The following is a 144,179-nucleotide window of genomic DNA, read 5'->3' on the forward strand; positions in this document are numbered from 1 at the left end:
ATGACACCGCCAGGCCTCTTATCTCGCCTTGTTTCTATTTCCTATATTTCCTCCACATCGTTCTCCTTTGATGTTTATAAATTTCTCCCTCGCAGGTTACAATAATAGAAGACGTATTATATTCTTATAGGCTACGACCAGAGCACTTCAAAGGCGACGCTAATGCACTTTCCCGCTAGTTAATTCGAACCATCTATCACAGGGAAAAATTGTTAACATGCATGTTTCCACCGCCTCCACTTAATTTGATATTTTATATATATTATGTGTTTAGGTTTTTTTTTAGTATTTTTTTTTTTTTTTGGCGGGGGCGGGGAAGGGGCCTGTCTGAGCATCAGTGCTCATTTGGACATCGGTGCTTATCTGGGCATCGGTGGAGCCTGAGGGGGAGGGTGATCCCTGTCCCGGGCCGTACACGCTACCTCGGCCTTCCGCCTCTTTTCTTTAGAAAAAAATTTCAATTTTAATTTTTTTTTTCATTTTTCCGCTGTTTTTTCCCTTTTTTTTTTTTTTTTTTTCCCCACGGCGCTCCCCCTTCCCCCGCTTTTCCCCTTTTACTCCCTCTCTCCCCCCTCGCCCCCCCCCCCCCCCCCTCACCTGAGGTGAAGAGGACGATGGCTTTCAGGCAGCTGTACTCGGCCGAATCGACGTGCAGCGCCTTCAGCTTCTCCACCTGCTCCTGGAAGATGCGGATGTGGTCCATGAAGGCGACGACGCGGTCGGCCGACATGGGGGAGGCGTGGAGGCCGGCGGCGGCCAGCAGCGGGGCCACATGGAGGGGCATGGAGCACTGGGCGGCGTTGAGGACGAAGAGCTCGCTCCAGGTGAGCCGCAGCAAGGCCACCTGGTCGGTGATCTGCAGGTCGGGGAAGAAGGGGATGTTGCGGGCCCACTCGACGGCGCTGAAGAGCAGGCGGGCGGCCAGCTCGCAGATGTTCTCGATGCCCATGATGTTGTTGGGTTGCATGCACTGGCTGCCGTAGCGGGAGGTGGGGTAGGGCTCGGCCCGCAGCAGCAGGGAGATGTATCCCGAGAGATAGCAGTGGCCGTTCAGGGGGTCGCCGTTGGTCAGGGCGTACTGGCCGGGGTTGGGCTGGGTGGGCGGCATCCTTCCTCGCTGAACCGCTGACAAAAAGAAGGAGAGAAGGAGAGGAAATGTGCATCCAGGAGGATCGCAGGCATCGCCCCGGCGGCGCTGCCAGCCAGCCGGAGACAATGCCGGGCTTCTTTCTCTTCTCCCCCCCCCCCACCCCCCCCCCAACCTTCCTCCCCCCCATCCTCACCCCCCCATCCTCCCCGCTTCGCCCCCGGCAGACGCACAGACACGGACAGACAGAGGCATGCGGAGCCGGGCAGCTGCAGCCGACCTGCATCGCCCCCACCCCCCCCCTCCCCTGCCCCGGCAGCATCGGCCCCGACCCCTGCTCAGGCAGCCCCAGCCCAGCGGCAGCCAAGCCCCAACATCCCTCCACCCCCCCCACAAATGCAGACAGGCTTCACAAAATAAACACAGATTAAAAAGAAAGCAAAAAAAAAAAAAAAAGCCAAGGCAAACAAGACAAATCCGCACCCCCCCATCCCACCCCCCCACTCCCCCCCCCCACGCCGGCCCCCCGCCCCTCTCGCAACAAAAGGCAGCCCCGCACGTAAAAAAAAAAAAAAAGAAAAAAAAAGAAAAAAAGAAAAATCAAAGAAATCCTCCGGGTGGTGAGAAAGTGGGGTTAAAAATCACAGCCAGCTGTTAAAAATATAGCCAAGCTCTGTTGTGGATCCCAGCCGATTGCCCTGGTAGCACTGAGATTTACAAGTGAACTGCTGTGTCGCTTTTAAAAAAAAATAAAATAAAATAATTCATAAAAATAAATGCGTCCGTCTTCTTCAAAAATACCGCGTCGTTGCCCTTCAAGCTGGAACAGGTCGCAGCCCCCCAGCTCCCCATTGCTAACTTTATTACACAGAACCAGCTTTCCATAGAGGACCCCCCCCCATCCCCCGCCCAGCAAAGTTCTCCCTGCTAAAAGGAAGAGAAAGATTAAATATTATCAAGGGAAGGGGTGAAATAAAACAAAAAGGTCCGAACTTACAATAGCCAAACATTCGTGGAAAAAAAAGGGGACGGTGTAATTAATATCTTTGGTGCGCTGTTGCCACTGCAAAAGCCTGCAGTCAGCGTTGCACAGTGAATGCACAAGCTTGCAACTGCAAAAACACTGGATTCATTAACCATCTCCACACAGAGCGTAAGCATGCCTCGAGTCCCGAAAGCTGACCAAAGTTGTTTTTTTTTTTTTTTTTTTTTTTTTTTTTTTAAAGAGTGTGTGTAATGCGTGTGTTTGGCTCCATCAGTGCCAGCCTGAGCGGCCGCACGCCATGTAAACAAAGGTAACTTCAGGGGAAGATGCGGCCACTCGGGCTGGCTCCCCGCACACCCTCACACACACACACACACACACACACGCACACCCACATCACTCCTCTCGCCGGCGTGACACACATTTTCTCAACTTTCTCTTTCCTCCCCCCCCCTCAACCAGCCCTCCTCGCCTCCCGGCCCGGACCTCTCTCCTCCTGCCCTCCAGCCCACCTCTCCCCTCTTCAATCTGCTTGTAAACTTGGCAGTTATTTTTCAATTAACTGCGAGCACAATTCTAACTTGGGCTTGTTTTTTTTTTCCTCTCTCCTTCTTTTTCTTTTTTTTTTTTTTTTGGCTCTCCCCCCCACTTCCCCTCTCCCAGACGCCTACCAACAGCCCCTGAAGCTACCAATGAAGTCGTCATATTTGCGAGCTCTTTCAGATCTGGAGCAGCTTCATTCCTTTTCTTGTGGCATATAAAATATAATTTTAAAACCAATTAAGGCAGTAGTAATCCCCGCTCCGCAAAATTGACTGTTTCGCTGATGTGACTCTAAGACATCTTTAACGACAGTCACAGGGTAAACTTTAACTGTAAACCGAGAAAATACATTTCGAGGAGAAAGGAGGGCAGGAAATCTTCCTACGCGAGAATGAGCCTGAACGCAAGGAAAAACCACAGCGACTCTTGGAAAGGAGGAGGAAAAAAATAATAAATAAATAGCAGAGCAGTTGGAAATGGTGAGGAGCCCGCTGCCAGATGCAGGCTGCGGATTCTGCTAAAATGAGAAGGACCGGTAAATAGGTTATAAATCGCGATTTGTATGCAGGCTTTAAGGAGAGGGTGGAGTTTGATGAAGAAATAAAATGAGCAGCGTGCTAAAAAAAAAAAAAAAGAAATGACAGAAGTACAGAAACCCGGTTCAGTCACAAACTTTCCTTTGAACGCATGGAGTGAAAACAAGGCCAAATCTCGCACAGAAGCACACTCCGGGGCACCGGGAAGCACAGGGAAGCGGAGATAGAGTAGTACATTTCCCCCTCTTTTTTTTTCTTTTTCTGCCCTTTCCTCTTTTTCACCCCCTTTCCTCTTTTCTTCCCTACTTACACGTCTTTCATCTTTCTTTCGGGGTGGGGGGAAATAAAATGAATGAGGCTGGGAAATGGATCTACCGAGAAGTGTTGCGGGTTTAAAAAGAAATGATGGGGCGGAAGGGGGGGGTGGTGGTGGTGGGGGGAAAAGGAAGCTGAATGGAAGCACATCTCGTACGGGAGAGAGATGTATCTCCCCCCACCCCCCGGTCTCATGCCAACAATAGACAAAACCACATCCAAATACACGCACACGCACACACACACACTCACACGCGCGCGGGAGCGGAGACAGCGGCTAAATGATAAATATTTAGCGAGCGATCGTACTAGTAGTAGTAGTAATAATAATAATAATAATAACGGTAATAATGGTAAAATTCCGGGCACAATGAGCGGGGAAGGGGCGAGCGCGGCGGTGCCGGGGAAGGGGGTGGGGAGGAGCGGGAGGGAGGGCAGGAGGCACAAACCGAAAAGCAAAAGAAAACACCACCAACCACCATCCACAATAACAACAAAACCTGGCGCAAAGCTGCCAGATGGAGTGCAGGCAGAGGGAGAGATTGACGTGTGCATGGAAATAGAGAGGGAGAGAGACCTAGATCGCCACGGAGAGCCGTAAATATATATATATATACACATATATCTGCGCGTGTGCGCGCGTGTATATATATGTATATGCATATAGGTGTGTGCGCGTATGCACAAGGCAGGGAGACAGAGACAGAGGGGAGAGCCCTGGCACACGCACGCCCGCACCGCCGCGGGGGGAAGAGGCAGCGCTGGTTAAAATAGCAATAAGTAGGGATAGAAATATTCACCTTCCCGCCTCATGCCCACTTTGAGGCACTTCTTGAGGCGGCAGTACTGGCACTGGTTGCGGTGGTGCTGGTCGATGGGACAGTTCCTGTTGGCGCGGCATGTGTAAGTTAAGTTCCTGCGGACGCTCCTCTTGAAGAAACTTTTGCAGCCCTCGCAGGTGAACTGGCCGTAGTGCTTGCCGCTGGACTTGTCCCCGCACACCACGCACTCGATGTGCTGCTGGCTCTGCCCCGAGCCCTGCTGGCCCGCTCCCTTGTCCCCGGCCGTGCCCGGCGTGGAGGGGGGTCCCGGTTGGCTGGGGGTCTGCGGGGTGTGCGGGGCGGCCGAGCCCCCTTGCTGCTGCTGGGGCGGTTGCTCCCGGGCCGGCTGGGCGGCGGTGGGGTTGGGGCCGCTCGGGGTGCCCCCGGCCACGTCTTCCTGCGGATCTCGCCAGCTGCTAACTACCATTGCCATATCTCGGGCCCAAAAAAGTGCTGGGGAGCGGCGCGTCTCGCTGCGGGCTGCCGGGGAGAGAGGCGGGGGGCGGGCGGGGGGCGGCCGGCCGGGCGCCGGGGGCGAGCGGGGAGCGGGGGGAGCCTGCCTGCCGCCTGCCTCCGCCTCGGCTGCCGCCGCCGCCGCTGCCCTGCTGCCGCCGCTGCTGCCGGCTGGAGCCGCTCCTGCCGTTTTCTTTATTTTATTTATTTTTCGCCGCGAGCCCCCCTCCTCTCGCTAATTTTTTTTTTTTTTTTTTAGGGAGGGGGAGGGGGCGACGGAGGATTTTCTCCCTCTCTCTCTCTCTCTCTTTTTTTTTTTCTCCTTTCCTTCCCCCCCTTTCCTCTTCCTCCCTTCCCTTTCCCTTTCCTTCCCTTCCCTTTCCTGCGCTCCCCCCCCCCCCCCTTCTTTAAAATACCCCCGCCTGGTCGCTTCCCCCCTCCGCTCCCGCTCTCTCCGGCTCTCGCCGCCTCTCCTCTCCGCGCCTTCCCCCCCCCCCCCCCCCGCCGACCACTTCAAGTTGCAAAATCAGAAACGGCGAACAAGGCTGTCGGGAGAGGCATTCAGGAGAGTACCGCGCCGGACCCGCACAGGCAGGCAGACACGCGTGCACGCCGCCCGGCACACCGCTTCCCCACTCGCGCACACGCAGACGCGCAGGCGGGCGCAGGCACACGCGGTGCGGGCGCTACGAGCGCGGAGGATGCGCGGGCATAGAGGAAGCCGCCGCGCCGCCGAGGAGGAGGAGGAGGAGGAGGAGGAGGAGAGGGAGGAGGAGGAGGAGGAGGAGGAGGAGGGGAAGGAAGAGGAGGAGGAGGAGGTCGCCGCTCGCCGCTCGCCGCCGCCGGGGCCCGGCCGCTCCCGCGGAGGCTGCTCCCGCTGCCGCCGCCGCAGCCGGTGCCGCCGGTGCGGGCTCTCGGGGAGGCGGGAGGTGGAGAGAGGAGCCGTCGGCCGGCGATCAGGGCATGGAGGTGTCCGGGGGCCAGGTCCAGGGCAGGGCGCCGTCAGCCATGCAGGGCGGCGGAGCCGGGGAGCGCGGCGGAGGCGGGCGGGGAGCTGAGGCAGTTTGATCTCCTGTCGCGGCGGCGGAGGAGGAGGAGGAGGAGGAGGTTGCCGGTCGCTGCTCTTTCTCTCCCGAGCTGCTCTCTCTCGCTCTCTGTCTCTCTCGCTCGCTCGCGCTCTCTCTCCCCCCCCCCCCTTTTTTTTTTTAAAAAAAAAAAAAAAAAAGAGGAAAAAAAAATTCGCCAAAAAAAAAAAAAATCGGATGTGACTAAATTCGCAGAGGAGACGAATTCACGGCGAAGTGTAAAAATAGAGAACGGGAATAATAATGACACGCGCAGGAAAAAGAGAGATCCAAAGTAGGTCGGGTAAATAAATCCTCTTCTTTTCCTCTTTCTTGCCCCTTCCTTCTTCTTCTTCTTCTGTGAGAGCGCACGATGTCGGTTGCGAGGAAAAAAAAAAAAATAAGAAAAAAAAAATCGGTGGAAATCGCCCCCAAAAAGGTTCTTTTTTTTTTGTTTGTTTGCCTAAAAAAAGTATTTCGGGTAAAAACTCATCAGCCAGAAGTGAAGCCCTCCCCCAAAATAAAAAAATAGGCAAGAATAGTCAAAATAATAACGGTATTAAGATGTGAACGCGTTCTCTCTCTCTCTCTCCGGGCTTTTTTTTTTTTCCCCCGTCTCTCTCTCTCTGCTTTTTCCCCTTTTTTCTTTCTTTCCGAGATTTTTTTTTTTTTTTTAGTTTCACCTCTCTCTTCTTCTCTTCTCCTGCAGGAATGAAGCGAAAGACACAAGGAGGAAGGGTGGAAAAAAGAAGAAAAGGAAGGAGAAGAGGGAGATGAAGGGGGGGGGGGAAGCACACAACTAATAGAATATGCAAGAAAGGGGAGAGAGAGAGAGAGGGGGAGAGAGAGAGGGAGAGAGAGAGAGAGAGAGAGAGACCCAAAAAATGAATGCGTTTAAACGGGAAGCCTAGCAGAGCAATGTTTCCGAAAGGGGGATCTGCGCGAATGTCTGTATATAGTGAACTTTGACACTACTATTGAAACTGACACGTTTCTATGGAGATCGCTGCCTTATATGGAGCTCGTGTCAAGGAGCCAAGAGAAGGGCTGCTGGCAACTGATAATCAAAGGCGACTGACTGGTCAGAGCCCTGAATTGGGGGGAGAGAAAATGGGAGGCTAAGGTTAGCCAAGCCTCCTTCACTCCATTGGTTGCCCCCCCAGCGCTCCCCCCCCCTCCCCCCCCCCTTTTTTTTTTTTTTTTTTTTTTTTTTTTTTATATTCTCCGCTACCTACTGACTGGGATGGGGAAGGGAGGGGAGGAGGGGGGGGAATGAGGGAGGGAGGGAGGGTAGAGAGAAGGAGGGAGGGAGAGGGGATTCTTCTGACAAGCACAATTTACATTGAGATCGCCCTGCGCTGCTATTTACTTTGAGACCTGATTAGTATGGGTCGTCTACGGTCTCTCTCTCTCTCTCCCCCCCCCGCACACACATCGACAGAGGAGGATGCATTGCGATAGGCGGAAAGGGGAAATTAAAAGGGAACGATGTGGGCTCCCCGTGAAAAGTTGTTGGTGGTTTTTTTTTTCTTTTTTTTTTTCTTCCCCCCCTACCCCCCCCCCCCAACTTTCCTCCACGTCTGAACCCGGGATTTCTCTCTCCCTTCACGATTCCAAAAGCCATTCCGGGGGTTTTAATGATGGAGAAGAAAACGCGCTCGCTGCGCGGAGGAGCAGGCGTGCGTGTGCGCGCACCACCCCCCCCCACACACACACCCCCGCACGCACACACTCGTGTCCGCGCACACATTTACACCTCTACCCGCTCCCGTTCCACTTTCGGCTATTTTGGCAGCCGGGCCCTCACCCCTTTTTCCTCACCTAACATGCCCACCCTCCTCCCACCGCCCCGCTGGCCTTCCCGCGTGGGAAACCACCCCCCCACCCCCCTCCTTTAATTTTTTTTTTTTTTTAGGGCCAGAACAACCCCAACCACGTTGCGGGAAGTGCTCCCCCCCGACCCCCCCCCTCCCCAAAGTGAGCTGCGGGTGGGATGCGCGGGAAACACACGGCGCGGTGGCCCCGCTCCGAGCCCCTCCGCCCCGCTCCGCGCCTCTCCGCGCTCCTCCGCGGCCCTGGCCCCGGCGCGGCGCAGGAATCGCTGGCGCCGGCTGCCATCTAGCGGGCAGGAGCCGCCGGCCCGGGGGAGCCGGGGGGGCTCCCCCACCCTGCCTGTCTGCGGCCTTTCACACCCCCGTCTTTTATTATTTTACTCCTTTTTTTCCCCTCACCTTTCCCTTCTTTATTTTTAATAGAAAACCGCACCGGGGAGCAGAACCCCCTTCTTTCCAATTTCTGTCCTTCCTTTCTCACAAGGCTGCCTTCCCGGAAACCTCCCTCTTCAGACAGAGGTCTGAAATTGGCTTTGGGTCGAAAAGACTGTGCGTGACAAAGAGGAAACAAACTGTAAAAAAACCAAACCCCAAAACCCCCAAAAAACCCCAACCAAAAAAAACCCAAGACAACTCGACACCCTACCGTCCTCTCAGCTCCTGTAAAAGTTTATAATCAGATTGGAAGCCGGGGGAAAAACCTGCGGGAGGAAAGGGGATGAAATACATGACAAAAGTTTTATTGTTATTATTTTTTGTAAAGAGATGTTGCTTTCATTAAAACCAAAAAAAAAAAAAAAAAGCCCTCAACTTTGATGTATCGTGATCGCATTTTTTTTTTTTTTCTTTCTCTGTCAGCTCTGAAATCTGAGGCTGGGAGCCGGCTGGAGAGGAGAATCCTTCATCATTTCTGAGATCAGAATAAACGCTTGATTTTGTCCCGAAATAATGAAGAGATTTTCAATGAGTCCCTGGGCCAAGCCGTCTCTATTGTATATTGCATTGATAAAAAGGATGTTATTGACTATGCAACAGTGGGCTCCTTTCCTCTCTCTCCCTCTTTCCAAATAAACTCTCGGTCCTGCCTCTTGGTCAGTGAAAAGGTGAAACGAATAAGATTAAATCGGACAAAAAAAGCAAGCTCGGTATGTATATCATCCAGATTTTACTCCCCAGACTGTGAAGAGACAGAGAGTAAAAGAGGCAGAGCGAGGCACGGAGAGAGAGGGAGAGAGAGAGAGAGAGAGAGACAGAGACACAGACACAGAGAGAGGCGGAAAGCCTGGGAGAAGGTGGACGGACCCAGCAGCCGCCGCCCGGCTCCTCCGCCCGGGCTGCGCCGGCCCCGGCTCCCCGGGACACCCCGGGACACCCCAGGCAAGTCGCCGCTTCTATCCTCGGGCTTTCGGGGCGGAGGGAGGGGAGCGGGGCCGCGGCACTTGGCGGGGGGAGACCTTCCCCAACCTCCCCCCCACCCCACCCCACCCCCCTCCTCCTCCTCCTCCCCAGGGCTGCTCCCCCCCCAACGCCCCTCTCCCCGGCGTCCCGTTATTTGGGCGGAGGGAGCCCTCATTTTGCCCCGAGATTTTCTCCCCCCGCCCCAACCTTTCCCCCCTAGAGAACCGTGTGGGGGTATTTCCACTGCATCCCCCCCTCCCTCGTTAAGGTAACACGCGTGTCTCTCAGAGATGACCCACGCGTGTTCGAGCACAACTTCCAGCGCCGGCAGCGGTTGGGGAAGTGCCAGCATCCTCCGGCTCTCCTCTTTCACCTGCTCTGTTTGTTATTTGATCACCTAATGAAAAGATCGATGTGCAGCCTGTTTATCTGGGTGATAGTGTCAACAGATTTAAGGGGCAGCAATCAGATGCTTCCCAGCCTGGCTGGGCGCAACCGCAGTCAGGAGGAAGCCCAAACCCGCTCAAATTGCGCTGGTTTGAGTAAGGGGTGTGTATGTGTGTGTGTGTGCGGCGGGGAGGTATTTTCTCCCCTCGCCTGGCTGCAAACGCTTGGCGGTTTGCATTTGCTGCGTGCTGAGGGATAAGCGACTATTAAATGTGGTTTGTTGTTTGTTTTGTTTTGTTTTTTTTTTTTTTTTTAAAAAAAACAACAAAAAAAAAACCCAAAAAAGAGACGATGCGGGGAAGGGCCGGTGAAGTTTGCGGGAGTCCCGTGGAAAATCCCGACCGCGGCGTCCTGTTGTTGTGCAGGAGCCCGGGGAACAAGGAGCCGGGACGGAGGGCATCCATCAGTAAAAGTGGCCTCATGCCTCAGCTGGCCAGGTTAAAGCACAGTTCACTCGGCAGGAGGCATTTCCTCTCCCCGACAAATTACAGGGACACTTGGAAATGGTCACAACTCACATTTAATTGGGAAACGAGCTTTGATTGCTTTTTAACCTCTGCGGATCTGGAACGGGCAGGGGAGACGGCGCTGGGGACTTGCTCAGACTTAATTTTCCGTCCGTCGCCCCGGACACCGCTTTCCTCAGGCCGGGGTCCTGGCTAGGAGCTGAAGGGGGCACAGTTTGGGGAGGATTTAGAACCTTTTTTTTTTTTTTTTTTTCCCTTTTCCTTTCCCCCCTCCTTTCTGTATCTCTCTTTCTTCCCCCACCCGGTGTAACCCAACCCGGGACAGCGGTGGCTCCTCTCTCCTCTGCAGCCCTCTTGTCCCCTCCGGAAAGGAAAAGTTCTTCTGGAGCTTAGTGGTGACAACTTCTACACCCTATTTCTGGCGGGGAGGGAGGTGAGGGGGGTGTAGGGTATAATATAAAATCCAACCGGTGGTATTTATTGTTATTATTTATTATTATTTCGGAAGTGGCAGGGCTGCCTGTAAGCCGTGAGCTGAGATCCGTAGCCTGCATTTTCCAAAACAAATGTTAAGCGCCTGCTTCACCTGCCAAGCTCCACAAGGCAATATATATATGTACAAAAATACACTCAGACATGCACGGATGTACTTATATACATGTGTGTGTGTGTGTATATATATATATTCATGCACACGCGCATGTAGTGAGTGGGGTAGATGGAGGACAATAAATGCCAGGCTGCTGTCACAGGGTGCAGCGAGCAGCTCTGACGTGCAAAAATGTCCCTCTGGCTCCCCATTTTTAGCATTTTTAGCCGTCCCCTGCTCTGCCCGGCGGACACCTTCAAGGCTGTAAAACCAGAGGGTCGCATCGGGGTCCCCTCCGTTGCCCCCCTTCTCTTCCCCCCCTGCGTCGGGGCGGCCCTATTCCCGGGCCGGGCCGGCTACAAAGGGGATGTGACCAGTCGCACCGGGACCCCCCCAGCCCTCATCGTGCATCCCGGCCCTGCTGTCCCCCGCCGCCCCCGTTGCCGGGCCAGGCCTCGGCAGCTGCCGGTGCCCAGCCAGGCCTCGTTTCCCATTAGCGGTGCTGGGGCCTGTCCTCCCAGGCCTTTTTCTTCTTTTGCCCTTTTTCCCCTCCCCTCCTTTATTTTTATTTTTCACCTTTTCCCTCCCCATCTCCCTGTCCCGTCCCGTTCCGTCTCCCCCCACCCCCCACCCCAGGGACAGACCTGAAAGACAACCAAGTTCTTTGAGGAGCGGAACACAAGCTGTGCGGGCGGGAGGTGGTGCTTTATGAGGGGAAGCGGTGGCCCCCTCCCCTGGGAAAGGGGGTCTCCGGTGAGTTGCATCACCCTGGGCATCCGAGGCGGGGTAGGGGGAGAGTCGGGCTGGCCCCGCCGGGTAGGTCGGGGCTGCTCGCTCGCTGCTGCCCGCAGCCGCCCTGCGGGACCTGCACTCCGGGGCGGGGGGGGTGGTGGTGGGGGGAGGCTTTGTGCCGACCCCCACCGCTTTCTAAAAAGAAATCCGGTGCCAGGGGGTGGACACAGAGCCTCCCCCCCACCCCAGAGCCTCCCGGGCGGGCATGCCCCCGCTCCCCTCCAGGTATCCCTGTCTCCATCGCCCAGGCCGTTTCCCTGCATCCCACCGAAGGCGGCTGGCCTTGGCAAAGAGGGGCCTCCACCTTTCCCTGCTTAGCCCCCCCCTCCTCTGCCCCCGCACATGCCCCGGGCCCCTCCATCACGCATATCCTGCCTCATTTTTTTTTTTTTTTTTTTTTAAAAAAAAAGAAACACTGGTGGGAGCGAACTCTTTCCCCTTCCCACTCCGAAACAACCTCCTGGGGTCGCGGCCGACATCCCCGCGTTGTCCGGGGGTCTTGCACATCCCAGCGGGTCCCACGACACCCGGGGAGGGTTTCCCCCCTACCACGGGAGGGTGTCGCCTCCCCTCCCCCCTCAAGCTCCTCGCCCTCCGCCTGTGCTTAACCCAGGGGGGCGACCGCCCTTCCCCTCCGCGCACGCCGCCTGCTTCCCTGGAATTATTTTAGACGGGATTGGCAAAAAAGCGGCGTGACAGCGGCCCCCCCTTCCCATTCCCCCCCCCCCCCGCCACCCCCTCGGGAAGGCAATCTGCCGTCCCCGCAGCCTCCCCGGCAGCGGGGCCGCGCCGAGCCGGGGTTTGTCATTTGTTAGCGCTCAAAAGTACCGGGCTCCGGTGCCAACCCGAAAGCAGGGCGCTGAATCACAACTTTGCGCTCGCCATCCATCCAAACAGAAACGCCTGAGCATCCGAAAGCCTGCATTTTTTTCTTAAATTTAAAGCAAAAAAAAAGAAGGGGGGGGGGGGGAAGGGGAAAAAAAAATTAAATATGTGCCTGGGAGTAAAAAAAACCCAAACCAAACTACACCTAAAAAATCCCAAACCAAACAACAAACCCACGTCTGCGTGGGGAGGGGAGAGAAAGCACCCAAACCGAAGGCCACTTGTCTCGGAGCATAAAGGAGCATGGCAATCCCCAAGTACAGCTCCAGGAAAATAAATTGATGACCTCTTGATGCAAATCAAACCTTCCTATATAAGGCAAATCTGGGAATCATTTTCAACACACTGGTGAAGCCAGGACCAAATATTTACTTTCGGCACAAATAAAGCTGCGGTGATCCCAGCGCCGAAGCCAAGAGAAACAAAAGTGTACAAAAGCCATTAACACGAGGCTTTGCGTTGAAACACCTCTGACTGTATTTTAAACCCCCGGCTTCTGTTAGGGATGAATTTGGTGTTATTTATGATTCGCAATTGGGCTGGAGCTTTTGATGGAGAGCTGACGTTTGGAAACGAGTTTGAAAGTTGCGAGATTGTCCTGACAACGCCATCGACGGCGGTATATAATCATTTCCTTAATAGTTACCTGTCAGAGATCCCATTTCTTTTACTGCGGGGATTAGTCCGTCAGGACTGGATTCGAGCTGGACTTTCCGCAGACCAGAGACGTTTAAGTATTTAATGTCACTTTCTCCCCAGCATCCGCGATAAAACGGCGCAAAAGTATTTTGCTGGGGGAAATGCAGCAGTGCGGCTGGTAACAACAGTAGCGACATAATCATATTTACCTCATCAGAAGTTGATCTGAGTAATAAACCTTAGCATTTTCACTTAAACTGTCAGGAGTAAGATATGTTTATTACAGCGTATTCTCTCGGTCTGTGGAGGACGGGGATGCGCTTTAGATAAAGTTTAAACGAAACAGAATAAACACAGCAAATCGCTCCAGCCCAACACAAAAGCTGTAAATGACTGCTATGTATTTTACCACGCGAAGGCTTTTTTTTTCCCTTCTTCTTTTTTTTTTTTAATTTATTTATTTTTTTATTCACAAGTTTCTAGGGGTGAAGCCCGGGCATATCCAACGGTGTCATTAATAAGGTATACAAAATTGCCTGATCCTACCAAACGGGTCTAGAGTTATATGTTTTATTGTTAACCCCTTGCACTGAATCTTCTGAAGCTGAAAGGGAAAAGGAAAGGGCTTTTGTCCGAGTTGATCCTTGGCTATTCTGGGGCTCAGGTTGGTGTGAAAGGGACGAGGAGGTCACTTGAAATCTCCTTTTATCTACTCCTATTTTCTCTCTGGATCAGCAACTTTGAATAGACACCATCTAATCGCTCGTAATGGAAAAAGAAAAAAGAAAAAAAAAGGAAAAAAAAAAAAAGGGTGTGGGTGTGTGTGTGCTCCGGGAGCAACGAAATCGCTTTTGCCTGGCCGGAGGGGTGCGTGTCCGTGGGTGCGCGCACCCACGGACCCGCGTGGGCGCCTGCCCTGCGCGCACCCTGCGCGCCCGCGGAGGCACAGGCGCGGCCCCCGCGCACCCCGAGGGGCAGGGTACCCCCTGCCCGGGGGCGGGGGGGTCTGGGGGGGCAACCAGAGCCCCAGAGACCCCCCTGTCAGCGCCCTGCCAGTAAAAGGAGCCTTCCCGGGGGGCGATGCTCGGACGCGCAGCGCGGAGGGGCGGCCCGACGTGATTTTGCCTCTCACCGTCAGACACCGGGATTTTGGTAATTTGCAGTTATCGGGGGTGCCAGGGCTAAGAGGCAGCCCCGGCCGCCGAGCAGAGGGTGGCTTTTGGAAGGGGGCTACATCCATCCCTTGGGTGGGCAACCGACTCCGCTTTGCCAGTTGCCCGAGCCCGGCCGGTGCGCTGGCGGCGGTGCCCGTGGGTTTTTTTGGGGTCATTTTGCCAAGGTTGGTGGTTTGTGTTTTTTGTTTTTTTTTTTTTTTTGGTTTTTTTTTTTGAGGCTGAAGCAGGAAAAAAAAAAAAGGAAGAAAGGGAAAAGAGAGGCGGACAAAACTGGGGGCCGCTGGCAAATAGAAAAAGCTTTGTTCTAGAGGCTCAAGCCAGGGCACTATCTCTTCCCTCCTCGCCGCTCAGAAATTGGCGTTTCTTTCTCAGTCTGGGATGCTTTCGCTGTAAATTCCTTCAAGTGACTACTTTGTTGCTAAGGCTACAAGTTCCCATCCCAACACACAAATCTTTTCCACTCCAGGACCAGCTCAAGCCCTGGCCAGAAGTCTTGACTTAAGAGACCTACTTCAAACTCCTTGGAGTGCCTCCCTGCTAAATACCTGCTAAAGTCTGCGGTTCAAATGAAGGGCTAAACAGCCCTCTCCTTCGCACCCCCCCTCCCACCTCCCCTCTTCTCTCCAGTGGTACGTTTTGCTGGGACTTCTAGTGAATAGATGACGAGAAGAGACCCAGTCCAATAAAGATTAAATTAAGTAGAAGGAATCCAGCCGGTGTATATTTTGAAGCTCCGGTGGGGCGTCAAACTGATGTTTAACACATTTTTTCCACTCACTGTGCACAAGTCCTCAGCCCCCACCGCCTTGTTTAATTTTTTCACCCTGGAGGAGGAGGAGGCAGTTTCGGGGGGGGGGGGATGACAGAAAAGGGGTCCCCCCGACCCCACAGACCTTTCCCCGTCCTGCGATGCCACGGGAAGAGGCAGGGGGGCACCGTGTCCCCAGGCAGGGCTGGATGGGGGACACACATGGGCTCCTCCAGCGACTTAGGGTGCTGGGGGGGGTTATTATTCAGGCTGTCCCTAAATGCGGAGCTCGGGTGGAAGGGGAATTAGGTTTTTTTTCTTTTTTTTTTTTTTTTCTTTTCTTAGCAGGATCACCCTTCTCCTTCCTCCCCACCGCCCTCGCCCGCCCGCTTGGCTGCACTGGTGGGGAAAATAGGGTTTTATCACCCCGGCTCAGCAGAGGGGACACATGTTTGTGAACCGCTGAGCCCTCCAGCAGCGCCAAGATGGGAGCGTGGCTCTCCTGGATGCGAAAGGAGAAAAAAAAAAACAACAAAAAACAAACAACAAACCCACCCCAAAACCCAGCCCCAGAGACGCCCGTCGCCTGGAAAAGTTAAGCGTGACTTGGTAAACGTTTGTAAATGCAAATAGAAATGAATAAATAAACCTCAAACCAGGTAGTTTGGGTGTAATAGTTTAGCAGGACTAATTGCAGACAATGGAGCTGAAATGACTTTTCCAATTAGCTGCTGGTTGGAGTTTAGTTGGAGGAACTGTCAGCTCCAGCGATGGGTAATTGCTTTATTGCTCACAAAACTATCATCTATTTAGAACATATGTGCTAATTACTCTGGATGGGCGTCGGAAAAGAGACCATAAATCTATTAGCACTTTAAAAAGTCTAGGGTACTTGTAAGCGACTAAACTCCCTTCCTTGGCGCGTTAAGGGAGAGATTCGCGCCCGGATGATAGTCTTTCCAGAAAATAACAATAAAATAAAATAAACAGATTCAGCCACATGTATGCTAGGGTATATTTGCAACCTCGGGCGCGGCGGGGGGAAGAAAGTGGTCATCTCCAAGCAAGGAAAGCCTCTTTCTATAGACCAAACTGGTGCAATAAATCACTGTCATAAAAACGAGTTTCCTCTTTAGCCTTGCACTATTTTTTTTTTTTTTTTGCAAAAAGATTAGTTTAGAAATCTTTTAATTGGATTACTCTGGAAAATTAATCTCCTTTAGGCTCGCCAAGTTTGTGTACCAAATATTTGGAATTAATTCAGTGCCACAAAAAGCATCCGAGGTGCCTTTTGTTCGAACTAGCTAAGAAAAGGGACAGGTAGGGAAGGTGGCATTTTACCGTACGCATTCATGTTCCCTCGCAGCTCTCTATGCATATTCATTGCTGTATATGTCGCATTGTACCGCATAAAATTGTTATTGTAAAGGAGATAAACAGAATTGTTTGCTGGACTGTGCTATGGATCAGGGCTCCACCGCGAGGTTAGGTGTTTAGGGGAAAAAAAAAAAAAAAGAATAAATAAGAAAGTTTTGACCGCGCTCTGAAGGAGCATCCCTGGTCCGAAGATGCTGCTCGGCCGCCCGTCCCCGCTCCCGGGGGGCTGCCCGAAGGGACCTCCCCATCCCGGGCACACGCCGGGACTCGAGGGGATCCCTTAGTTTTCAGCCCAATTTAGCTGTTAGCCGCAGCCCCGTGAGGTGTGGTTAATTGGTGGGGGATAAAGGCGTAATGACTTGTCAGGGAGACGGTGGTGACTCTTTAATGTACTGTCTTCTCCCCCCCCCTCCCCGCCCCCCCGCTTTTTATAAGCGGAGACATGCCATCTCTCTGCTAAAAGAGCAATAAAGCTGGGTTCATTTATTTATTTTTACTTGTTTATTTTTCCCCGAAGGAAACGAACCTGCGGCTTGTTCCCGGTGATTTATACGCAGGTTGTGACACTCCTCGGGGTCCTGGCAGCCGAGCCGGGGGTTGACGAGGATGGAGACGGGGGGCGGCGGGGCAGAGAGAGGCTTCGGGGGGGTGGTGGGGGGGAGGAGATGCGGAGCAGGGAAGCTGCAGGGGACCGGAGCGGGATACAGGGACGGCGTGTGAGTGAGTGAGTGAGTGTGCTCAGGTTGGGCAAAGTGAGTGGGTGGCACGGGTGGGGGGGTGTCATGGGGTGGAGGATGAGGATGTTTTTTGACCTCTTGGGCACCGGCCGAGCTCAGCGCAGCGTGGAAGCACCGTCTCTCCCCAGACCCAGATCCCAGCCGCTCTTCCAGGGGTCCCTACTCCTCGACGAACCTCCTAATTAGCGTGCGCGCCACTTCCCGAGTCAGCATTAAATTTTTTTTTTTAGTGTCAGCCGTTACCGAGCTGTGAACCGCCGGGTGGGATTACCCGCACTCAATAAAACATGCCATACAGATGCGCGCAGAGTTAAGCGGCGGGAAAACTTGCGGGGGAAGGTGGGTGCAGGGAAAGGTGGGTGTGTGCCCACCCTCATCCCACCCCGCAACCTGGCTCTCGGGTGAGCCACCCGAGACCCAACTCCGAAATCCCGCAGGTAGGCGGGACACGGGCGCTGACCCGCTGCCGTGGGAGATCCCGGCGCGAAGGTGCGCACAAGCACGTCGCCCTTTACAGCCGCAGTTTATGTACCTACTAAAGGAACCCTGTGGTCTGCAGTGAATTAATTATTGCGGCGCTGATCCGGCCGTACATCAGCCCCCGTGTCCCCGCTCCCCTCATACCCTGCCTCGGGTTTCTCCCCGCTGCGCACAGGTGAAAGTTTCTCAGTTCCGTGCTGCAGCTAAACAGATTAATACACGTTGACAGAGTCTTTATCCCTCCTTCGCACGATGTTAAATGAATCTTAAAGTCCCTTCTGAGACAAACGGGGAACTCTCTCTCTCTCTCTGTCTGTCTCCCTGTCTATCTGCGTGCGCTTTGGATGTGCCCTGTGGAAATTGTTTACAGTTTGGAAGACTCTAACCTTGATTTTCCAGCTTTGAGCTCCCTCTGGAAGCGGAAAGAGCAATTACTCCACATTACTGTACATATTTCATCGCCGTGATAGATCGCAGGTGTTACAGCCGCCGCTATTGTCTGCCTCCCCCCCGCAGACCCTCGCCCGGAGCCCGCAGGATGCTCCGACTGCGGGTCGGACGGTGGCCCCGAGACCCCGCCACCGACCGCGGGTCCCCTCCCCACGCTAACGACCCACGGAGGGGCAGAAAGGGGCCGGCTGGTGTCCTTGTCCCGTCCCCCCCTCCCCGCCCCCCCCTCCCCCACCGCTCTCTGCTGGCCTCCCCTGCGTGCACCCGGCGCGGAGGTGCTGCCTTTCGCCCAGGCGCGGAATAACGAGCGCATGTGTGGACGGGCATCTCTTTCGGTGTCTTGTCAGGAGAACTGAATGCCTAACGCGGGGTGTAGCGCACGGCAACACGCAGAGACACCCTCCCACTCCCCCCCCGACATGTCCAGGGGCTGCCCTTCAGCCCGAGGTTGGGAGCGCTGAGGGACCCGAGGCGAAAAACGAGGTGGGGAGGACAGGAAAAACAACCCCTAAACGGGGAAACAGCTAGAAACCCCGAGCAGCGCGCTTTTTGGCCGGAGAGCGCCTGGGATGGTGGCTTTTAATTTAAGCCGTGCGGTGGTCCATTGGCGAGGATGCCGGGGATGCGTTTGCGGCGAGTTACAAAGGTGCAGGGTGGAGGAAGGCGGCTGGTGCGATGCCGGAGCATCCCCGAATAGCATTAAACTGTGTCATGGATCAGTGTCATGATGACGTATGACACACCACAAGGGATCATGATGAGTGACTGGCATAATAGACATGGATAGTGGACCAAAGTCTCCTTGACAATTCTTAGTCATATGTCTTGGGGGGATAGTTTTACATTCGTGATCCGTTTATTTGGAGCCAATTGCGGGAGGGAGACACATGAAGCACACGGCTGAATCTGTCTAAGTAGGATGAAGACGGGCTTAAATGGCACAAAGGATTGCGGGGGGGGGTGGTGGGGCGGGAATCTGAAGAGGTCAGCGGTCTAGGTGCAAAGCACTTGGCAAAAAAAACCAAACCAAAACAAAAAAAAGCCCAACAGAAAACACACCAACCCACCTGCTATACCTAATTAAGCAGGACTGCTTCCTTCCCTGCTCCCTCCCGCCAGACTGGGGAAGGGACTGCTCAACCGAGTGTTCCCCAGCGCATCTCCGGGCTCCTCCCGCGACCCGCTGCAGACCCGCGTAAGCAACCGCGCACCTCCGCGCCGGGGACACCTCCTGTCCCGTCGCGACCTGTGGGAAGCCGCCCGCCGCCTTCTCATCACGCCTGGGTTTCGCTGCGGGCTCACCGAGCGCCGAGACCCGCCGGTGATGCTGGCGGGGACGCGAGGAAAAGTCGCATCCCCGAGGGTCCTCCCAGCGGGCAGAAAACATCTCCCTCATAAAAACACTTAAACTGAGCGAAACGCGCCCCGAGATGCCTCTCACTGCGAGGGGGGAGAGCCCGAGGAGCCGGAGCTGCGGGTTTTCTTTTGTTTGCAAACATCCCGAGCTACCGGGGGGAAGTTTGAGCATGCTATCTTTTTTTTTTTTTTTTCTTTTTCTTTTTTCCCCTCTGCCGCACGCTTGTCTGCAAGCCTGTGCCCCTCTCGGCGGGTGTCCCAAGCAGGTCAAGCGGGCTCCGGTGACCCGCTGCGGGCGATCGGCACCCCGAAACCCGCCTGGGCTGTCCGGGAGTGCTTGCCATCTCAATGGGGATCCCCGACAGGCTTTTCCCGGAGAGAAAACAGGAAAACAAGGAAAACAACCAGGCTGCCCCTTCGCACAGCCCCACCAGGGACACTAATGACCTCTAAAAACATCCAGAGGCGGCATTTATCCCGCCAGGAGCAGAATGAATGGTATTTGCCCCGAAAAGGAGAGTCACAAGAGGGAAACCACCTTTCAGCCTGACACGGCAAAAAAAAATAAAAAAAAAAATCTGCTGATCCATATGCTGTAAGAAGTTCACTAAATGTGTGAGCAGGTAACTCAGGGAATAGCGACATTGTTAACAGAAAACATCTAATTAACAATGACTTCATTTGATTGGGAGGATGAAAAAGCCTTTTTAAATCAGTCCAGATTTACTGGCCTAAGCGCGGCCAATTTATGAATATGGAGGCTGTATTGAGTCTGCCTTCTTTCAAGATGTCATCTGAGGGGTAATAGTATAGGTGAAGTCATTTAGTTACACTGTGGAAACTTTTATAGTCCCTTTCTTGGGAATTTAATTCAGTGCTTCTTCATTTTATTAGGAACAGACTGACTCCATCAACGGCGCTCTCCATGTTTAGAGGCATGACTGCTTGAAGCAATTAGGCTCCCCAATTAGCATACTTCTCCTGACCCCAGCAGCACCACCAGGTCCTTACGTTATCCATCTCTTCAAAGTAGGGGAAAGCCAGAAGAAAACATGCCTCCCAAGTGCCAGGGTGGCGAAACCAACACGCAAGCGGGCTACCAAAATTACCCCTTTTGCCCTTAGAGCGGGGGGACGGAGGAGAGACGGGGGGGAGTAAAAAAAATAAAATAAACCAAGCCTCCTGATGGCACCCCGCTGTCCGTGTTGCGGCAGCTTTGCTGTTTTCGGGCGTTTCGCGCTGATTTCCAGCGTGTTCCCTCATTCCTGCCCGATATCCCCCCCTCGCCCCCTCCCCGGCTTTCGGCAGGGCTCTGTGCGGGCGGGCAGAACCCGCAGCCGCGGGGGTGTCCCGGCGGGGGAAGGAGGGGGTCATCCCGGGGGATGCTCCCGAAAAGCCCCTTCGCTCGCCTCCCCCCGCCCAGCCCTCTGGGGACCACCAGGTGACTTTTAAGCACGGCCCGATGGTTTTAAATCCGTTCCCCCCCCCGCTCCCGCTGAGTGGGTTTCCCCAAAAGGTGACCGCAGGGGGTGTGTGAGGATGGGGGGGAGGGGGGGGAACGGATCCACGGAGCCGGTGCCCGAAGGTCCCGATTCTGCAAAGCCCGCAGGGGGCTTCTGGGAGCATCCCCTCCCTCCTCGCCTCCAAAAGCCAGTATCAGCCACTGGCCCACCACGGGTAAAAAGACTCATTTCCCACCCCCTCCCCCTGCCCTCCCCCCCCGAATTTTCCTCCTTCAGCCCTCCTGTAAACCCACGGAGGGGATCCAGGGAGCCAGCGTTCAGCAGATAGAGCCATCCGCCCAGAGCTTCGCAGCACTGTGGAAGAAAAATCTCTATAAAACGAAATAGGCAATCAACTGAAATCTATCCTCTTTAAATAAACTGATTCCTTAGTATTTTCCCAGTGTTGCTGTAAGTTGTTGTCTGTGATGTCCCCCAGGGCTCTTTCCTCTGCTCTCTGATTTGGTGTATAAAAGCAGCTCTGAATGATGGATTACTGTGTCATTGCAGCCTGCGAAGGATTAATTTGTTTCATTGATTTCTCTTTAGGCAGATTGCCAGAATTCTCTGCTTCCCACCTTTCCCCGGGACTTCCAGCAGTAATAGACAGTAATAGCCTAAGACAAATCAGCCCATTCTTGTAAAAATAGAAACACAAAATCCTGAAGTCCCAGGAAAGCCATAAAGAAGTTTTTCCCTTGTTGTGCTGTAAATCCACTGATTCTTAAAGCGAGCCCACCTTCTCTCCTCTCCCCACTCCTCTTTTATAAAAAAAAAAGGTTGCAGAGTCCTGGGGGGGTGTGTGTGTGCTTAACCTGAAGAGCAATTTCAACAAGCAGTTGCATGTGAAGGGTGGGCATTTGACAGTCGGGGAGAAATGTTTTGTTCATGCTCAACAAGAGGGGTAGGAATCACAGAAGGACTGAGTAAACCTCACAGTTCATTCTTTCTTAAAATCGCGGGGCCGCCTATAGCTAATCTATTATCGATCCATCTGCCTGTCTGGGGTAGTGAGAAGAAATGCAGTTTGTGTCAGCTCCCGGAGCCACCCGTCTGACGTGGGGGTGGACTCTCCCAGACCAATCCGTCTGCACCCTTTCAGGATAACCAGGCCTTGAAGCGCTGGGATGTGGTGGGAAAAGGGAGCCGGGCACCCCTTGGAGTGCAGGTTGTGGGAGGGCGAGGGAAGGCGAGGAGATCCCACGCCGTAGGTAGCCTCTTCTGCCCACAAAACCGCTCTTTTCAGACCCACTTTACCGACAGCAGACATGGGTCAACCGTGCTAATCTATTTGTTTCCACAACGCAGTGCTAAAAAAATTGTATTGATTTAGTGTTCTCGAGTTAAACTTTAGGTGCAATTAGTCCTATAGTAAAAAGTGATGTTGTCATGTGCTAATGTCTTTCCAGCTCAGGCTTCTGTAAAGCTGCGCCGTGCCGAAACAGCACTTTTAGATAGCAGCGAGGGTAGAGAAGCATTTATTTCACCTCTGTATCTGCCTTGCGATGAGAGTAGCTCAATAGCTACTTTCAAAGGGAAGGTAAATTTATCGTACTGGATACCACAGATCCACTGCATTGCAAACCCAGGATATTCTGAAGTTACAGCCCTATTATATTTTCTTTTTCCCTGCTCTCCGGGAGGATGTTAGCCTGCTACTTCCTATTTTAATTTACTGTAATTTCAGGTCGAATCCAAGTACCAGTCCTTGGGTCACAGCATGATTTCCTTTATATCATGCCAGAAAATACGCTTTGCCCTGCCTAAGCAATGTTCTTGTATTTACTTGCATGAGATCCCTCTGTGGTGTGCAGAGTCTAACTTTTCCCTTCTCCACCTAACGCAATTTTTGAAGGTGCTGTAATAGTAGTCATAAAGAGGGTTATGTGTTTGCTCCCGGGAATCCCTAGAAATCCCTGCGTTGTCCGGGGAAAGCCTGTGGTGTGGGTTAGCCTGCAGTGAGACAAGGGTGGCTGCCTCCAGGCACGGCAGCCTGGAAAACGCTGGTGTCCTGGGGAATGCTGCGATCTTCCCTTCAAAGGCTTCTCTGCTGTAACAGGGACCCCCCCCCTTTCTGGCATAACACAGGCTCGTTTTGCCCAGCATTCCTGCTCTCCTGATGGTTTTCCCCTGTCCAGCCACTTTGAAAGGAAAGGCACAAAAGGCAACAAGCGTTCACATTTTTCCTGCCCGGGCAGCCGAGCCCCAGGGAGGCTTGGCTCTGAACGTGGGGCTCGTCCTGACTGGCAGCAAACCACGCTCCCAATCCCCTCTGCCCCTTCCTCCTCCCTGCGCCTTTTCAGCTGGCACGGGAGAATCCTTCTGCTCCTCCGCCAGGCACTGAGGAAAGTTTTGCTCTTGGTAAATAAATGATAACAATATTCTTGGCTTGGAAAGTCTGGGTGAGGAGCGGAGACAGATTTCCACCCCCATCCCTCCCGTTCACAATAAAACAGGCAGAATCCATCACAGACCAAACTTAAAAAGCTTAAGTGAAGCTCACATCCTTTCATCCCTGCAGGACTGGAGAGAAACAGAGTCTGTTAGATTAGCAAACATTAACCTCTCGCATAGTTCTGGATGTAGGATTAATGTCTACTGAAGGGACAGCTGTATGACCCTCACACATACACTAACTATACATTAGGGCTGTCACTCTATCGATCGGGAGAAGTTTGTGTGAAGAAGCGCTCCCCACCAGGGAGCAAAACAGACTAGAGCTGGAAAAAGCCATTTGTGCTCTGCTAAGACACTCTTTTAAAAACTCGGTTCCTGTTTCTGGCATCCACAGTGCAGATGAGCTGAAATCCGCATGCTTCACCCCGAGGTTCTGCTGCACACAGACCACACACAATTTCCAGCTGTGACCCTGGGATCGGCTCGTCTTCGGGCAAAACACAGACCCATGCCAACGCTGGATTTGCACACAGCAGAGCATTGCTTCGGCTCTGCCTGCATGAGGATTTGAGTCCCCATGGGATCCTCACTGGCTGTACATTAGCATATCTATTCCCACTTTGCTAATTTGGAAGAGACTCCACTCCAAGATTTTCCTTCCTTACCCCCTTACCTGAGAAAAAAGAAGAAACAGGGGCGAACAGTATGTTTGTCAAACTTTCTTCCCATTAAAATACGAAAACTTCATGCTATGAAAACACAGGTTGATTGTGTCCTAGGGTTTGCTGGATGAGGTACAAACACAGGGCTTGACTCTGATCACACCCTATTTTCGTGTTAGTCTAAGTCTTCTCATAACACAGGAATTCCACAGATGTAACAGCGGGTTCAGTGCATTTCTGAAAACAGACTTATTTTAGTTGTATAAATGAAAATAAATGCTTATTGTTTAAGCCTGTATATTAAACAGTAATGGTTTCTTGGAGGCCGATCCACCCAAATATTTGGATGTCAAATATTGAACTTTCCAGCCCTTGCTGGTAGGAGGAATGGCTGTGCTGTGGGCTCCCAAGCACCCCATAGGAAGAAAGAGGAGAGGTGCGTCCCCCAGAACAAACTCGGTTGGAGCCTGTGTGCCACCCAGGGTGGCCTGAAGGGGACATTGACCAGCAGCGTGGCCCGTGGTCACCCATACGGAGCCTTCAGCCAGCGCTAGGTGCCTGCTGAAGGTGGTTGGATGAAGAGCAAACACGTGATGAGATGGAGCCGGTGCCTTTTTACACCACCCTGCTGTGGCTGGGGCCTGTACCAAGGAGATGAACTATCTGAGAAAATCTTGCAGAGAGATGTGTCCCCTGGAGACTGTCATACCCAGTCCGTGTTAGCACACAGAATAGAACAGAGCCGTGCACTACCGAAAATATTAGACTTTGATTAATTGTCCCTCTGGGACACGTGTGTGGCTGGAGGGCAAGGTCTTGCATGCAACGTTTTGGGTGGTTGTTGGTCTTGGTGGGCTGCAGCAAGTTACGCATTCATGTTCTTCTGGGGAGGCACAGACCGTGTCCAGAGCAGCTGCTGAGGGCAGAGGCAGCCTGCTAGAAATAGAGACAGAGCTTCCTGCTGGGGCACCAGGGAACAGAAAAAGTGGACCCCAGTCCCCTTGGGCAGAGGGACTACCAAAACTGCAACTTGCAACAACCAAGCCAAATGGTCCTTAAATGGCTAAAAACACACTCCTGTGTGGTACCGGCCAGGGGAGGCATCTGGTGACATTCCAGACCAGTGAATCCAGGCTCAGCTTGAAAGGGTGTGGAGGTCAGAGACAAGGGTTGAGTCACCATCCCGGGAGGTATTTAAAAGCTGGGCAGACGTGGTGCTGAGGGACATGGGTTAGTGATGGTTTTTGTCAGTGTTGGGTTGATGGTTGGACTCAACAATCTGAAAGGTCCCTTCCAACCTGGGCAACTCCATGCGTCTATGATTATTAACATGAAACCCCGTCAGCTGAGCTGAGCATTGTCATGGCCAGCACATGTATTGCAGGGCTAAGTGTCCGGGCAGGTGGGTGGTCCCTGTGGTGGGGCTGCAGGCACAAACACTGCTCGGTGGAGTGGTAAGCCCTGTCTTTTAAAGGGTCAAGGTTTTCACCCAAAGCAGATTTCTGATGGTAGTTCCCTGACCCAGCAGCTCATGCTGGATCTGCCTGATTCTCAAAATCCTCTATCCAACATTAAAAGGTCCAGCAGAAGGAGCTACGGCACATGCGGTGGTGCAGAGACAGTGTACTGGTAACTGGCCAAGCTGTGAACTGGCCGAAAATTATCCTACAGGGCAGTTTCCAAAGAAAATGATGATTTGGCAGAAGATTGTTTCTGAGGAATATATCAATTTCACCATCCCTTTAAACTGGGGAGCATCAAAACGCTTTGCTAGAGCAGTCCTGAAATATTAACCATCACTTCAAGTTCATATTAATAAAAGAAGCAAGACAAAGGCGAGAGCAGCTGTTTTAAAATAAAATCTTTCAGTCAGGTTAAAACAAGGTATTTTTGGCTGTGTTTAACCCTGCTTGCTGACAAATCGTGAGGGTCTTGGACTTCGCTCTGAGCTGCTGCAGCACCGAAACCCTGCAGTTCTGGAAGATGCAAATATTGGCTTTGGTCAGCCCGGATCGACGGGTATAGGGAAAAACAGACCCGCGGGGAAGAGAAACAGAGCAGCCTCCTCTGATGGGCACAACGGGGATTTGCCTCTTGCTAAGCTTGGATCCACCTCTTTATATATATTTTGTATAAGACAATTACTAGGCCCTGAGCCCACCTTCTGGATAGTATTAAAGGGAAGATCCTGACTGAAAAGGTAAACACTCCGTCAGACCTCTGACACAGTTTATTTTTGGTGTGTTCAGCAGCGGGGAGCAGCTCTTTTTTCTGGTGTTGCTGAGGGCCATGCACTCACAGCAGTATGCGAGGGTAGGCAGAGAGCTGCTGGGCACGTGAAAGCTGGAGGCGAGGAGCTGGAGGGCATCCATCCCGTTGCTCACAGCTCACCTCTAGGTCATTCAGCTCAAAGGGCCAGATGAGGGCCCCTAGAAAAAAAAATTTCACATCAAGCTACCCAAAAACTGGGCAACATCACTTCTCCAGAATCGTGTTTTCTTGGTAAATAATTTGGTTTTTTCCATCGAGGCAGACAAGGATAAGCAACAGCTGGTATGTTGTGGGTGTGGTGAAAGTCCACTGAGGGCTAATTGCAACTTTGCCAGGAATTAATTTGTTTTTAATTCACCTAGACATTTGAGGTTGCTTAATGTGTGAAATGGCATTCAAGTGGTTAAATGCTCACGCACTTCCGAACAGTATTTGGAAAGGAAGTATGGTCTCTTGCCCACCCATTAACCTCTGCTATTATGGGCCTTTTATACCAGCAGCAGTAAAATTCACCTCCCTGCTGTATGTGTTGCTGTATCGAAGATCAAAGTTCTGTAGTTTGCAAAAACATGGAAAGTATAGCATAATTAAATCTATTTGTTTAGCTAGAAGTCGGTGTTTAATAATAACAACAAATTTCTGCTTGTCCACAAACGGCATGAATGAAAACACCAAATGAATGAGCGGGGATTTCTCGCATCAGATTTTACGGCCATTGCTGTGTTGATACTTCATTTTTTTCCAAGTGAGTAAAAAGTTAAAAGTACATGGCTTACCACACTAGTGCCTCATTACGATGATCACAGGCAATGTATTAAAAATGGGGGGATCCTACATAGTTCCAGTGCTTTACATAGCTATTAAAATTAGCCGCACCAGTCATTTATTTCAATTTACACTATGTTAAACAGTGTTAAAGAAATACAGTTCTGGCTCTGAGGAGCTTTTCAGCTTTGCTGTATTCCAGGATACCAAGAAGACCATCACTAGTAAACCAACCGTATGTGCGTGTTGGTAGCCGTGGAAGGGAATCACAGCAACCTCATCCCCAGATCCACTGATTTTTAACATGACAACTACAAGACATCTGCAAGAGCTCATGACTGGAAAATGATCCCTGTTGGACATCCTTTTCTAGAGAGCTCAACATGAACCTTGTTGACCAACTGCTGTGGTCCCCCTTCAGCTAGAAACATGGACAGTGGCTTTAGTTGGGAAAAACACTGGGTGTATATCCAGTCAATGCAGCATACTGGACTAACGCTACATTTTGACCTTGTGCATTTTATTTTTTGGCCGTTCTAAGCCATTTTCTAAAATGACGATAGCAGGCAGAAAATGGCGTTGAAATTAACTGTGATACTTCTCGATCAAAACTGTGTTTTGTCTTCTGAGCAATATTCTGGGGATTTTCCCTAGCATTTGAATGGTAAAGACAAAAGTGTTTCGGTATTTTATTATGCTTTTTGTCATTTTTCTCATCTTCATTAATACAGACAAAATTATCTGGTCACTTTTTGCCATTTCAGTTTTCAGATTTCCTTTCTCATTCACTGACACAGTGGCACCCTGCCTGGGCTACGAGCATTTCCACAGATTTAAGTTCAGAATGCTGTGTTTTTACTGGAAGTAAAAAAATGTCCCAAGACATGAGTTTTGCAACCGGTTACACTTCCATTGTAGTTTACATCTGATTTGATATTATCCCTTTGAAATGACAACAGCTTTAGAGAAGGTGTAAAATGCAGGTGGCGATCCCTTGCGATCGTTATAAAATAGCATGAGAACGCCTGTAGCAGTAGGAGCAGCATCCTGGCTGTATTCCAGTTTGGCTAACTACATCCTGTTTTTCTAAATTCAGGTTTATTTGCGAGCTTGATCCAAAGCCTCCTGAAATAACTGTTTTCCCCTTGCCGCATTCTGGTCCCGGACTGGTTGTGCTTCACTGCTAGGTGAAGCCTTGTCCATAAGCTGTCTACTTTTTTAATGAAGTCACAACCTTTGGTTTTAATGGGAAAGTCTAAACCTCACATCTGGATGGCATATAAAGGGCCAGTAAAATCCTTAAAATCCTTCTGGCTAAAATATCACCAAAATATATAATAAATTTAATTTCATCACTTAACACTTCTTTCTTTGCCATACATCCCCCTGGCCCCATGCAAAATAAAATTACACCAGTATAAATGTAAATAAGAATCTGTCCAAGGACCTGCTCTGTAGGTAGGGGGAAATGCCAAGAATAAAGTAGCTCACGGCGTGGGTGCGTCGATCATTCAAAAATCACATTTCTGATTCAGTTGTGAGGATATCAAAAACATATACTTAGAAACTCACGAGATAATGATAAATAATATAGCAAACAATGGGTTAAAATTTCAGTGTAATAGAAATCTGCAATTAAGGGACTTTCTGCGCAGTGCTGGCTGTGGGGTTTAAAAGTTTTGTTTTGCAGCAAAAGTCTGAGAAAGAAAAAGGAACCAAACATTAAAAATCTGCACTTTTGAATACAATTAACACATATTAAGCTACAGTGTCTGCACAATTTCATATTTAGGGTGGTTGTTTCTTGTTTCCAGTTCTGTCTACAGCTATCTATCTGATTCTGCCAGATTACCAGTAAAAATGCAGAACTGGAGGTCACATCTTATTAGATAATCATACGGTGCAGAGATGCTTCTCAGCTACAGAAAGAGGGTGAGGCAGTTGCTCTTTAACAGATGCCACGCTGTATGAATTATGTCATTTCCATAGTTATAAAACAACTCGAGAAAATGTACTGTAACAATATGATGTATGCTAGGATTGATTACCCCAAAAATCCTTTCAAGAGGAAAAACAGAGGCGGGGGGGTGGGGTGGTGTAGAGGGAAAGACCGTTTCTATCCAAGCTCCGCGTCCTAAAGGTTTAGCTTCTGTGGAGAAAAACCTCACATTCGGTTGTTACATAGGGTGGTCACTCCATTTGTGTATTCATTATGCGCATTAAACAGTCAAATATATTCCTTCCAGTAAATATGAATAGTTTAATTTGTTCTGCTGAAAGAGAGACAACTATCAGAAATAGCAATAAAAGTCACATAATGAAATAAGAATACTAGAAAATCCGAGGATTTTAGTACGGTCCATTATTCATTCAATTCCTGGCAGCCTTTATGATTACAAATCACTTGATTGACTAACTAGACATTCTCAAAGTGAATTATGAATCAGGTTCATTTTTCCTGGTTGAGAGTTGGTACATGTTGTAACTCTTCCACTTTGTGATATATCAAGTTCTTGTAACAGTAATAAGAGATATAATCAACTCTTTATTTCAGGACAAATAAATTGCCTTTTCAAAAATGAAATGTGGTTGCTAACATTTTAACAGCGTGCAATGTAATTCCTTCCTGCTATTCTCAGAGTGCGATCCACTGCGATGACATAGCTTTTGAGCATTTGACTTCGCAGAAATTATTTTAAGAGCCTCAGACCCTGGGTCCGCGGGCACGGACCTTGGGGACAGCCCGGCACAGGGGCTTAGAGCAGTCAGCGGTCCTTTTCCTTGCCAAAAATGACCCTCAGATGCCACAACCCAGGGCCACAACTCACCCTTTTGTGCCGGGCTCTGATCTCAGCTTGGGAAGGCCGAACAGTTTTAAAGCTGTTTAAGTTTACTTTGGGGGGAAAAAGAAAAAAAGGAAAAAAAAAGGAAAAAACTAAAATTAATCTCCTCTAAAGTGCGCTTGACCCTCAAGTCCTCTTGCACGAAAAACTCCCTCAGGCTTTTGTGGAAATTATGCAGGGGAATGACTGGCAGACTGGGGTGGGACTTATTTGTAGAACAAATGCACAATCAGATCCCAAATCCCCCTAGAGTAGGTTTAGCGCGAGGTGCGTTTCACCTTCGAAGGGCTACAGGGAAGCAAAATTTAAAAAAAACTAAAAAAAAAAAAAAGAAAAGAAAAAAAAGAAGACCAGACTGAGGCTGCTCGAAATCTGTGCAAGTGTCCCGAGGTGGAAACCTCTATAAATGGCATTTATGCCTCGCATCTGCATGTCAGATGTGGCCAGGACGGCCGGGGTGCTGTGGGTACACGATATATCGATGGCTCTGCGGCATGGGGTACGCGATGTCCCCCAATATGGGTGCCGACACAGTGCATCTTCCACTTGCAACGTCCTCAACGCAGCCCCCGGTTTTGCAAAGGGGGAGGGATTTTTCTTCTGCTCAGGGAGGCGATCCTGGTGTTTGGGTGCTTATTTTGGCTCCGGTGAAGGGACAGGCTGATACTCAGTGGGTTCACATTATTTATAGAACAATTTCAAAGACTTTAATCCCCTCCCTTTCCCCTCCCAAACACAGAAGCACGTTTCTAAAGCAGGATCTTGTGGGAGAAAAGATGTATTACCACTTTAGTTTTGGGAAGACCTTAATGTGGTCATTCATTTTAAAAACAATGGTTAAAGACTTCAGATTTATTCCTTATTCATCTTTCTATCTCATTTCTAATGTTCTAATAACCTTAATTAAATGCTGAGTAGTTTAGAATATTATTAAATAGCTTTCATAGGATTTTTTTTTTTTTAATTTCTGATTACATCATGAGTACAGATTATTGAATATTCCATTCATTTTAAAATTATGATTAAGGGGATAATCCCCCAAAAGATGTTTGTAACAATTTTAACTAAGCTGTGTTAATTGAGTTAGGGGATAAGAAATGAGATTTAAAGGGTGAGCAAGGGGTAAAATCAAAGCCCGCGTAGTTTTAAAATCAAGTGGATTAAGAGATTGGTCAGAATGGAGGAGGTGGTGGGTCAGAAGCTGAAGGAGTGGTTCGAATAGAAAATTCACTTACCTTTGTGCCGCGTGCCTATCTTCCACGGAAGGGATGTGCAACGGCACCCCTTGTAATGTGGTCAAACACGAAGGGTAAAAAGTGCTTGTTACGGATCAACAGACTGCACATTGCTCGTTGTCAGGCGAAGGTGAGCAACATGAAAGGCCACGGGAAAGCCTGCCCAAGTGTCACCTCAAGCGTCTGACAGCACTGTGTCCCCTGACGTGCCCGGGAACACCAGGTCAGCCTCCAGCACACCTGTGTCCCATGGGTTGGGATCATTGTCCCAAGCGATGCATCGAGCGGCGCTGAGGCATCAGTCGTTTTGATGCTTTTGGTTTAGGACGTTGAGCGTGGGCCTTCCCAGCATCCTCCCCTTTTCCTTACATTTGTTTGTAGCTCACTAATTGTCAGCGTGGCATGAATTTTGCTAGGTTATTTTTCCTATTGCTCTGAAGTATCGGTTGGGAGTTGATTGTTGCAGCTTTTCTGGTGACCACTTTCTTCTTGGTGGCCATCTCCCTCTTCCTCACCATGCAGAGGGCTTTACATGCGATGTTCCCAGCTCACCACCTCTTTGTAAGAGGAGCATAGCTCTAACATATCTGGAAACCAGGCAAGATATTTTTACTTGTGTTCCTGAAACCCTGCATGAGTAACCGGAGACGCTCGCATGCTGGAGGAATTTCTGGAGTCATCAGTACTTATGGAAATTATGGCACCCTTTGCAGTTCCCTCCTGGGTGTGTGAGAGGAAACCATTGCCTATGAAACTGAGACTGGGGAGAAGACAGGCAGGAAAGCGAGTGAAAAGCAGGGTGCAGAACTTGAGCTACCGGGAAGGGGTGAAGGAGGGTGGGTGCTTTTGTTTAAAAGGCGGACCAAGGCAGCCTGGTAAAGACAGATTGACCCACATGACCGATGTCGGAGAGGTTATCACATGCATGTCACTTGCACGTGAATTCCTTACAGTTATACAAGCATCGTTTGGGAATTAAAGCAATCTGCATGGCAGCCTTAAGAAGAGCAGGATAAATCAGCCCATGAACCATGGGTGCTGGGAGGATGGTGCACACCACCTTTTTCTCTGGAATGTGTGTTGGTTTCACAAGATTTGCACTGGTTCAGGGTACAAAGGGGGATCTAAAACGTCCCAGAGAAGCTGGGGAGAGGCCGACTGGGAAAAAGCAGCTTAAACCCCGGAGAGGAAAACATAAAGTGAATTTGAATTTAACCAAGGAGAATAAAATACTGCAATGACTGATGGCAGCATTAGTTTTGTAGGCTCAGTTATGTAGGCTGGGATTTAATCTGTTTAGATCTTTTTCTTCCAAGCTTAACAGCTTTAATTATTTTTACAAAGAAAAAAAATCAATACATCCTTACACACTATTAATAAAAAAATCAAGTATCATTGATATTTGAAAACAGAAATCATAAAGAACATATTGCATTCACACCAACTACATACCAAGCAGAATGTTAATAACATTAACCTTTACTCTATCAGATATTTTCAAGAAATACCACTATATTTTTTGCAACGGCTCATATCTGTCATTTAACTGACATGTGATCTTTGCTAAGTTTGCCAAATCACTGAGGCCTGAATACCATTCAGCAATGTTAATTTTGTTTTCCTATTCCAGCCTTTACACAATTATTCTCATGGCAATCATTCTAGCCTTGAGTATAAATAATACTTCAAGTGGTTTGTTGATATCCAGAAAATGATGTGTATCTACATTAAGAGATTCTGGAATCTAATGGGAGAACCATGCATATTATTAAGCTGAAATGCCTATTTCTTTCCTCCCAGATGGGAAGTAGTACAGGGTAGTGCCATGGCATATGCATTAATTTTATTCCTTCCGCAAATTTTAGCACATATTATTTTTGCAGATTTTGAGTCTTTTGCCTCCTACCAAATATCCAGGAGATTTAAATAGGATTTTGCTGCAGAAAAGATCTCAATCTTAACACTTAGGACCCTGGGTAATTCTCAGGTGAGCCGAGGAAGAAGAGCATGGGAGAAGTTCCTCTCTGGAGAAGAATAAGAAAAGAAATGAGAGTTTGGTAAGAGGAATCCTTGAGGATTAACAGAGGCAAAAAGAGAGACAGAGTAATTTTCCGGGCTCCCATATTTCAGTCCTACAGATTGGGTATGCTTGCTCTGAAGGTCCTAGCAGTAAATAAAGAGCACGTTTAAAATGAGGGGGATTGCAACCAAAGGGTAACAAAAAACATAAATCCCAATATCTGTCCATCGGCATTGTTACCCCATTAATACACACAAATACTTTTCCATTTAAAAACTACTCTGCAACAGACTTCTTACTAAACTTGTGGATTTCTTGCACATTATCTTCCATAATTTTTACTTCCTATTACTTGCTTTTTCCAATTGCAGGCCTCTTGTTGCTTTTTCTTTCTTTTCTGTCCAGAGGGACTTTTTATCTCCTCAGGACCTGAAAGTGAGGAAGGAGCACCCGGCGCTGCGCGCTGGCTGTTTGGGTGGGAGGGAGCTGTGTGGGAGCATTTCCTCTGGCACTTGATAGATAACTTGATAGGCCAAGTTTAAAACCGGGATTGTTGACGTTTGCCGATGTGCAGGCGTAGCAGGGCCTCAGCTGGAAAGGCTGACGGTCTGAGGAGACACGAGGCAGTACAAAATGAGGGTTTGACTGAAGCGATTGCTGCTTCTCTCTTTACTGCTGCACTTTCTGGGTTCCTGCAACTTGATCTTTGTATATGTTTGGACTTCACAACCTGTACCCGTTATCTATATGGTGTTTGAAGCTGACATCAGTTGACGGCGGTGGCCCTGAAGACCAGGATCTAGAGTTGGTGTTGAGTCTTGAGGAGAGCCCTGTGGGGAACTGGCTCAGGAGAGCGGTGCAGGTTCAAAATCTGATTGTCCTGTTGCACTGGCCCAGCCAAAGGCTGCAATTAAACATCTCCTGTAATGAGCTGAAGGCTAAGTTACTCTTCCAGCCACAAATATCCACAGGTGAGGAGGTGGATGAAGATGATGCTCTCACACAACCCACTTCCCGGTGCGTCTCCCGGCAGAAGCCCTGCCTGTCGTACGCGCTGATGCCTCCTCAGGCTGGACGTGCCTCTCCGCTCTGGAAAGCAGGAGCTCTGCAGGGCTTCAGTGGAGGCTGTGGTCCTCCCCATGGAGAAATGCGTCTGTCTCCAGGGCACAAAAAAAGAGTATTATGGCATATGGGCACACACACTGCTTGGCTTGAGAAGCATGCTCCCCAGCCAGGTCCACCCAGGCTACGTAACATGTTTTAAAAGCAGAGATCTGATGGCCAAACACAGCAGTGCATACCCAGCTGCAAATCTACATATAAATTGATCTCTTCAGTATCTGGTTTTAATCTTGGTTTTATTTCAAGCCATCTACCATTAATAAATATCTCGTGATCCTCTCTCTCCCCACTGAATAGCTACGGTCAAAACATCCCTGGTTTAGACATCTCAAACACCCCGAGTTTAGACATCTCAGTTAAACGCTACCACTAGATGGGATGAAGCCAGCCTTTATTTCAGCAGTTCTTTTTCTGTCTTTTTTTTTTTTTTTTTCCCTCCCTCCTTCCTTCCCATCAGCATAGATGCAATTTTTGTCAGGATAACTTCTGTTGTGTCTGAATTCCTCTTTGTGCTCTTCCCAGCATTTTAGGCAGCACTGCACTGCAGCATCACACCCCTCTCTGGAATGCTATTCCCTCAAGACTCCCATGGCACAGAGAGATGGGTAATGTTTTCTGAGCTTCTTCCACTATTACCACATTTTCTATAGAGGATCAAAATGGATTATTTTCATCTTGACATGCAAATGCCTAGTCTGTGCCCTTGGCTGAGATCTCGGCATTGACTACAGAAGTAAAAGATACGGGGGTAGTAGCTTTTTAATATCACATATGGAAGCGGCAGTCTTATTTCTTAAGGACAAAAAAAAAAAAAAGAAAAACTGACTGTAGTCCATTGTGACTCTCAAAAAAAAGAAAAACCTAATAAAAATATTTCCTCATGCACTTACTGAACGCTGTATTCACATACCGTCGCTGGTCTGCACAGCGGCAGATGAACGTTGTGTGCAACTCAAGATCTTGCTGTTGTACCCTGATCTGCCCATCTGCCGTGCCAAGGTATCGATGGGAAGAAAAGACACATGGATAATTTTATCGAATCAGATTAAAAGCCCGAATACAAACATTTAATAAGCGATGGAATTAGAACAGGAATAGGAAAGATTTCTAAGGCTCCTCGTGAAATGCTTATAGAGCTAAAAAGGTCAAATTCTTCCCCAGTTTTCACTCCACATAACAGCAGTTAAGTAAATGAAATAGCAAGACCTGCAAATCGTTGCAGGATACAACCCGCAGAATATGTTGATACACCATAAAAGTCATTGTGTGGTTTCGCGTTAACATGAAAGAAATGATATCTGACCACCAGAGCGCCCGCACTGACTCACTGTTTCTAATTATTATTATATTCTTTTTCTGAAACAACAGCAGCGACAAAACAACATCAAGCAATTGCCTCCTGGCTAGCGTTCTCGGCAAACCCTCATGACTATTGACTCAAATGAGCAGCCCAGCAAGTAAGTTGTTAGCTTAAATGAAAATTATAGCAGAGACAAAAATGTCAGCCTGGGAACTGAACTAATAAGGGAAAGAATGCGCACGAAGCTGCCGGCACAGTTTTAAACCTCGGGAAGAATAAAGGGAAAGCACAGCTCCCGAAATTAACTTGTGAGGCGGAGGTAAACAGGAAAAACCCACATCCATCGCTACGTGGCACCAAGCCGATGAGTGCGGGACTCAGCCGCTATGGCTTAACGACGCCTTTACACGCTAGAACTTGAAGTAGGGTTTACGGTAGGTGGTGGATTAAGCGCGGGCTGACAGTTTGGCGACCCATTGCCACTGCCAGCCCGTCTGACCTTCCTGCTTTCTGTCTCGCAGGCAGGAAAAGCAACGAGATGGGGTCAGGCAACCTGGATGCGTCGTCGGACGCAGGTCCCTGGGAAGAAAGGGGCTGCTGGTGAGCGATGGGGGAAGCAGCTCTGGCCCGAGGTCCTGAGCGGGGTGAGGAGTCAGAGGGGAAAGGTGATAAGCCGCGTTGGGCTTGTTCTGCAGAGCCCCTGGCTGCCGTTCAGGCTGAGGTCTTGGACACAGTCCACCGACAGGCCTCCTGCCAGGGGATTTGTTACTGCGAGAGCTCGGCTTAGGCAGGATTTTATTACAAAAATTGTCTCGATTCTTCTTCTGTCTTATTAAAATCTATCCCACCCTTCCCTTCCACCCCAGGAGGAGGAATATTTTGTATATATCTGGGTGAAACACACAAACAAATTCATTTCCCACGGATAATATATTCAGAGTGATTTGCTTTTCAGAGTCAGGAGCTCAAAATGATGAATTTATTATGCAAAGTAATAATTGCAAATTATATTGGCAAACTCCATTCCAGAAAAAAATGGGGTATTAATATAACTAAAAGGATTAAAAAATACTGGCTGTTAACTTGGGGCTACTGCAGATATTTTAGGAGGTTATATATCTCTGTTCCACCTAAACCACCAGAGGCAGTAGCTTTCATTTTAAAGGTCTAGTGAGATACCGTAATTAATGGGCCCACCTAACAGCATATGTCACACTGGTATTGAAGTACTAGGACATGGTGCATATTATGAAAGAAAGTGAACGAAATGCTTAGCATCATAAAAATTTGCATCTCTTTCTAGTTCATTTTTTTAGTGCGAAGAGATGAAATATATCAGCGTCGGAACGCGGAAGAATTTGACTCCAGTTTTTGGGTCAAGCTAGCCTGTGCCTTCAGTGGGGTGACTGAACGGCATATTTTGACTTTATGGGTCCTTACAGGATCCGAAATGCCTCATTAACAATCCCTTGGAGATATATAGCACTTCCCAAGGATGACTGGAGCAAGCCAACTGCTCCGGATGAACCTGGGGGCAAGTGGTTATTCCTCCTTCAAGTTGCCCACGGGTTCCCTTGGTCCTTTATGGTCATCAACAGAAAGGGGCCCCAGCAGTTGCCAGGGTTGAGGTCTCTAATGCAGTGCTTGTCAGCTACATGAGATTTATTTGCTCTGCTGGATCTGTACGTTATGTCAGGGGTACTCAAAGGATTAATTTGCAATTGTGGTCTTCTTCACAGTAAAGCACAGCTCTCTGCTGCTGTAGAAGCATTTTCCTTTCTGGCACACAAGTCCCATTAGGAAGTACTCTGCAGTAGATTATGTTCTCCAGGGTAGTGGAGATTTGTGGGTAATTACAAGAAAAATAAAGATAATGTGCTTGTAAACCTTGCAAGTAATAGTTGCAGTACTAATGCTGTAATTCATAGGCATGGCACCATTAGAAAGTGATGGAGCTTGTTAAATTTAAACACTAGTGACATTTTTAACATACTTTTCATGAAAGCATTATGAGCTGAGTGCAGGGATGGGATTCAAGTGCTCCACAAGTCTGACTCCTCCTGACTCTGGCACACATGCCGGCTGTGGTCCTGAGACGGTCCAAAGCGCCTCACTCCCCACGAGGGAGATGCTTGAGGATCACCTGCTGCTACCAACCCTGGAGCAGCTTCTCCAGAGCTTGTGCTGTGAGAGCCTTAGCGTAGCTGGGCTTCCAGACCATGCCATCAGGCATTTTAAACCATGCCTGCTTGTAGCTAAAGCCTTAAGTGATGTGCCTTTGTGAGGTGGGCAATAATCAACTCCTAACCAATATTTCAGAGCAATAGGAAAAATAACCTCAGGGTGACAGTTATTTAGCATTTGCAAGGGACTTTGAAGAAACAGGAGCAGTGGGAGTTTACAGAACTCTGCAAGCCGAGAACAAACTGTCTAACACTCATTTCCTCACATCTTTTCTTCTAACGTGCCTTTATCGACCATCATTGCTATGGAAGGAGTTCCACCTTGTGTAAAAAAGTCACTGGAAACAACGAGGGGCAACCGAAGATGTTTAGCGTATAAACACTGAACTTAGGATCAACAGCTTCTTCACTGAACAACAAACCTCTGTTCTACTTTTCAAGCAGAGCAGCAGAGACCCCGATTCACAGATTTTTTGCACAGATGCCAAGACCAGCATGCCTTAGGAGTGACAAAGAGAAGCTGTTGCCCACCTGCCCAGCTTGCAGCATCAATAGCAGGCACAAAGGTAAATCTGCTCCCCAGGTGCCACAATGCAGTTCCTCCAACTGAACGTCAAACCCTGTTTTTGGGCTTGGTCTTCCCAGCTAGGTGAGGACACAGACCAGTTAACTCCTCTAAACGCACATTAAGTCCAACTAAAAACATAAATAAAATCAGAAAAGGGGACTGGAATTCAGCAGAACTCTACAAATCTGAATAAATACTCAGCTAAAGCCAATTCTCTTGGTGTTTGTAGAGTTATGCTTCTGAGGGAGATGTTTTGGAAACAACTTTGGGTCATCCAAAACACTGGTTGATAGCCACTGCCAGAGACGTGTTACCTCGCTTGATGTGGCGGTGTTTTGATATGGTTTGAGAAGTTCCTGTCACATTTACTGTATCTTCTCAGTGAAATTGCTATCATGGCTGATGACATCAGCAGCGAAGAATGAGGTAATAGGACCTGTTTCCCTGCGAAGCCATCGCTCCAACAAAACATATGCCATAATGTTTAGCAATAAGCGTTGAAGTATTACAAATAGTTACAACCGAACTCTACATGCCAAATAAATGAAACAAGTATGTCTTATTTCCTGCTAAACTGCAATATGGTCAGGCAAAGCTAACTGCAGAGGCTCCACTGTGAGCAGAAAATGCTCAGATTAAAAACTATGTTGGTGGCACCCAAATTGCATCAAACCAACGATATAAAAAAGGAAAGTCAGGTCTGTATGTCCTTGCTAGGGTCTCAAATTTGATTTTGTGGCTTTGATTGTCTCTACTGCCTTGAAACCCGCAGAATTATGGGATTTTTATGTAATTTCATCCTTTTCTGAAGTAGACTGCTTCTATTGCTGGTGAAGCAGACAGGGATGTCCAGGAGACAGTTCAGCCCATCAGGTGTGTGAGACAGGCATGCTCTGGGTCGCAGACTTCTGAAGACACCAAGGTGATCCTGGACCGAAGTGCCTCCAAGGCTGATATTGCTGCAGCTGGCTCCTGGCCAGCAATCCAAAATGCTGAATGAGTAGCCTGTGCTTCCAACCCAGCACCTCGAAATGGGTTCAAAACAGCTGACAGAAGCATCTATTCACTTGGTAGCCAAACAGCCTCATGAGTGTAGGTCTTATATTCTTTTTTCCTTTGTTTCCCAATGAGCTGAGAAGGGAATCACTGTTTTCTGTTAAAATACTTTGGGAAGAGGAGATAGAAAGCGATAGTGCCTGCCTCCTTGATGTAATGCAATAGCCTTATTGTCAGAGCAGTCACAGAGGAAGAGGGACACGTGGGTCCCATTTCCCCTTCTGCCCCGGGCGGCTCAAACCCGTGTTTCCCACCCTTTAGGGAAACGGCTGTGGTCAAGAGGAGGATTCAGGATTCACTGGGCCAGCGAGCGAAGATGAAAGGGAGCACGGCTCCAGGGCTCAGGGCATCCTTTCTGTTCCAGTCTCTGCTCCCAGGATTGTTTCTGTCTTTTATTTAAAGACTGTTTCATGTAAGAGCACACAGTCTGGGGAGTGGGATGACACAGTGGCATCGTTTCACTGCTTTCTGCTGACCCACACAACATGGACTGTGCCTTGCAAAAAGGCAAGTATAAAAGTATAAAGTAATCATTTATTGGAAAACTAGTGAATATGCGTACTTAGTATGTGTTTAAACTGTACATCTAAATCAGTCGGCGCGCACATTAGGTGGAGCAATCCCCTGCGCGTCCAGTGCTGCAATAAAGAATACCTGCTTAATAGTCACCAAGGCTATTGACTCTTAACTTCGGCATTTCATGGCATCAGTTCAAAAGTACAAGTATGAAAATATAAAATGTACAGGTTGTGGTATGAATTGAAATTGAAGAGATTGGGACTTTTCAATTGGCAAGAATGAGTAAGAAGGAATATATTAGCACTATTCAAGATAATGAATCATACCGAGTAGGTAAAACAGGTTATTCTGTTTATCCACTCAAGAAACAAATTTTAATGAAGCAGAAAGCAGGGGGGAATGTAATCAAAGGACGATTTCACCCCCCACCCCTCTTTCTTTTTTAAACAAAAGCTGTAATTAACCTGTTGAACTTATTGCTACTAGGTATAACTTAGGCCAAGAGATTAGTAGGATTCAAAAAGGATTAGACATCCATATGCATAACAAAAATACCCATAAGCTACAGCGGGTAGAATATGATCTCAAACCCTCTTATAATCTTGTGTGTCTCTTAATACCAAGTGAATCCTGTGTACCAACTTCTGTCTAGTCAAGGACCTTGTGAAGCACCTCTCTTGTTATCCAGGTTCTTTATGCACCATCCTTACAGAAAAAAGAAAACAAAAAGAGGATGGCAAAAATACAGTACACTCTTCTGCATTACTGCTGTTCCAGGGAAGCAGCTGTTATATTGCGTACAAGGAATAGTGATTTTGCAAACTTACATGATATTTGCATACTTCTTAAACTGGCGCTTTTGCACTCTAAGTGAAATTCAGCCCTGGTGAATAAGGAGAGGGAGAAGCACAATCTGACCACCCATCTAGGAATGAAGATGTCGGAGCCCTTTCCATAAGAGTCAATGCACAACAGTGAGGGGCTGATTTCCCACTGTAAGTCTACTCTTACTTTCAGTGGGAGCGAGCTGACAGAAAAGGTCCTTACAGAGTAGTTGTGTGCCAATAATGCAGTGAGAGAAACGGACGGCTACCAAATTCTCCCCATGTGCATTTCGTGCGGGCTGAGGTTAAACCTGTCTTTTTCCACCCGGTGGATTATAGGTGCGCACTGGCGCCTGGAAAATCAGAGAGCATTTCTGAAAATCGGGTCTGGGTTCTTCTTCCTTTCTTTGGGCTCAGTTATTAGGAAATAAATAAGGACAGGTAGATCTTAAAATAACCGTCAAGGTTTTATAATTGTTTTTAGTCTCTGGGAGGCTGTAGAAGTTAAGAGAAGACTAACTCTTAGATTATATTAAGTTAGCAGTTATTTACTGTCTGTGGGAGTGGGCCTCAAATGTACAATCATAATTGCATTCAAATTTATATATTTTCTTTTCTCTCTGATCTCTTTTGGCTGGTCCCTCTGGCCACTGAGGAAGGCTGTCCTTCTAGCCCCTGAATGTGACCCTTCCCTGACTAGGAGCGGGAAGACCACCTGGTCCTCCGGTTTGGGCTGAATATGTTGTTTTGCTGCTGTGAAAGCATAGAAAGGTCTCACCTTGCTGCCAGTGCCACCGTCTCACATTCTGAAATTCAGAGAAACAATCCCACCATCTTTATGGGTTAAGCATCGACTGGGCTCCCGAGTCTCCTCAGGTACCGCTAAAGTTTTTGCAGTTCAAAAATGTTCAATGCCTTAAGTGATTTGGACTAGAGAAAGTATTTCCTAGTTAAAGCTTTTTCTACCGATACAGATTTACCAGATACATTTAGTTGTGGGTGATATTTAATAATTCCAGAGTCCCTTTGCTCTTGGTTTACAATTTGTCAGCATTACTTTATTACTGTTTGCAAAAGTAACAAAAGGTGTTGCAACGGGGATTCATTTGGGCAAATTAAACCTGCAGTGGGGTTTCAAATGCAGGCATTTGTCCCCTGGGATTAGACATCAGCAGCCTGTGGAATTATTTCTGACATTTCATCCATCATACACTCAGAATAACTAAACAAACCGGTGCTGTTCTCTCCCTGCTCAAAGAACAACTTTCACAGAGCCTTCCCACGGAAATATCCCAACCTATTAGTGTCAGGAAATTGTGCTCGGAAAGTTAAGAGAAAAAAGAAAAATCTTCCGCAAGTGAAAGGCAGAGATGTTATCGCACGTCAATAATGTGCATTGAGAGGTTTACTTGCAAACAGCTTTTCTGCTGGTGTAAATCGGAATGATGTAACTGGTGTACGTGTATCGATTTTGTTCAGTCCGTGAATTTTCACCATAGGAGTGACTAGATCTGGAGCTGCAAGGAACTGGATTTACTCTTCCTAAAGTAAGCTGCCAAATCAGCATTAGGTGAAATGGGAGGAGGGCTGGACCATGCAAAGATTTCTTCTTTCCCGCCTGTTTGTTTGCAAAAGTAAAGTTTAAAATATTTAAGTTTTCAACACACCCGCTTGCACCCTGCTTTTTTCAGCCTTTTAGTGAAATGCCGAGCACATACTTCGGTGGCCAAAGTGTTTATTTCAACCATCTCATTCCTGGCTAAATACGATCAAACTAGATTAGCTGTAATATTTAAATACCACAGCATCAGTGAACAAAAACTCTGGACTAGCTCATTATTAGAGGATAATACCCCTTTAATTTATATTAAAAAAAAAAAAAAAGTTGTCTAATAGACCTCAAATTGGTTTCCCATTCAGGAGAGACCTCCAAGGATATATTGGAATTACAGGAGGTTTCCCCCCCCCGGCTTTAATAACTAATATAATGCACTTTGAAGTAATGTGGTCTCACACCGAAATCTACAATCAAACACCTAAACTAACAGAAAAGGTAAAACCACCACAAGGGAGAATTTAGAAACGGAAGTGCATAATCAGATAAATGAGAAGAAAGTTTTGAAAAGGATTGCAGAGGAGTAACAGGAGATATTGCTGGCGTGTTTCTTACTTCATTGTTGTTTTCCTTCAGCAAAAGTTCTATCAGCTGGGGAGAGTTGCTCATTTCTTTGAAGCTGGCTCTTGTTTCTCTGAAATCGGATTCCCTATTCCCAGGGCTCCACTCCGCGATGCCAGCACAAACATACATCAGCAGCTGCACAGCACTTTAAAGAGTTAGCAAGGAGCTATCAAGCAATTACTTATTCCATTTCAGATCTCTGTCCATTATTTTCACTGAGCAAGTTTGAAGTTGGGGGAACAAAAATCAGAGAAAGCAAATAAACATTTTGGAAGGCTGAGCATCTCACCTAAGGAGCGGGGCTCACCTGCTGTTAACTAGAGAGAGGAGACCCATAGGTGAGAAGTGCCGACGGGAAGAATAATCCTTATGCCACGAAAAAAGCCTTAAAAAGTACTTGGGTCTTCACTCTGACGAATACAGTGAGTTTTGGTGTGCTGAGCCGGTGTCAGCCTGACGTCTGTTGGGGACAGGCGCAGTTGCGGCTGTGTCTGCGGCTGGGGAGCGCGGTGTGCGGGCTGCTCCCACCTACGGCAGAGTCAGTCCCCTTAGAGTTAGTGGGGCTGTGCTGTGGATGAGTTGGGTAGAATGAAGTGAATGAAGAAACTCGGCTTGAAATGGTTGGATTACCTCCAAAATGAGTATTTTTTCCGTTGTTGTTGTTGTTACTGAGCATAGATACGTGCTGTTTTCTGATGTGTGTGTCTCTGTGTGTGTGAAATACAAGCTATTATAGACAGAGATTGACTTTTCCTATAAACAAGTGTACATTTATCCTTTTGCCCAAAGTGCATGATGAATAAAACCATTAACAAGCTTCTTGTAAAATAAGCAGTAGTGGAACCATGAACTGCCTTTGCTTCAGAGGCGACTGTGTTGTTGTTGCTGTTGTTAATAACGCTTGTAGTGTCCCTCGCTTGAGACCAGCGAAATCAAAAGTCATCCCAACAAAAAGGCAGCAACATTTCAAATGGTCCCGTGCAAGCTTATGAGAAAAGATGGGTTTTGCTGTTTGCCCTCAAGTTGCCTGTTGGCCTGCGTGGCATTTAGTGACTTTGTCAATGGAAGCGCTACCTGAATAATCTGAGGAAAAAGGTATGGAAAACCATACAGATACCATTAACCATGGTGAGGAAATCAGAAAGTTTCAGGCCATAACTTCCTGATGCTTCATGGTTTTCTAAATTTTTAGTTGCCTACAACCCATCGTTCCCTGCAATTTTCTTGGCAAAAAACCCATCCATTTTTTGCCTGAATGGAGTGAGGGAGGGTTTCCTGTACATGCAGTTGGATATGCCTGGTTGCTGTGAATGTAGGACTCGGATATTTTGACAGGACACTTTTAATAGTTTTCCACAATTGTCTGCCAAAGCAAAACTCTGCGAGAAAGGACCTTTCCCCTGTGCTTCCCTCCTTTCCCCCCAGATCAGTGAAATCTACTTCTGGGTGAGCACCCAGGGCGAACCTCCCTGCTTGCATCCCAGCGGCAGAGGTGGCCAATATTCCTGTGAGAGAGATCAATCAAACTCTGCCATTGATTTACAGCCTGGCTCTTCATCTGTCCTCCTTTATTAACCTATGTGTGTAAGTGCATGCAACTGATTAAATGTTCTCCAGTACTAGAGTTTCACAAAACTGCTGCAGATGGAGCGGATCCTCGCCCGCCAGAGCAATTTAGTAGTTTTGCTGCGGGAGTAAGAGGTCGGAGCTGGTCCATGGGCAGTCCTGGGAGCCAAGCCTGCGGTCACCTTTCTGGGTGACTTTTCCATCTTTGTCCCAGACCAGCTTAATTTCTCTGAGACCATATTTTTGTGAACTGGGGCAGAAAGTGAGAGGGAACGAGGCAGGGTGGGACGGCTTGGGAATACAGCCAGGCTTTGCATAAACTGGTAATTCAGTCATTCACCCAAAACATCAGCGGATCAGTCCTAATCCCCGAGTCAGTTATAAAACTGCGTCAACATGGAAGACAGCGCTACGCGTTTTTGGAGACACGGGGTTGGATGTCAGCTTCAGGGAGACACGTACAGATCTGAGTTGCGGCAGAGCAGAGACAGGCATCAACTCAGGGCTAAGGATTTCCCCAGACACTGTAAAATTAGGTTACTTTATATATTTTTTATCCCCCTAGACTTTTTTGAAAATCTGGTTCTGCTTCTAAAACATTCACAAGTAAAGATATTGTGGAGGGTACCTATAACTAAGTAATTTGTAGCAGGTACTTTTTAATGAATGATGGATTACTTTTTTTTTGGTTGAGAAAGAGTGAAAATATTTTTTCAACCTTGATGCCGGGAGTACAGAATATAATTTACGTGTGGTCCCTATGTGGTGGCAACAGCTTTGTTGGTTTGCACAAACAGACATGAATGGTTTGGGATGAACAGGTCTCGAAAAACAGACCAAGAGGAATCTTGGTCACTTTGTTTTCCAGAGAGGTCCTAAAGATGCTGAGAGAATAAAGCAAGGGTTGTCCTTAGCCCACTCTTCCATACTGATCAAATTGTTAGGATGTGAACCTCCATTCCAGATTTCATCTCTCTTTCTCGCACAAGGCTGTAAGGCCAAAGAGGAGCCGTGGTCCATGGCGACCCTTCTTCCCTCCATCCTCTTCATGAAGCGAGACACATTGTAGAAGGTAGATCATCCCTTGTCTTATATCTCCCAAACTGCTCTCTAATTCTAAGCCTTCTACGCCTGAAACCTTTGAAAAAAAATTAACATTTCAAAATGGCAATGAGAAAAGGAGAGACACCTACAATGTATTGTGATAATCCTGCCCAGCTGGGGAAATCTCTTTCAGGCAGAGAGGGGCTGGTTGAGTACCCAACCTGAAATCAAGACACCAACTCTGCTGTATTGCTCTTTGTTTCCTGCCCTTTTATATTCACGTAGGGAAATAAATATTTCTAGATGAGAGAAACTAAATTTTAAACAGTGAAAGGTGAGTGAGTTGAGTCCTGCTTATTTTTTACAGCTAGATATTTCTATAAGCAGGATAAAACAACGTCCCTGTCAAACAAAGGTAAGTTTTATAACATTTTATGGAAGTACCTACGTATCTCCCAAAAGACATGAAAAAGTTTCAAAAGGTTGTGATATCATTTCATGTATGACAGTAGCTGAGAGAGACAGCACAAGGCCTTAGGCTGCAGGGAACAGCTTGATCCTGTATTCCTGAAAATCCTTAGAAATTCTGCCAAAGGACTGGACTAGGTGTACTAAGAATGCTAAGGCAAGAAACTAGGCTGGGCTCGGTATATTATGATGAGGCTGAGGAGAGATACTACACTTGCTGGGATGCTTTCTAGCTTCTTTTAGGTTCCTTACTTGTGGTCAAAGGTTAATAAATGTATGTAGGAAATGACCAAACTGTGTTTTTCCATATGCACATGCGTTCTGAGGAGAAAACATAACTTTAACTGTTTCTGCACATCAACATACAGCACTGGAAAGGTCAATAATGGCAAATCCAGGCGAAATTATGGCCCTGTTGGTGCCAAGTGCAAACTTTGCTTTGATGCAAGTGGGGGAAGCTTTCCAAGCAAAATTTGCTAATTTCTTCATTTGGACATCATGTCCTTTGTTTCAAGCAGCTGAGGTCAAGAATGGCTCAAATCAACACGGCCGCACAAGGCATATAGAGAGGTAAGTGGTCAACCAGTGTTGCTAAAACTGTGGTTTCCTTACAAGAAAGGTTAGCCCTGGCTAGAAAGTCTATTGTGTGACAGGATCACAAAGACCAATTATCACTCCAACAGCCAACACCATACGGGGAATTTAGAGTAAGATGCTTATCTCTGACCTGCCTTGTGCATCACCTGGTGGTCTGCAGGCACTCGTAGCATCTGTTGACATCAACAAGGCTGACAGAAAAGTATGCGTCAAGGTGACCCTAAGTTATGCTTCGATTAATCGACTCTGTAATTTGCCACTTTGGAGGGGGGGGAAAAAGGGAATATATCATTAACCTCTTTTGAAAGAACTGTATCTCAATCAAGTATAATTATTTTTTCCAAATTAAACAATTACAACCTCTTCCTGTACTAATACATGTTATCCTAGCTCAAATCTGGTATCAGTGAAAAGGTAGTTAATGTATTGACCTAAAATTAATTGTGCTAAGGCTTGTTTTTGTGTGGTGCATTCTGGAAAGGGCTGCGCCTTCTCCCAACTTACAACAAAGGCCGTACAATACAAAGGACTGAGTTCCTGAGGACCATGGCTTTGTAAGACTGGATTTACTGTTAATCACTGCTAATAAATCAGTGAATGTTTAGGGAGAGTCCTGAGCAATTCACAAATATCCAGCTATTTTCTTAAAATTTAGCTTTTTTTTTTTTAAACAAACAAAACCAAACCGGTAAATTTTTAATAGGACATAGAACCTTAAGCTATGTGAAATGTCAAAATACATTTAAATGCATGTCAAGAACTGTGTGGTCTTGCTTTATTCTTATCTGGGGATCATTTTACCCAATCAGAACTTTAACGTTCCTTTCTTATTCTGGGTGTAGGACCACGCTATTCGCACTGGTTTCCAAGTATGACAGATTCCAGCCCAATCCGATACTGCAGTGACTGTTCATTTCCCACTGGTGATCACCCCCTCATCTTATGGCTGCAAAGAGAAACACAGAGAAGGATCACAAGACTCCCTATAATAATAACAACGTACACTTCACATGCATCCATATTTTAGCACTGAAGCTAAAACATTGTGCTCTGCTTCATTACTTTGCCATTTTGTTTGGTGCAAATCTTAAAAATTAATTGGAGATCAGTATTACTTTTTGAGCTTGATTCCTTTATTTTTTTTCTTGCCAACATAATTTGTGCAGATCATCCCATGCCAAATAGCAGGTACATAAAATAAATAGAGATATTTGCAGACAACATGTTGGCAAAGGATTGAAAACGTTGTTCTTCAAAAACCCTGAGAGCTTTCTTCATCGTGTACAATTTGGGCTGTACTAATGCAATTGCTCATGCATGTGCTTTGTATATAGGCTTTTAGGACGTTTTAATTTGTTAGGCTATAGCTCTGCTCTACACCTCTGTCTGCTGCTTTTTCACCACTCTTTATAAGATTTTGGCTGTAGCCCTGGTCGCAATGCGCGAGTTTAATTAAAATCTGCAGATGTTTTCCATAGACTCTGTAGAGTGGGATTTATGTTTCGTCAATGAATGTACATTGGCTCTTGCCTGAATATATGATATTCAATATATGAAATATTGAATATATGGACATGCACACTTTAAACACATGGGCAATAAGTAGATCCTTTCTCAAGAAACAAGAACAAAACATGCAAGCATGTCCCTTGTGAGAAACAAAACTTCGACACGAGGGCTATCCCAGATCTGGGAGCTGTCACTTGTGCGGTATATGCAGAGATAAGGAGGAAGCTATAATATAAACACAGAGAAAAGACTCGGTTTTCATTCCAGTTCAATTTGCCAGAGCATGATCTTTCGCCCACATGCTGAAAGCAGGGCAAAAACCTGCAAAAACATTCTGGAAGCAGGGCAAAAACCTCTCTCAACTTGCAAACCAGCTGGCTGAAAGGCTGGCAGCTACCTGCGGAGCGGGCACACCTCAAGAAGGAGGTGTTTTAGTCACGGCCGTGGCAATGGAAGGGCTGGGAGGGCTCACCTCAAACACAAACACGACATAACGTCTCTCTGCTGCAACCCCAGCCAGTTCCTGCTTCGGCATTCCCGGCACACACTCGGCTCACCGCACGCTCCCAAACATAACTCGTCTACAAGCTCCCGTGTTGCTTTACGTCGCTGAGCCTGGCCTTTCAGAAACCGCAGGATAACGCTTCCCTGTCATCGCAGCAAACTGTAATTTCGTGTTTACCCAAAAAAACAGGAAAAGGGACGAAATGAATTTCAAAAACCGTCTTAATTATTGATACGTATAAAAATTGTCCTCTTGTGTTCTGAAAACTGGTGTAAAATGTCACAGCTAGAGAGTTTCTTTCCAGTAAGTTATTCTCAGTAAATTTGATCTGCTTGCTGCACGCATACACATATAGATATCTCAGATCTGTCTTTATATACGCTTCCTCTTCATGAAAAGCATTCTGACTACTTAACAGGCATGTGGGATCCTGCATAAATTATGCTGATTCTACATGATTCAAACTATAAAATATAAAATTACATTGCATTTTTGATAAGCGTATACACAAACCATGTGGAACGTGAAAGGTCAGACTGGAAATTCCTCATTCTTATTTGTGAATAATTTTTTTTTTTCATCCAATGGCCCCATTGGTTTCAACTGGGCTGAGTCAGAAGTCTCACGTAAGACCATCGTCTGGCCTGGTTTTAGGACCACTTCAGGGCTCCAGTCTTGCAATCTGATCTGTGCGTAGACAGTCTGATGTCAGTGGGCTGCTTTTTTGGCTTGGGAAGGCATTTCATGGATCAAGGCCATAATAGTTAACTCAGCTACCCAAACAAGAACATGATGAAGCTCCACTGCAACATTTAATCCGATGTCTTTGAGATTATATTAACTTTTAGCTTCATAGATGTGTGGTGTTTCTCCACCAAAACAGTGTATTCTTACAGTATTCCCACAGCTCTAAGAAGGCAGATAAATATCTCACAAAGGTTGGAAAACGAGCAGTATTTAGTATACGTGAGGTGGACTATGCCAGCAGAATGGCAATGCCTACAGAAAAGGTGATCCTTTCAGCACACCCATTCTTCCCCTTGAATTCTTGTATGTCTTTTTTCCTTTGTCTTTGCTGCCTTATGCTGAAGTTTCCAAACTTGCTTGTGTACGTGCTGCCACAGGAGGTAGGTACCCATTTTCAGAAGTATTCAGTTTCCATGAATGCCGCTCAGTTTGCACAAAGATGGATGTGACCTGATAAAACAGCTATACTTCGGTGCTGGAGATGGGATTTCTAGTTTTAGATTTGGAGATATTGGTACTTGTAGGCTGGGTCTGGCTGCACAGGGACCTGCTCTCGCAGTGCGGTGGGTGCTGAGCCAACACCCTTCGAAGTCTGTGGAAACTCTCCCCTCGACTTCTGAAACAGACTGAGCTGTGCCTGAAATCTACAGCCTATTTTTCCTGTCTCGGTCACCAGCAGCGTCTCCTTTCTGGGTGTCACGGGTGTGGAAGCTAAATCAGCCACCCAAAAAATTTACCAGACCATTAGCCAGAGGTGCAATTGCTGTGACAGTGGAACAAAGGCACCTACACGTTTTAGAGAGCTTTACAGCACCAGTCTGCTTTCACTGCTATCCATTTTAATATTACCTGTGGTCGGAAGTACGAGTACTCTCTACAGGGTACTTTTCATATACTTTTAGTGGACCCTGGCACATTCACTGTTCTCTGCAGCACTTCAGCATGTTCTCTTTTTATAGATGTATCAGACGTCTCACTCTCTTAATATATGGCATACGGATAGATGGAAGCACCTACGTGAGCCCTGTTCCGTCGGTATGCATTGGTATGACAAGTCAGGCATGCATTACAAGCAGGAAGACTGGGGCTTGACATGAATAAAAGCGTCCTGTCATATCGTGCATGAGATGAACTTTAGTGACTTTATCTGATCACTATTTTCCAAAGCGCGAACACCAGTGTAAGCTTGGTCGGTTACCAACTGTTAAGCACACTGTCATGAAGTCCATATGCACCTACAGTTTCAGTTTTTAAATACACCTTCCCCGAGTGTAAGCAAAAATGTTGGAGGATGTGGAGGACCTAGAAGAAAAACTTTGCTTTGGGGATTCAGAGTCTCTCGGCTCATGAAGTAACGCTGGTGTGCTGCCTGTCTACGGCTAGTTGTCTGGATTAGAGCAGGTCTGGAAGGTCTCAGAATGAACCCATGGAGAATTGAATGCTTTCTGCATCTCCTTGACTCATGAAAAGTCACATTGCTGCCCACGAAGGTTGGGCAAAGGTTGAATAAACCATTGTTCTAGGTATTATGAATCCAATCCATCGCCTTACTTTGGATGGTCATTTGGATACCTCCCAGGAGCTGCAGAACACTCTGAAGGGCATCCCAGTGGGATTGCTCCTTGCTGCATTTACAAGGAGCTCGTCTGATCCTTCGAGCACGCTGCAGAGGGTAGTCAAGACAGGTACTGTCTCCCTGACCTGTAACCACTTCTGCCCATTTTCCATTCGGCAGCTGTCTCACCACCCCCCGCACGTGTTCGGCACAGTCTTCCCTGGCTGTGCGCTCAATGTGATCTGAATACAGCCGTCAAAATCTGGATCAAGGCACAGTTCAAGCTAGATTTCTCTGCCATAGAGGAAATAAAGATTCTTGTAAAGTTGCTCCGTGCCATATTTCCACTCTCTCCAGCCAGTTGTTTTGGATGAAACGTTTGTTGCGGTTGATAAAAAGGCGTATCCTTCTAATTAACTTCTTGCTTTCACTTAAAAGAGACACCTTGGAGCAAAGGTGAAGACCACAAAACTTAGCCCCAAATGTGAAGGTTTTAAAGCAAAGGTTAGAAAAATTTGAATACTTAAATGTAGGAGCTTAAAATGGAATCTAGTACGCCTCCTTAGCCATGGTTATTTTCTGTACTATTCTACCTGTCTGTATGAAATAGCGGGTGACACACACGCTACTGATTTTAAGTCCTTTCTCCTGTCAATGAAAGGGATGGCTTTAACAAAATAATTATTTGCATGGTGATATTAACAATAATGCCAGAAAAATTAATGCCACCGAGTACAAAAGAATGTGTGAAACAAATAGGGGTCAAGATCAGGAACGCTGAAATGTGAATATTCAATTAACAATAATAGAAAAGATGTGGGGCATGGTATGTAAATGAAGGCTGCCTGGGGCCAAATGCTCTCAATAGCGAAGCCAACAAGATATTAAAAACACCCCACATGACTTTGTTTTTCAGCTCATGAGCACATCCATGTTGAAAATATGTTTATCTGTTCTAACAGCAAAAACAAACACATTCCATAATGTATGTATTAGGAGGATGTATAACTTGTGCAGCATTCACGGCTAGGAAAATGTGACTGCCTACAGTAAGTGCTGTGAAAGGGGAGGGGGGAAGAAGGAAGAGTGGCAAGAAGGACAGATGCTTGAGGAGGAAAAACTTGCTAACCAGAGGTTTTTACATGGACCACAGCATCCCGTGTCCCACATGCTGATTTCTCGAGCAGACCTGTTGCCAAGATAAATTTTTTCTTGGACTCCAGAATTTATAGGATGTGCTTGGCTTGCATCAAGAACACAGCAGTTCTTTCCCCACACAAACAGCTCTATCTAGCTAGGCTGGATATAAACAGAAAGACTGCTTCACTAATTATTTATACAAAGACAAAGATAGCTGCATTCTGGAAGGTTCCTAGGAACTGTTTGCTTCCCCCCCTCCCCGCCCCTTGTCTTATTGTGTTTTTGACTTTCAGGGCTGTCAGACTCCACCGAAAAGCACCTAGACCTTCATCCACAGGAAGGTAATTCACAAGTTTACTACTCTGATTCATGCAGTGATTTTTTTTTCTTTTTTTTTTTTTTCTTTTTCTTTTCCTTGAGAGTATTGATAGTCCTTATTTAATAGAGAAGTATTTATATAAAGCAGGATCCTTACACGGACAAGAAGTTTCTCTTCCTACCTGCTTCCTGACTTTTGAGACTACCTGTGTGAGCAAGGAGTAATCCAGAGCCACCAGCACCAACCTCACTGCAAAAGCTGTCACTAAGAGAAGATTCTTAGGTGTCCTGGAAAGGTACTACAGTGACATGCCCCAGCAAACTGGCTTTTTCAAATCGATATGACTACCTTTATGAGTCAAGCTAAACTCATCCATAAGTGTTTTCAGATTCAAGCCAACTGTTTTTTTAAATTATGCTCCATCTTCTTTCCCCCTCTCTCCCCACTTTTGAACCAAGGAGTTGAAATACTGAAACAGGCTTAGCAAGGGGAATAAGAGGAAAATAATTTTCTGAGTGCTTCACATACCATTATCCTCGTCCCCTCACTTGTGCGTGAAATGCAGCTGAAGTGTGGAATATATGAAATAATTTCCTAGCAGTTTACAGCAAAGCCACAGTGGAAGGAGGTGAGGGAGGAAAGAATAATGCAGCCAGTGGAAAAACAAGCAGCATTTAGGACAGGCAGAAGACTGTTGGGCTGCAGTCACCTAGGTCCAGAAACCGAACCTTGCAAGTAGCCTTACTCTATTTTAAGTACATTTTAAGGGCCTGTGGGAGTGGGTCTCGGTTTAGACTCTGGGATTAGCATTCCTCTTGTGCAAAGTACCATAGAATTTTAATGAATACAAGTAGTCAGAATTTCTGCCGTCTCCCAGAGATTTGTTTATTTACTAATCTAGGGACATGTTTAACATCTTCAGCGGTGTGTCTGTACCAGCACCACACTGAGGCAATGGTTAAAAATCTGATGCTGAGAAAAGAGTGGGGTCTGTGAGTCATATACAGTCCTAGGCACACACATAAGTGATCTTTGAAAATCCTGTCCTCAGCTTATATAATGGGATATTAAAAGATTACAATGGATACAAAGATATGGCATCAAAAAGTCCAGTCTGCTTTGCTGTGGGAGCTTCTGCATTTAAGATAAAAGAAAAAAATTAAGGTACGATTTGAGTTTCTGTTGAGAAAGTACGACTATTTTTCCTTCGGACGAGGATGTCTCTAGGACCTGATTGGTTTAACACCTGGTTTGGTCAAAGAGAGTTTTTGTATTGAAATAACACATCAGGCCCTTTATCCCAGGTCCACACCGGGAGTTGGGCATTTCACTCCATTTGGCAGAACCAAACAGCCACTTTTCAAGGTCAGTATCTCAGCTGCTCCTTTTCTTAATCTCAGGTTTTCTGAATTCTTTCGCCCTCTAAAATCTTCCTTTAGAATCACAGGGACCCACCAGCAGCACAAGTGAGGGGTAAGAAACTTTCTGAAGCCCTTGGTCTCATAATGTTTAGCCAAAAAGCTTCGTCCAGGCTGAGAATCGAGATGCTCATCCCAAGTATCTTGCTAGGTCCAAACCTTCGTGTAGGTGGTCTGTAGCGTTTTAAGAGGGCTGGTCAAGAGAGTTGTTTTTAGCTTTGAGATGGGGCATTTTAAGCTGCATTGTAGATGCTTTGGGACAAAGTTTTAAACCTTTTGTTGACATTTGCTTTTGCAAAAATTAAGTGGCTGCCTATATGAAATCTGGTCGCACAGTCCTGAAAACCTGGCTGTGTTCTTTCTGTTAAACAGAACCAGATCATAATAAACAACGTGGTCATTTCTATTTCAATAGTATGAAATATTTTGGATATTTGTTGCTTAAACTGAGTATAAATTTCAACAAATACCAGGAAAACCAACAAGCTCAAACAAAAATAAAAAATAACACCTCACCACAACTCCCAAATCCTCCCAGAGCATTTTATATGCATCTTAGCGGCATGCTCAGCAGCCTTCTTGTTCAGTTTCTGGAGCCACAAAAATCTATTCTCTGTCCCTTAATTTGTCTTATAATGTCACAGGTAAATGATTATTTGCTGAATTTTCATCTTCCTGAAAAAAAGATAACATGTTTTTGTTATGATTTAAAAGAGTCACTTGAAAAAAATAGAGACTGCTGGAGCCAAGCCAAGCTTTGGTGAAATCTGGCTAGATAATATATTCTCTTTATGATAAATTCAGCAGAGTGAATATTCATAGCTGAAGTAGTGTTCCTTGAAATACGAAATTTATAATAGAAGTGAGATTGTGTTCTTAACAGCCTATATGAGGCAGTTTTTTTTTAAAGCAGCTATCTAATTACCTTTTAAGTCAATTACTCCGCTTGTTCCCCTGGTGACTCTCCTCTCCCTGAAACTGTTTTTCATTATTATTTTCCAAAGAAGAAAATAAAAACTATGAGAAATCAATGGCAAAGTTCACATAAGCAGATGTTAATCTTCTGCATAGTTCACCATACGTTCAAGATAGTGATGTTATCGGCACGGGGCTGATATTTTTAATGGAGCTTTTTTAGTTAGTAAAGTCAGTAGCAGTAGGAATTGGTAGCAAAAAGTCAACTGCACATTTGAATACTTAATTTTGCGGCTATAAACAGCCACGTCACATTTCCAGCAGCAACAATGGGATGGTTTTCAGCACTGCTCTACCAAGCAGGCATGTTTTCCATTTTCTTCTTGTATATACAATTAAAAGCATTCCCACCAGAGAACTCTGCCCTGCATTTACTTCTGAAACAGAGCATGAGAGATGTCTCCCAAAAGTCAAAACCCTGCCTTTCCCTGGGCCAAATAATGAAAGAACAGTTGAGCAGTGCACCGTTACTTCTAAGGCTTCTATTAGAAGTTTCTATCCACTGACTAATTGCCAATACTTGCCCTGGTGTGCAATTAATAAGGAGATGTTTCTGGTCATGAGAAAAGTCTTTTTTTCTTATGTGTGGAAAGGTGATTTTACCTTCTATGGGGCAAGAGATAAGGAATTGCATGCAGGGAGCACAGGCAAGTTCTCGCCTTGCTCCAGGGGATATCCACCACTGCCTGCGTTCTTGTTGAGTAATAATGAGATACCATAACCAAACAGTAGAAGATGCATGTCAGATGGTTCTCCAATAACATTAGAAGAAAAGCAGCTGATGTATGGGATATTGAAGGCAGATTAAGTTGTTAATGTATATTAGTATATTCTTAATTTCCTTTTAATTGAAAAAGACATATTGACTTTAATTAGAACCATTTCACAGGAACTGTCAATTAGCACATGTCAAACTAGTTAATTCAGAACAGAATTCTTTTAATTAGGGTCTGCTTTCCTTTAACTGTGGGGCCAATGAAATCAGCCTTTCCTTATCAAGATTTTAAATGTCTCTAAGACATACAATACAAATGTAGTCTCTTATCTATTATTAGAAGCCCATATGGATAACATTAAAATGATGATGCTGGCATTGTTCATGCAGCACAAATCAGAGTTTCCTTTATGACTGTTTGAAAAAAAAAAAAAAAAGAAAAAGATGGCTTTGAAGAAAGACTATTTTAAATACACAGATTTATCCTACTTTAAAGAGACTACAAAATTTACGACACGCATGTTCACATTTAAAGTATTATTTAATACGTCTGCTCAAATAAATGGGCCTATTCAAACGTTTTGTGTGTTCTATCAGCCAAAGACACATAAAACATTTTCAAAGCATGCAGTAACGTTCTTCCCTTAAATGAACTGTAATCAAAAGGAGAAAACAGACTCGATGATTTTTTTGGGGACAATATAAAACCAGCATTGTTAACTTTCATTGCATGTGAAGATTTAACACTGATTGCTAATCCAGTGGCTGCGAACACCAGTGAGCTAATGTCATCTCAGCTATCAAACAGCACATAGTCCCAGTCTTGACTTCCGCATGCATTTTCTGAATACGTCTCGAGTTTGCTGGTGGATCTGGACTCTTGGCTGACGTACTGGTGTAAAGACCTTCCCCATGGTTTCTGGGAGCTGCCATGTGCCACATCTGTAGCCCTGGTCACATCCCTTCAGGAGTAAGAACAGCTGAGAAAAATATAATAAAAACCGTAAAATGAATGATTTAAAAATCTAGACTTAGTTTTATCATATGGGGTTTAGCCACTGTTTTACTGACCTATATCAACAGAGGATTACAGAGATTAGTGAAAGGAATACTTAATAACTGAACTGTGGATTCCAAAGAGGATTATCTGGTAAGATATTTCATGTATCCTGATGCTTTGTTGAACATATTAGGGACCTGATTATGGGCCTGAGTAACTCGACAATAAGAGAAGCATCATTTCCCAAAATGGAGTACAACTGGGACGCGTTAAAATTTAATGTGTCCTAGAAGTACACTTTGCCTAGCATCCCTAGCCACACCATTTGTTTTCCCCCAGGGCATCTCTTTGGTATGTGGCGGGTAGTAGAGTTGTATGAGTGCCATGTGCTAAAGAGTGTGTTAAGGTTTCCACAAAACTTTGAAAAGTGGATGAACTTTAATGAGATGATCTGTAAAACTGAAAAATTGTGTCCTGGGAGCTCCTCAGCTCAAGCAAGAGGTTTTGTAGGCACTTCACTTCACTGCCAGTATGAAGTGTACCCCGAGTATAACTCACAGCTGTAGTGCTACTTCTAAATGTCGTTGTAAATAGGTAACATAAGACCCTGATATTTATTCATTAATCCTATTGTGGCCCACATTAAATCTCTGCTTATCAGTTTAAATGCTTACCGTAATTTAGAACTCTTTAAGCAGATCTAAGTCACTTTGGCACCAAATTGCATAATCCAACTTCTTTTATAACACAGCAGAAACAATGCTTTGGATTTTGATCATATTGCTCAACTGGCAATATATTGTTTGTTTCAAAATGGCAATTAACAATAACTCTTCTTTTAAAATCATCCTCACATTGGCTGTGCATAGGAAGTACGGGTACATTTGCCACCAGGGTTGTAAAACCTTAGGTCACTGCCTTTATCCTCACATATTATGCATTACGCTGGACTTCAAACTATAGGAATATTTGAACAGTGTAAACTACAGGAAATTTTCAGATTATGGTGAAATTTTTAAGTCTTTGCAGTATCCCAGTCAGGTGGGTAATAAGTTATCTAACCCATACCTTACAGCTTGGACAACCGAGAAACAGTCGTATGGAGGGCAAGTAACTTACCCAAGCCCCAGACTAAGTCAGTTGGAAACGGAACTAACAATAGATCCTCCCAGTTCCCTGAAGTTGCATGATCCTCCCTGCAAATATACTAACGCGCCTCTCAGGGCAGCCCACTGTGTGCCCTTAAATCGGTGCAAAGTATTTTTTTTCCTAATTAATACTAAGGCGATTCATTGCTTAGCAGCAGCACTAATATTTACACACTTATGGATCTCATGATTAAGTAGCAAGCCTTGACTTCAATTAAACCTGACAGTGTCTGATAGCAAAAAGTCATTACAGAACTTCAAAAGCACTTGAAGTACAGCAAGATCTTTACAATTATCTATATAATATCTTTCAGCCTCTGTTGGCTCCTTGATCTTCTGCGGCAGGCCCAACTTCCCTGTCAACTTTGGTCTATGAGAAGTTGAACCTTAATGCATGCTATTTAAAAAAAATAAAATATATATGAAAATGCTGCAATATACAATGGATTTCACCAGGTCTGACATTCTTTTTGGTATAAGTGCTTAATAAAAATTGCCCATGTGAATCATGTACTGTTCATGTATTGTTCATGAATCAAACCAAGAACCATTTAAAAATGACTAGCATTAGGGAAACGTAATAGCTTTTTAACAGATTATTTAAATGACTGTAGCTCCGATTTCCACTCATTTCATCCAAACAGCTATGGCAGAACTATCCCTGAAAAGGGAGTAACTTTCTGATTAAACCCTTTTGTTGTTGGATTTAAGAAATATTTTAGAAGAGAGAATTTCTCAATTATGTATTCATCTTTCAGAGCCCGGGCATGGAGGGTGTAGCAATTTGATCAAACCCAGCTGAAAGCACTAATGGTTTGGAGGATTCATTCTGTTCTTACAATCACGGCGAAGAAAGCCTTAAAATGCATTCAAAGCAGAGCAGACGCTTTGCTCAGACTGACCAGCGCATAAATCTCTCCCTCACTACTTTCTGCTCTTGGCGGCTTGGCTTGCCTGGTACTTTCATAGCGTGATGCGACAGCGATCGAGCATTTGTGCATTTGTGTGTTTTTGTGGCCAGATTATCAACCCATCTGACTCCTCGATTTCTGCTTTGTTGGCTGTATGCGTCCCGGTGTAATTGAAACCAGCAGATACCCTCATCTGCTCATGTGCTGTTGGCTCCTTGGCCTGGTGTTGCCAGTGGATGAACTCTTCGTCCCTTCCTCCTTTTCCAAGAAGGGTTTTTAGCCGTGATGGTCGTGCTCACGTTAAACCATTACAGCAACCGCTTTGCAGCATCCAAAGACGGAGCCGCCCCCATTAAATTGGGGAAGTTCCTTACACTGAGCCCTCCAGACCACTGCTTTTCACTCACTGTTGTTGTTTTGAAGCATTTTCTCAAAACCTATGGTCTTCTGGGCAACTCTCCCTGCTGCCAGCTATTTTCGATAAAACCTGTGTTAATGATGAAAACTACTAAGTGGAAAAAATAACGCTAAGGCATCTAATACATGCCTAATTATTTGCAGCGTGGTTTAGCAGCTGCAAATGAGGACAGCCAGCCGGCTGCCCCTTCGTCGCGAAGAAGGGACTGGTGGACCATCATCAGTTCAGTAATCACAGACGAGGAGCTGCTGCTCTTGCTCCCGCCGCCGGCGCCGGCGTCTTCCTCCAGGTCACACCGCCTCGCGCTATGGCAGTGTTAACTACTCCTTTATTAAACAATTCTCCAAGCATAACTAAAGCATTTGGGTTGTTAACATACATAATAAGTTATATTTAAGAAGGTTTCAAATCAGCACATTGTATTTTGCAGCAAAGTCATAAAAATATGCTAACATGATAACATCTAATGAGGGAAATGTTGCATGCAGATGTCTGTTTGCCTATTATCCCATAAAATGACTGTATATTTTTATTTATATGAGTAACGTTAGACACAAACATGTTACCAAAAAAGCATTCATTTAGGAAATGTATAAACACAATATGAGTCCAATATAAGAAACTGTTTTAAAACACGTTTTTTAGTGTTTATAAAATGAAGAGAAATTAAAAAAAAATATTGTTCCAAAGTACATTTTTTTTCTCCCTCATGATGAGAAAGAAATATAGGTTCTCAGCTGGCATATTATTTGTGATGTGGCAGCAAAGTGAAATTTGTGCCTTGCGTCCTGTATCCTTTACATGATGCAAAGGAGTATAATTTTATTTTTGTTTTATTTGAAGGCTCTGTCTGGGCACATTGGCCACCAATTTCATTTTTATTGCAGTGCATGGATAGCAAAGTCACATATCCTTACGTTAATGCAAAGGGCATACGAAAGGAAAGGGAAAGTATAATTTTTGTTGTTGCTGTTGTCATTTGAAATTTCCATAGTGTCTGTGCACATTGGGTACCATTTCATTTTTATTGCGCTGCACTGATAGCAATGTCACATATCATTAAGTTAACACCAAGTTAGAAAAAAAGAAAAGAAAACCAGATTTTTTCCCCCCCTCTATTACCATTGTTTGAAATTTTTTGTACTGTGTGAGTAGAATTTCTGTAGGGTGGTGGAAGTACTGAAAAATCTAATACCCAATGTAAAAAAGGTACACCAGTTCATGTTTTTCTATTGCTCCATGTGACAGTGGGTAGAAAAATGTAACACTAATTACATTTCTTATGGGATAAAGGTTTGTTCAATATCTAGAAACAGTTAATGTGGAAACAGCCATCTTTCAGGAAAATTGGAGCGATATCGGAGTTTAATTTCCCCAAATCAGTGTTATTTGGTTAAAGTGCTTATCTCATGCATCCTAAAATACCTTCCGTGTCCACGTCAGTGTTTTTTCACCCCTGAGTAGAGAAGGTGACCCTCACTTTGGGATGCAGAAGGCTAATCCGTAGTTGCGGTGGACCCACTCCTCGTCACTGACATCTGTAAGTAACTGCCACCAGGATGGACATGGTGCTCACCGACACGGAGAGCGGCAGGCAGCTGTGTGGCTGCTCCAATCTACGTGACAGGTCATTGTACAGGTCAGCACGAATAGCAGGCAGGAGCACGGCCCTTGGGCTCCTTTGGGAAATTTGTGCCTTAGTATGGTGAATCTATTGCCAACAATTGTCTCAGTTTTGGAGGGCAAAGGAGGCCAAGTTAGTTTTGGACAGCAAAAGAGGCCAACTTGTTTTATTTTATTTGATCTATTATTAACTGTTACCATATCACATCCAACACTGCATCTTTATCCTTGACCTTTAGAGCAACTTTGTTGTGGCCCTGTAAGTAAGTCAATGTCCGTTTTTAAGGAGCCACCCTTGGACAGATAGATACAGGACAACAAGAGATGGCAAGCTCCAATACGGTCCTCCTTGGTCTGCAGTTGTGATAGGTCTACTGGTTTGAGACAGACCACATGCCTTGCAGCTTGGACCCTGATCTCCACGCGGAATACCCCAAGCTGGGCAACAGAGCTGGTGAAAGAGCTGGAAGGCATGGAGTGACTGAGGACACTGGGTTTGTCTAGTTTGGAGAGAAGGAGGCTGAGAGGTGATCTCATTGCTCTCTACAACTTCCCGAGGAGGTGAAGAGGAGATAGAGGTGCTGCTGTCTTCTTCCTGGGGTCCAGGGACAGGATGCGTGGGAACAGTTCAAAGCTGTGTCAGGGCAGGTTCAGACTGGACATTAGGAAGCATTTCTTCACTGAGACGGTGGTCAAGCACTGGAACAGGCTTCCTATTGAGGTGGTCAATGCCCCAAGCCTGTCAGTGTTTCAGAGGCATTTGGACAATGCCCTTAATAACATGCTTTAACTTTTGGTCAGTCCTGAAGTGGTCAGGCAGTTGGACTAGATGGTTGTTGTAGGTCCCTTCCAAGTGAAATCTATTCTGTTCTATTCCATTCCATTCCATTCCATTCCATTCCATTCCATTCCATTCCATCCCATTCTATTCCACTCCAAACTGGTTACTGTAATTTATACTTGAATTAATGGCTCAAGATAACGAGGTTGCATGTAAGGGGCACTCCAGACCCTTTGCATTGCTCTTGCAGTGTTCCCACCTCGTGCTCACAGTGGAGGTCAGTCCACAGAGGACGGTCTCAGACAGCATATTCAACATCTGTAACGCCCCTTTCTTTTCTGTCACACAATATTTTGAAGGTGAACCTTTCTGGAGCACTTGGTTTTGTCCCCGCATGGACAGACATAAAGCTGTGGCAACTCCAAGCTTGTCCATAGGCCTTTGGAGACCCCGTTAATTGAAGTGGGTTAAAACAGCTTCCAGGTTCTTCCACTCTTGACAAGGAGTAGGACAAAGAAAGATCTAGACTGAGACTTGTGTTCTACATGAACCAAGACGAACCTGGGAGGACAGGAGAACCTTGGCCAACACATGTTTAATGAAAGCTGTATGACATTAAACAACCACAGATGTATGTAATAGATTTTGTGGTGTCACAATAGGCTACATCCCAATAAGCCACCTGAACACACAAATATGTGACAGATAGCATGGTTTACATTTTTAATGTATTTCCTTGTGTGAGGCTTGGAAAAGCTTCCTCATCACTGATTGCCACAGGCTATGTGCGTGCAACAGCAGCAGCACTCCATCTCCAAAACATCACGTATTGTGAAAGAGAAAATCATAAAAGAAGGGCTGGCCAGAGGAATCCCACGGGTCCTTCCATTTACACCGAATTTGAGCTGTCAGCACCTGTACTGATGCCGCTGTTCCTTGGATGGTGTCCGTGACACAAACACCCATCCACAAGCAAAGCAAGAGCAGTGGGGACTGTGGAAGCATCAGTTGCAGCATTGGGCACAACCTTTGATGGTGCCGGTGCCCTTTTTGCCTCCCTCTACCTCGAGCGAGACAGAACAAGTGTGAAATATTTTGTAGCAGGTGTTAGAGATCTAAGCGGGATAACGCGGCAGTTTTGGAAGAAGTGCTGGAATGGGAATACGCCGCTGAGCTCTCCATCTGGAGAGGAAACCCAGAACCACCCTTTCCTCGCGAGTCGCGGGAAGGACAGGGGAGCGTCTGCTTGGGGGTTTGTAGAAGACAAATTCGAGCTTGTTTCTAAAAGTCTCCATATGTTTTTATTTGCGTTGTATACTTTCCTCTTCGCTGTACTGGAGCTCTTTTGTTTTATACTGGCACGTCCCGGAACATCTTTAAGTTATAAAAAACTTACTTATCTTAGGGATCCACAAACGAACTATTAATTTTTTTTTCCCCTCCACGGGTTTTTATTAAGGTCAGTGGGACTAATTCTCTACTGCTCCGCACCTTGCGTAGGCGTTCGTACCAATGCCAAATGGGTGTAAAACGCTGGCTAAAACTACACAACATGCCTCTAACTGATTGAGCTGGAGGTCTGGGATCACACCCCAGAAATTTGTGTCCAAACCTTACATCTCCGGTGGGTGCGTTGAGCCTCTCCAGATGGCGGGTGAGATTCCAGGTGTTAAAAAGCCACTTTCTCTCCCACTGCTGTCTCTGCAGCAAAAGGCTGACAAGCCTTTCATATAGTCCTTTAAATTAGGAGGGATCATACACAGGCATGCACACATATATATGTATATATACGATTTCTTACTTTTTAAGTCATGGAGATTATATATGTATATGATCTCTTCTACATATATACATATATATGAGGTTCTTTAAAACGACAGGCTTTTAGGAAAAGGAAAATACTAATCTGAAGTACTGTTATAGAACGCGGACTTAATTTTCGTGAACGGTGCGCTATCTAAATGCAGTTTAGTCTGCTGCCTGTGCCAGCTGCGAGCCATGGAAAGAAGGGGCAGGGGGCAGTTCAATGCCAGGGGAGGGCTGTTTTTGCACACAGTTTATCTCTTTGTCCAGAAGGAATGGCAATTCGTCATCTCCCAGCAATGGCAGTTGACTTGCTTCAGTTGGACGTTGAGTCCTGGCAATTTTTGACAGCCAGGGGATGCCACGCAGAGCACAAGGGCTCGGATCTTGAGGACCAGCCAAGGCTCCCAGAGGGCCAGAGCTCAAACATCAGTTTCACATTTTAAGGGTCCGAGAGACATCTGGGTGGGGTTGTGAGCAGTTTGGGGTTGGAGCGTGGGATAAGCTGCCCATGTTGACATAGCCATTACTCATTATAACCGTGTTGACATAGAAATTACCAAAGTTCAGCTTTGGTAATTTCAAACCCACATTGCAGCGGCTGTGTAACGGGAGGAACAATAGAGAACTGGACTCAGTATACAATGCACTTTAATAAAATTCTTCGTATGGTTTGATTTCTAAAGGATCTCTCATCAGCCTATTCCCTGCATTTTTGTGACAGTCACCACAAACGTTGGCGTGAGACTGACTTAGAATGGAAAATATTAGCAGGAAAAATGGGTTTTCTCAATATGTTGAATACCCTGCCAAAACCCCTCTGCAATCCACCTGCAGTCTGCAGGCTTACTTGTTAGAGTAAGCGGAGTTAAATAACCAAGTATGGACTTTATCTACTCCTCATATGCTAAAAAAAACCCCTGAAACAAAAAAGACAAGAAAACAGATTTTTAATCATAATCAAACTCATATTCATAATATAAATCACTAATGGCTTTCTGTGAAAAAATTCCTCCACGTAAAGCTCTGGGATAAATGTAGTAGATGGTGATAGACACTAGTCCTCAAATAAATTTAGGTTTTCTGTCAGAAAAATTATCCTTGGGGCCTTCTGATGAGCAACTCTTTTGACCTGGCATCAAACCACATTTCTTGTCTCGGAGACTCTTCAATGGAAGATCTCTGCTCTTGAATAATAATTTGTCGCATAAACTTCAGAGTAAAAAAAATCCTGTTTTTCCTATTTTGTTCATTTATGCATCTGGTACCTGAGGTACGAACAGTCTGGTGTCATAACCTTTGGAAAATTAAAAAAAAAAAAAAAGAAACTGACTTATAATAACCAGGAAGGGTTTTTGCCCCATTCTTTACAAATAGAACAAATTGGGTACTGATAGTTTATAAACATTAGCGTGCTTCAGCAAAGCCGATTTAGAATGAAGCACAATGTTGAATAGTAACTGTCTTGATAGTAACACTGGGAAAAGACATAATTTTTCTGGGAACTATATTTACCACAGTCAAATCCCTATTCATCCCTCACTCAGGCAAGACTACACTGAAGAGGAATTTTCTCTGAATTGGAGAAACAGGGATTTCGCCATATGTAGAAAGTTAATTTCCCCCCTTCATGAACTCAAGCTCTGATTAAAAAAGAAGTAATTATAATTTTTCAGCAAATTAACTCTAAGTTTATTAAAACCATTCAGTCTGATAATCTATATTGTCAAGTTATGTTTAATACTTATTATGAGATTAAACCACTAAAATATCTCTAGTTCAAGGAAATATCTTCAAACTTCAGTCATAAAAGAACTATATTAAAGCAAACATTCAGATTAATTGATGATGGGATCGTTTAGTGTCTAACAGCAAAGAAGAAACCTCAGACTAAATCTATTAGCGCTGGATGAAATCTTGAGGTCATCACCTACTCTTTGCAATCACTCCCCCGAATGTTTATACATGTAAGTTCTGACTAAAAATGAATTAATAACTTCAAGATTTAATCTGGCGTTATTAAAGTTTTTGCTGATTGTTTACTGTGTCTGATCAGCTTATGTAAATACACTGAACTGTTGCATCGTCTGTAATTGCCGTGCAATAGATGAGGTTACGGGCTAGTTAAAAGCATGTGTCTTGATCATAAAAGAATAGGAATCATTCTAACTTAATTTCAAAATTTATGCAAAAATAAATATATCAAAATATAATGAAGCACCTGAATTTTGATAGCAAAATGTTAAAACCCTGTTAAAATCCTAAATAAATGACAATTAACAAGGATTTTTGAAATAGATAATTTTCTTCTGCATTTTAATACATTTAATAAACAAGAATTGCAGTAACAAACCAAGACGCTGCTAGCACGTCCTACAGAAGTCTTGCTAATATTTAGTAAGAAAAATACAGAGGAAACATGCTGATACTTCTTTGCAAGCAACTTTTAATATGAAAATGGATTTAACACGTTTGACCAGTCATGAAGTGTAGAAGAATATGATTTAATGCAAATATATAGAAAAAGTTATTGGAATGGGCTGGAAAAGCAGAAAAGGCTTTGTGCACGCCTTGGCAAAGATTATCTTTCCAGACATCTAGTACAACAAGTACAGTTATTTCTAACATTCATATTTCCTTCCATTGATGAATATCAGTCATTACAATGGCGTTTGGTAGTCTGCTGAGGCGCTGTCGTTTTCCCGGCACACCAAAGGAGTGGAAAGAACATTGTCTGGGAAGAAAATTATTACTTTTCTGCCTTAGATTGATGATTATACTAATTGCAGGAACCAACGTTGTGTTGTGCTGTTAGGTGACTTTGTGTGTTACTCGACAACTCTTCTACCTGGCTCAAGGATGCGCTCCAGGGATTGGCCCAGAAGGAGGAGGACTCTTACTGAACCAAATACTTCTCTCTCTCTCTCTCTCTCAAAATGTCAGCATCGGAGCATTTATTGTAGGACGCCGCATCCAGCCACGAAGAGCTCCTTGCAGCAGAACGAGACGATAAGGACAGACCTGCAGATTTCCAGGTGATTGTCTCCTGTAAGTGGAAACGCTGCTCACGCGCGGTGCTGCAACTTGTGGTAGCTTTCTTCCCCTTAATTACTGATGTTGCAACATCTCCTAATTTCTGTTAGTGCCGGATAACCTCGCTTAGTTTAAAGAACCACTGCCAGAAACATAAGAGCCGTTGGTTTTGGTGACCACCAAACAGGCTATTTTTTCTAGAGACACTTGAAAAACAACTACTGCTCTGATCACAAGGGAATGGTGATCCCTCTCCATAAATTCAATTTGTTCATAACCTTTTGACACAGACCATAAATAACCTTCATACATTTCACACACACACAGACATGAGCCAAATTAGATGAACAATGTGTATAAATATTTACTTTGCAAAAATACAAACTAAATATAAAGTGCCATATGAACAACCCATCTATTAGCAAATGGTTAATTCCTGGTGCCAGTCGATAACTGGATTACATGTCTACCTGCTCCGTTTGCTGGGCCACTCTACTGGTTGCAGGCACAAAATGATAGCAAAGAAAATATTAATCAATTGGCTGTTTCAGCAAAGGTTACACCAGAGACAAAGGAAAGGGGAGGCTGAGTTTTGGCTCTGGGAAAGGCTTGTATGATTTTCTGGGGCCAGCTATGAAGTCTGGAACAGGAAAAAAAAAAAAAATTAAAAAAGAAGACATTTTTATTTCTGAAAATTGTTCTCAGTGAGTTTATTTAATGCGTTTGCACACACAATTAGTACAATAATAATAGCAAAAGACCTAAAAGAATCTGCCAGAATTCCAAAGTACTAACTCAGGAAACGTTTATGAGAGAGAATAATTCCCTCAGCTTTACACCTAAAATCCAAGTATCCCACAGGAATTAAAAATGCACCACCTTGGCTTTCTCTTTTTTTTCCAAATTCCTCTTTGTGCTTTAAAACCTGCAATATTTATCCTCTCTGATGCACTGGATGCTTTAATTTTTAAAATACAGAATTAACACCAGTGATAATGTTTAAGGTAGAAAAATAACTGAAAGTGGTATAGGTAAGAAAGTACTGAAATATGTTATTTGTTTCAGTGTTAGCGTAACTTCTTGCTGAAAATCCAGGGAAAGACAAAAAGATTAAATTCATAGACTATTTAATCTTGATTTCTTTTCAAAATAAAAAAGTAATTAAATTTATACCTTCCAAATGTAATGATGCCAATTTGCATTTTCAAAGACAGAAAAAAAGAATTGTTAAGCGGTGGAAACCAGAGAACCTGCGGGAAATGTCCATAGTATTTTTTTCATCTTTGTTGAGCGTGCATCTTCTATGAGAGACTGACAGTTTGTCCTATTACCGTGAGATAACGCAGGGTCAGACAACAGTCATTGAATGGCCACACAAAAAAAGATGAGGGCCATAGAAACTCTCTACTCCTTGTATACCTTTAGGTGACCACGTTCGCGACCCTACGGAGTTCAAGAGCAAAATGAGCAGAGAGTAGGCAGCTGCTTTCTTCCCAGGCACGAGGTAAGGAAACCCAATGGATAAAAAAATGTTGCAAACTCAAACACATCCTTCTGAAACATCGACCAAACCCATTTTAATGAAATGAGACCAAACTTGCTGGGGACACAGGCAGCACCAGTGCAGACACTGCTGCAGGTTTGGTATTACCCGCAGTAAAGGATCCCTAAGTGGATTCCTCCACTCAGGAGGGATCTGATCTGCAAGTTACGTTAGGTCTCGCTGTGGACCAGCTGAAGTTGAGAAGGAAAACTCTTTAGGACTATTAATCAAAAGCGTGGCCTTTTGCCAATGCTTATTTAAATGAGAAGTATGCTATTCGGTAGTGATCAACACTTTCACAGCACCAGCTGGTTAACATTAGGTCATGACAAGTAGAGGAAATGATGGTAGCACAAGGCATTTCCTTAACTAAATAATAAAATATAGAATCATAGAATGATAAAATCATAGAATGATAAAATCATAGAATAGTTTCGGTGGGAAGGGACATTTAAAGGTTATGTAGTCCAAGCCCCTGCAATAAGCAGGGACATCTTCAACCAGACCAGGTTGTTCAGAGCCCCGTCCAACCTGAGCTGGAATGTTTCCAGGCATGGTGCACCTCCCACCTCTCTCGGCAGCCTGGGACAGTGCTTCACCACCCTCTGCATAAAACACTTCTTATATCTAGTCTGAATCTAGCTTCTTTTAGTTTAGAACCATTACCCCTTGTCCTATCGCAACAGGTTCTGCTAAGAAGTTTGTCCCCGTCTTTCTTATAAGCCCCCTTTAAGCACTGAAAGGCCACAAGAAGGTCTCCCCGGAGCCTTCTCTTCTCCAGGCTGAACCCCCCCAGCTCTCTCAGCCTGTCCCCACAGCAGAGGGGCTCCAGCCCTCCCAGCATCTCCGGGGCCTCCTCTGGCCCCACTCCAACAGCTCCGTGTCCTTCTGCTGTTGGTGCCCCAGCGCTGGAGGCAGCACTGCAGGGGGGTCTTACAGAGCGGGGCAGAGGGGCAGAATCCCCCCCTCGCCCTGCTGCCCACGCTGCTGGGGATGCAGCCCAGGCTGCGGGGGGGTTCTGGGCTGTGATGGCACACTGACAGCTCATGTCCAGCTTTTCACCTCCTAGTACCCCCAAGTGTTTCTTGGCAAGCCTGCTCTCCATCCCTTCATCCCGCAGCCCGTATTGATACCGGGGGGACCTGACCCAGGTGCAGGACCCTGCACTTGACCTTGTTGAACCTCATGAGCTTCACCCAGGCCCACTTCTTGAGCCTGTCCCGGTCCCTCTGGATGGTGTCCCATCCCTCAGGTGTGTCAACTGCATCACTCAGCTTGGTGTCATCAAAATACAAGGTATATGAGTGCAAATAAAGAAATAGGAAATAAATCTGCAATCAATACACTTGAAACTATTACATGGGTCTACCACAGATTTAACAGTGATTACTTAATCTCATTTGGGTCCACCTTTCCGTGGAACTTTCAGTTTTTAAACCAACTGAGGTCCATTCATGTGGAGTAAGTGGTCGTAACTCCTAGGCGTTCACGTTTCCCTTGAAGCAGTTGGAAACGCTCCTGCTTCAGCTTTATTTGTTTTAATTTGAGTTTAGGAAAGTATAAAGTTAAGGCGGGACCTCAAGAACTCAAAGAAATTTCAGACTTGAAACTTTGCCAGGTAACGTAAATAGATTAGCGCATACACTGACAGGCCAGGAGCAGTTAAGAATAAAAGATCAAAGAAGCTACAAGAAATAAAAATAGCCAGAGATCTCTAGAACAGATATCATATTATGAAATTAATTACCAGTGCAAGTGGTACACGTGTAGACAGTACCACGTGCTAAAGCGAGGGGACAGCCAGGTCGGATGTTGAATTTCTCTATTCCTTCGTCTCTTCCTTTCTCCACTTCATTAATCGCCATGTCAAAGGAAGGCTGTTTCTGACCATACGTTTCACTGGAGTTTTATCTAGTTAATGGGGAATCCGCAAATTAATCTGGGATGTGGTAGCATAATTCAGCGGATTATGTTTTCAAATAAAATTTCCAGACATCACCCGCTATTTTCTTTTTCATATTTTCACCCCATTATCTCAGTTGACTCTCTTACAGTGGTTTTGATTAAAGATTTAAAGTTAACACCAATTACCATACTACAGCATCTGAAATACTGAGCCCATTTTCTCCAATAAGACAGATACATCAGGATAAATATTTTAATGTCAAAGTCAGTATTTTTTTTCTCCATGATTACTGTTAAAAGCCCTCAAATATTTATAGACGTTTATTACATCTCCTCATTGTCAACACTTACCAATACTAAGAACTTAACTTTTTTCTAGTGAATCAGCTCCCCCACTCTTTTAATGTATTTTTGTTTCCGAATTCTATTCCAAGGTCACTTTTCACAGGAAATAAAAATGTGGCCTTAACAGGCTGATGTATGGCATGAAAACGATGGAGCAATTTGAGGAATTCAGTACTAGCAAATTACCAGGACTGAATGATCTCCCTCCAGAATTCTGAATCGAGAAAATTATTGAGTACCGTATGTATAGACGGGAATATGCACTGTCTTTTTAAGATAGTAATTAATATATAACACCCCCCCATCCCCCTTCTTAGTGATTAAAGGCACTAATACTGTTAACTTTGGGGGTTTGAGCTTCTTTTAAAAAATGGTGTGAAATTTGAGACTCATTTTGGTGCTGGGAAAACTGTTGAGTTCTTCTAATGAGATGATAATGTAGGACTTGGAGGAGAATAAGAACCAAAACAACTCTGCTTCTGCTAACAGGAGCTGAATTAGGGCAAAACAGGTAAAGGTGAGCAAGGAATAAGAAACCTCTGGACTTTCCAAAATCTTATGATAAGGATAAGCTAAATAGAGTGTTTAAGGAAATAAATTGTTGTGCAGGAAGGAATGGACTCCTACCTTGGATTAAACTGGGTATTATTTTATTTTTTGTAGTGCGTCGATCTCCTCCCCTCAGCATGAAGGTGAATTAAAATTGTACAAGCAAATGGTGAGGATGGATAATCACCTCTGCTGTGTTACTCTGGATGTGTCCATACAGCTGACTGGGAAGGAGAAGGTAAGAGCCAGCTATAATAAGTCAATGAGTTGCTTTGAGGGGCTGTCATACTAATTTGGCCAGTGGAAACTGTTGGGGCAACTGAGATGGTTGTCCAGCTCTGATGGTCTCTGCCAACTCCTTGTAGGGTCGCAGACTGCACGGGGACCTCTCTGTCTGTCTGTGCGCAAGCTGAAGCTCTGTCTGCTCCCGATACTAAGCCTGACTCTCCTGATTTGTTCTGTGGGAGCAGACTACAGAGCCTACAAGGATGTCGATAGTGCCAGTGGAGACCCATGCATGATCTGCTTGTGAGGAGCAGGGAGGTAGCTTGAGTTCAGGCAGTCCCATATTTCAAAGAATAGCAATAACTGAATCAGCAATTAAATAAGGTTTTTTTTTGGTGTGCTCTAAACCTGTTAATAATACAGGCATCAGTGTCATATTGCCATACTACCCACATCCTGTTGGGTGTAGGAGCACATCCAGGTTCGTTCACCTCACTTTGGGAAGGACACCTTTGTCACTGGGGTGGCATGCCTTGGACATAGGTTTTATTTAGCATGTCGGATTGCAAAACAAATGGCTGGACCTCAGTCTGAGACTGACTTACCTTGGAATTACCTGAAGTCTGGAAAAGAGAGAACTAGTTGAATGGAGGTAGGCAAATGGCAAAGAACATCTCTGCTCTACGCAGACCCGCAGAACAAAAATGGAAGGGCACAAGGAAGGAAAGAAATAAAGAATAATTCCTCTATCTCTCTTGAAATCAAACTGGAATCCAGCACCAACGTCAAACATTTTGACTGGATTTTTTAAAAGGGTTGGACTAGTTCACTGTTATTATTCACTGTAGCTACGCATACAAACAGATAAATATGGGTCTGTTTAAGCCAAATGCTCTTTTCCAACTTCAAAATCATGCAACCGAGTGCAAATTTTGTCTAGCTCAAAGTAATCAAACCTAATGCTTTGTGCTGTACAGTAACCTTTTTGCCTGAAGAGGTCAGGAAGGAAATATTTTCCCACACTAATGGGTAACCTCAGTTTTATTTTTCATCAGTTGACATGTTCTTGAGGTACTCGCTCGTTAACGCTGGAGGCACAATGTGCCACTGCCTAATTCTTTGTGGCAGAGGTGTTACCACTCCAGCCAGGAGAAAATGTTTAACGCCCCAGAAAAGAGGGAAGAGTTGTCCCCTTTGCTTCTCAAGGTATGGCTCAGTCCCCTCTCTGTGGTCTTCCAAGTTTCGGCCTCCTTCCTTGCACTTTCAGTCAACCAAATGTAAATTCCAAGGTGTCCTGTAATTCTCTATGTCCTATTAATCCACAAGCAAGCACAAAAAGGATGCAGGGCATCGGGTAATGGTGGCTCTCCCGCGCGTGTAGGTACAAAACTCGTTGAGTACACCTCTGCCTAACGAGAAAGCAGTGGTGTTCTGACAAGCAAGAGCAACAAATAATAATAATAAAAAAAAGTCGCTATCCTGTCAAATACTGTGTGCATATCAAGGATCGGGAATACAAAGCAGACTTAACAGCAATCACATTCTGGGTAGAATTCGCTTGAATGTAACACCTTCTCCCTCTAAGGTTTTGAGTGTGGTATCTTAAAGAAGATCACACAAATTACTCATTCCGGGAACAAAGGCTCTTTTTTGAAAGCTGTCAGCCTGCTGACAGCTATGATGAGCATTTACTTCAGGCTTGTAAAACATATTAATCAAACTTGTTCCTATAGCTTCAGTCCAAGGAGGGTTACTGTTTCTTTTAGAGAGATGTTTTACATAAGTGAAGAGCTCTGAATACGTATACACCTTGAATTCAAACCACCGTCTATGCCATTCATTTATTCGTAATGAATAAATACTAGTCTACACCAGGCTTAAGGAAGATTGAAGCAGTGTACGGAAATCTGTTTATTACAAGACTATTTGCCAAAGACCTATGCACCATTCACTGAACCTTGAAAAACATTTGAAAATATGGGTTGCATTTGCAAACTTCAATGTATGACATGGAGAGCTGGCAAGCTGCCTGGTTTCTACTTAAAGGATTGTCATTCTGGGAAAAATAAATTTCTCTAACTAGACAAAAGTCAATGTTTTCATGTTTTACTGCAATCAAACTGATATGGCTGACAATTTAATGTCTCAACACTTAAAATATCTGTGGATAATCAGTTACCTCAATCAATCATAACTACAAGATTTCTCTATTTTCAAAGCCTGTATACATGTGACTGAGATATTTAACAGTTTAGAGAAACCTCCCCATCCTTAATCCTTCATGATTTCTCTTGAGCCACGCAGGTTTTTTTTTTCTTTTACCCCCCAAATGCACAGTTTTATAATTGCTGAAAAAAAAAAAAAAAATCCAACCCTGCACTGTAATCAGATTTTGAAACCTTTGTGTTAATGTCCTGTTTTATTTAATTTTATGTATATTTTATAGTCTGCTTGCCTGTCAAAAAGATGTGGAAATGTGCTGGCATTCCAGCTGAAGACATCATTATGAGTGAGAAAATGCTCAAGGCTTTTTTCAAAGTGGGTGCTGAAACACACATTTCTCTTCTTTGACTCCAGGGGATGCTAACAGCTGCCCCAGCAGACAGGTATTGCAAGGTCAAAGGCTAGCAGAGCTGTGCACCTTCAGGATTTGACTGCCAGCAAAGTAGATGGGTAGTTTCTCAAAACTAATAATAAAAATAGCAACAATGATGAGAAGAAGACGGAGCTGACAACAAAAACGAAAAGGAACCCGCAAGAAGTGAATTCTGGGTAGCGCAACACTTGGCAGAGCTGATTTTAATATCTGACAGGTTGAGTTCACTAATCTTTGCTATTCATATTGACGTGAAACTTCATACAGTTTTAGAGATTTGTATCTATTAAGACATGCAGCAGTGTTCCTACAACATGGGAACAAGTTTGCTAGCGCCTGCCGTTCTTCTTCCTCCGTGATAAAAATTGATATGAACTGTTTTAAACGCCTAACAGATAATTACTCTCAACACTCAATAAAGAAAGCTACATCTTTAGAGCCTCCTTTATCTTTAAAAAATAATAAAAAAACCCAAGCCCGAAACACACCAACAAGACAAAACAACATTCTTCTCCCCATTTCCCCCCCTCTCTTTTGTTTCTTTGATTACTTGGAGCCTTGTAATCAAACTAAGCTTAGTTTCGGGACCCTTGGGGCAGTATCTCTTAGTTCCCTGTCAGCCTGCGTTGCAAAACAATCAATCTTGCTCTTGCGCTGGCTTGGTGGAAGTGCCACGACACCAGGAGTGCGATGCTTTGCTCTTGCTGTGAAGCTTCGATGACAAAAGTTTTTATCAGAAGCTGACTGTATTTAGGGTTATGAATATGCAATGACTCTCATTAGTATTGAAGCACCGGAGCACGGGCTGACATCCCCCGCCACTTTTAGCTGCTGCAGAGTCGTCTAATGAATTGTCTTGCTCTTTCACTCGCACGGGCTTTGCTGTTACGGCTCCCCGTTCCAAGGGGAGTTGCCCAGTTTGAGAATACTATTGACGGCAGAAATTAATTGCCAAGGCCCGCTTTTGATTTCGTTAAACAGTGTTGAGACAGTGCTTAAATTGTCAAAAACAGAAAACCATTAAACTCCACGGGAGACAGCATCATCGCGAGCGAGAGGACCCGCGTGTCCGTATGCGGGGCCGTGCAGAAGCACACAGGTGTGGCACAGGTACGCCTACGGTCTTGTCATCACACCCATGCATGCAAACATAAACATCTGCATCAGCGATGGGTCTCAGAAACCTGACATCCTGCTGATTTATCTGTTGTTTTTCCAACTAGAACAAGCGGGGATAATGGAAAGTTCTCCAAATAAGCAGGACTCCAACATATTGCTGTTTGATCAACCCTTTAATACTCTTTCTTTTCCCTTTGGGACCCTGCCAAACATTTTTCAGCTCACACATCTGCAGTCTTTGCGAATAAGTTACTGATAAGGATGTTTCCAACAAATGATTAAGATATCTGGCTTGATTTGTCGTATTTGAGGAGATGTGTAAGCTTGCAGAAACAAGTGGAAATGACCCTTTTTTTCCCAATTGGCTAAATTAAGTATTTTTTCCCCTATTCATCTGAAATTTCTTCTGACATAAAAGGCGCTTTTGTGGCTCTCTGCAGATTGCGAAGGATAGAGTAAATTGAAACGCATAATATATTCCAAGAAGCGTAAGTAGCATTCTGAAAGGTGTGTGCGTACTGCAAATAATAAAGGATATGAGGTTCTCCCAAGAAGATGTCAGCCCCGCGCAGCTCTTTATCCATTTAATCAGTAATGGAAACGGTCCCAGTGCAAGGAAGGAGGATCTGTTTAATTTTTACTGCGATTTTTGGCACCGCGGCTCTAACACAAGCTTGGTTTACCTCTTGACCCAACCCCAGGAGTGCCTGTTCTCATCAGCTGGAGAAAAAATAAACATAAAGAACATCTACATGTTGGGAGTATCAAATACAAGAGCAGTTTAAAATAAATGCAGTTCTGACAAAAGTGGCTCAAGTATCATACATCAAACACTTGTTACCTCTCTTGGCCTCAGTGATTGCACGTGACTAAGAAAGAGTGAGTGATAAAATCTGAAGAAAGATGAAACCAATCTGGGCCTTTTTAAAGATCATCAATCATTCTGCGCAGCCATGATATTATTAGTTCCAGTAAGCCTTGTTCTTCCATTTTATGGACATCATAAACCCCCCACCCCTAGACCAATGCTACCATGGGAAATCATTTTTATGGGCAGCATCTTAGCGTGGGCCAATCGGATCTAATCACATAACAAGCTACTGAATTATTCAACGTTCTCCCTAATTTTGCATTCTTCCTGCACTTTGCTGTCACTGCAGGGTCTTAAAAGTATGTGTTTTTACAATATTTATTAAGAAGATAACCATACACAGGAATTTTGCTTTCTCTATGTCTTTCAATGATCGTTTGTTCCCTTAGATTGTTGCAGTATATACATTACTATATAGAGAATATTTTTTTCTAAAAGGAATAGCAGTCTGCAATGTGGCACTCGGATTTAAACTCTTTCAGCTTTTGAAATACCGAACGTAAGGACAACAATAGTGAAACAATTGTGTTCAAACATAAAATATTCAGATTTACTGAGCAAACTGTAACCAGCATGTCTCTTAGCTGTTGCTATGAATACAGGGCTCACATTGTATATGAAAATATTTCAGTTTTAATTGCAAATCTGTGCAGAGATGATTTGGGGTCCGTAATTAGCACATAAATTCCAGACTTTGTGACTGCTGTGAAAACACACATTATTTATGGAACGATTATCTAAATATAATTCAGTGTTTTTTGCTTTCAACAACTACTGTAAAAGTCTGATTTAATAAAATGTGAAAAATTTCCCGTCTCTTGCACTTCTGTTTACATTATGAAGCATTCATTCCTCTGCACTGCCATTTCCCACTCGACCCGGGGTGGACTTTGCTTTCAGTGGCTCCGTACTTCACTCACACCTCGGGGAGGTTTCTTCACAACCATAAAGTGCCAGGCACTTAATTTGTTTTAAAATGAAAGCTTGGATTATGCAAATAGCTCTGAACTGCACGAACAGAGTGAGTTTATGTGACCTCCATCCTCGCGCTTTTCATCCAGGCTAGGAGTGGGAATAGATAGGAGCCCTGTCTGAGCCGCTTTTAAGCTACCGTATGCAGATTTCCAGTTATCTGGAGGGGGTTACTGGAAGGACAAAGTGGTCCTACTTATTGTAAACTGCAGGCTCAGACACCTCTACCTCCCATTGGCCAAGGGTGGAACCGGCACAAAAACTGTCTGCTCCCTCACCAGCAATCCCATGCAGTTTTCAGAGCTGGTTACTCGCACAACCTGTTTTGCGGCAATAGTTTTCGAGCCCCTCTACCGTTCTAGAGTTTAAAAGCGTATTTTCAGGTCGTACGGCGCTGAGCGTTTCCCTCGCCAGCGTCGTGCTTGTCTCTAGGTTAAGGGCTGGGGCTGCTGGTGAAGGGGCTGGGCACCAGGTATGCGCAAATACCATGACGGCCGGTTAAATAATGGAACAGAGCTTGCAGTAACGACAGCCAAAATGCATAATACGGACTTAATCTGCCACGGAATGCAACGCACCTGAAAATTTCTCCCTTCTTCCTTTTTTTTCCCTAATTCTCTTGGGTTGCTCTGTATATGGTTTTGCCGTCTTTGGAGGAAAACCTTTCCCTACGCTCCCTCCGCATCCCAGCTGTGGGACACCGATCGCCTCGCTGTCTCTGGCTGCAAGGGCAACCTCAGCAGCCACCCCCATAATAGTCGCAAAACTCACTATTGACTCGTTGCCTCGCCTCTCCCGGGGCTGCCTCCCCTTGCACCGAAGGCTGTGCCTGCAGGGGCATCCCCCAGCCCACCCCGTGGGGAGAGAGCGCGTGGGCTGCACACCGTCTGGGTGACAAAAATGTGCAAATCTTTAATTTTTTTTTTTTTTTTTTTTTTTTTTTTTGCACGAGGCTTACCAGGATTTGCCCAGGCCTGGGAGTGACGCCTCCCCGCACGCCGGTTGCCGGCGATGGAGGCAGGCAGGACCCGTGCTCGGTGTCCCACGCAGCCCGGCCCCCGGGCGTGGATTTTGATTTGAGCGGCGATATCAATGTCACGGTGCACGTGCGCCGGGAAGGGAGGTACGAAGAGTAATTGAGAGATTCAGCGTGAAGACACTGAAAGCTGTAATTTAAAGTTCCAGTACTACTATTACCATTAAAATTTAAAGTGACAGAGGCCCAATTATGAACGGTTATTTTCTTAAATAGAATTGCTTTTTTTTTTTCATCCTCTGCAAAGCACTCACGTCTGCCGAGCCATCGCTGTCACCAGGATGTTTTTGCGGCTTCTGGTGTCAGCGGGACGCTGAGCATCCCGCCCATGACGAGGAGCGATTGACGGGGCAGCAATGCCGGGTGCTGCGCAGGGGATGGCAGAGCTGGTGGCGTTGCAGGGAGATCTGCAAGGGGTCCAGGTTGCTCCCTGGACAAAATTAGGCACAACTTCAGTATCTGAAGGAGACGCCAACCCTGCCCTCGTAAACTGGAAATGGCATCTGGGGACGGTGGAGACACCGGGTACATTTTTAGTAAAGAATAAAAAGATGGGTGAGACTGGAGGTCTTCTCTGACAGACAAACGGGTGACCAATTATTATCACTGCTTCCTTCATAATTTTGATTTTAAAATTTGCTTGTTGATTGAGATGAGATGTGAGGCAGAAATTGTTTACGCTGAGGGGGGTGAGCCCCTGGCCCAGGTTGCCCAGAGAAGCTGTGGCTGCCCCATCCCTGGAGGGGTTCAAGGCCAGGTTGGACGGGGCTTGGAGCAACCTGGGCTGGTGGGAGGTGTCCCTGCCCAGGGCAGGGGGTGGCACTGGGTGGCCTTTAAGGTCCCCTCCAACCCAAACCAGTCTGTGATTCTATGATTCTATGTCGAACCTTAGGATGCAGCACAGTTTACTAGGCTGTCTACTCAAATAATCCAAAAAATTGTCCTGGATATTTATTTGTCTGGTGCTACACCCAGATTCACTTCAGATGAACAGGTCTTTAAAAATCAGTGGGACAGATAACAGGAAAGCTACAGACCTAAGCGCTTGCTGTGGTCTCACAATATTGGTATATTTTTCTTAATGCCTATCATGATAAGATGCCACGAGGACCTGAACTTTCATATAAGAAGAAAGGTACTGCTTTCTGGGTACACATAAAGTTTAATTACAGAATCTCTTTGAAAAGTGACAGAGTTCTGCTGTCTTTCACACAAGGACTTCCAAAAGTGAGAGTGGCATTTGGCTCACAGGTAGCAGAACCGTAGTCCAGGAATTTAGGGAAGTCAGCCTGTCCTAACAACATCAGCCAGGCCATCTGGTGTACATACATACAAAATCCAGATCAATCAGATGATTGATTTTTTCCCATGTTATTATGAATATAAATGCATTTTAATTGCAGATGCAGAAGAACGAATCCAGTGTTTTCAGGTGAGATCAGTGACACACAAATAACCTGGGTGGTCACTGATAAATACCCATGTAGAAAGGAAAGCAGACTACTTTTTGCAAACCTGACAGAATCAATTATTTCTCTTTACCAGTGATATCAGTGCATTAGGTTATTTTCTTAGCCACCTGTCAAGCAGTTGCACACAAGACATACCATTTTTTCCTTTCATTGATGCTACTAAACACAAGAACATGAGATGTTTTCCGTACATTGGTCATCTTCTGACTGAACAGTCTTCTTTTTTAACCCCCACATCAAACCAAAATGGGAGCAGAAGAAAATACCCGCAAAATCCCTCAAATCCACACCAGAGAGTGTTCACTAGGAGGCGTGTAATGTAGAAGCAGAAGGATGTTCTCTTTGAAGGCACCTCTGGGGAGGTGGAAAATGATTGCAAGAGCAGAAGAGAGGAGTACACCCACCAACTCGCAGAATAAACTCTGATAGTCAAGAGTGTCTGCCTTACCAAAAAAAAAAGCTACAGAAAAAAGCAGGGAGAAAATCTGGTGATGTGGTGGATCTTTACCCTGGCTACTCCCCACAGCAGAAATTAAGGCCATCAGTGGAACAGGTTCCTAATTATGGACTGTAGACTGTTGTCAGCAGTTAACTCTGCAGTACTGGCAAACTCAGTAGTGGGGGTTCATCTGCTACTTTAAATATTTGAAATGGAACACGGTGTGGCAGCCGGCGGCCAGCATCCCTCTGTGCCGTACAAACACAGGACCAAGACATCTGTTCTCCGTGTCCAAGAGCTCACAACACACGGATTTGACTGGAGACACTTTATCGTCCTGCTAAGGCCATGCTGGCAGTGATGCTGAACTTTAGGGGTAAAAATTCATCCCTTATGTCCCTCCAGCGGCATCCCTGCACTCGTATCATCACGTATTTGGTTCTGAGTTTGACCTGGTCAGGGCTGGTCCCTTGCTCGAAGTAAAGCACCATTGTGTAGCATCACCAAAGCAGCTCCTCCAGGCACCATCCTCGCAGCTGGCTGAACGCTGGGTCCAAGTGACCTCCGTGAGTCATCCAGGGCTTTCCTGCAAAGGCCGGTAAAGACTGGTCCCAAAGAAGGCTAATTAGTGTTGGCCTAGCGAATGCTGGTGAATCATTCAAGGAGGGACACATGCTCTGCGCAGATGGACAAAGCTGTGATCTGCTGCCAGACTGAGAAAAAAAATAATAAAATTTATGTTGTGGACTGTAGACACTCCTTACCTGTTTTAATTTTTAATAGAAATGTTCCCGTTTAAGTACCGGGAGCAATATGAGTTTAACGTGAGCTCAGAGGACCATGCAACACAAGCATAACTGACTCGCTGCCATCACTTGCTAGATATTTTTTCCTTTCCCTTTCCTAAGTCTTAATGTTTCCTAAGTTCTTAGTGGAAACAACACGTTACGGCACCAGCGTTTGACACAGATCTTGCAACCGACTAGTCAATATTGAAATTGGATTTGAATTACTGTGTAAGTGATTGCCGATAAGAAAACTGGAGTAACAGGGCCGTGGAAAGACATAAAGCACCTGCAGGTCATAGGCAAAGGAAACCAGAAATAAAAATGTTTACAGAGGTCAAAGGTTTAAATTTTTAATTGTTGTCGTATCAGGGAATGGAGGCCACTTTTACGTGTGTGGCTTTCCCCTGTAAAATCAGAGTTTGTCTTACGTGGAAGTTTGGTATCTTTCCACTAACCAGTGTCACAACTGAAAAGCCAAACAGATGAACAATATTTACGCTGAACCTTTGAACTGTTGGCGTGACGCTATCACTCTTTTTAATCACAAAGTAGCTTGGCGTTTAACTAACCTTAGTTTCATCTTCTCTGCCTCTGCTTGTGCTACATTATCCCATCTGCAATAAACAAGGACGAAAGCTGCGACATCCTGAGTAGTGACTATAACCTGTCCTCCCCTTAATGACAGGTTTATGCAGTTCGTCAAAACCCATCGTCTGAACAGATAAGATTGAACTCAGTGACTGCCAAACTGGACATACTCTGAGCTGAAATAAAAGCAGTGAGATGTCTGTGCTTATTATGGGCTTCGTAATAGGAGAAGTCTTGGTGTCTTGCTGAAAGGCAGCTTTACTGTCATCTGTGGTGCGTTCTGGAAGCCCAAACTGTAAAAATGGGTGAGAAACTGTATTTACTCTATTCACTAAACAAAACCTCGTAATTGTACTTTAACCGGGAAAAAAACATCACTACCTAAAAAATCCTGGAGCCACTCCCAATTTTGGGGGGTGGATTAGGGAAGATGAAGTCATCACCTCCTCACCCAGGACTGCTAACAATGCTGTGTAGCGCACACAAAGCTCCCGACCAGACTGACGTTTCTGTTAAAAAGTTCAGTAGTGATTGTGTCAGCTGGGACATAACCTGAAGTTCCCAGTTGGGTTTCAGAATAAACAACATGCTGGGCAGGACCCAAGCTCCTCCAGTCTCCAAGAGCTTGTTTTTTTCTTTCTCTTATCAAATTTTTTAGCAAAAAAACAAGGCAGAACAAAATTAATTTTTTCTTTTTTTTTTTACAAATTTTTGCTGGGAAGGATGGCTTCACAGCTGTTTCCTGACCCTGCAAACAGGGTCTAGCTAAATGTATATGAGCAGTATAACTCAGCTGCTTTTAGGTATTATTCCTGACCCAAAACAGCATGAAACAGAGAAGGAGGGGATCTATTTAGTTGCAGTCTGGGCCTGTGGTTCTATTTACAGCTTTAGCAACAATTTTTCTGGTACTCTTGATGAGGACGTTATTTTTTTTTTCTCCATTTCAGTGTTTTCACCTGAAAACAAGTATATTAATACTTTTCCATTGTGTGTTGAGGCTAGGGTCTTGATTTACGCAAGCAAAGTGGATCCTTGTAGGAAAGGAGGTGTAGAAAAGGAAAGCTGGAATTGGAGATTAGCTGTAAAGTAACACCAGCTTAGAGTACCACGACCTTAGGGTGATGCCGCAAACTCACGGCATACCCTTTCCCCCCTTTCCATTAACAGACCTTATAAAGACACGATTGGCACAGACACAGAGGTGAGCACGGCCCTCGGAACTGTCTCTGAGACAAAGGAAAATGTTTTCTTGTGGAGAAAGCTCATTAACACTCTCAGCAACGATGGAATCGGCACTTGGGGTAACTCCAAAACCACCTACTCAAACTGGCGAGGAAGAGAGTTAGAGACAGATCCTGGTGGCAGGATAATATTTCCCCTGGCTTGGCTTGTGTGATTTATGTTCACGGCTATTGAAAGCAAAAGAAAGGAAGGTTTCAAAGCTGTGTTTGTATTCCCCAGCAGAGCTGTTTGTGATTTCCATTTTGTAGGAGCTTTTCATTTCTCTTTATCCATTACCAGGCAGACAAAACCCAAAGACTTCTACTAATTCTTATTCCCCTCTGTTGACATCACCAGCAGATACAAATTTGGGAAAGCTACTTGCAGCATTTGGTTCAATTAATATGCTGCTGTTGTCCCTGGACTGGAGAATGCGTTTAACTACGTATGTTTGCTGCTCACCATCCCTTCAGCGGAGGAACTGGAGAGGAGAAAGGAAGGAAAGGAAATTTTTAACCTGTTCATCAGCTTTCCTCTATCCGTGCAGTGCCTTTTCTGACAGATAAATAGAAAACTAGGATGCGTGCCAGTTAACACCTTCGTGAACAATAGAATGCCTGTATATATGAGATAAGCAAGTGGACACTGCTCTGAGGCTTTGAGTTTATGCTTTGTTTATGCTCCTTCTTGGTCCTATTCCTCCCTTCATCCTTCAATTTGTACAAGCACTTGACACATGGAAGGCATTCAAGCAGGACAGGGAACCGGCTAGCCTCCCAGCGCATAGGATGTGGAAGAGAATGAAGGAACCGTCGTTAAAACACCTTTCACTTAACCACTTCTGCATTAGGAGCACCTTATTAGGTACACTGACGACAACGCTGTCAGGAGCAAAAGGACCTTGCAAGAATCAACATCAGTTTGGCCCTAACTCCTGAGAATTAAGCGTGTATTTAAGACAGGAAAGTCCTCACTTAAACCTATTTGAGAAAGGATGCAAGACACCCTTTTATTTATAAGCATATGTTGTTCCCGGATAAAGAGTCTTCGCATTTTGTAAATTTATTTTTCATGTACACTGAAAAAGAAGTGTGCGTAGCAACTTCGTGACTTTACGATGTAGCAACTGTACGACTTTAATTTTAGACCCAACATCCAGGTACAAAAGGTAGTTTAGACTGCTTTTGTCAACATATGGTTGGGCAGTATCTGCACCCGTATTTTGCTTAACCATGAGACTGCTCTAACGAGCCTGAATTACATGAGCTACAGTTCCTGGCTACCGGGACCCACTGGGGCTCTGGTCCCCGTGCCAGCTCTACCCACGCACAGCTCTCCCCGGAGGCAGCAAGAAGCATCCCAGGGTCGGATGCTTCCCATTCCCAGGGCTGGAATGGGACCGTCCTCGGGCAATGTGGTTAAGCGGTCTGGGGTAATCTGACCTAAACTCTCAGCCCAGACCAAGCCATAACTCTTTGTAGGGTCAGACCCTTGATTTAAAGCAATAGTGGAAATCTTGGGGTAGGTTAAATTGTCAGATAGAGTGAAACGATGACAGATCAGTCGGTGGATGCCCAGCTGAAGGCATGGGTGTTCCTCAGTAACACAGGGCTGTAATCACACGCAGCAAGATGGCCACGTAATGGGAGAAAGAAAAGAAAAACTCTCCTTCATCTCTCCCTCTCTCAACCCACCACCCTGCGTAACCTCTCCTAGCTTCAAGCAAGACAAGAAAGTCAGCATTTCGCACCCTCCAACAGCTTTGACATGACAGGTATGGTATTTTCCTTACCCACAGAATTGCCAAGGAAATCCGCCCTAGCAAAAGTGCAAAAGTTTTCAGCGTAAGGAGGTGGGGTGCAAAAACTGGCTGGTAGGCAAAGGTTGAAATGACTCAATCTGAAACAAAATGTAAAGCAATTACTGCTAGGGAAAAAAAGATCATGCTGACATTTAAAGGCTGCAGTGATAGTATCTGTCCCTTCCCAGGCTGACACAAGCAGCCTTGATTTGATCCCCAAATGTTTTGGGATTTTTTTTTTTTTTTGATATTTAGGCTATCCTTTATTTGGAGGTGGGGGGCAGCGGGATGGATTGCCCTAACTTCAGTTGTTGATGCAGAGAAATAATTGCCACCCCAGAAAGGTAATTACATATGCCATTGTTTATACACATAATAGGCCTGGAAAAGCATGTTCTGCAGATAGATAGAAAAAAAAGAAAATCCTGCTTTCACATCAGGGCGGAACACTATGTAAAGTGACAGATTGCCACAAATAGCATTCAAACCCTTGCACATTAGTGGCTGATTTTTCTTCTGGGGAAGAGGGGGAAGGGATGAAGGCTGTGGAACAGGGTGGTGAGAAAAAAAAGAAGACAATTTTGTTCAACAGCCATAGTAACATATCCAGCGGTTTTAACTCTCCTGATTGCTCCTAAATGAACCTGATCTTTAAGAAGTTGTTTTTAAAGTCACTGCCTCAAAGGGATGTTTTCTGTTGTTGCCATCTTGTGCAAATACCACTTCTCCTAAAGTGGCCTTAATTTGAATCGCTTTGAAAGCAGACCAAATAATCTGGTAGAATGTGGTACGGCACGATGCATCTCCTCTTTGTGCCTTTAGTACCACGTAGAAAGTGAATTTAGGCCACAAAAGGACAGCTAAAGTCTCTTTTCCCCCCTCCCATCGTAATAAATTTAACAACAAAAGAATAAAACAAACAGTGTGCTGTGATGTCAAACACATTTTGCTTTTGTTCCCCCCCCCCACAATGCAAAATATGTATTTCTTCAAAATATTGAAAGTACCAGGGCTGAACAAAGCGAAAGAAATACATATGTATTTCGATATTGAACCGAGCATTGTTAGATGCCGAAGCAATTCATAGCAAGGCTATTCTCTGCTGCAGTGTCCAGCAAATTGCATGACCTGCTTGTTAGGCTTGACAACAGTGTTTTACCTAACAAAGGCCTCAACAGCTCAGAGCAGCAGAGGAATGTCAAAATGAGCACATTTCACACACAGATGTGTGACCATAATAGTCTATAAGAAGATGCATGGGGTGGAGGGAAGGGGCTGGGGGCTGGGAAGGCTAACAGTTAGCAGTAGGGACATGGCCCTACTGACCACATTTAATCAACCCTTCTGTAAACAATTCAACATTTTCATTGTTCTCTAAAAACTAATAAAGAGAAACAAGCACTTTTCATTCATCTTGAAGTAATTTTCTGTCAGGTTTGAGCCCCTTGTGGCCTACAGCTTGTGCATTGCTAGCTGTGTGATACAACAACTATTTCAATTTATTTTACAAACTCTGGCCATTCACATGTCAGTTAGTGTTCACCAAGCCGGCATCTGAAATTGTGCAGTTAACGAGTTTTACAACATTTCTATCAAGAGAAACTGTTTAGCATAACTGACTCTTAAGGAGTTATTATACCTCTAAAAATCCATTTTAAGGGGCATTATTTAAATAAAATAGAAAAACGGTTCACTGCCTTTTAAAGGGGCTACAAAAAAAGTCCATCAGATCCAGTGCAGTAATCCTCAGCTTAAAGCACTCTTGAGAGCACTTCTGGGAATTATCAGCATAATGAAATGTTTTGTGAAATGTCCAGATAGATTCCTCTACTCAACAATTTTACTGCACCATATTTATTTTCCTCCTAGTTTTTAAAGAAGTGAATTACTTTTTTGAGGGGATGACTCTACATTGTGCAGATTAACTGAACACATTATTGCCAAGGCTGTGGTGTAAGCGAGGGGTTCAGTCTGTGTGCAGTCTATATGCATTTGCAGGGGGGAAAAAAAAAAGTCAAGCCCTTTATGCTATACTCAGCTCTAAAAGGGTTAAATCACAATGAGGCTTATGCAGATTTGCATTTCTCTTGTACTGCATTTTTCCCATACTCTTAAACAACTTTGTCATACAATGGCACCTGTAAAATGCTTTATTGAAAACAATTCTTAAGTTAATTAAACAAATAAAAAAAGCTTATAAAACTGAAATTTGGTTTAAAGTGCTCTGAAAAGGAGAAGTTTCTGAACGCTAACTTAAAGAATAGGTATCTATCTATTAACTGCAGTGACCAATGATCCAAAACTGCTAATACCAAGAGTCCATAATGGTAGAAAAACTGCAGCATATGAGTGAGTCAATCTCGGCAGATTAAACCACCTAATGGAGTAAAACCCATGTCTACCATGTAAATTAGTGAGTGTTTCCACCTAAAATGAGCACTGATAAAAGAAAAATTACAGTACAGTACAATTACGTACAGTACAGTACATATAGTATCCAGATGCCCATATACAACATGCACGGATATAGTGACAACACGTATGCAGTGGCCTGTCTGGCATTATTTGTTCAATATCACCTCTATCTAGTTCCACTAAAAGCCTCATGATTAAATGCCACCAAAAAAAATATTTATCCCAGGCCTTGAGATTATTTTGCACCGATTCTAAGACAGAGTGCCTAACATTGTCTCTTCTTGAGATCGATGGATAGGTGTTCAGTAACTTTGATCCACAAGACACCTGGATGATAATTTGTGGTCTTGGCACCTTCTCAGAGCAAAGGTACAACCTTTCCTGAAGGTATAACCTTGCCACAGTCATGGTAGGCAGTACTACAGCAGCAGTGCCAGAGCAGCTGTCTCCCGGGGTCTACCAAGACAGAAATGCCTTCAGGATGGCTTCCAGACTGGCAAATCTATGGTTGATCAATGATATGAAGTGAAGTAGCGGACGCTTTCCTAACAACTGGGCTACAACTCAGTTTTGCAAAATGCTAACCATTTTGGCACTGACTCTACATACTAAGTCTTAAACACAGAGTCGCTGGCAGAGCTGGTAACCCCATGATTTACCCTTCAGAAACCCCTTCAGTTTACCACTGAAGGTTCACTGGAGTGGTGTCATGCTTCTTAGCACTCTGCTTCAAACCTTGGCATAGCAAAAGACATAAAACAGCAGAAGAAGGAGAAGGTTTTAAAAATGTATTGCACAAATTTATGCTAGAATCAGTGGAAAACTTAACTACACTGAAATAATGTATGGGTGGTGAGACTATTGAGAGGTCAGGAAGAACGAGGGCTATCTGATTTCTAGATACTGAAGGCTTTGGACTGTGAAATTTAAAAGCACCCACTGTACAGAGAAAAAGTGTGTCCAACTTGCGAGAGGAAACAAAGGAGGGACAAGGCCAGAAGTGAGTGATCATTTTGTATGAGACTGCCAATACAGGCATAAGAGTTGAAGAAACAAAGGAGTGAGATGAACTTAGTCCTAATGACGCTTTCCAGTCTTCTGCATTCAGGCTTAGTTATTCCTAGCTTTCTGCATGGCCAATTAGTAGATCCTGTAGCAGGAGCAGGAAAGGTCTGATGGGAGGAGGGAGAAATGGGTCATTAAGATATCCTACATGGTCCTCCTGTCCTTATAGCATGCCTCCTCCTCTTTACAAACCCCACTTCCTTCTGCTTTTTGGCCTGAACAGGGTTTTGATGGGAAACTCAGAGCTGTATCTACAACCAAGGGCTTGTAGATACCCTGGAGCTCTGAAATGAAAATGAATGGATAATCACGAATTCGAAGACCTCAGACTGGCCTGCTTTGCTGTGTGCTGGGGAGATGCAAAAGGTGCAAACACCGAAGAAGAAGGCAAGGATAGGAAGCAGCTTGACTGCAGTCATGTATTTCAGCACAGCTAATTACAGTCACATATTTTCCATGAATTTCAGTGCTATGGCAGCAGGAATTCTTTGTCCCCTCATTATTTATACATAAATATTTGGCCAAAATGGAGGTAAATATTTTTGAAGCATGCACAGAATTGTCACTGATTTTTGGTTCCCCACTGGAAGGTCTTCTCCTTCTGGGGAAGCAGCTATGTAAGGCAGAAAAAGAAAAAAGAGAGTGAGTTTCAGGTACGGCAGATTTATTTGTGACAAATGAAAACTCAGAAACTGATTTTTTGTGTGACCAAAGCCTTGATGCTTGCTCGATTGCATTTTCACTTGTTCACACAGGTTCAACTTTTTGCACGGATGTTGTTTTGTCCCATTTTTCTCTTTTCTGAAAGGGCTGGATTCACCCCCCGGGCAAGGAACACGCACACCTAATTTACAGGAGACTGCAGCAGGGCTTGGAGGTACACAAGCTTGACAGGGTCTAAGCTGGAGTGCAGACAAGCTCTAAGGATATCCTCCTGCAGGTCCATGTGGGGTAAAGCCCCTTCCAACGAGCCGTGGGTGGGAAGGACCTTGACCAAGTCTGTTTTTTCTTAGTTGGTGCTGCTGGGAATAGGCTGTTGATGGTTCATTAATTATTCCACTAAAAACTAGCTTGGCTATCCTTCATCCCACAGTGAAGTGTACAGTTTGGACATCTCAAAGCTCTAAAATACGAGAGAACGTTATTGTTTTAACCCTGTACCTATATGCACAGACAGTCTTTTTGGTTCATATTCCTCTACTCTGCTGGGATAGCTGTTTTCCACCCTTATTCCCTGAAAAACACTTCCCTTATAAGTAGGCAGGGAGCATGGTCAGTGGAAAGCTGCATAAGTGACTCTTCCTCCCTGGGGGATTTGTTGTCCTTGTTAAACCTTTTCCCTTGCAGAAGGCTTGCGAATGCTTTGCAACACCAGGACTGAACTAAAAGAATAATGTTAACGGCATTTGAAAAAATTTAAGACACTATAATTTAGGTTTAGGTAGACAAGTCTGTCTTCAAATTATCATTGAAAGCCGTTCAAAATCATATAGAAATAAAACAGAAATCGAACAGCCACAACATCAAAGCTGACATTGCGTGGTGAAGAGGACATTTCCATTCACAACCTCTGTCCCTAGGTTGGTGACATTCCAAATGCCAAACTCCCTCGTGTTCAGCAGAGCAATGTGTCAGGATAATGAGATTCAAGTCCATGTCAGTTTGGTACGACGAGTAATAATATTGAAAAGCTTTGTTCTGAGGTACTTGTAGCCTTTGATAGTGAGGCAGAAGTAAAAGATGAAGAAAAAAAAAAGGAAAAAAAACCATTAAAAGAAAAAAATTAAAAACTTTTATTTTGTGTTTAATATATATTACTTCATTTATTTATATATACTATATATGTATATACTATAGCTTTATTTAGCTTTTATATATTGTCAGGTGACTTAGACCGACTTTCCTTGGGCTTTCGGGATGCGATGACACAGCTCTTTGCTACAAGTCCGAAACTCCAATCACAGACTTTTAAAACAAAGTTTCTGTTGCCTGTAAAGTTGAGGCTGGTTGGTATAATCTCCTCTGTGAGAGCTGGAGATGCAGCCTGCCTCTATCCCTGCCACAGCTGCCTATAAAAATAAAGGCAATTTGGTAAGAATATCCCTCTTGTTGCTTTTTTTCTACTGTGGATTCCAAGAAACAGAGCTTTTTTGGTCATGGAAAGCCTGTGTACATGTCCTGATAAGTTTTGAACTCATTAGCTAATTGCAGCTGAATTGGTAAGGGTATGGAAGAGATTGTGAACCTAGAAAGAGGGCGAGAAACTGTTTGTACTTGTACCTCGTCGTGGTCAGGTACATCCAAATAATGCATGTGGCAGGTGCTTTCCCAGCCCACAATAAGCCCATTGACTTGTTAATATCCAAGTCAGCTGCCAGATGTGCTCCCATTTATTTCTGGATCACTTCTGGATCACTTCTGGATCACTGGTTTTGCCCACGATCCCTTCACCTTCTTTTCCTCTCTCAGCCAAGTCAAGCAACACTCACAGCAAATGGACTAGTTTCAGCCTCACAAGATCATTTGCCGTAAAAATGCAAGATTAGGCTTGAATTGACTCAAAACCACTTCACTTGCTACTTCGCAGGCTACTTGGCTGCTTATTTATAAAGGATGGTATAAAAGAATATGTAAAAAAACATACTTCTCTAACCAATTGCACCAACCACACAAAATAGAAATAATGTGTAAATGATTACCACTATCTAAAAAAAAAGTCCGTGAACACAACCCACCACAACAGGTTGTAGAAACCACTCTATGAAAGTAGCGGTAAAAAGCACGGTGCATCCTCTCTTATGGAAGGAAGAGGTGAGTGAGAAGAAAGAAGAGGACACATTGGCATCCACCTTGTGAACCTGAAGGTTACTGGGTATACTGGAATCTGGGTAAAAGACCAAAATGTGCGGATACACCCATTGCAAGGGAAATTTTTCTGAGAGGCAATGGCACTGAGGACTAACACTCCTCTGCTGTCGGCTGCTTGTGGGTAATTTGATTGTGGGCTGGAAGTTCATGGGGCAGCCCTGGAGCGGGGCCAGACCCACAAGCACAGTCAGAAACCGAGACGGGCGGAGGAGCAGAACGGAGACTTTAGAACCATGTGGTTTAACAGATTTCTGTCATCAAAGTGGTCTGGGACCTGTCCTGGTGTATGAGAAGCTTTTGACAGCAAGCTGACAAGGAGACTGAGCCATGCATCCCTGGGGTAGACCCGAGCCTTGTCCTTCCTTTGTCATCTTGGCTGGCACTGGGACTGCTGAGATACGTTTCCTCAGGGAGGAGAACACCCTGTTTGTTTGGGCACTGCCATTTTCTTCGGCTAAACCACTATTTCTGCTTTCACTGTGTGCAGGATTCACATGCTTTCATCTATCTGCGGGGAATTTTCTTCATATGAATAACAATGGCATCATTGATACGGTGATTTTCTTGGGAAGGTCTTGCAGTAGGTTTGCAAGTCAGAGGGAAGCTCTAGCTAGCAATCATTTGAGCAACAAATAATATCTTTAATGTCCTGGAATGCCAGTGCTTGATGTTTCAGGAGTAGCTTTTATTTATCATTCTGTATGTCACCTACCTACCTCAGATGATAGTGTTAGCTGTTCTTTCCGGATGAAAGGCCAAAAATGAAAGTCTCGTTGTATTTTAGAGGCAGTTCAAACAGATATTTTTGCATGGTGAAATCCGCACCACATTTGGAGTAAAAACCTTCTGAAACAGAAGAGGGGGGGGACACTTAATTAACCTTGGCAACATCTTGTAGTCAGTCAAAGCCTATAATCATGGCCACATTGTGCCACAGCTCATGTGACAAGGTCTGTTTTGTGGGACCTAACCTAAAGCTTGCAAGGCAGCTGCCTCCGCGCTCGTGCAGACAATACAACGCGGAGTGGTGTAAAAGAGAAGTGCAAGGGGATCTATCAGTCACTGCCTGTTCTCAGTTACCAAAGTTCACACTGCGATATTCAGATGAACTGAGGCAGATGTCTTGAGTTGTCTGATCACACCGAGGGCAGCAGACACTGACTTTAGCGGATTTAGACCAGATTCCTTCTTCTCTGTCAGAGGAAACATGACACTGGATAATTCACTAAGCTCCTAATCATCTAGGATCTTTAGCGCGTCAAGGAAGAGGAGAGAAACAGAATGGAAAAATTTTCACTAAAATGCTTCTAAGAATATTTTCTTCACTCTAATGAGATCTTGCAGTATTTCATGTGCTTTTGCACTAGTTCGGCTAAGGGTGAAACACTTATTTGCGAGATTCACCTCTCAGCTGTAGCCTAAGAATGTGAGAACTGAGCCTACATGTCGGAGCTGGAGCAACAGGTCAAAGTCAAACTTCAGAACTTCATAGACATGACCTAACCACCACAAAAAAAAAAGTCAGGAAACACCCAGCAACCAGGAAAAATGAAATAGAGATTTGTTCATAAGCAAGAAAAGTGCAACCTGTAGTATTTTTTGCTGTGTAATTCCATTTGAAAGGCCACAGGAAAAAAATTGCCCATTCAAATGTTAGTATGTAGATGTCTGACACGGGGCGCTCTAAAGCGATTTGCCCACTTCCCTGGAGCGTATTTTCCAACCGTACGTCAAACCACTCACAGTCACGAGCTACGCTACGAATTTATCACATCACGTGGTTCTGCAATGCCATAAGTAAAGTATTTTCTAATGTAAGTTGTTCTAAATGAACTCTCCAAGAGACCAGAGTAACACTCTTCAACATCCTGATGCTTTCCTCAAATATTACAGTGCTGGCCCTATATAAAACGTGCATCCATTTACCTAATTTATTTTGCATTTATTTCATTAAAATGATGCAAATGCTTCACGTGGACTGTTAAATAAATTTATTCTGGGTTTATATTAACTTCTGAACTTGGTTAATTACTAAGTTTTGCTAAATTTTTATCTAAATAAATGTGTTCTTAATAAGCTTATTAAACTGATAAGTTAATTTTAAAATAGCAGTTGCACCAGCGCACCTTTATTTAATGTAAGACAAGGTCTAAGTTAGGATACATCTAGAAAGTCAACTGATAGCAGCCAAATGCATATCCATTACCATCCATATTTTTTTATTTATTTATTTTTTTTTATCACAACTGACCGACTGCCTCTCTGTTAGAAGTCGTTATATTGTTTACTATAGAATGGGTCCATTCAGGGTGTAAAAGGTGGATGCGCAGCTTTCTCGAATTCCTGTGCAATAATTCCTATGTAAACTCTGAAAATGTAACTGATAATATGTCAATGATTACTATACAAAGAGGTTAAATATTACAGCTAATTTCCTCACTGAAATCCAATCCGGGGATTAGCAACAATGGGGAATCTGTTTTATTTGCATTTAATTTGTACCTTCACACTATTATCTCCCATGTTTTAGTTTCAGGAAATGTGGTCTCAGGCTATTATAACCACATTTCATGCTGCAGTTGCACCGTTATTTGAGCTCTACGCTTGGAAACGACTTACTGAAAAAATAAAGCCAGCATACTTTATTTTAATTATACTAGAGCTGTGTCTAAATACAAAAAAATACTACAGTATATATTTAATATGGAGCACAGATTAACAGTTTTATGAGACATAAAATCTATCTATATCATTTTCTATTTACAAATCAGTTATATATCTTTCAACAAAACAAATGCCTATAGTGTAAAAATGAATAAGGAGACCGTCAAACTAGCAATCACGTAAGCAGTAAATAACATCTTAATTGGCCCGGAATGCCGGAGTTTGATTTTTTGGGGACTAGCTTTTATTTATTGATCTATATGGCATATTTATCTTCCCCGTGATTTGTACAAGTCTATTCCCTTTCCTCAATATCGGATCCATGTATGGTTTTATATTGCAAATCCCATCTGGGGAAATAGCCAAGGAAGAGAAGCACTGTTGCTTCTGGAAAAGCCATCCATTTAAAAGCTTTCACCGAGGCAAGGGTAACTTTGCAGTTTTTACACTTTGTCTTTCGATAAAAAAGAAGGGGATAGAAGGAGAGGGAAGAAAAGCTGCTATTATGCAGTTGCCACCCAATGCATGCTTGAGCAGTCCTTTACTCTTCCCTGGTTTGGCAGCAGCAAGAAAACAAGAAAAGACCCTGTGGACGCTGGAAAACATCTCTTAAATTTACCAGTGAGGTCAGCGGGCAGCAATGGAGATAAGGTGGGCTTTATACATCCTCCGCAAGTGCTGGATTCGGTTCTTCTCACGAGTATTTGTGCCAATTCATTCTTAATACTCTTGTCGTGTTTCAATATTTCAATATGCCCCGTGCATCGCGCTCTGCCGCACGGCTGAGAACAGGTAAACTCAATCAGCCTCAGCCCGGGCGGCTGGCGGGGCGTTCTCCTCCCCGCCGAAAGACGGGCGCCTGCTGCTGAAGTCAGCACTGGGAGGAAGAAGGAAATCTATCAATGACTCTCCTGTTCCTTATAAAAATGTTGCTGGAAATGTCACCCTGGAGACATCGGTTGTTTTGCTTAGGGTTGTTAAAGGCTGGCCCTTCAAAGCACTTCTGCTGTCGATGGTGGGGGGAAAAGTTTACAAACAGCAGCGTTGCACTTGCCTGACTTCTGCTTTTGTGAAAGTGATGTTATAAACGCGGAAAAGATTGTGCTCTGATAGCTGTCATTGCTCTGGTATAACCTTAGCTGTCTGGAAACGAGCTAATGAAATTTTTTGGTGTGTCTTTTAGAGAATACATTTGCATTTGACATAATTAGTGGTAGGCAGATCCAGCTACATCCAGGGGGAATCTCAAGACAACTGCTTTGCCGACTATTAGTGCCTAATTTCTGAATGTCAAACCCTGCACATCTTAATTTCTAGAGAATAAGCTCAATTGAACTTGCTCCCCAGTTATGCAAAAACTGCTCAGATAAAACCAAGTGGACACCAATGTAATGAATGTGGTTATTAAATTGTTTCAATTGAAAGAACCCTATTCTTACACCATCATAATGGGAACAATTTATCCCCACTGATCGGCCTGTCTCTTTTTTCTGAGCTCTCTTTGATCTTGAAGCATATTGCAGTGGTGTGTCCTATTGAAAAGCAAAACTGGGGCAATTTTAATGCTTTTGTACCTTACCAGTGCTCTATTTTTTCGCTGTTTAAAAATAGCTGTTAATTATAAGTGCAGTTTAAATGTCTCAAGTGACCCAGAAATGCAGGTTGGAATGAGACAGATTGTGTGTCTCATATAAAACAGATGTACTTTCACAGAGCAGTCTGAATTCAGCCCTCAATATGTATCTTTCTCTAAGGTTATTTCAGTCAGGTATTGAGCTTGTCTAGCACTAAGCTATAAAATCCCCCACATTTTGAACAATGAAGAGAAAACTGGATCTATATTTACCTCAAGAATAAAAAGCCTCTTTTTCTGTGTGGGTGTATTTTGCTGGTGGTGGTTGATGGGATGAGGGCATTTCCCTTCAACTTCGGAGACCCAGGAGACCACATGCCTCATTTAATCTCCACCTCTTCTGCCTCTTGACGTAATAAGCCCATGCTTTTAAAGAACATTTAGTGGTAATAAACTTTCAGGAGCGCCTCTTATTTCACCTGGATTTAGCATTGCACGAGTACCAGCCATACCTTGCAGATATGAAATTTCAAGATTTTTTCCTGCATTTTGAGTCGCTTGAAGAAACCTTTTTTTTTTTTTTCCCCTCTTCTGCCAACAGTCCCTTTTAATTCCGGTCTGTGATGAGGTTCATCAAGAGAAGTCTGAAAAGTAGCATGCAAATTAAATTAAGGCATGTTAGTGATTTACTGGAGGGCCTGAAGAAATCGGTTATTTATATGTCTATTTATTTGTGTGTTGTTAGACAGCAATTTACAGACTTTTCAATTCAGCGGCAAGACTCCGTTTCAACTTTCCGATTAGAATAGGCTGTCGAGTGCAATGAGTTTGACGAGCTCTCCCCTGTCCCCGAAGATCAGCGGTACACGTTTCAAAGCCACCACCACTTCATGAAACTGAATGGTTTAATGGCGAGGGAAGCCAAGGGTCAACTGAGCTTGGATTGTACATTCAGATCTCACTCATTAAGAGAGACTGACACCCCGTTAAGGAGTGGACGCTGCAGGAAGGACCGGTCTGCGAGTGCGGAAGAACCTACCTGCTCCTGCTCTGCAGCTGAGCAGGAAACCAGGGCCAAAAGAGCCCGTTCTAAACCACTTTTTAAAGTTTTTAAACAGTTTTAAACAACTTTTCGCTCTCTGCTTTGTTATTAATTGTCACACACCTTTTCTTCTTCATGCCACCTAGGAACAAGGAAAAAAGAAGAAAAAAATCTCCCAAAGTATTTGATTGATTGCCTCGCAAAAACTTTTTCCTAAAACCCCAGAATTTTGAGGTTCGTACTCAGACACTTACATACTCACATATTCAGATATTCAAATGATGAGTAGAGAAATATGCTCATTTGTTGGTGGGAATAAGTGCACTGTTTTCCACACTCCTGGAAATAATTTTCAATGAGAGAGACTTTAGGAATGAAATTTTACTTACTGTTTTCAATGTTTAGAAAACTTCTCCTGAATCTCGGAGGATGTTAAAAGAATAAATTGGCTATGATATATTGCAATATTGTGAGTCCAACTTCAAGAGAAGCCACAGACCTCACTAGTTTCCAACATCAGTCCCCAAAAGACCGCAGTGATTATATCTGCCTTTGGGAACTTTCTAATTGTGGAAACAAAAGTGGTTCCTTTAACTATTCCCACATTAACACTTAATGCTATCACGATGGAAAACACAGATTTGATAGTGGCTGAAACAATAGCACATCTATATTTGAAACAAGAAAACTAGCGTTTGGAAAATAATGTTCATCAGCTATCGCTATCTTTCCACCTCTTTGGGACTATATTTAGGTGCATAAAGGATTTCTCAAGACAGTGATGTCAAGAGAAAATTTTCTACTAAAACTCCATGGGATTTGTTTCAGCCTGTAAATTTTCACATTGTTATTCCGTGAAGTGCCAGGACTGAACCTCAGTTTAAACGCGTCCATGAGTTAACCACCTCTTTGACAAAGCAGACTCAAACTCAAACACGTACTTAGAACTGAATGCTATCCTGAAGTGGGATGGACACACACTTAAAAATTCTGCAGTACGGAGAACCTTAATTTGAATTTAGGTGATAATACCTCCTAAACTGAGTTAAACAAGAACAACTGTACCTTTAGTGGAATTGTGCTCAGTGCAAGAAAGCTTCATTGCACTGGTGGTTTGGGCCCATATTACTTTTTGTGCTTTAATTTTAAATTTCCCTTCTGTACTGGGTGACAGTGCCTATGTTACTATACTAAAATCAAAGCCTTTTGATACACAAATAACAACTGTGGTGGATTTTTTTACACAAAGAAAGGGCCATCAGCTTAGAAGAACTTTTCATGTTTTGCTTTTCACAGAAATAAGCACACCAGAAAATTTGTGTCTCTGAAATGAAAGATAACCTTATGAAAGCAGAGCCAGTCACAACATGTGAGAAGAAAATATGGATAAACAATTCTCTAAGGAGGTAGAAGTCACAAAGACTATCACAAAGATCTTCAGAAAAGACCATCCAGATCATGTAAATAATAAATAGATAGCAAAGAAGAGCAGACTGCAAAGTTAACAGGCAGCAGCGACAGAGGACTCTGTTTCTTCAGGTCTACCTTCATGGCAACACTTCTCTGTGTAAAGTCCTAAACTGGCCTCTGTTGAACAGCTAAACTGGTTTTATGGACCAGTAGTTCCATTCATTCTTGGCAAAGTTCATGCAAACATGATGACTTTTTGTGTTGGTAAGATTAATTAGACTTTTTTTTTTTTTTTCTTTTAGACTGATAAACAATCTTTTAGTAAATTCCTATTTGTCAGGGAAAAAAAACACCACTGTGTCAGGGAATTCATTATGCTTGCTGGGAGTACTTCTGTGATGATTCTCCCCTTATTTCAGACATAAAACAGAACAGCTGTATGTTGCATATCAGACAGAACATACACAGGCATATAAATGCTTTCTATCTTCAGCCTTTCAGTTTTCTGTCATGAATTGTAATGAGTGAACCTCAAATCTTTGGAGGCTGGGTTTCAGAGAGTGACCCAATGATTTAAATATCTGGGCTCCCTCCCATGAAGCCGTTCATGAAGCTTCTGCTGTCGTCCTTTATCTCATTTCAGACACTACGTGACTGAGGGCCTTTGGAGAAAGTCCAGAGGAGAGGAGCAAGAACAAGGTTGGGGAAACACGAACCATGAAGAAGCCCTGAACCGAGGGTGTTCAGGCCGTAGAAATGAGGACTGCCAAGGGATGTTGTCACAGTCGTCCCCTACTGAAAAGCCTGGTGCAAAAGAGCAGAGATTTGTCTTTCCTGAACACAGAGGGTAGAACAATTAGTTATTGGCTTCAGCTGCAGAAAGGTGAAATCAGTCTGGATACTGGGAAGAGGCCGTATTTTTGGAGGATGGTTATGGGAAAATACTACAACCATGACACGGTGAGGTCATAAGGGCAGGTTAGACAGAAATAGAATAATCATAGCTGGTCCTACTTTGGGGATGCACTTGAGGTGTTTACAAACCTTTTTACTTTATTCTTGCCTAACTACTCTTTCCATTTCCCTTCCCAGTAATCCATAGTCCATTGCATTGCATCCTACTGTAAGACTTTTCAAATAATCGTTTCTTGTCTTCCATAAAAATGCATTTATCAGCATGCTGCTTCTTTCCTCTCCTTCCCCTTTCCTTTTGCAGTTTTCCTCTCTCCATTGCAGCTACCCGTGAAGATCTGATTGACGAACCACAATAAATTGAAAAAATACAATGTGAGGAGGTGAACAGGTGTTTTGGTGGCCCACCAACATCTCTCTGTATTTGTGTTTACAATTCTCTCATAATCAGCAAATCTACAATTTAAGCTTTGTGCGTAAATCCAAACTGATTGTCCCAAAATTGACGCCAACGGTTCAGCTGAAGCTAGATGCATCTGATTGTAACTGCTTTGTTATGTTTTCCTAATGAGACTAATATTTTGCTTTCATTTTTGCCCACAAGTTCCTCAGCTCTTACAGTGATGAGGAGCTTGGAGCCAATTTCATGCTTATGTTATAGTAATCCCCAAACTGTTTCATATAAACGAAATAAATTCTCCTTACAGGAGGGACAGAACCAGGATCCTTTCCAGACAGCTTCCTAATGGGTGAGCTTCTTTTGGCTGTCTCTAATTTCTCCTCTTTGCTTTCTTTGTCACACTTTGCCTCTAACTCTCTCGTTTGATGAATTTTATTCTCAGTGATGGGCCTGCTCCAATAAGAAGGGAGGAAAATATTCTGAATAGGGTTTGTATGGTAGATAAGGCACTTTTTCAGGGAGGAGGGCTTTGAACACGAGGGGCAGAAGATAGATTTCACATGGGGTGGGCTCTCCCCATCGCCAAGCTATTGCAGAGACAGGAGGGAAAACCACCTCTCCTCTGGCTGTGGTTTAAAAGAGAACAATGATCACACATTTTGGTTTTTTTGGATTTAGTCCCAAATCTGAGATACTGGTGGTAGTAACTCACGTTGGTAGAAATTTTATGAACTGTAGCTGGAGCAAACCCCTTTTAGGAGAAACCAAGTCCGTGATTACCCGTACCGGTGCTCAGGCACTGCTGTCTCAGGCGCTGGATGGAGGCCAAGTCAATGAATCTGTAACGTGCTGTAATCCTGGACCATACTGAACAACATCTGGGGTTTGATTAAAAATATATTTAGTTACATGCATACTTTCAAATTCTTCTGTGCAGTGGATTTATCACGAACAGCTTAGTCCCATTTCCCAGGGCTCGTGCTTTGTGCTCCCACTCGTTGCATCCCATGGCTGCTACCAGCGCCGGTACCCAATTATGGTGCCATCAGCCACACGTTTATCAGGTGTTGTCTGTCACCGCGGAGAGAGCTGTGGCAGAACTGCCAAGCAGATGCTGCTTATTACCTCTTTTGCTGTATTTGCTCTATTTGTGAGCAAAACTAAAGAGGAAAACTTCAATAAGCTGCATAATGCTCCTGGAAATCATATTCCGTTCAAAACGGCCAAGCAATTTTTCTTGCCCACGTTTTGTGCCACGCTGTCCTCCGAGACATGCTGGTGTAAAGCTAAGGGTGTTTTTGCAGGTGCTAAATCCACACTAATCACTGAGGGGGTAGGAGAGAGGAAATCTGAATTTCTGTCATTCCTGACCCTTTACTCCAAATCCATTAATACACATGGATTTAGCATGATTGGACCTGCTGGCAGCTAACTAATGGACTGACTCTGTAGTTGGTGATAAGGAAAATGATTCCACCACAATCCAAGCACTTCATTACCTCCTGCCCCAAGCCCACACTATACGTCTTTTCTAAATTTTAAGACTGAAAAGATACACGCAGTCTAAAGACAAAAGTTTTGTGCACATCTTTGTGCACGAAAAGTCATAATACACTCCTTGATTTTTTTTAAGGTACCCTGAAATTAGAGGACAGGTTTCTTCCATCACAATTCCTTGCTGCTACAGTGCCATGGGGTAAAACTCACTGTACATTTGGTGGGAGGAGAAAAAGTCCAGTGTCAGAGGTCGGTTTGGTTAGTACATAATTGTAAATTAACTTAGTTGATTTTGCCAACTATGTCATTTGTGCCTATTATCCATAAAGTGGGAGGAAAAAAATATTTGAGGAAACTTAGTCCTGTTTCTAAAAGATAAGAGAAGATGTAAGTCTGATGCAGTGGATTTGTTTCTATTTGATTTGCTGACTTGCAGAGAAACTTCGGATCAATCCTATAACTCTTCTGCGCCTGAGTTTCTCCTCTCTAAAATTATGATAATAAAACACCAAAATATCTCGGAAAGGGGTTCAGACAAAGATCAAAATAAAAGCAAAGTGATAATACTTCCAGAAAAACAGCTGATGTTGAATTATTGAACACCCACAAGATATAAATGTTTTTTTTTTCTACTAATCACAGAGGTAGCTAAATGAAACAAAGCTGTAGTGAGAATAATGAGAAATTTGGGAAGATATGATGTGGCAGTATGAGGGGAGACTGAAAAGATCAATTATATTAGAGGGAAAACTAATTAAATCTTGATCTTGTCTAAACCGTGCTTTTGCTAAGAAAGGTTGGACCAAATGATCCTTGAGGTCCCTTCCAACCTGGTATAACATGATTCTATGATTCCATGGTTCTGTGATTGATCACGTTCTCCCCAGAGTCAGTGGCAAAACTCTTATTTGCTTTATGAAGCATAAAGAACCAGATGCAGAGGATCTGGACTCCAGAACAGAAAGTACAAACGTGTATACATCAATAAATGGTGCAGAGGCGGTCAATCTCTTAAGGTAAAGAAGTGGCCTGCCAGTGAAACTGCAATGGAGAAAAATTACAGCAACCAGAGAACATCCCATCCTTATGCAAAACTGCTTGCAGTTCAGTGCTGCACAAAGACCAATGGATCAAAAAAGGAAGAAAACTTTTAAATGTAAGAACATGTACAATAACATTAAATAAAAATGCCTAAAAGCAGAGAAAATCGGCATATTATAGGACGTGACTTAAGCCCAGAATTGTGTAGAAACAACCTAGAATTTTGTAGAAGCTACTGTCAAGGTAAATTGTCTATTTCTGAGACTCCATGAAACTTTGGCTGTCTTGCCGCTATCAAGACCTGAGCAGACAATTTCATCTGTCTCCTGTTCTCATGCATCCTTAATGTCAGCGGGCAGTGTTCTTCCTTTCTGTCCTTTTCAGATGGTTTATGTATAATGGATTTATCCCCCTTTGTTGAGAGTAGGAGGTATGGCAGATACCAGAATTAGAAATGTAATAATGGGGATTACTTACTGTTTTGTTGTTTTCTATGCATCAGTGGCTCCTGCACAAACCTTTCATTTTTAGACTAACTCTTGAAAGCCGTTGGTTTGTGTTGGCATCATGAGAACTTGGATCTTACATATGGAACTGCTCAAAGTGTGTGGGACTGCCACACAGCCAGGTATTTCCCTACAACCACTCTTGCATCTTCTCTCTGTCATGGGGATAAAAACATCTGAATGAGACACTTGAATTAGAGCACAGGAAAACAGATGTGTCCTCCAAAACATTAGGTTATTGTCTTTGGATTTTCCCTTTTTAAATTGCCCAATAAAGTTTTAAAATATGTTTTTTCCTACGACATTTCACACAAAGAAATGTTTTTTGTGTGTAATTTGTACATTGAAGAGGATCAAAAAAAAATTTGTTTTGATGACACATAGAAGAGTGGTGATAATGCTTTGGAATTATATTTGTAAAAATGTTACTGTGAAAGTTTTTGAATTGTTTGTGTGGGAGGAAAAAGGAAGAATAGTTAAACTATTAGTTAAAGTGGAACTACTCAAGCATCTGAATTATACATTATTCATCTTTATCACAAAATTGTGGAATTCGTTGCCACAGAGTGTTGTGAAGTCCAAGGGTATAATAGAAGCCAGAGAAGAATTTGATAAAATTGCTGGGGATTGACTTGATAATGTCTATTCAAAGTTGAAATATGCAGGTCTCAGAGTCACCCAGGTGATTCTGGAGGCTAGATTCTGTGTGTACTCCGTGAAGGATGCCCCTCCATACTCTGCTAGACACTTTCTGTAGGAGTCTGGCTGCTCTTGGAGAAGGAATGGCACATGGCTTGAGTCGGCACCATCCTTCTTAACCTCCTATGCTGTGAAGTTTGCGAGTCCATTGGGACCTGAATCTGCACAGGGCAATAGGTGCAAGGACATCTAGGGGCAATGAGCAAGTGGTGGGAAATAATGACGTGGTGGGTAATTTGGAGAAGGCAGGCAGCAATAGTAGACTTGAAGAGTAGGTGGTACCTCATGTTGAAGGAATAGGCTTGAAATGACAGAAGGAGCTTCAAATAACTTGTTATTCAGAGATTTTGGATAAGGTCTTAAGGTCTCTCTTTCTCTCTTTCCTCTCCTCACCAACAGCTTGTAGAATCTGACAGTCTTTAAAGGAGAGGATATTAAATGCATAAGGGAAAAAGGGGGAGGAGTCACAGAGAAAAGGATGATATGCAGAATTTTACAGATTAAATACGTGTTTAAACAGCTGCTGAGACACAAACACTCTTCTTTAGCAGTAGACAGAGGCCAGTATGCTTAAAATGAGTGCATCCAGCCCTAGAAAGTGTAAAACAAAAGCAAGGGCAAGGTTTTTCAGAGAGGTGAGTACAGTAGCCAGAACACTAGACCTGTATGTAATCAGAAAGCAGAGGTGGAAAATAACTTCACAGAAGTTGTCTCATTTTAACTATTCCTATGGGAAATGATGCTGATAGAAGTTTTTTACAAGTATAAGCAAATCACTGCCTCTCAATTTGTAAGTTAGGTAGTTAGCTTAGACTCTCCTAAATATGCTGAGGTAACTAACTGAGCATCCAAAAAAACCATGTTTTGAAAGTGAAGGCACTGCTTAAAAGTGATTCTAGTATCTGCAATGCTAAATAATTTGTTTTACATAATGCTGCTTATGAACAAAAAGAAAAGAGGTCAAACTCCACCTAGAAATAATGGGACACAGTAGGCACTGGTGGACTTTATGCAGTCTTTGTGAAACCAACTTCTTCGCTAAAGCCACGTGAATATCTCGAAGACCTCAAACCCAGGTCTTCAGGAAGAATTAGAAAAGTAATGGGAGATCCAGATGTAAAGGTCCTCAGTGCAATTTGCAAGCCAGAAAAATGATGGAAAAATATTCATAATTTTTTAAAAATGTCACCAGAGATATTTCCTCGTTCAAGATTTAAACACAGAGCCAGCATGAATATATCAGCTGGCCTGTACAAACCTGCTGAGATTCTGCTTAGTTTATTTGTTAGCCGTTACACCTGGCAAAGTGTAGGATGCCCTGCTGGGGAAAAAATATGGGCCCAAATCTAACCCACTTCTAGAGCGAGTTTGTCTATAGAGTTTTAGTGCTCTCAGGCTGGTTCAAAGGTTTATGCATGGGAAGGATACTGTCAAAACTGTGGGGAGAAAAAAAAAACCTACACAAGGTAATCTGTGTTGTCTGTGAGAAAACAGGTGGTGAAACATGAACCTAGCACTCATCAGAACTCATGTTGTTTTGATACGCCATTTCTCTTAGAATCGTAGAATCATAGAATTGCTTGGTTGGAAGGGTTGGAAGGGACCTTTCAGATCATCTCATCCAACCATCAACCTAACTCTGACGAAAACCATCACTATGCTATATCTCTAAGCACTATGTCTACCTGTCTTTTAAATACTTCCAGGGATGGTGCCTCAACCTCTTCCCTGAGCAGCCTGTTCCAATGCTTAATAACCCTTCTTTCAATTAAAAAGATGTTTGATGGAAACACGGGCTCTGACTCTGATGCACCTTGCTGCTGTCCTGCTTTTACGAGGGTGCAACTCGTCTGAGTTAGCCTAGGATCAAAGCTGGCCTCCTGACCAGACTTTGTTTCTCCATTATCTATTAAAATGAGCTGCTTGCAACTCACACTTAAACATTGTAAGATTTGGTAAATGAGCTTTAACCTCAGGTCTCTCGTTAATTGGGATATCTGAAAATTGTTTTTTCAGTTAAAGCAGCCATGTTCTGAAGGTATTTGAGGACCAAGTCTCATTCCAGGAAATATTAATTAATTCAGTGCCTAACGACTTGGAGGGCAGAGCCCACTGGCCATATGATGGAAGTACAACATTTCTCAAAAAAACGCCCCTGTCCTTTAGCATAGTAGAAGCTGACTCAAACTCCTAATGAACTTACTCTTTTATCAGCACATTTCTTTACAAATTCTTGGTACCATTAAAACTGCATTATTCCTCAGAAAGGCTTTAGTTTAGGGGCATGGTGTTCCACAATGGGACCTCTTGCCCTTGGTGGTAAACTTTCCCACTGGATCTCCAACTTTACCCAACAGTAAATGGGAGGGTCAAGGGTTCCTTTTTTTTTTTTTTTTTTCTGGGGAAGAACCAACTCAAATCACCCTGTGTTTTATTCCGAGCATGTACAGACATAGTTGTGATGGAGTTGTTGCTGCACTGGAAGTTCACAGAAAAGTCTACCTGGTGATAATTTATTCATACACTCAAGTCTTCCAGTTGTCGGCATCCTGAAGGTGAAGATCAAAACAGCTTAACGCTGTAAGTAACATTTCAGTCAAGTTAAAGGTGCATTTTATGCTGTGTGAGATCCTTGCTTTCTTTATTTGCTAATTTACCTAGTCACTGTCTATTAGTATTATTAAATATATTAGCAAATTTAAATCAATAGAGAAAAAACATAAATGCTTCCTGTGAGATGGCCATTTAAACAAAAATTCAAAATCAGAATTCAGAAAAACAATACTTTATCTAATTCCTTTTTAGGAAATATTTATTCCTTTCGGCCATTTAAATGAAAGCCAAAACAGAGCTTCTTAAAACAATAGGAAGCAGAGCAAACACAATTTCTTTCAAAGTTATATGCTTTCAAAGACAATCTCCTTTAGCTCTATCTATGAGGAATGCTCCACTTCAGAGATCTTTTTTGGTTTTGTCCAGAATCATTGAACTTATTTCCAAGTGACCTGTAACTTTGTTAAGGATATGAAGGTAATTGGATAATACATTTACCATTCAATAAATTGAGAAATGTATTTTAGCTGGGCAAATATAGCTGAGTCAGCACTTTCCTTCCCAGTTTAATAGCCTTTTCACTTGCAATAAAAAAAAAAAAAAAGAGGAAGCCCTGGTTTCATATTGTAGCACAACAGACTTCTTGCGATTGATTTGAAAACACGAACCAGAGAGCCTGTCACTGGGAGGGGACGAGCACCACCAGCCCTGTCCCCACTGCCCAGGGATGCCAGGAATGCCAACCGAGCGGTGAACGTGATGTACTGAGCCGGACCTGCCCCCAGATTGCTGGCCAGATGAGGCACATCTGGAAGCCTGCCCACTGGAAAGACAGGAATGGGCATTATTTAATGCCAGAGATTTTTTTGGGAACGGGACCAAAAACATCTTCTGTGGGAGGAAATGAGAGAGGAAATGGCCTGTTATTCAGAAAAAGAGAGAGAAAGAGAGAGAGAAGTGAGCTGTGAAGGTGAGGATATGGCTGGCGAGGAGGAGAAGGTCCGTGCACAATATGCGGGGAGGAAAAGAGCTGCTGGAGTAGGAAGTATCAACGAGCCAGCACAGATAAGGAGGAAGCAAAGCCTGTTTGGAAGGTAAACAGTTCATGATGGAAAAGTGCAGCCTCGCCAAGAATAATAATTTACAGATAATTAAGGGAAAAGGCTAGCATAAATATGAGAAAAGCTACAAAAGCCTCAAAGTGGACTTAAAAAAACCCCACTAACCTTACAATTCAGCATATTACAATTGACAGCAAACAGGAAGAGGAAAGACAGACATTATATAATTAAGTCCCAGACAATTTACCTTTTAATAAGTGTTATCAGTCAAATTTTTATGTTGACTCAGGCAGTAGAGGTTGCTTTCAGCCTGGAATTATATCACAAATTGTTCGGTGCTGGAAATTGCCACTTACCAGGAAAGGCTGCCGAATACTACTAGTTCCAGGGACCTGCATTCAGGGAATCAGCAAAGTACTTTAAAACCCTCACATTTTTACATAAAGGTTCAAAAAGAGATGAAATAATTTAGGTATTAAGAGGAGAAAAATCTTGCCCAGAAATGTGTGTTCCAGGTCAATATTAAAATATTATGAGGAAGCTCATAATATTGTACCTGATCTGTAGATGAACCTGGTAGGATTTCATTCTCTAGTGCCCCTTCTCAAGTACGGAAAATTGCAAAAATTGCAAGCAGGATAAAATAGGTTTTCATCAAAACAATTTGAAAAAGGCTGAAATGGAAGGGAGGAGTGTCAGGAAGTAAGCTAGAGAGCTTTGTATGTCTCTATACTCTCTACAGCGTGTAATAGCTGCTCTACAGGCAAAAAAAAAATGCTTTTACTGTAGCAAGTGGCATAAAACACGGCACTTGGACTCGGTGCTGCCCCTCTATCACTGCCCAGTGGCCAAGGCCCGGCCTTTTGCATCTAAAAAGTCTCCCAGAAGAAATGAATATTATGCATGATTCCCTTAGGACGCTAACAGAACTAAACAGAATCGTTTTCCTTTCCAGGAGGAGAATCTTCTGCTGTTCACTAAAACACCAGGAGAATGAGCATCCTTACAGCATTTTAACAGGAAATAATGACAGCGGCAATTTCTGTTAATATTTCAATGTACTGCAGGGTAACGAAAATCTGCAAAGGTTTGTGGGGCTGAATATATACATACATACATTTTTTTAACACAACTTTTGACATGGAAAATATACTCTTAGCAAATGGATCTCTCTTCCTACACTTTCAGATTTCATTGGTGCTTAAAGGAAAGTTTAATTCTTTTATCTCTGGGGGATGAGGATAAAACCACTTTCTGACACACACATCATTTTTTGTGACATCTTAAAAAAAAAAGAAAAATGTATGGAAGAAAATGTGAGAGTGTGGGCATGTCAGTGTCTTACCTAGCACAGCCCAAACCCAAATGTCATTGATAATTTCCTATTAAAATAATGTGATAAAACCACTTATTTTTTGCATGGAGCGGAAGGAAGGTTTGGTGCCATTAATACTTATCTGGTACTGGTGTGTACATGCTTGAGTTGCGTCTCAGCCCTCTCTCCTGTTCACCAGGATGATAGCTGGAGGCAACCGAACGGGGACCGGTAGTACAATACCCCTTTGAACAATGTTTCACAGAAAAGACATCTGTTGTGCATACAATCCGTCTTTCTAGGACCAAAAGAGGTGTTACCAACATTTCACTTCCTCATACAAATCTCTAGGTTTCTTAAATTCCACATATATGCCATCATAAATAGTATAGTTTTCTTTGTGAAGACACACAGCTTGATTTGGGTATTGAAGGCATCTTGAAATTCATACATCCGGACTGGATAAGACATTTCTTCATCTGTAGGGCCTATATAAATATTGTTCTAGGGGAGATTCAGCTGAACCAGCAACTGGGAAAACTGAGTCTGCTGAAGGCAAATGTATTTCTTATTTCTTGGCTACGATATTAATATGTGAGGTGTGAAATTCCCCTTTCATGACATGGTATTTGCAAGTAACGCAAAGCAAAATATTTGCGCTACATTCTGTTCACCTTACGCACTCCATTAGTCCTACCACCTTCAAGGAGGCTCGCGCTGTGCATACAGCAAGGGGGACTTGGCTTTTTATTCTGCTTCAGCCTGCTGCAGTTTGGTTTTGCACAATGGCAGACCAGGGAGATAGATAGAAGCATCCATTAAACTTAAATTGCGTTGACTTGCCCTAGCCCTAACTGCTGCTAATGTTCAGGTTTGGGTTTCATGGGGCTGCAGTCTTGGGGCTGGAGCTGCGGCTGTTTTTTTCTTCCCGAAAACCAGAGGCATTGGAGGCGTCCCGTCTTTCAACCACCTTCAGGTTTACATTGTTACCTACCCAAAGACCAAACTTGGCCACCTCATTTCTGCAGGGCCCGTGGTAAAGATGGTGTTATGGCAATATTTCAGGGTCTGCAAGCTGAGTGAGGTAGTGGTGCTACAAGAGGAATCAGAGAGGCACCTGGACTTAAATGAGCAAGAGGGAAGATGGCAACCCCATGCACAGCCTGGTACTGACCAAGAAATGCGTGTTTGCAAACACAGTGGAGACCAGCGGCCACCCAGTTAGTCCTGCTGCTAAGAACTGCCCAGTTCCAGCCAGGTAATGATGTAAACTTGAACGTGCTTGAAAGGTGGGATGCCTCCAACACCTCTACGTTTCAGGAAGAGAAAACCAGCTGCAGCTTCAGAGCCAAGACTGCAGCGCCATGAAGCCCAAAACTGAACATCAGCATCAGTTAACATTAAGAAACCTTAACATTAACAGTGATGGAGACCAGTGGCCATCCAGTTAGTCCTGCTGCTAAAAACTGCCCAATTCCAGCCGTTACTAACACAGCCTTGTGTAGGGGAAGGCCCGCGTTATTGTGAAAACCAAATGCATGAAGCCGTGTGTCTTGTGAGGAGGGAGTACTTGCTTCGGAAAGGCTACAGTCTTCTTATTAAATAATAATTTTAAAAAGTTTTTAACCCCTGTGGGTTTCTTCAGCATCTCGACATAAGTTGCCAAAGATTTCTTTTATTAAGGCGCTTTCCAATACTAATCTACTTAGTCAATATCTTACGGTTCTGCATATGTATGTGAGGGTTTGTAATTTCAGCTTTAAATACATATAAAATTTATTCTGACTTGCCTATCGCAGGGCTCCTCTCTTCAATTTTCAGCAGAGCAGCTGCGGTGGGTGACTACTGCTGGGGCATGCTGCGATAAGAGCAACTGCTGCTGAGCCTTTCCGTGGCAAGTGCCTCTAAGCCGGAGCCGCGCGGAGCAGCAGCTCGGATGGGCCAAGGCGGCTGACTCAGGCAACACAACTTGAAACATCATTATAATAATGCATTCAGATCTTGAGCGGGCTGACAGCTCGAGGATTTACAAATCCCTCCTAAAACACACAGGATTGATGCTCTACTTTAATTAGCAGCCAGGTTGATCCTGGGCTTCCAAACGGGTGATGCCACAGCGCGCAGGGATGTCACTAAAGTAAGCAAGGACCTTCGCAAGAGCTGCTCTTCGGCCCGGCGAACCTCCTCCAGGTTTCCAGGTTGGCTGTTTGTCAAGCCCGCAGCATTTGGTGGCGGCTGGTAATGGATTTTTTGTTTGTTTTATGAAGAGTTTCATTCAGACGCTTTGAAGAACCTTGGCAGCACTTAAGTGAGCGCAGCTCGCGGTGGAAAATGAAAGTCAGAGCAGCAAATGGTCAGGGTGTGCCAACAGCCCGCGAGTTCGGAGGATTCAAAACTCCAAGGCGATACTTTAGTTAGTGCACTGTAATAAGAAATAATTCTGCAGATCTAATCTGAATGCAACATACTGAAATGCTAATGTGCCTTTGGGTCTGAAGAACTCACAAAAGAGTGATGCCGGCATTGTGTCGGCAGTGACATTACCCACATTATGATTTTCACAAACACATCCAGGGGAAAAAAAAAAAAAGAAAAAAAAAAAGGAAAGATGAACTGATTCTTCTTTTTAAACAGGAACAGGCTGTACTTACTTATTACAAGTCTATAGGCATATGAATAATCTTCCTCCTCTGATTCCTTATGCACTTTGGTAATCCCCATCTCCTCTGCTCCTTGAGCTGGCTGAGCTTGTGCACTGTGAGGAGAATACATACCCCGCCTCCCGCCACTGCTTCCCAAATTTGCATGTCGAAAATAGCCATCTAAATTCATATTTAGGCATCCCGTTTCAAAAGCCTTACCGCCTTTCAAAAACACTTGTGCAAGTATGACACCAGATTGTGTGTTTGACACTCCTCAACGTAGAAATAATAATTAAAAATGCACCATAATTGAGGTAAAAATACAAACTCGCCTGGCATTGGTTGTCATCACTGACATCACGCTATCAATGGTTTCATGGGGAGGAAAAGCGAAAGAAAGACAACAAAAAATTGCTAAAAGTATCTAGGATGTGGGTATTAATTAACAATTAATCTTGAAAGTTGCCTGTTTCCTTTTAAATGCTTGCTGCCATGGTCATTGACAGGAACATGTACGATAACAGGGCACAAGGAGATGGTTTTGGAAACCCTCATGTCCTAAGTGATACTTGTATCACTTGGAACGGTCAACTCAGAAGGCAGTGCCTATGGTCATCCATCCCCTGCTGCGCGTGGGGTTTGCTCTGCTCTACCAGGGGTGTCCCCTTAAAAGTTAACAGAAGGACTGGCGGAGAATAGGGACTTTTTGCCAGAAAGCTGCCTTCTTTCTTAATATATACACACAGACCTTGACAGGGTGATGTGCTCCCCTCCAACGGAGTTTCCGTTGTGTAAGCTCTTTCAGCAGTTTTTAAACAGGGAGGGAAATATAGTCTGCCTGTCAAACACCAACTGGACACATATAAAATACACTCAGAAGTCTTTATAGATTCGCTGTATTTTATAAAGGATTTAGTTTCACACACTCCGCGAGGTCAAAAAGCAACATCAAAAGAGAAAACTCCTTCTGGGATCATGTCTTCTGCACTGAGCATTACCACACGCAGGCAAATAGTGGGTGACTCATACCTGCTGTTTCTTGACTCCGGGTTAAACTTGGAACATAAATTATGTCAATCTGCTCATGTAAATTTTCCACAAATCATGGCTGGCTTGAGTTATATGGCACACTTTATTTTCCCCAACTGCAGGTATATTTGAATTCAAGTAGGCTGTCAAGTAAATATTCAAAGGTGAAACGTATAAATGAAGACAAAGCGCAGCCTCTAAATGCTGATGTTATGGTCCTTTTTCACGGTGTAAGAGCCGGAAGATTATCATGCAACTATAAAGGGGTAGCTTGATTAAAAATAACGCGTGCTACCATGGAGTGTCTTCAGCAGTGAGCAAAGATCTCTCATTTGAAGAAATGATAGTTTTAAAATTTAAAATAAAACATTTTTTAATTAGAGATTGTCTTCTTTGCTTCCAGGCCACGATTATATCATTATTGTTCAGGATATTATGAATGCCAGAAGACGCAAAAGAATTAAGAATCAATTAATTATTAATAAACTGTAATCATATTTGAAGATTGTGGAATACTGAATGTATAGAATAAGAATTTGCTAGAAATAATAGTGGGGAAGAAATTGTTAACAAATTTTTTTTTTTTTTTGAGAGTGTTTCTTTTTTTCTTTTTGATCATAGGCTAAGTTACAGCCATCTGTCTGTTTCTGCATCTATCTAAATATGTGCCTGAATATATTTTGGGGGGTTATGTCTAATTTACCAGGCCAGCAGAAAGCCACATCCACTCTAGATGCATTCACTTCTTAAAGCTTCAGATAAAGGGGTCAAGGTCAGAGCTGAGCCAGCTTGTAGAATAGGAATTGAATCACAGTAACTTTCCTAGGCTGAGAAATGTAGGCAGGAGTTTTGCTCTGTGATTCATTTCTTTTTAAGTGCATTCAGTTCCATGTCTCATGCTTGAGAATATTTTTAAGCTATCCCTTTGTTTTAGATCTTCCTGAGCACAACTTTGTGTTAGCGCCGAGAAAACAAGAATAGCTCGGGTTTAAAAGTGCTGCTGCAGGTTTTTGAGTGCCTTGTTCTGTATTTCAGGTGGTCCAGGGAAAAATTCCCTCAACAGATTCTTGGAGAAGTGATGCTCAATGACAAATAAAACTCTCGTGTTTCCAAAGGAAGCATGCGTTTTAACGAGTAATCCTCAAAAGTCTAGCATAAACAGGGATTAGGGAAAAAACAAGTTCCACCTAGTTTACAGAGGTAAATTTTACCTGGTAGCCAAATGGTTCTCTTTGCGCACTGCATGGTATAAAATAAGGATCAATTTTCAGTTTACAAACCATGTCATTTAATGTTAAAGGCTTCCATCACCAAAGATGAAGTACCGAAGTTATCCTACTGCAAGCTTCGTCTGTAATTTAGTCAAATGCATCACCTTAAATTAAATCAATAATTATAGAGATTAAAATTTCACCTTTTTTGAAGCCTGCCTGTTGGAAGCCAAGTGAGGTACCTGGCTTAGGTATCCAAACCTGCTTTCCTTAGAGAAAATACTAGCACTAGCAAGCAAGAACCGTATCTGACATAGAGTCTCGAGTTGTTAGCAAAGGAGAAATTGCACAAGGGACAGCTTAATTTGTAAGGCATTCTTCCTCGACAGTCCCAGGCAGACCACTGAGAATCAGGGAACTCTTTTTGGACTTCACAGGAGGATAGTATAAAGGACCGGGCACCAGAGAGTTGTGGGACATACAGGTAAGACACACAATTAGGCAAATCTACAGGGCACGTACTACACATTGCACTGTGCTATGGGAAACTCTTCCAACACAGTTGTTTGCAGAATCTGCAGCTTAGTGGCAGCCAGACCCCCCCAAATCTACCCTATGAGACCATGGCAAATTTGCCAGGAAAAGAGAGCTTCAGTGCCAAACCCTACAAAATGCAAGAACCTCCAAGAAGAGGCATCCTACGGTGTGCGGCATTATTTTGGTATACAATTTCAGGTCATTTGTCAGTGAGATTTGGGCATAACCAGGCCAGTGGTTTTTAGCACGTCAGTCCAGGGCTGGTAGAAGCACATCTTAAAAATTAAGTAAGAGAGTAATCAGCTCACCTGCAAAGCTCTTTGTTCACCGACTACTACAAAACAGCTTCTTCTCTTGAAAGAAATCATAGCAACTGAAAGCAAGATGCTATTTTTATTTTGCAAAATGAAGCATAATTATTTAGAACATTTTCTAAAAGAGCACTTCGTAACCTAAGAAAAATATAATGCAGTAACAACATAATATCTTAAGATATTCTCTCATTCTGAGTAGTACTGCCTCTGTGTATATTCAGAATAACATTAAGCAGAAATATAAACGACTCACAATTGTGTTTCTGGGAGGTAAAAAGACTCAGGGACCTATGAAAGACCAGAAAGTACTCCAAAAATCATCCTGTAGGTCCTGCGAGGCTTTTAGGTATGGGATGTTAGTTTGAGACTCCATTACCTTGCTTTATAACAGTTTTATGGCCCACATGCCAAAACACCACTAGTTCAGTTTTGATATACATGTTCTTGTATTTCTTTGGAAATTATTACTACTTTTATTTGCTAAATTGGGGAGAATTCCAAATCATGCGGCATTTGTTTCATACGTTCAACCTCTGCCTGAGTTCACTGCTTATATTTACAGTCTGTGTTTCACAGTGTATGCTGTTGCTTCAACATTTTATTTAGCAAAATAGAAATAGAGGAACAAATAAAGGCACCAAATGTGAAGTATAGCCAGAAGGCTTTGACAGAAATAACAGCAGGGCTACTTCATCTTTACAGCATTTGATTCAGTGACATTGCAACTGACAAGGTTTCTGCTTTGAGCATTTAATTCTGTAATTTAAAGTACAATTCAATACAACATAAAAAGGAGGAATGTCCAATTCAGTCACACACATGAATCCAAAAGTTTAAAGTGATATAAACACCGGTGTACTTGATCGTATTTTTAATTTTAGTATTTTATATGCAAACCTACTCCCTCCATGTAAAAAATAGTGGTAGTCAGGCGCTAATATATTTTGCAGATGCCTGAAACTTAACTAACATTTCATAATACAATTGTTTATTGACAGAACATGGTAACTAGAATTTTGAATTCATGGCAACTTCGTAAATTATGCCGAATTTCAGAAACAGATCAAAGCATAAGGGTAAAATTCCAAAGTAATTCAGGAATAATAGGAAAATCTATCTGGTCGAGGAGTCTTTGTCCAGTGTATTGTGATATTCAGTTTCATACATGAGATTATAACCTCATAGAAGGAAATATTGAATTAGATAAAACAGACGAGTATGAATGTAAGAGGTCAAAATTTCTGAGTGACTCTTTGAATAAAGAGAGAACTATGACCTTCTCATTGTTATCTGTGTTTCTCTTCAGGGATACAACGTTTTGTCACATTAGCTTCTGATTAGTTACACATATGGTGAAAAATTATTATTCTCAAACAACATCATAGTCCCCACCTCCTTGTAGAAGACAATATTATTATTATTACATGTGGTTTCACTTTCCGACTCTGATAATGTAGAACCTGATGCTATAAAAACAGAATGCCTGGACAGTCTTGAAAGGTTTGCCTGCAGCATATTATGAATAAAAAGACAGAGACGATTGACTGGAAATAACAAGGCAACAACTTAACTCCACAGTAATATCAATGGCAATCATGAAGGAAGAGAGCGGGGCAATATTTCTAGCCTGTTCCGCCCTGTGGTGTCTCTGGTCAGATCTAATTGCCCTGTTTTACCAGGTCTGTTGTAATATCATTTTAAAAATCAGAATATTTGGGTTTACTCCCAGTTGAGGCTGGTAGAGGAGAAAAGTAAGATTCAGATCGCATAGGGGCTATTTAGGGAAGATCCAACTGACCTACCAGAAGCATCAATTTCACTACTGGTGGGATGGCCTGGCTGTCCAACTCTGCAGTCCCTAAGTAACAGAGTATCTGGACAATGCAGGTGCTTGAGCTATGGCAGATAATAAATGAATTTTTCAAAGGTGAATTGGTTATATCCACTGGGTACACCTACTCTGTCTGCTGCCCTGTGGGAGTTCATTTGTTATTAAACTCCTTCACCTTTCTGATAGGGGAAGTAGGTATGGCCACGTTCAGCTGATCCTAAAAAGAATATTCAGAATTACATGACAACATGGAAAAAAATCTTGTTTTGAAGTATGAAAATGTTTGGGACTGTTTGCGTTTGCAGTTGGGACTGCAAACATCTAACAATAAATGCTCTGGAGCATGCAGATCCATGCACTTTAGAAGGATCATCAGGAAAGTGTGAGGGGGCATTTAGTAAACCCAAAAGGTGGAAACTTCAAGAATGATAAATTAAAAAAAAGTCTTTCACACAAGACATACATAAAAACTGTGAAAGTCCTTATCACAGAGGCTCTTGGAGGACAAGAAAGTAATAGGATTTAAAAGGGATTAGACATTTATATGCATATCTGGAAGAGTCAGAGGTATAATTAAAGATACCAAACATTTCAGAAAGGCTATTAAGCCTTGCATTCAGGCCTTACACCAGCCTCTATTAATGAAGATATTTCTACATGGACTCTTGCCGGCAAACATGGGCTGGCTCTGCTGGTCCTCTGGTGCCACTGGCCATGAAAGAGCTTCACCTGCTGCGGCCCAGTTAGAGCAGCATGAAGCCAAGCGAGGCAGATCGAGCAGAGCTGTCAGCTGGCAAAAAATGGTAAAACCTAGAGATCTGGCAGCTCTGACCACCTGAGAGCGGTACCAAGACCCTGGGTCTGAACCGTTGTAGTAAGAGCGATGTTCCTGGGTGCTACCGTTCCCCTTCCCACCTGCATCTTGTCACAAGACATCATTCCCCTGACAGGTGGTTTTGGCACCTGTGCAAGGTGAGTGTAAAAGCAGAGCTACCCCACACTTTAAGAAAACATGCAGAACGCAAGGCCTGGAACTCCTGCCATGTTATATTTATTTTTCTCTCTGGGCTTTAGCAAGTTTATTAATGCCCCTTTTATATGTTGCTGCAATAGTGAAACAGCTGCCACAGTAAACACCACATCTTCAAAAGTTGGCTTAAATTTCTCAATATCAAATTACTATTTAGTTGCTTCTATAATTTAGTCTCAGAGGGCTTTTACAGGGCTGTTGTATATTCAAGAAGAGCTTTCTCTCTCTCCAAAATGCTACAGTGACTTGCTTGACAGGAAAGAGGAAATATATTCACGCAGACATGAAAATAAGTAATCTATAGCTTCTTTTCTAGGTTCAATAATATGACTTTTGATACCCTTTCCGGCTGACTATTGTAACAGCACAGAAAGGCTGAACACAGTTTAGTTTCTTTGTAGGTGGCGGGGAGTGACTCTTTCCTTGCACCATCTGTGTCCATCACTGGGACCCAACACAGGCAATGGCTGAGTGGGACAAGGAGGAACCATGCTTTCTCCTGCAATGCTGTTATGTGCGTGATGACTCATGGTAGAAGGAAGGAACTTACTCTAATATCTCTGCTGTACTTGTTGGGTGAAGGCATTGAATGAGACCTACAAAACTGGTAGGCCCTGGAGTCTAAGCAAGTCTAAGACTTTCAGAAGCTAGAAGGAATGTTCCACCATGCTCTTCGCCAAGCCCAGTTCTCTGTGGCACCTAGAATGTAGTTCTTGATCTTATTTTCAATTGCAAAACTTAGGATCTTTTCTTCCCTGGTCATTCTTGTGGATATGCTTTAGTGTCCTGCATTGTCTTGGTCCCTTTGCAAGATGCGCCAACCAACTGTGTGCTGCACACTGTCACTAAAATGTGACCAACTTCCCATTCGAGTTAACGGTGACTTACTCAAGCAAATGGATATTAGCCTGATTGCAGGTCTACTGCATTACGCTAAAAGCACATGGCATTGTGCTGTTACTTGATCACATTGTCACTTTCATAATCCTTCTGTATCGCAGAATTATGTAATTTCATTCCATCATTGAGGACATAATGCATACTTGATGAAGAAAGTGCTATTTAAGAATTAAACAATAACTATACATTGAGACAGATGAGGGTTTTAATGCAGATGTATTAATATACAAAGGATATCGTAAAACACAAGGGCTTCTTCAGTAGAGAACTATCTTTGGAGATAATAAACCAGAAGCTGCACTAGTGAATTAATGTGATATATTGAATTTTTGCCAGTTTATGCTGCATCCAGATCAAGGTTCCAGCTTTAACCTGGCTAGGCTAGGGTAGCCCAGTGGTTATGATATTCAAGTATTCCTTGGATTGAGTTCCTGGAACTGCTACAACCTCCGTGATCTGGGTTGATGGGCCAAGGCCAACTATATAAGCTTTAATAAGGCCAAGTGCCGGGTCCTGCATTTCGGTCACAAACCCCCCAAGCAATGCTACAGGCTTGGGGAAGAGTGGCTGGAAAGCTGCCCAGCAGAAAAGGACCTGGGGGTGCTGGTGGAGCCAGCTTAACATGAGCCAGCAGTGTGCCCAGGTGGCCAAGAAGGCCAACAGCATTCTGGCTTGTATCAGGAATAGCGTGGCCAGCAGGAGCAGGGAAGTGATGGTGCCTCTGTACTCAGCACTGGTGAGGCCCCACCTCGAGTGCAGTGTTCAGTTCTGGGCCCCTCTGTACAAGAGGGACATTGAGGTGCTGGAGCGTGTCCAGAGGAGAGCGACCAGGCTGGTGAGGGGTCTGGAGACCAGGGCATATGAGGAGAGGCTGAGGGAGCTGGGCATGTTTAGCTTGGAGAAGAGGAGGCTGAGGGGAGACCTCATTGCCCTCTACGACTACCTGAAAGGAGGGTGGAGAGAGGTGGGGGTTGGGCTCTTCTCCCAGGTGAATAATGACAGGACCAGAGGAAATGGTCTGAAGCTGTGGCAGGGGATGTTTAGGTTAGATATTAGGAAGAATTACTTTGCTGAAAGCGTGGTCAGGCGCTGGAACAGCCTGCCCAGGGAGGTGGTTGAGTCACCATCCCTAGAGAGATTTAAGAAATGTGTAGATTTGGCACTTCAGGGCAGGCTCTAGTGGCAGAGATTGTAGGGTTTTTTTTCGTGTGTGTATGGTTGGACTTGATGATCTCAAAGGTCCTTTCCAACCATGAAGATTCTATGATTCTATGATTAACTTGGGGCAAATGTCTTAGCTCTTCTGTGTTTCATTTCTCCATCTAGAAGGTAGGAGTAGTAATACCTTCTTACCTCACAACAAATATAAATGACTGTATGAGCATACATACATAAAGGACCATGTATCGTTTGAATACCACAGTAACTGGGTGCAAACCAACTGCTGGAGACATATTCACTCAAATCTGTGGTGTCTGTTTGGCCACAATGGGAAATCAGCCAGCAAGGTCTGAATAACTCAATACAGAAACATCCCAGAAGAAAAGGCCTTTTTTAGCATTGTTTTCACAGAGAATGGTGGCAGCAGAAGATAAGGGACTTTCTCTCTGCAACCAAGCCAATATTTAAACGCAATTCAAGAGAAGCCCAGGACTGCATTAGTACAAAGTTGGGGAATGTTGAACTGCTGATGGGTCTTCCATGCCTACCTGGATGACCTCAGCCACCAGAGCTACTGAAGATGAGAGCTTCCATGAACATGTTCTGTTTTTTTCTAAAGCATGGGCAGATTTAGCACAATTGTTCAGGTCGTACCTCAGGTGTGGATGTGATTTATCAGGTTGCTTGTAGGCAAGGATTACTGCAGGAGCATGTTCGTAATGAAGGTCCTCAGTGCTCTCCCAGGTGCCAGACCAGACATATCCATACACAGAGGAACTAATTAGGACAGATTAGAACCACCTGAAACTTTAATCCATCAGCCTTTGTTGAATGTAGCACAGCCATAGGAAATGGCGGTCTAATTTCAAATTTTGTATGGGCCTCTGCAGCTTGGTAAAGACCAAGAGGAGTCTAGAAGACAATGGGAGAGATTTATACCACATACATAAATATCCCACCTGGAAATACTCAACTTTAACAGCCTTCGCCGTGCATCTACCACAGAACAAAGCTTTTTGACGAAGGCCGTAATTCCCATCCATCTATTTCTTTCATATGAGTATATAACTACCGTGGTTGCGCTGGGGGCCTCCCAGAGCAGCTGGGCAAATTTTGTTCATTGTCAGCAGCGCGCTCTTTTTGCCTGTCTGTATTTTTGCTGGATGACACGCGGGCGAACCGCACGCCCGTGCAGGTTAGCTGCTTACAGAGCAGTAAATACCATCTGAAACAGCCGCGGCCAAGGGAGGCTCAGCTGACAACAGTCCCTGATCCAGGTAATGAGCCCTTCATGCCAATTACCTCTTGTGGAGGTCTAACCTTCGCTTCCTCCACGTGTACAGCCTCCGCCAAAATTAACAGGAGCATGTAGTGCTAGGCAATCTGCTGATGTATTGGGAGGGGGATCTAGTTTACAAGTGGAAAAGGAAGAGTGACAGAAAAACCAGAAAATCCTCCGCTCACTTAAGAAATCCCTTTTCTCCCTTTCAGAGTACCCACTGCTTTCTCGCAGGTTGGTGTTTTTTCTTCCTACTGATGCTGAATGCTGATAAGACCGTTTTCGGTGCAGCCTCTGGAACTTAGCTGCTGAACAAACCTGCAGACTTTCCCTTAGACTAGATTATAGTAAATTGCCTGATTTATACACACTTCTGGCCAAATACCACCTCGGTAATGCCAGTATAAATCCCAAATAATACCACTTATGTTGGCAAATATGGCACAGGATTTGCAGGGGAAAAGCAGAGTGGCAAGGCTGCAATAAACTGAGTTAGCTACTTTAACACCATATTTAAAAATAAACTTGCTTTCTGTAGATATCTGTGTTTCTGTTGCCCTCTATAGCACCAGTCGTAAGTAACAGAAAGGTTCCTATAGCTGCTTTTAATTGACATTCAATAAAGCAGATCTTGCATGCTATAGCTTCAGCTCTCTGAAATTAAGTCTGTCACCAGGCAAAGCTATTATATGAAATTACTGCATAATAATTATTAAAATTTTTTTTTCTGAGATTTAATATTCACTTATTTATTCTCGTATTAAATACAAGCAAGAAGTATTGCGGTTGTGCGGTCCTAAAGATTTAAGCAGGTCAGTAGCAGGGAAGGCTAAAAAAGGCTGGTGTTTTAGTGGGACCAGCAGATGTGTGTTCCTCCAACTGCACGGGATAGAGGCGATGCTCGCCCAAGGTCCCATAAAACTCTACATCAGCTGTGAATGAATCATACACTTGATTTAAGCAGAGACGTTAGTTTTCAAAACGTGAAAGGATTCAGTATGTCCTGATTTTGTACTGATCAAAACTTCGCCGGCTTCTGTCAGAGTAAGGCAGGGGATCTGAACAAAAGAAACCCACATAAAAGTAAATCTAGCAGAGAGAATACATAAAATAAATGGCATGTTAGCTGAGTACAGTCCTCCAAAATGGATTAAGGGATCAGGTCACCCAGTGCCTCGAGACAGCTTCTCAAATCTGAAATACCCTGGTGTTCACTGTCAGTAAATGTCCTGATGGAGGCTTCTTAAAAAACGGGAACCCTAACTGATCATCCCCTCTGGAAATGTACATAAAAGTCACAGAAACAGTTTAAAAAATAATAATAGAAGAATAGGTTATTTACAAGTCAGTCTTCGACCAAAGGCCAAATCTCCATCTACTGATGTGGAGTGGCAGTTCTTTAAACCTTAGGCTAACATGTTGCTGTATTCCCAAGCTTTAAATAATTTTCCTTTGAAACGGGGAGTTTAAAACCCTCAGTAAGGTATGCACACGCAGCCTTCACACTGAAATCCAAATCTGAACTGCTTGCTCCACAGAGCATTTTGTATTACACACCTGGGGCATAACATACATGAAAGGCTCTATATGATTCACCTCACCTCCCCACATAACCTTGTATTTTTTTAATCTTTTCACTTAGTGAGAACAGAAAGATCACTTGTAAAGATTACGGGGAGGAAAAAAACCCCACAGAATCTAGAAAATGGCAGGTTTTTTTTTTTTTTTTGCTTGAGGAGTAAACAGGGGGTGGTTAAATCTCATTGTTTATCTCAAACTTTATACCAGCTTTGCCGTGGGCTTGTTCACAGATCTTCTCTCCTGCCATCATGATGAGACAAAGAGCCTCCATTTGCACGAGCATATGTCCCCGTAACGGGTCCGAGGGGTTCCCCATGCAAATAGTGTCCTGGCCCCTGTAAATAGGACTAAATGGCAAAAATGACTGATGCAAACTGTGACAGGTAAGGTATTAAACGGAGAAATGGAGAACAGGATGAGCAGTTTTCCATACAGGGAGCTGATTTCCTTTTCCAACTTAAAGCTAAAGCTCATTCATCCTAAGAACACCCTGTTGATGTGCAATTCATTCTGAACAGACATGTACAATTTAATCTGGTTTCTTCCTTGCATTCAGTAGCAAATATTTTTGGCAACTAGTAGCTTGCTAATGCACAGGTCTCTCCCAGCCCGGTGACTATTAAGGAAACAAGTAACTTTATTTTCAACTGATGAAAAATATCCAAATAAATCACCTTTTATCATCAGGAGAATAAGTTATCACCTCTTTAAAAGGTAAGTGCACACTCTAGGTCATTCTTCATCTGCACTTCAAGCGTAAACAGTCGTTTTACCCAGCCTACAGCTCTGCTACGGTCAGGCCACAAAGCTGACAACAGAAGGGATGGTTATTGTCCTGCTGCCACCGCACGCAATGCTGTTGAGCCGCCCTGTATTAAAGGAACTTCAAGGCTGATTGTACAGTTGTCTTGTACAGTAATGGCAAATAAATAAATGAAGTCAAGACCCACTATCACCATCCTGCCTTTAACTCTGTTTCTAGTTATAGAAGCCGCCGCGTGGTCTCAGCCTTGTACAATGCAGCATTGTATAAGCGGGTAAAATGAGCTTTCAGGGTGCGATGCATGATGCCGGCGGGTCGCTATCACAAATTCCGCACGCCGTTGGTTTCAGCCCAGGTTGTTTTGCTCCTTGCATCTTTTGCTAGCGGTGCAGAAGCCATCCCACTCCTGGCAGCACCAGTGCTTGGGAATATTCCCTGTCCTGGTAACACTGCATGAAAGATTAAGCATTGAGGAGGAAAAAAGTCAGGAATGGGGCTTTATATCCATTGGCCTTCCCTACCAAGGGGCTGCTGATTAGTTTGAAAAGCAGAGCCACAAGGAAAAAGATCAAAACCAGCGACAGCCTGCAACTGACTGGAATTCAGCGAGGCTGAGGGATGGGAACGAGATAGCTGTAAACCACCTTTGCTCCTCTCTTAATTTCAGGCTGATCTTGTTCCCGTTTAAATTGGAGAATCCTGACGGCTGCTCTGAGTTATAGGAGTTGCCAGCGTTCTCAGGAGGTTTTCTTCTTTCTGCTGTTTGCGAAGTGAAAGTCACGCAAGGAAAGTATCTCGTGTCAGTCACGGGCTGGGATTCCTTTGATGCTGGCATTTACTTAAACTTTTATACTATTTTAATATTTCACAGCTAACTTGTGACAAGGGCAATAACAATTAAATTAAAGCAAATAAACTGGTTGGCTTTAGATGTACCTTATCAATCCCAGTCCTTCCACACATCTCTTAACGATTTTGCCACTGAACTGTCAAAGACATGATTAAAAAAAGGTGGCTGCTAAAAGTCTTAATGCTGATGAATTTGATCCTGAGCGCTCTGTTCCTACTCAGCGCAAATGCTAAGCAATTAATTCTTAGCCATGACTGATGCCACTGTCAACTGAAGCAGGGTCTGGCACAAGAATTTTTGAAAGTAAAAAATACATTGTCTTGTGGTGTGTCACCACATTGTGTTGTTTTTTTGGTCCAATAAAAAGAGAAAATATATAAGCAAATGGATGAAGAAGGGAAAGAAGAATAGACATGAAGTTTTAGGAGGCAGTTGGTCAGCACACTTTTCTGATGACTTCAGTGTCTTTTTTTTTTTTCAGATAACATACAGCCTGCCCACTCAATGCCCTGCACCACATAGTGTTAATTTGATCACCATCAGTGTGTGCAGATGAAATACAGCTTTCCCTTTGGTGGTGCAATCCTATGCCTCTTCTCAGCAATGAAATCAGTTCGTTATCCTGTTCCATGATCATGCTCTAATTCAAAAAAACATTTAAGCCTACACCTAAATACGATCTTTTTCAGACAGGTCTTACGTAGCACCTCTGTGGTTTTAAGTGTGTTCAAAAGCCAACGATTTCAGTGTGGTTTACAGACATGGTCCAGGAGATTTCAAGATGAGGGATGTCAGGAGTATTCCAGGTCCCAAGTGGCACTGAAGTGATGCTGGGCACCGGTGCAGCCTCTAGCCAGGTACTAGTCCTGACTTCTAGACTTCCAACAGCAAGCTGTTTCTCCTGTTGCCTGAGTCTTAGCATGAAAATAGAATTATAGAATTTACGTTTACTGGTAATTCCCTATTTTTACTAGATCTGGATTTGGTCAAATCACAGGAAATATTATTTTTTAATTATTTCACAATTAGGAGTGTTTGTGGAGGCAGGGTGATGTGGGAGTCCCTTCCTTATTTGTGTGGTTGTTTTGTTTTAGACATGAAAAAAACCCACTTAATTCATCCTCACCAAACCCTTGTGAAAGGCTCTAAGAGAGTCAGTCTTCTGGAACTTCTGTTCATGTCTCTTAAAGAAATAATCATACTTTACACTTATATAGCACCCTGCATGTGAGGAAGTCAAAAAAGGCAAAGAAGAGCAGATTCCAGAGATTTTGACAGAAGAAACCAGAGAAATTCTCATGGGACTCGGAGAGTTGCCGAGCAGGGATAGAAAATAAAAAGAGTGAGAAGATATTTTTTCAGGTTCTGCATCTTAGTGAAAATAGAAGTTCTCTGGGGGACTTCTCTGAAACTTGTCACAAAACTGCGATCTAGCCATCCTAGGCTAATGACAGTCATCAATGAAACCTGATTTTCTTTCAACTGTCAGGTTGAAGAAATAGCTAAAAGCAAGTGTGGAAAGATATATTCTTTTTTATTTTCAGATTTTTGGGTTGCTATTACCTGACGACAATCATTTTGCAGAAGATATTCAATTGATGCTATAAGAGAATTTGCAAGGGCAACCAATCTGTCATGATTATGGTAGTTTCAGGCAAATCTATGAGGTTGCACAAAGAAATAATAATAATTTTTAGGATTCCTGCCTAGATGGCAAGGAAAGTTCTTTAATTATGGGAAACTCATGGCTTCTTGGAAGTTCTAGCTCTGTTTTGACCCCATTACAAATGCAACTTCTACGTTGACATAAAATAGCATAAGAAAATATTTTCCCTTTCCTAATATGTCTGAGTATAATTTCGGAACCCAGTTCATACCTGGGCTTTTACAGTAGAAAGTAATTCAAACAACTGGCATTGGAAAATTCCTACTGCATTATTTCAAAACATTTCAGAGTTTACATATGCTAGGAAGGGTTTCAGATTTTTTAAGCTTAGTGATTATTATCGCAAGTATAATAAATTTCATTTCCTTAATTAACCATCACTTTAAAAAGTTTACCATTCCTAAAGCTATTTTAACATCACTCATTTTTAACAGATGTCACAATTCAGAAAAGTTCTATAAATAAGTACACTGGGCAATTTAAAACTGAACATTATTCTGAACCACCTGGTTGCAAAATAATATTTACGTACAAATGTGCATTTAATTTAAAAATATTATCCTACAGTCACATTTTGTGTCAAATAAAAGTTAAATTAACACCCTAAGTTTTGTTTATGAGACATTTTTTAATTTTAAAGTTAAAAGAAAATGATAAATTATTTCAGCTATTCTATAACTTGCTGTATATAATACAAAACATACGACTCCTTAAAAAACATCAAACAGGCTGCCCCTGAAAAATACAGACTTACTGCCTGATCCTTCCAAGGTTAGCAGTGCTGGGAGTTGGGATTTGACTCTGGCTGACGTAGAGCTGAAGGCAAGATGTGAAACCAGGCTTCGGGTTTGGGTTCTGAGCCTTGCAAAATTTGAGGAATTTTGCGTTTAGGACATCTGCAGCCGCAGCTGGTGTCGTTGAGGGGGACTTTGATCTGTCCTGTGTACCCAAGGTGGTGTAAGCTCATGCTTCACACCACTTCTGGGGAATCTGGCTCGTCAGGATAGGCACAGAGCTCTGATGAAGCAGTCTTTAATAGGCTTTGACACATTGACCCCCTTTTTCTTTTTATTTGTACATAAAAGTGGGTGAGACCTGAGCAGGAACCCTGCAGGACATTGCCACATCAGGCACGTGAACCTTCATTCCAACAGCATGGGAGCAAAGCACCAATGCAGACCTCCAGAGCGATGTCTCCTCAAATGCTTCCAAATGGACATTATTCCTTTACTGTCTTTTTTTTTTTGTTGTTCCTGCCATTTAAGCAAACTGTCCCTCTTAATCTCTTTTTTCCTTTCCCGGTACCAAACTCACACATCAGTGACAATAGTTTATCAGTTAGCCAAGGGAGCTGGCTTTCGGCTCTGCTGAAGTGCCTAACCTCCTTCTCACCCATTTCTGCTGGGCTTTTGTGGCCTCCGGAGGTGTGAGCTGTCATGGGACAGAAAGGCTGACATGATGGTAGGTTTTACCCGCAGTCTGCTTGGAGAGCACCAAGCAATTTTTCACACATGCTACAGCACCCTGGTTGGTGTAAGAAATAAATGATCGCCTCCCCCTCCACGACTGTTGTGTTTTCCAGCTCCTTGGTCTTTCCCTTGGATGGGCAGAGATGCTCAGCCTGCTTGTGCACTTGTCTTTGTTTCTTTCCAGGTCGAACGTCATTGCAAGGAACACGCAGGCTTGTCCTTGGCAATGTGAAGGAGGATGCCACCAAGCTGAGTGGTGCAGTCGACGTGCCAGAGGGACGGGATGTCATCCAGAGGGACCTGGACGAGCTAGAGAGGTGGGCCCGAGCAAACCTCATGAAGCTCAACAAGGTCGAGTGCAAGCTCCTACACTTGGGTCGGGACAACCCTCGTTATCAATACGGGCTGGGGGATGACATGATAGAGAGCAGCCCTGCGGAAAAGGCCTCGGGGGTCCTGGTGGGTGGAAAGCTGGACATGAGCCAGCAACGTGCGCTTGCAGCCCAGAAGGCCGATCGCATCCTGGGCTGCATCAAAAGAAGCGTGGCCAGCAGATCCAGAGAGGGCCTTCTCCCCCTCTACTCTGCTCTGGCGAGACCCCGCCTGGAGTACCGTGTCCAGCTCTGGAGCACCGTGTCCAGCTCTGGAGCCCTCAGCACAAGGACACGGACCCGTTGGAGTGGGTCCAGAGGAGGGCCACGAAGATGATCCAAGGGCTGGAGACCCTCTGCTGTGAGGACAGGCTGAGAGAGTTGGGGGTGTTCAGCCTGGAGAAGAGAAGGCTCCAGGGAGACCTTCTAGCAGCCTTCCAGTCCCTGAAGGGGGCCTACAGGAAAGCCGGGGAGGGGCTGTTGGCAAGGGCATGTAGCGACAGGACGAGGGGCAATGGTTTAAACTCGAGCAGGGCAGGTTTAGATTAGACATTAGGAAGAAGTTCAGTACACTGAGGGTGGTGAGATACTGGCCCAGGTTGCCCAGAGAGGTGGTGGAGGCCCCATCCCTGAAGACATTCAGGGCCAGGCTGGATGGGGCTCTGATCTAGTTGAAGATGTCCCTGCTACTGCAGGGGGGTTGGACCAGATGGCCTTTAGAGGTCCCTTCCAACCCAACACATTCTGTGATTCTGTGGTCCATGCCAGTGCATGGGTCACTACCGTGTGACCAAGAATCACAGCTCTCAGCAAGCCCCTCACGCTGCTCCATCGCCACGTTCCTCCCTCTCTCCAACATGCCTGCATCAGAAAGTTCTCCTCAGCTCCTGTGACTCGGGGAGCTGATGGTGTCAGGACTGTAATTTGTACCGAATTCTTCCTGACCAAGTCACAGCCGAGCAAGAGTACCATGTTGCTGACACTTCAATAGATAAAATAAACTTGTGGCAGAGACAGTGCATTAAGGAACAGTAAAAACAGTGCAGAAGTGACAAGTTTTGTTGTTCTGTTGCTGTTAATTAATGGTCCTGTTGCTCCTGATGCTGTTTGGAGACCCAGGTACTGGAGCACCTCTGGATTTCATCCAGTTTTCCATACTGCAGCAACAGGACATCATTTGCATAAAGATGAAGTTCACAGACCAATTAAACCCATTTTGCTGTGGTGGTTCTCGAAACTTTAGTTCATTTCTGTATAAAATGGGAAATACTGAGGCAATAGTGTGCTGGAGGCCAGTAAGCTCTGACTTACACACCCACGTGCCCCTTTTCTGCGCAGACGAGGTTAAAGAGCCTACAAACATTAACATCGAGCTTCAAAAAGCAATGAGGAGTTTTAAGGGCAGCTGGTGCCTCTTTGCAGAGCGCAGGTACCCTAGCTCTGAGCGCCCTCCCCTCACCTCCGCAACTGCCAGGCAGATGCTTCCTGGGCTTTATTCATTCCCAGGAATTGAGGGAATACTGTGAGGTCTCCTCACGTTTTACTGTCGTTTCTGCGTCTCTCCTTTCATCTCTCCAGACACAGTATTTCAAAACCTGATGTTTCAGAGCTGGAAATGTTGTGTCACAATTGTTTCACTGGCGCTTAAACGTCATTCCTGGAACCTGTTTCATAAGGCTCAGCGTTTCTGGAAGTAATATGTGCCGTGCACAAGTTATATAAAGGATTCAGACATGCAATCAATAGCGAGAAGCGCAGAAGAACTTCAGATGCATGCATTTCAAAGGAACCAGGAAAATCGTTTTCCAATGTCCTCCAGCAAATGTTCGCCCAACGTCTTTCTGGGCTCTTAAACCCACACTAACTGAGACCTCCTGACTAGTGGCATTAGTGCCAAATGTACCAAAATCACCCCCTTTCATCCCATTCTACGGAATACGGGAAGGTCTTTTGGCGTCAATAGTTGGACTCCCAGAGGTAGGAGAGAGATCTCAAATTTTGTGAAACTGACATTGGTTTTTTAAAGCTAAAACCTACCAATAGAGGTGTGTAAACCGAAAATCACACAGAGGTCCTCATTTGGGGTCAACCTTTTAGAGCATGTTTAAAAAAGCCTTGTTTTTCTTCCCACCACAGACATAAGAGGTGACAGGTATGTCCTGCAAGAGCTGAATCCCTTCTACCGCTCATTTGCGTACGAGAGACCTCTGAAACAAATGCTGCCTACTGGAAAGGACCAACCAAAATAAAGCATCGTACCAAAGAGAAGAAAAATATACTAGATCCCCTTTAAAAGCTTCTCTGGAAATGAAACAAAGCTTTTAGGCGAATAAATACCTAGTGAACCCAAAGATGAAATGAAATTTTTTAGGTGACCTGAATAGAAGAAAAAGAGTAGATCAGTTAAAAATTGATTAAAAAAAAAAGGAAAGAAAATAACCCTAAAATATCTTTCAAAACCCATCTGAGTCCCTGACAAAGAGAACTGAATTAGTTAAAAGGAATAATCTGATAAAAAATACAATTATGGTACCCCAAGGTTATCTGTTTATCAGATTTCTATTGTACACTTTCCATGTGTTCTTCTCCTTGTACCTCAGCAGATCCTTCCCAATATTTTAAGCAATTTCTCTGAGCTAATAAGTGCCTTTCCTGTATTTTTCTATGGCCCAGAATTCCCTCGTATTTCTGTCATAGCTTTTTAATGCTGCAGTCTGCAGCTAGAGCAGAGAGAGCTAGTGAAGCTATTTCCCCCTTTGTAAACACGCAGGTTCCGCTCTTGTTTTTAGAATTCTTTGATTTTTGACGCGAATTTTTGACTATGTCAGGTCAGCAACCATGAGCCTCTAAATGGCAAACTCAACAGCCAGGCCTGTAAAAATGATACATTTCAGAAGAAAATTTGTATATCTTTATTTTAAGTGTATATGTCCTTAACAACATATGTTATTATTAATAATAACAATAATAATGATAATATGGATTATTAAGAATTGCAACGGGTATGTAGCTGCATGGCTGCTAATTCCTAGACGCTCTCCCACCGTTGGCACGCTGCTTTCGCCCGCACTGGGAAACCAGTCAGGAGTTATAAGCAGGTTGATGGTTCCAGGCCTTTCTGCCTGGTGGTTTGTACAGATGACGATGTGAACATACCCCGCCAGAGAATCAAATGTTTTGTTTTTCTTCTCCTTGGGGTGACCATTGTCTCCAGCTGGTTCTATACAGAATGAGTCATTAATTAAACCCGGATTCTTTGCAAGTGGCCTGTTGCAGGGCTGTGGTTTATTCTTGCTTGTTCTGCTCCCGCGAACAATATTTTGGGGGATTTCAGGCTGACGTTATTTTTATGATTTCACATTTTCTTTGCTCTTCCTTCTGCCGCAAGTATTCCTCTAAGAGATGGAAAGTGAAAGGCTCGGTTAAGAAAAACACAGCCACCTCCAAAGTGCTAAAACTGCAATAAACCCATCATCTCTAACAACAGCGGAGCATGAAAAGATAAAAAACAGCCTGCCAAGAATGTAGTAACCACCCATTCACTTTTAAATGCTCTCCACACTTCAATGCACAGACCTAATTACTTTTCTGCATTCCCAAATCCACTTTGCAGCGCTGCAATCAGAAACCTGGCGTTAAAATATTTTAGACTCTAAGGATCAAGACTAATTATGGGCCTAAGCTGCACCTTTTGGTTTCCTTGCGAGCCAGCCTGACCCCCCTCCCCCAGCCTCTCCACCCCCTTCCCTTCTTTTGGGATGCTTTAAAGCACGCTCCACTAGAAGAAAGGCTGTCCAGTCTCAGTCGGGGGTGAAGTAAAGAGAGAATAAAACAAAAAGCAACTCAGTCCAATTCAGTAAGCTTCAATGAAGCTGGTATATTTAATGTGAGCCCAGGGTTAGCCTACAGAATTGTGGCAGAATGCAATATTCTCAACAAAAAAAGATGTGTTTAAAGTCGGGCAAGGCCCCATAAGGCTGTTGTTGGTGTTTAAGCAGTACACCGAGGTATTTAGCTCTGAGGGTTTCTAAACATTCCAGCTGAGAATAAAACCACAGCTTTACAGTAGCTTCTTAAAGGTTTGGGGGGCTGGGAATGTTCCCTCCCCCTTGCATTGAAAAGTCAATAAACAGTAGGAAAGATCATGTCATAACAAAGATGAAGCCACCTATTACAGGGTATAGTGATGGCTAATGGCGCTATCAGAAGGACTAATCCCATATATTAAATGCTGTAATTGTTATAATAATATCATGGTTATTAGAACACCCAGGCGTGGGGCATTTTTCATTTTGTGCAGCACGAAACCGCCGCCGACCATCCGCCCTCCCTATGGTGGGCGCTTGCTAAAATATGGAAATATTAGATAATGACGTCAATGATGCGGGCGGCAGCCTGCGCCCCACGTGCGTTTTCTGATACGCGTATCCTACTTTTCATGGCACTTTCCAAGCTGCTTTGGGTCATTTTGTCTGGAGCTACGGTCCCAAAAAGCTTCCATTCACGCTAAACAATTGTCTGCAAAAGTTGGCACCGGTGTTTTACCTCTGCGGACCCATTGACTAAGTTCCACTTAGTTAAAAACAATAATAATAATAAGAATCATAAAAAAAGTAACATACTTGTTGCTTGTCGCCATACAGGAGGTGAGCCTGTTTCAAGGACCTCAACGAGAAAAAACCCCAAAGAAAACGTTTAGTTCTCTGAAGTGTCCCTCCCTTCCCTTTACGTACGTCATGACAGGCTCAGATTATTATGAATCCCTTAGTTATGGGCACATAAATGTTTTAAACCCCGGTCCAGTTTCGGATAATCGAAATTAAATAGTCATCCACAGCTGCTGTTACGAGGGGAAGGGTTAAAACAACAAGGCGGTCTGCGGGGCGATAGTTCACATGAAGGTTTAAGAAAAATAATAAGGGAGTTAGCAGAGAGCATGCACATTGGCTTGCAACTACCAATTAACCCTCCTTGTTAGATAGGTAATTTATTCCACTCAGCAGCATCAAATATCAGACAAAAAGGTGGCCAAAACAGTAATTATCTTCATGGAATTCAAAGGCTTGAAAGCCATAATTCCTAAGAAATAAAAACAGAGTTCTTTTCATAGTGTATGCTTCATCTAAAGACTGTAATAAGAGCCAGGCCCTAGCTGTGACCCTTTACACTTCAAGGTGAAAAAGTAGGTTAAAGAAAGTAATGGCAATAATCACGGGGCTTTTCTACATAAAACAGTCTCTGAGTGGAGGTCAAAGATCAAACACTCGGGGCACTACCTGCGTCACACAAAGATCTCTTCCACAATAGAAATGAAGAGCAAGACTGGCAGGAAAGAGCAATAAGACTAATCAATTCTAAAATTATTAGGAAAAGAAAGAGACCAAAAAAAAAAAAAAAAAAGGCGGATTTTGAAAAGTCTGGATGAGATTAAAAAGAAATGCGCCCATTCTCCCCTTAATTTTTTGAAAAAATAAGTCTGAGGATTTCCTGCACTTCACAGAGAGCTTCTATCAGGAATGAATGTTAAATATTTCCATTTCATCTTCATCCCCACCTACCATCTACATTCTTTCCCACCATCTGAAATGGGCTTTACATTCTTTTTTGTACCAGTTTGGACACTTTTACAGAGAACTGAAGATGTCTATCTCTTGGGATTATACTATAATTTTTTTTTTTTTGGTTAAGCCTTTGGATGATTTTTGCACCATAGCGAGTAAGATCCCCACTCTGAGCTTGTGTGGGTTACAGGAATGCATTTCACATTAGATATCGTCAAGCGGAACACACTTCTGCTGCCCCCCATCACTCCAACCGTTTGAGAGTTCAAAGGTAGATCCCCACAATGGCATGTAAGAGCTCTCTGGACTCGCTGTATACCCTGGGGGCACTGTGTCAAGGACTTAATAATAAAGATACTCCTTATTTTTCACTTGAGAAACTTAAGGCATGCATCCTGTTGCCCGGTTTAAATTATTCTTTATTTTACAACCAACTTTAAGTCTTATGGGCCACATTTTAACATGTAAATACCACCCCATTGTCCTTACCAGGCTTTCTTCCTTTCTTAAGGCTGGGCAGATGTTGAGATTTTGCCGGAACAGGAACAAACTGCTCGGCAGCGAGCAGGATCCAGTGCCAGCAGAGCGGAGGGAACTGCAAGGCACATATGCACAAGGAAGTTACTTGCTTGGCTCATTTTATTTTCCTTTGGTCTCCCTTGGGTTTCAGTGGCCTAGGTATCTACCCTTTCCCTCTGATAAATCCTTCCTTACCATGAAACCATCATATGAGACGTTTACCTGCTCCACAAGCAGGTTGGTGGACCCCGGCTCCACCTGGAGTTTTGCTGTGAGATATAAAGGTGGTGAAGTAAAGAAATCCGGATGTGGTGCTCAGGTACAGAGAACCGCCCGTCAGCGTGGAGCCGTGTGTTCTTGCCAGAAATGTTACCGCAAACGTCACCTTTAAGACACACAACGGTATACAAACAACACGTAGCATTAGTTGGCCAATGTTTTATCAGTTAACTGACAAAGCTGTCTTCCCGACTTCTGATAGGATAGCAGAACAGAAAATTTAGAAAGAAAAAATTAATCATGGTGTTTCTGGCATCACAGTGTGGAGCTATTTTATGGGAGAATTTAAAAGACGTGTACCGTATAACTACTGCTTCCTATTCTCTAGGTAGAATGCAACGAAATAGTAAGTGCGCACTGTATGATTCCCAGTTTTTTTTGCAGATGGTAGTAATGACAAAAGACTTCTGTCATTCTTTGCTGCTACTATGGAATAGTCAAAATCTCCTTGGATGTCTGAACATTTTATATCATATAATCTAATAATTCAGTATAGCATCAGGTCACAGAAGGCTGATTCATCTATCTGACACATTCAGCTATCTATTAGATATATGCTAACCCTTATGCCCATACTGTACAGAGCACATTCTGTAAAAACTGAAGGAAAATATGACTTGACTTTATTTTTTCTAACGGGTCAGAGAGGTCACAGGGGTGAAAGACAGAAACCTAGGTGCATTGTTCATCTAATATTTATTAAGTTGAGTGCATACAGATTCTGCCAACAATTTCTGTTTGCTGAACTGTCTCCCCAAGATTTTAAGATAGGCCAAGAGGATCTGAGACATGAAAATGCATTAATTTATTCTGCAATATTACTTCTTGGAAACTTGCTGTCTGAATTTTCTCCACATACAGGTCTTACAGCATCCTCTAAGGTATGTCAGCACAGATATATCCCTAATTATTAAATTGCCTTTAATGTGTTTAAGTCAAATATTTGCATTCATTGTCAGATATCAGAATTCACTTCCTTGTGATGGAGTTTCAATTAGCAATTATTGTCTGATGACTCCTTAGAAAAAAAGAGGCCTTAATAGCCACCGTGCTAGAAGGTATAATGATGGCTACATCGGCCTATTGTTTGAGATCTTGGCCAACTAGCAGAAGGTCACTGAGCCTCATACCATTGATGTGATCTGACTGAGCATGAAGTTAAAATTATAGTCTCACAATGAGCTGTGATGTTTTGGGTTGCGATGTTTGCAATTAGCCACAATGTGACCTTCATGTTTCATCCCTTAAAAGCAGAGTTACATTATTGATTATTATTCCTGGCATTGCTGTAGTTTATTAGTTTTGTCAGATTTATTTTATATTCAGTTATTTGCCACATGAGGATTATGTGGCAAGTCATGGAGTATGTGCCACACTTTTTTTTTTTTATTACAGCAGATGTTCCTAAAATAGATGTAAGCATCTCTGCAAAAAGCAGCCCCTCTGTGCCAAATTCCAGCTTGTGCTAATGTGGGAACCCAGTAGGATGAGAGAAAGAGTATAAAGAACCTTTATCCGTTGCTGCTGGAATGACAGTTCCTGCATTTTGAAAACGCGCTGCAGATTGCAGTGTGTTGCAAAGAGAACAGGGATGGTTGAGGCCAAATCCTGGGTTTGCCCCTCTCTCTGCCCTGCAGCATAGCCTGGCAGGGAGAGGGGCACGTATTGATGCAATGCACTCTCTCCCTGGCTGCAACGCAGGAATGTTTTGTCAAAATCCAACCAATATACTCTATAAAGAATTTTTGTCCAGTATACATAGACCTCAACGAAGTGGCTGTATTTTTTCCACAAACGGACTCATTTGGGGTGTGGCGAAAATACCTAACTCTGTGACCTGACATCTTCTCCTACCATATTTTGTCCCATTATTCTTGCTGCAACTTGCAGTAAGAATGCAAATCTTTCAACATTTTTTATTCTCCCTCGGTATTGAATAAGCCACCGAAGCATCTATTATCACCACATACCTTTTTTTTTTTTCCTCAAAATCTTAATGTGAGTTTTAAGTAGGTTTGTTCCTAGGAAAGAATCTTGAGAAACTTCAGTAACAACTTCCAAAACAATAATTCAGTATAGACTATTTTATTCTTTGAATTTAACAGAACGCAGTGTTTCTTACACCAGCCCCAGCCCCTCAAGCTTCACCAATGATTTTTATGTGTCACACTATCAGGTACTTTGTTGATGCCTGGTTGGTTGTGATTTATCTTATTTCTTTTGTCCAAGTGAGACAGTTATCTTTTCCAAAAGGTCTGTCGGTTTGCCTGGCAGGATCTTCATTTGGTTACTCAGATTGCACTTAAGCATGTTTTTCATGTGATATCTGATGAATGAGACGGCTGGCCTCTGAAATTTGTTCTGATGTTTATATCATAATAAAAATAGGTTATTTTAAGATTTGATGAAGCAGGACTTTAGGGCTGAGCAGGGATAACCTAGACTGCTAGCAGAACTGGTAGGACTAGTGGGCTTTGCTATGCCCATTCCTGACTGTAGAGGTAGGAAAGCTAGTTTGAACTTCCAGGGAAGTTTTAGTGATGAAGTCAAACTCATGACCCTGAATCTATAGACAGAGACATAATCTGTTTGTCCCCCATGTCCTGTAAGTGTGAGCAGAAACACAAACTTTTCTAATACTGCATTCAGCTGTGCTCCCCTCTTTTTCAAAAATCTTACTCTAGCGTGTACCGTATCCCTGGCAAGTTTTCAACATCTTCTGGGAAATGGTGCCGTTTCCCTCAACGATGTGAAAGTACTGTCCAATAGGACATGTTGCTATTTTTAGGAGAAGCAGCCACAGAACAGTTAGAAAATTCAGACCAGCCTTGTAATTTCCAGGCCTTGGCTACAGAAGCCGAGCATCCCAAAGCAAGCCACTTGCTGTCAAGGTGTGGTACAGAAAAGTCAGAGAACTGTGCATGGTAGACAAAGAGCAGGCTAAAACTCCCACCCAGCATCCACGCTTAAACTTGAATAAGAGCTCATGGTGGAGAAGTTTTGACTTCGTGGAGGTCCAGTCAGGCACAGCAGGCTGCAAAGGGAATGCAATTTCATTTTGAAATAGGAAGGAGGGGGAAAGAGAGCAAGATGCTATACTTGATAAGGAGGTAAGTGTGGGACAAGTTGTTTTACTGAGACTTGGGGAGTGGGTCAGAAGCAGTTTTAGGTTACCCATGGCTTCAGTAGAGCATTTGTGGGCTTTAGCAATTTTTAAATAGGTAAATTAGAGCTGGAGAAACGACAGCCTGTGTATACGTGTATACCCACAGTAGACTCTCCCTGACGGCCGACAATAAACATTCTTCAAAAGGAGAGTATTCCCACCAGAGATCTCCCAGGTTTCACTTGCAACATTGCTAATCTCAGCAACTGAGGAAGGCAACTTCAGGGTGGAAGTTCTGCAGTTCTGCCAATGAGGCTTGCGAGGTAAAGAGGAAACAGGCCGTGTGTTGTGTGAGAAATCAGCTCAGGTTGGAAGGCAAGCGGTGATTCGACCCTATTTGGCAGCATGGGAAGGCAGAGAGATTTAGATTCCACCTGCTGTCAGTTAAGCTTTTGCATCACTTTGCTTGCGTTTGCCAGGATATCCACAAGCCCATGCCAATAAAAAGATGAATATGTGTTTTCTAAACAGGATTGTAGCATTTTATAACAAGTTTATTAAAGATTTTGTCCAAGTTCTTCAGTTATTACTAAAGATTAAAGTGCATTTCATTATTGACTGCTAAATTACTTGTGTTGAAGTGCGCTTCTCAAATCTTTCTCTGGCTCACAATGTTTGTCTTCTGGCTTTGCAGTGAGGAGTTCCAGGAAGATGCTCCAGGTACGTTGACCGTATTGCTCTGCCTTTCTATTTCTCATTCCCGGCTCCTGCTTCTCACCTGTGTTTAGTCTGTAGGCATGGGAGTAAATAGCCTTCCAAGCAGGGATGAGCTTCCGCAGCTATTTTCTAGTGGCGTTTGGCCTTCTCACGATGACGACAGCCTCTTCGGTGCCAGTGCTATGGATGTACAGCTTTGCTGTTGCTGCCCACAGACAGCCCCCCTTGCAAACATCTTTCCAATGCAACTGCTGTGAAAGGAAACTTTCGAACTGCATTCAGACAAATAATGAAATTCACCTTCTTTATATCACTTGGACACTTTTGTATATTGGATTCAATACCAGTTGCAGTTGCTCAGCAGTTCTGAAAAAGCAGGTAAATTGTGGAGCATTGACTTATTTGAATTATAAAAGCTCCAAAGAGATGCTTATAGATAGTTTGTGGATCCATCTGTAAAATAACGGTTATAATGAAATCTTAAATACAATGGGCTATTGTGTTCAACACAACAAAGGCAGAAGATTAAAAAAAGCCTCCTCTGGTATGCAATGCTCCATGGAAGTTACTACATCTGGACCCTGGTTGGTATTGACTGAGAGCTGAGGACTACTTTCTGCAAAGTGCCATTACTTGTAATTCCGTGCCACTTAAATTGTTTTCAGAATCCGCATTGTCAAATTGTTCCAGAGATTTGCTGGAAGGAAAAATAAAACTCTTCCCACGCTCATGCCACCACTCTCACTCCCCTTGGAGTACCATGGAGCTAGGTCTTTCCAGAGAGGGTTAGGAAACAGCAATATTTCCTGAAGCAGGTCTGCCCGTCTAGACATAAAAAATAATCCACCACCACATCCCACGCTGTTTTCTAATTTCAAAACACATGGAGTCCTCTATTTTGCTGCCTACGCTGACAGCCGTGTCAGGCTGCAGCACCAAGCAGCCTCACTGAAATACAGGAATCCCATGCTGTCCCCAGGATGCTCAAAGTCAGACAAGACAGAAAGACAAGGCACCACTGGAGAGGGTCCAGCGGAGGCTACGAGGATCGTCAGGGGACTGGAACACCTCTCTGATGAGGAAAGGCTGAGAGCCCTGGGGCTGTTTAGCCTGGAGAAGACTGAGAGGGGGTCTCATCAATGATCAGCAAGAGCTAAAGGGCGGGTGGCAAGAGGGTGGGGCCAGGCTCTTCTCAGTGGTGCCTGGGGACAGGACAAGGGGCAACGGGCACAAACTGGAACACGGGAAATCCCATCTCGACGTGAGGGAAAACTCCTTTCCTGTGAGGGTGCCAGAGCACTGGAAGAGGCTGCCCAGGTAGGTGGTGGAGTCTCCTGTTCTGGAGGGATTCCAAACCTGCCTGGATGCGTTCCTGTCCAACCTGGTCTAGGTGGACCTGCTTTGGTGTGGAGGTTGGACTGGATGATCTCCGAAGGTCTCTTCCAACCCCTGTCATTCTGTGATTCTGTGAATGCCCTGTGAGGAAATGCTCTCATATGGTTTCCATGAGCTCTGAAGGCTGAAGTCCTCAAAGGGCCCCACTGAAACCTAACCACTCCTTTGCTGACACTGGGGTGCTCAAGGGTCAGCGGCTGCGGAGAAGATTTGTGGGTCATCTTTGCTGATTTGATGCATTCCAAAGGGTTTCCAATGACAGCTGGGTGGGCTGAGGATGCTCCTTGTCTCCGAGGTCATGGGGTGGGAGCAGCAGCAGCAGCAGCAAACCCATACCCTCGGACTGACCCTTTTCCCAGGCACAGTCACTCATGGGAGAAGTGCTGAGCTTCTAGGAAGCTACTGAAAGACCCAGGCATTTGCTTAGACTTGTTTGGAAAGAGTGGAGGAGTTCTGCACTGTTTTTATGGGATTTGGGTTTTTTTGGTTGTTTTCCTGATTAATTTTTAACTTCTGATAGCGGATGGGATGAAGCAGAGGGGGTTCCGAGCACTGGCTTCTGGTTGTGTTCAGTTTTTGTCTGATGGTTCCTAAAGGAAAGGATGGCACAAGAGGGAGGCCCTCGCCTTGGTCTGGCGCGTCCTGGCGTAGGAGGGCAGCCACGTGGATGGAGACCTCGGCAGCCTTTTCCTTTGCAGGCTGCTGTGTAAGAGGGGGAAAATTCACACCCGTTGATTCATATTCTTGTGTTTGGGTTTTTAAAATAAACCCGCTTACCTGTACACAGGGGCCATTTGCAGCACGAGCACCTGCCTCGTATATTTCATGTGTAACCTTGAGGGCTTCCAGTAAGGTAATTCTCATGCTGGGATGAGCTAATCTAGCACAAAATGCTACACCTGCTTCGTTCTGCTAACAAATAGGCCTCTGCCTGCCGAAGACTGCCTGACCTGACTTATTATACCTTCCCCATCAGCAGAAAGACTCATATCATCACTGGGCCAAAGGTGAATTGCCTGGAGACAAAGTTGGAATGAATTTTTTGCAGTCCCATTTCGCCAGGCATTCAAACCACTTCATCCTGAGGAGCGAAGACCTTTTAACTCTGCCACATTTATATATGCTTATAACGACGGAGCCGGTTCTCCCCGCAAATCTGTGCCGGGTGAATGTATCACAACAGGTAAGCCGGAGGAAAGTGTTTTTGTCTCTCCTGCTGTTTGTTCAACACCCCTATCACCCAGAGGAAGAAGAGGTATGGAAGCCCACTGCCGTGCTGGTGCTCCGTGTGTCTATTGCCATCTCTGGAGTTAAACGCATACAGCGTGTCATAACACATGCTAAAGCAACGCAGATACCCAAAATCACATACAGCAATGGGTTATGCGGGGAGAGCGGGGAGGGGAAGTAAGGAATTATATGCTCACATTTGGCGTCTGGTCCAGAAAAATGTCGAGATGTTTCCAGCCGATGCCAGTTTTCCATTTGAAATGTTGCTTTGTATTTATAGTTTTCTTAATCCCTAAAGCAAAAGAGGCTAATATTCATTTAAAACCCAATAACAATTAAAATCCCCAATAACAATTAAAACCTACAATGAACAACTGCTCTAGCTTTGTTTATTGCACGCATAAATAATCATACTTCAATGAACATGTTAGTATCCGTGATCTCTTCCCAGATTAAGGTTGCCTCGAGACTGCGTGCTTTGGCTACTGTAAATGTGACATGAATTACACTCAGGAAAATGTGTCTTACATGCTGGGTTTGAAGTAAATTATTTTCTTCTAATATACCTACACAACTGTCACAAGGAATTACACCGCAGATTTAGTGATGTTAAGTGTCAATTGTAATTTGGTGACAGCCATTTTATTGGCTATGCATATTGCTCTGCGAGGACCTGCTTCTCAGTATGGAGGCCACCGTATCATTAAAAACCAGTGATCCTTCACTGATGACATAATTTGACTGGCAGAGAGAGGAGCAGTGAGGGGCTTGCTTCCACCTGCCTGGAATCTGCTGCGTGTCAGAGATGAATTTGCCTTCAAATTAGAAACAGCACAGCAGACTGGTGGCTGTGATTTTGCTTGATTTCTTTTAAGGAGTTTCACTGGAATGGTTACTGAGCAGCTGATAGGAGTCTGCTTTAATATGTCAAACGTATATATTATGCAGCCTGTAAACATTTCAAATATTTTTAGCCACAGCGTACAGTGAGTTATCAGCGAAATACTTTCAGCTGAATTGAGCCACATGCTCCCCTCCCTCTTCTGCACATCCATCCATCCATCCATCCATCCATCCATCCATCCATCCATCCATCCTTCCTTTGGTCCGCAAGTCTGCCTCTGCAATAGGCTCAGGGTATTAAATTTATGTGTTAAAAAAGGAAAAAAAAAAAAAAAGTGTTAACATAAAACCAGTGTTTCAACAGATAAAATAAATCATACAAGCTGTGTAAAAATTTAGAGTAAGAGCAGAACCATAATCATACATTCTGAAAATTTTATAAACTGACAATTCAAGTTATGTGTTTTATGCTAATACACATAGTGGTAGGTTCTAACAAACTGTGATTCACACATAAAGAGTAGAAAACTTGAAGGTATTATATATGTAATATCTATTTTTCACATGTACATCTTTATATATACATTATGTACTTATTCTGAGAAAGAGGAAATAGATTCCGAGACTTTCTTAGCAAATTTAAATCAATATAGCTGCCTTTCCATTTTCAGTATTTAAATTAAATTTTTTGCTGCAAGGCACTGCAAGGAACAAAGCAAAGTACCTTAAAAGAAAGTGTTTCCCTAGTAATTTCACCTCATTTCACACCTATTTGGCAGCTTTTCTTAGCCAATTGGTTTCATTGAAAATGCGGACAATATTCACCTATTAGAATTGTCCGTATGGCAAGGTGTGCTTTCCCCATAGATTCACTTTATTAACTTCAAATGTAGAAAATAACTTTTTTTTTTCTTTTTCTTAAGACTACGAACATTCCTCAATATACACTTTCGTCTGTTTCCCATTTTTTCACACTGCTTGTTCTACTTTTTTTGAAAAATCTTTACTGAACAATAAACAGCATAAATTATTCAGCCAATTTCAGTCCAGTAGCATAAATCATACTCTAGCAGACATGCTACTTATGACAAATGCTTTGTCTAAGAGAAACATACCACTGAAGGTTTAATCAGAAGCTCTAAACATTTCAGACTTGCTCAATTTTATTCTTGGCAAGAAGCACTGTTTTTTGCTGTATCTTCCAAAGCTTTGGGGGAATGTTCATTTTTCCCATGAGAATACCGAGGCCATTTTTACCCACTCCAGGAAAGGGGAGGGTGTTAATAAAAGAGCACTCTGCTCAAGAAAAATTCAAATGGGATTGGCAAAACTTCTTGCTCTTGAAAGCTCGTTTCAGAGGCAGCCTTGCATGTTTTAAGTGCTTCCTATATGATGAAGTATCAGACTTGCATACTGTCCCTTTTGAAAGCATAAACAGCATGTATGAAAACATAACCTTTTATGGGATAAAAGGTTTCTTAAGATTTTATTAGCACAATTTGAAAAAAAAAAGAAAGGAAAAAGAAAACCCTGAACTGACACCCTTCTGTTTTGCTGTGCTGTTTAAATAAATCCATTAGATGCTTTGGCACAATTACCCTTCATCTGATTTGGAATCACGGTTTTATACTGCTGGGAGTGTTGAATAACTGCTTCGTCCAGAACCAAACCCTGGCTTTAAATATTAAATGGAAATTTCCATTGGTTCTGAGGAAGTTTTAGCTTTGTTGCTAGCTATTCTGAAAAGTTATTTTTGAGGAATATCTGCTTTGCTGTTAGGATTGGTTTTTTTTATGTCACTGCTGTAGAAGCGTGGAGCCGTATGGAATAGCTGGTCCATACCTGCCATGTTTCCAAAATTAGTACCTCCATTCTAGTACAAAGTCTTGCATTGCCTCCATTCAGGGATTTTATTCTGCAGCTCCAGTCAACGCGGCTCTGTTTTATTGACTGTCAGTGCTTTTGTTTCAGCATCATCTAAAATGTCAGCTGAGGTCCTGGAATAAGGCTCAGCTTCCTGGACGGCTACCACGTGCACAGCCAAGAAAAACACGGTTGAGTCAAATTTATATAAAACAGCAACCTGAAAAAATGCTGGGATAACAGAACGGTGGGAAGAGAGTTGCAGATAAACTACTGTCATCAGCACAGTGCAGGGCTTACGCATAGTTGTGTGAACGCAACACAAATTATGGATAGTTTTCAACTGAAGAGCAGAACATTTAAAATATATAGGCTCAGAATCCAGCTGACCTTATCCACCAGATTAAAACAATCCGAAAAGTAACCGTATATAGAGGCAAAACAGCTAACATGTCCTTTTAAAGAAAAGTTGTTTTTGTTATTTTTAAGTTCTGGCTGAAATGAAGACAGCTGAATAGAGAAGGACCAGATGCAGAATGCCTATGCCAGTTTTTGTTATTTTAGGTCATACTAGTCAGCACCAAATAAAAGGGAACATAAGTATTGACATCCTAAATCAAGGCCATGGTCCGCTGAGTCTCATAGATGCTTTAGCGTAAGAAAAAGATGCGCCATGAGGCAAGTGAGTGAATCTGTTACCTGTTAGTGTTTCTTCGTGCTTCCTGAGAGTGGGCGATTTGCCAACTCAAACCTTTGAGTTCGAGACGGTGTATTTGTTCGCTCAGATTTTTGGACTTTATGTTTTTGGATTATTAGAAGTCTTGCTTGTGTGTACCCAGCCCATCCTCTGTTAGTCTTGTGAGATGCTTGGTCTTGGAGGTATCATGCATTGAAGATCCACAGCATCGTCACAGGCCAAGCAAGTGTTTCTCTTTATTAGTTCACCCTACCGATATTACAAAAAGAAATCCAAAAGTAGCATAAAGCTCCCATTACAAACCTACTGTCAGACACAAAAGAAAAAACCACGCATTTCTCTACCTAAATGACTTCTATTTCATTTAAAAAAAAACAACCAACCAAACAAAAAGGAAATATGAAATCTAGGGGAGAGAGAGGGAGATTCTCTGCCAAGTTTTGTTTCTCCATGAATGCTGTGGCAGGGTTAGAGCAGACTTCTCTAACGTTAAAGGAGTGCAAAGGGCGTGAGGAAGGCAGAGTGACATTCCCTCCCGCTTACTTAGTCGCTCACGCCAAATCCACGACTTCACTCTCTGTGACTTGTTTTGACCAGACCCTTATTGTTTCCTAGTCCTGCAAAAATATCTACTAGAGCAAAGCCCTGCGTGAAGGTTTAAATGTGGAAGCGTCTGAGCGAAGGGAGAGAAAACTGGATCCTGCGGTCCCTGTTCTGCAAAACGTCCCTTGCACAAAGCGATGCCGGAAGTCCACAAGTGCGAGCGATAACGTGCATCTCCAGCCAAGCACTCCTCACTCATTTAAATGCAATCTTTCCTCATATAAAGGGCCAGCGTAGGGAGGGAAATAAGAAGATTTGTAACCTGAACATTTTTGAAAAGTGTTTTCCTTTTTTTCCCAGATTGGAAGGCAGGGATCCTTCCCCTAGCGCTGTAACTCGGTTTTAAGTGTCTAGGATTAAGAGCAGGACTTTTTTTAAATGTTAGCAATGGATATAAGAATAACCTAGCAGATTGTTGTTGATTGGTACCATGGACCAAACCATAAAAAGGACCAGAGATCCTAAGTGCAAAATAAGAGTAAAAGATTTTGGATATGGCCTTCAGACCTTTTAGTAACGTTTAATTGCTTTTTAATTAATGATGATCTTGGAGACCATGGTGGTTGGAGTTCAAAAACAACAGGTGTAAAGGAGCCACAAATTATGTGAAAGGGGTAAATCCTGATTTATTTAGTGTATTATGTATAGCCTTTTACTCATAAATTGGGACCAGTAAATGTAAGGTGTTTGAAGTGAAGAAGGCACCATCTCAATTAGAGTGAAAACTTAATAAAATGACATTTTCTTTACTATATTTGTATGTTTTCCTGTTTGTCCTTTTCATTTTTTTTTGAAATCTGTTCCAAGTAAACCAGTTCACAAAAGTCTAACCACAGTTAGGGAAGGCCAGGACTTAGAAAGACACAGATGTGAAACCACCTCCAGGAATAAAACAAGTTCAAGCAGGGTCATACTTTTCTCCCGAAAAGACCAAACCACGCTACCAGAAACGGTCACAAAATCAAGCCATTCTGTGTAATAAAAGCATCAGTTCACAATCTGAAATTCTTTGTAGCTTTCTGTTGAAGCCTGAAACTGAACCCACAAAACCAGCTGCTGAGGTATGCCAGTTTGAGGAGAGCCAGAAGACCACAAGGATGTATTACTTCCACTTTTCACAAACTTGTTCAAGATGCAGTCATTCTTCTGGTTGTTGAATCATGACTTCAGGTAAGAAAATAGATTTTTTTTTTTTTTTTTTTTTTTTTTTTGCCAGAGGCATGCCTGTGAAGTGAGAAACCTGGGACCTGCTCAGAGCGGTGCAATCTGCGAAGAATCATATTTGAATGTTTTTCTGCAATAGCCCATTTTCTGTGGTAGCCGAATTCTAATTTTCTTTTTTCTAGGTAGCCTTCTCTTTTATTTTTTGTGTTATAAGTGATGACAAAGTTCATCGCAGTCACTAGAAGGATGCTTTTGCATATGAATACTGATTTTGTTCTTGTTTCACCTTCTGTTTATGTTAGTAGGCACAATTCATGACATTCTCTTTGCATCGGCAAGTAAATCACTTCCCTTTTCCTTGCAAATCCCACATTTGCCTCATTTTTCAGTGTTTTCTCAATTACAGCACCTCTCATCCCAGTAGATCCTAAAGCACTTGCCAGCTTAACACCCCCTGATGTACAAATGACTGCATTTCTCATAATAGTAGCATGGGGTTTTAACTCACTCTCATAACAACCTTGACAAGGCAACTTTGTTCTTTAGCTAATGTCTTTAATTGGGCACACACTGGTTGTTAGGGTAGGATTAATTGTGAGCATCTGGGCATTTATTTATTTACTGTTTTGTTTTTTTTTTTTTTCCTAACAGGAAGAGTACTGAAGTACTATGAGAAAATTCACATAAAGACTTGGCACGTACCTTGAATTTATAAAGGCCTAAGAACCCTTAAAGGGGGATTACGTTTCAACAGTGTCTCTTTAAAATTGTGCAAGTTGTGTACATCAGAAAACAGTAGGTTCGTGTGATAACTGGACAAAAAGAATGTAAACCCTTATTTAATTCCATGCACTTGTGAAAAGAAGGGGGGAAAAAAAAGTGTTATTGCAGTTAATGCTAGTTTTATGAAAGAGAAGGACAATCTCCTGAAACTGAAGGTTCACATATTGCTAAAGCTATGCCTGAAATTAGCCTTTTCATTATTGAGGAGGGTTGTCCTTTAAAGCTTCTATACTTCACCAAGTGCCATAGGGTAGGCCTGTGGGACAGAAGTTGTGCACCAGCAAGAGAAGCCCAGCGAAAGTCCTCGGTCTCTGAGCTGTGATCAGCAAATGAGATATACATGTACCCCATCCAGTTATATTTTGTATTTGTATTCACTCTAGACTCCTATTCA

At 43.8% G+C, this 144,179-nt stretch overlaps 1 protein-coding gene across 3 annotated transcripts in view; it reads right to left on the reverse strand.

Annotated features, from left to right (window-relative positions):
* Window positions 1-4,720, reverse strand: part of NR2F1 (nuclear receptor subfamily 2 group F member 1) — a 10,911-nt gene extending 6,191 nt beyond the window's left edge. For 2 of the 3 annotated variants that reach the window (XM_054186861.1, XM_054186860.1), the window contains exons 1-2: window positions 4,267-4,720; window positions 598-1,125 (exon numbers count right to left, since the gene is read on the reverse strand). In XM_054186861.1, the coding sequence (XP_054042836.1) occupies window positions 598-1,125; window positions 4,267-4,720 (982 nt within the window). Of the gene's footprint in view, window positions 1-597; window positions 1,126-2,084; window positions 2,540-4,266 lie in introns of those variants that run through there. The other variant, XM_054186862.1, reaches the window with a different exon arrangement.
* Between the last annotated feature and the right edge of the window lie 139,459 nt (window positions 4,721-144,179).

This window comes from Rissa tridactyla, chromosome Z (genome assembly GCF_028500815.1).
Source record: "Rissa tridactyla isolate bRisTri1 chromosome Z, bRisTri1.patW.cur.20221130, whole genome shotgun sequence".
NCBI classification, from domain to species: Eukaryota; Metazoa; Chordata; class Aves; order Charadriiformes; family Laridae; genus Rissa; species Rissa tridactyla.